The sequence below is a fragment of the Ovis aries genome, chromosome 19 (assembly GCF_016772045.2).
Source record: "Ovis aries strain OAR_USU_Benz2616 breed Rambouillet chromosome 19, ARS-UI_Ramb_v3.0, whole genome shotgun sequence".
NCBI classification, from domain to species: domain Eukaryota; kingdom Metazoa; phylum Chordata; class Mammalia; order Artiodactyla; family Bovidae; genus Ovis; species Ovis aries.
This window is the reverse complement of record NC_056072.1, coordinates 29,396,309-29,540,487: the sequence shown is the minus strand read 5'-3', so window position 1 is coordinate 29,540,487 and position 144,179 is coordinate 29,396,309. Positions and strand designations below refer to the sequence as shown.

Here is a 144,179-nt window from a genome sequence, read left to right as displayed (position 1 = left end):
CAGGAATGTGTTATCCAACACAAAGGTATGGGGTGGAGAGAGTGTTGTGCTCTTCTCCTGTCTCCATGAAGAGCAAACTGGAGACTCAGAGCACCTTTGTCAGAGAATTTACAGACAGAAGTTAAACTGTGTCACAACTCCCAGAAGAAAGGAAAGAGACTCAGAAAGCTGGCCATGCCTTCCCTGGTCTCCTAAGGGTACGAAGCCAGAATCTTCTGTTCTCTTTCTCTCTGCAGGGGGACAGCAGGCAGATATCTAACACATCATGTTCTGCTGGCTCCACTGACAAGGAGATGAAATTCTATCACTCAGCTGACAGGAGACCTCACAGGTGACTAATTTAATCCCTGAGGCCTCTTTAGAAGGAGAAAGGTCTCCTTTCTCAGCAACTCCTCCCTTTCCTTAGCCTGATTTCCGCGAAGCAAGAGTCACCTGCACTCGGATCAGCTCAGCAGGGAACAGATATTCTTGGAGTGATTCTTGCACAATTTGATGGGCTGAATTGAATAGCCATTTATTAGAATTCGAAAATAGTGCCTTTGGCATAACACAGCCTTGGGACTACACCCTGGAAATCACTCCATCCTGCACACAGCAGGGTGTTGAGAGGGGTAGGATATACCAGGACCTGAGCAGGACCAAGTGAGATGAAGAGCTTTGGCAGAGGAAGAAATTAGCATCTGCTACTGCCTTCTTCGGAGAAGGCAATGGCATCCCACTCCAGTACTCTTGCCTGGAAAATCCTATGGACAGAGGAGCCTGGTAGGCTGCAGTCCATGGGGTCGTTAAGAGTCGGACACGGCTGAGAGACTTCACTTTCACTTTTTACTTTCATGCATTAGAGAAGGAAATGGCAACCCACTCCAGTGTTCTTGCCTGGAGAATCTCAGGGATGGGGGAGCCTGGTGGGCTGCCGTCTATGGGGTTGCACTGAGTCGGACAAGACTGAAGTGACTTAGCAGCAGCAGCAGCAGTAACTGCCTTCTTCACCTTTGGGCACTGGGATATCGTTGGTCACCATTCCTTGGAGATTGGAATCCCAAAGGTTAATGTAATGGTTGACTTAGGAAAACAGAGAGCTCAGATCTAGAGATCACATTGACCAAGGTTTGTCTCTCAGCTTTAGCATGTACTACCAGCTGTGTGTGTGTGTGTGGCGGGGGCGGGGGGGACTTCCCTGGTAACTCAGCTGGTAAAGAATCTGCCTGCAATGCAGGAGACCCCAGTTCGATTCCTGGGTTGTGAAGATCTACTGGAGAAGGGACAGGCTACCCACGCCACTATTCTTGAGCTTGCCTGTGGCTCAGCTGGTAAAGAATTCACCTGTAATGTGGGAGACCTGGGTTCGATCCCTGGGTTGGGAAGATCCCCTGGAGAAGGGAACGGCTACCCACTCCAGTATTCTGGCCTGGAGAATCCCATGGACTAAACAATCCATGGGTTGCAAAAAACTGAACATGCTGAGTGACTTTCACTTTCACCAGCTTAGCAATATAACTCAACCTCTCTGAGTCTCTGTTTTTACACCAACAAAATAAGGACTGATGAAACCTAACTCACAGCATCCTTAGGAATGGAAAATGAAATAGTGAGTAAAATGTCTGGTATTTACTCGCCCTTGCTTCTGACCCCTCTTCAATATCTGGAACTGGGACCACACCTTTTGGGATTTTCAAAGTCCCTACTCTCTTTGAATTCGTGAAATTGACCTCACCATCTTACTGCTCCTCACTGGCCACTGTATGACATTTGCAGTGGAAAGAAGCTAGGAAAACAAGCTTGAGATTTCAGAGTAAAAGCCACTGCAGACCTGTTCTCCAGAGCCACATAGTACCTTAGGGGTTAACACCCCATTTAATGCTTAAAAGAGCCCTTGTATAATACCTAAGCCTCAAACCACCCCAATCTCTACACTGCACTATAGCAATAGGAGAAACCCAGAGGCTGGCTAGCAAACCATATATTTTCCTGTCATATCTAAAATGCATAGGCAGGATACAAATAGATAGCATGTACCCCTCTACTGTCCAGTCCTCTGCCTGTGGCAGACATCACAAATCAACCACAGCACTCTTTCCCACTGATCCAAGACAAGGCATCAGAATCCTTCCCCACAGAGTAATCCAGCAGATACCACCAATCAGTCAGAAATATCCTGCAAGTAGGAACCTATTCACCAAACCATAAACATTCACCCTCTGGAGTGGCAGAGCCACAAAGGTGAACAAGGAGCCAGAGAGACACAGTGAGGAGGAAACCAAAACTGAGCTGCCAAGTGCTCACAGGAACCCATTTGCAAGTGCTAAGAAAATCTGGATGAAACCATGCAATCAGCCTCGTTCCAAAGCATAGTCTACAGTTTCTCTGTATTGTTTTACCGGGCATTGATTTCCCTAGAGTAAGGAGGTTTTCTCTAGAGAATGAGCAAAGCATGCAAAGAGGGGGGTCATTTTCACACATTTCCAGGCATTGTTAACCAATGTGCTAACTAAACATAGGTGTCAGCAACACCAGTTAACCAAAGCTCATCTCACCTCCAGATCTGTTAACAAGACAGTGACATATAGCTCAAGGCGTTAAATCTTCCAAGGCAGGAATCCTTGTCTTTGGTGAACAGCCATGAATCAACTAAACAGGATATGCCAGGATGTTTAAGAAGGCCATATATTTATTTACGAGTGAATGACCAGTTCAGTATTTCTGCCAGTTACCTTTATGGTTTTTATGAGATTTGGATAACGCTTATTTATCGCCCATACAGTTTCCCACTCACAATGGAGCTCTGTTGGACATTTAAAGACATTTCTAAATGTTTTCTGCTGGTTTCTCTGGAATGAATAAAGGAATCTTTTTTCTTTGGGTTTCTCCAAGGAACTCATGCAAAACTAATTTGGATGATAAAATGATATCATTTCAAACATCTTCATGCATGGATTATATTATTTGAACCTTTTCAGAGGAAGAGATTAATCATGTGGTTTGCATCACCAACTTTATAATTTTCATAACAAAGCTGGTCAGATGAAGAGCCAAAATGTATCTTTAACAATGAAATAGTCTACAACAGGAAAGCATCTTGTATTTCTACTGTTGGACTGTGCTAATGTTATTGGCAATCCAAGGGTTGAATTTGTTTCCAGTATGAGCAATAACTACCCAAGATGAAACTCTATCGTTTACAACAATTGTTAACTACAATAGTAACAGCTTCTGTTTATTGAAAGTTTATTTTGATCAAACCATATGCACAGTGCCTCAAGTTGGGAAGGTAAAAATCAATTATCCCATATTTTCCAGAAGAAGTTGAGACTCAACATTGGTAATAAGCATCTCCAAAGGTCCCCAGCTGGTACAGGAAAAAAACAGGACTCACAAACGAATCAGTCCAGTTCCAAGGCTTGTCCCTCTCCAGCTATGCTCTGCTGTCCTTGTGGCCTCTGCCTTCAAGATGCCCTCCTCCCTCAAGTTATTTTATGTGGCCAAATCCATGAAGAAAAAAGAATCAAACTGACTGCCAAATACTGTGTAGACATAACAAAAAGCTAATTGACTGCAACTCTTATTTTCCAGCCTACTCTTGCGGTTTCAGGGGAAGTCATCTCACCGTGGAGACAGCGACCCACTGGTTTGAAGGGGCGCCAGGGGCTGTGTTGTCCAGCTCAGTGGAGCCAGGCAGCAGAGTCTCATCTCCTGCTTAGGTGCTCATGTCCCCTGTGTCCCTCATGTCTGGCTCTCTACCAAACACCACTGGGACAGCATCCCATACACCACCCCACCATCACAAACCACACCAGCAGCCTCACAATATCTCACTCTGACACATTGGATGTGTCAGGCCAACAGTGTGATTTAATAGAGAATACAGGGCTATATATTAGATGTGACTGTTTCATTCTATTTTCCCCATCTCTCGAAGTAAGTCATTTTACACACTAGGAAACTGAGATTTCACTTGGGTCTGTCCAAAGTCACATAAAAAGTAAAGATGGGGACTGGAAGGCAGGCTGCCATCCCATAGCCCAGGCACTTAACCTCTCCTTGTAGAAGCTAAGGACCTTTCTCCAAAGGGGCAAACTAACATCCTCCCAGGACAAACCTGTAGGTGGTCTCAGAGCTGGGGCAAGAACTGGGGCTCTCTCATTCTAGAACTTTCTCCGCCATTCTCTCTCCCTATTTGTTCCCACAGCAACTAAACACAGGCTATGGGCCTGCTATACATCAGGAACTATGCCATATGCTAACAGAAAAAAAAAAAAAAAAACACAACAAAGCAAAAACAAATCGAAAGAAGTTGTGGCTCCTGTCCTCAGCAGCCCCAGAGTCAGACTGCCCTGTGTTAGACTCCTGCCTTTGCTACCAACCAGCTTTGCAAACTTGGACAGACCATTTGACTTCTCTGGACCTCAGTTTCTCTATTTGCAGAATGGGATAATGTTAGTGCCCACTTTAGGAGGTTACTACGAGGATTAAAAAGAAAGATTACTAACACAAGTTTAAATGGGGTAAGGTATGTACAATGGCTGTACATTCTCCGAATTTTTTAAGCTCTTAGAAAATAGTGGAAGCAACTTTATTTTTGCTAACATATTAAAATATACATATAATTATACTCGCATGTTGATATCCAAGTACCAATCTAGATTTACAAAGAGGAATTCTAAAGGAGGAGATTGAGGTGTTAAGTGGAATGGTCTGGATTTTCTCATAATTGAAATATGGATTACCTTGATACTTAAAAGCTGGATACATAAAATTCAGATAATGATTAATAATTATAAACTTGTTACTCACGAATTCCTGGGTACTAGGATCTTGACGTGAGGCACTGCAATCCTTACAACCCTATCATTTAATACATATGAAGAAACCAAAGCTCAGAGAGGTGAATTTGTTACTGAAAATGCCAGACCATGTACCTGATGCACAGGGAGGTCAAACAGCACCAAAACATCAGAGCTGGGAACAGAGAATGGTTTACTGAGGGCCCTGCAAGGAGAACTGGGTAGCGTCTGACTCATTGGAAAAGACCCTGATGCTGCGAAAGATTGAAGGCAGGAGGAGAAGGGGATGACAGAGGATGGGAGGGTTGGATGGCATCACCGACTCCATGGACATGAAGTTGAGCCAGCTCCGAGAGCTGGTGATGGACAGGGAAGCCTGGTGTGCAGCAGTGCATCGGGTCGCAAAGAGTCAGACATGACTGAGCACCTGAACTGAATCGACCTGAACTGAACAGCAAGGAGATGGGTGGCTCCAGCCTTAAAAACCCCAAAAGCTTTCAGCAAAGCCCTCTTCTAGGAAAAGTGCAAGAGAGGTGAGGTGAGTTTTTACAAACTTCTTAGTGATAGCCTTTGCTCCTGAGGTCAGTCACGGTCAGGTCACAAATGATCCCGTAAATCTCCACCAAAAAAATGTTACTCTCTGTTCTGATGAGAAAGGGCAAGGCTCTCAAGGCACAGCTTTCACCCTCTGAGTCCCAGGTCCTGGCTGAGAGGACACAGATCTCAGCTGGCAGCTCCCTCAGGGCCGGGTCCCCAGGCCCCGCCAACCTGTCATCACCGAGGGAGCCAGGTGCCCAACCCACCTGGCCCTCAGGCTCCCCAGGGTCCTCAGGCCGCCCACACTGCAGGGGCAGCACCCGCAGACCACGTCCCAGGCAGGCTGCTGCCATCAGGTTGCAGAGGCGGGGATGGGAGAGAAGTTTGCCGTGGCCTCAAGGCCTAGACCCAGCCAGCCGGTGGACTTGGCGAGGGCTCTGGAAGCCCTGCAGGGCACACCCCTGACCCTGTTCCCTGGGCCACAGCTCACCCACCGGTCCAAGGCCCGGTGAGCCAGAGAGCCAGGGAGAAGGCCAGGATCCATCTCTCACCTCCGTCTCCTCCTCAAGACTACAAGTCCAGTGACCGTTGATAGACCGGCCCACTAACGGTCGCTGTTGGACAGTTGTTCACTTGGGGGAGGGGCCCACTGCAGCACCGGCCAATGGCTGAGCGGAACCGCTAACGGGCGTTCATTGACAGTTGCTCTCTTCGGGGATGAGCCCGCTGCAGATGCCGACCAATCACTGAAGGACCATTAACGGTCTTTCAGTAACGGTTTCCTGGTAACCAGGCACAGGGTAAAAGTAGGTGGCGATGGCTGGGTGCTAAGGGCTGCGCACGGGCATGGCCAGGAGCCCTCAGTAGGGACTTGCCAAAGGCCACACGGCCACAAAATAGTTGAACCGAGAGTCAATCCACACTTGTCTGACTCTAGCCTAATTCTTTCTTTCTCTGTAAAGGCCTCTGGGGATTGCTCAGAGAGCGGTCAAGTGCAAAAGGCTACCCATGGAGAATGGAGACCCATGGAAACCACAGATACCATCCAGCTGCTGGATATGGTCTGTGGACAGAATTCAGAAGGTATATGAACTTGAATGGAAATAAAAATTACGTCATCCTTTTCATTACCATTTACCTGAAGTTTAGCATAGCCTTCCATTTTGAATCTAGACAATATTCAACATTATCAGCAGTGCCTGTAGCTCCTTCATCAGTAAATCTGTTGGCCAACACCCCAGAGTGATAAAGCATGTGCTCTAGCTCCAAAGACAGACTTCTCTCTACTCTGCTCCACTGCACACTTCTATCAATAAATGTACCACTCTCTCTTAACTGCTTGCTCACTTGATCAGCTCTTAACCTTGAATGGAACACCTCTGAGGCCATAAACCCTCTTTGTTCATCTATGAATAATGAATCTTAGCATCTGATCTAGAACATAGCACAGCACGGGCCTTAATAAATGCTTTTTGCCTATGGTAGGGGAACAGCCTTTCACTATCTCCTAGGGACCCCACTTTGTGCTATTCATGCCCACCCAGGGACCTGCTTCTAACATACAGAAAATGGCAAGGGTGATGGATGTCACTTCAGAGAGGTTATAAAAGGCTGTGGCTATTGTATGGCACACTCCAGCTCTTGCCCTGATGGAAAGGACCACCTGGAAAGAAATGGAGGGAAGCCTCTGGTCATCAGCCAGCAAGGAAGCTCTCAGTCCAAGAGCCCACAGGGGATACTACCAAAAACCACTAGGTGACTTGGAGGTGGATCCTGCCCTAGTGAGCCTTCAAATGAGACCACAGACCCTGAGGCAACACCATTATTACAGTGAAAGACATCAAGTTGGAGTCTCCAGGTAAGTCATGCTCAGACTGCCAAGCCAAGCCTGGAAACTGTGGCTTAATAAATGTGTGTCATTTTTAAACTGCTAAATGTTTTTTTTTTTTTTTTTGTGGGAGAAGGGCAGTTTGTTTGATACATAGCAATAAAAAACCAATACGTTGTCTATCAGGATAAAGCAGAAAGAGGAGAAAAGGTGGGAGGGAGAGAAAGTGCAAGGGGCAGAATCCTCTGTGGCCATAATCTGGGGTCACTCTTTGACACTACAGCCCCTTCCTCTTGACTCCTCCTTGCTCCCCTCAACACCAGTAACTGCAGCATGGCTTCGTGCAGGCCAGTGCCTGCCGTAGGAGCGATCTGAAAATTCCTGTCATGGTCGCATCATGCCCTGTGACTCATTCCAGAATTTTACTGTAACAAAACGCCTCACTTCATCAGGACAGAGGCCAAAACTGGTTAGCGTTCTTTCAATGTTCTTGTAATGACTCCAAGCTTATCCAGTGAATTGCACAAGCCCATTTTGTTAATGTTCACTTGACTTCCAAGGAATTTCCAAGACTCTTGACAGTTAGAACATCTGGTCCATAAAAATCACACAGACATGGTCAGTTGCCTCTGCCAGTTGTCCTCACCCAAGCTCTCAGGACCCCACACCATCTACCTGCTAGAAACATGGATTTACATGCTCCCAACTTCATCCGTGCCTGGCTTTTACAGTTCTCTGCTTTAAACTCAGGAACACTAAAGTTATCATCAGAGGCTCCTGCCTGGCCTCCAACAGGTTTTGTTTTGTTTTGTTTTGTTTTCCATCTTTTGGCTCTGCCCCATGACATGTGGGATCTTAGTTCCCTGACCCCTGCTCCCTACATTGGCAATGTGGAATCTGAATCAGTGCACCACCAGAGAAGTCCTCCAGCGGGCTTTTGCTGGGAGTGGAAGTGCCAGCTGAGACTCCCAATAAAGAACTCTCAGAGTCCCCTTATTTGAGGGGCCAAGCCAAGCCTTCTTTCCATTGCACACAACACTCACCCCCAAAATGTAGTGGCTTCACTTGTGTTGCCTTATTTCCTCCATTTCCATTTCATGGGAAACCATACTGTAGATATAATAATAGCTCTTCAATTGGGAAAAATTCTATTATATGAAATGTACACATTGATTTTTTATATCAAACATACTGAGGTATGGTTTACATACTATATCCATTTGAATGCACCCATTCTAATTGTAGAATTCAATGAGTTAGACTAAATTTTACCCCTGTGTAACTACGACCACAATGAATACACAGAAACTTTCCATTATCCCCCAAAGTTTCCTCATGTCTCATCTCAAATAATTCCCACACTTCTTTCCCTGGGCAACCGCTGATCTGTTTTCTGTCATTATAGATTAGACTTGTGTTGTGTAGAGTTTCATATATCTAGAATGACATAATATGTCTGCTTTTGTGTCTGGTTTCTTTCACTCAGCATAATAAGTCTGAGTTTCATCTGCAGAGTCAAATTGAATGTATCCAGCTTGACAAGAAGTTCATCATTTTTTAGTGCTGAATAGTATTCCTGTCTACTTGTTTTTTCCTACGATTTTTTTGGGGGGGGGGCATTTTCCAACTTTATTAAAGAATAATTGACATGGACTAAACTGTAGCAAAACTATACAATTTGATCAGTTGTAACATATGCTTATATCTATGATACACACCTAGATTTTTTTATATATAAGAATTTTTAAAAACATAGTACAGCTCAGAATGGTGAAATAATTCCTCTGTTTGAGTCTTCTCTGGGAACCCTAGGTGAATATTTGCCCCTGCTGCTGCTGTTGCCACTGCGTAGTTGCTTCAGCTGTTTTGGACTCTGCATGACCCTATGGACTGCAGTCTGCCAGGCTCCTCTGTCCATAGGATTCTCTAGACAACAGGACTAGAGTGGGTCGCCATGCCCTTCGCTAGGGGATCCTCCTGACCCAGGGATGGTCAGACAGACTGAAGACAGACTCTTTACTGCTGAGCTACCAGGGAAGCCCAATATTTGCCTCACATTTGGTTAACTAGAGAATATTTGCTGACTTACAAAAAAAATCTGTGCTAAGGTGATTTGCTGCCTCTGATGAATAACCTTTTAAAGACAGACTTTTTGCTGAAAACAAAACAAACAAAAAACCAACAAAACTAATACTTAATGGCATCTCACTACATTCAATATTGCTATGACAGAAATCTCAGCTGTAGTGACATGAACCCAAATCAAACCATATCAAAAAATAAAGAGTGGGGACAGAAAGGGATTTGTTAGCTTTGTTGGCTAACAAAAATGAAATGCCCAGGAACTTCAGGCATAGCTGCATCCAGCAGTTCAGACATCATCTGGAGTCAGTCTATCTTCTTTTTCTTTTTCAGTCCTGCTCCCCTCCCTGTTAGCTTCAGTCTAAATCTGCCATGTTTGGCCTGCTGCAGTTCCAGTTTACTCTTTTTCTTGAATCACTCATAAAAACAAACTACCTTGGGTATGTGCATTGGAAAAAATTAATGCAGGGAACTGATTACACAGGTGAGGGGATTGCGTAGAAGACAACCTGGGATGCTGACTAATCCAGAGATGAACCACATTAGAAAGGCACTGCCTTTCATATCAAAGAGACAAAGGGAACAGCATGATGTAATTGAAGGCTTGATGTACCCAGAGGCTGGATACCAGCCTGCTGGGGCTGGAGCCAGAGAGGAGCTGCCATTGCTGCTGGAGACAATGATTAATACAGGGAGGGAGAGGAAAAACTACCCTGGTCTCTCCCTCCTTTCACCCTCAGTCTACCCATGCATGCATGCTAAGTTGCTTCAGTCATGTCCAACTCTTTGAGACCCTATGGACTGTAGTCCACCAGTCGTCTCTGTCCATAAGATCCTCCAGGCAAGAATACTGGAGTGGGTTGCCAGTCCCTTTTCCAGGGGATCTTCCCGACCCAGGGAGCAAATCCGGATCTCATACATCTCCTGCATTGGCAGGCCGCTTCTTTAGCACTAGTGCCATCTGAGGAGCCCAGTGCCTTCCATTGGCCCAATCCAGCTAGAAGTCAGTTAGCAAGGGGTTGGGGAAACGTAGCCTTCAAGGGGCGGGCCTCTGGAATACAGACAAGAGTAGAGGAAAAGCAAGGAAGCAGGGGACAAGCTCTGATGGCAAAAGGCCCCGCATAATCCTTGTGGAAACTGAGCTTGCTAATATTGGGCTGGCCAAAAAGTTTGTCCGTGTTTCTTTACCATCTTACAGAAAATACCAAGCAAACTTTCTGGTCAACCTAATAGCTCCAACAGAAGCCTTAGAAAGGTGCTTGATTTGCTCAGGTATGGGTGTCAGGCCCACTTCTAGGGCTAGAGGCGAGGTGGGGGTGGTAGTCAGCCCCATAGACACCAAGAGAAGCAGGACAGCCCCGAAAGCAAAAGCAAGGTGCTCTCAGCCTACATGGATGCGGGGTTGGCAAAGATATCCGCCATGTGTTGCTCCATGGGGATGGGTACCCAGGGCTGCACAATTGCAGATGGCCCAACTTGAGTGAGTTGCACATGGCAGAATGGCAGGTTTGCTAGGATGCCAAACTATGGCCAAGGTCAGGATCTTGCTGATTTAATCCCAGTCCCTGGGAAATTAAGAAAGGGAAAGAAAAAGAAATTCAAGAAAAGTGGTATTTCTGTCCCTTCTAATGGGGCTCCCTCGTTCTCAAGCCTGGGTTTCATAGCATGAGACCCAGAGCCTGGGTGGGAAAAGCAAGTTTAGGAAACCAGTCCCAGGAAATGTAAAAGCCACATGTCTAAATGGTCTTCAGTGGCATTTTCCCTTCTAAAGGAGACACTTTGCAACCCAAATGTGGAGGCCGAAGGATTTCCTACGAGTCTTTTATGATCTCTATAAATTTCAAGAGAGAGAATTGGTGAGCAACTGGGCTCTGTCACTGTCAGGGCGCTGATTGAACATGCCTTTAATGGAGTCTCCAGAAGCCATAAAAATGCATGAAAACAGCCTTCTGGACACAGGCAAGCCTGATGGATGGAGCGGTGACACCCAGTAAAAGCCAAATGGGCTGGGCTTGTACTCATGCCTGAGAAAGAGAATACATCTCAGTCTCTTAGGACAGAACTTGCACTTGGAGAAGCATTAAGAATTCTATGTAAAATTTCTCCCCTGGGAAATGTACACATGCATACACACAACCCAAAATAAACATTGCACACGGAAGGCTTTTACATAAGAGTATTCCTCAGAAGTTAAAACCTTGGGTACTCCAGTGGGTTGAAAAGCACTACTGCCCCCAATTTATTATCCACCCAGGACTTCAAAATATGACTCTACTTGAAACTAGGGTCTTTACAGATGCCATCTTACACATTTTAAAGTGTTTGCCAAATTGAGGGCTGCTAATGGTACCTCCAGATGAAATGGGGCTTCCCTGGTAACTCAGCTGGTAAAGAATCCACCTGCAATGCAGGAGTCCCTGGTTCGATTTCTAGGTTGGAAAGATCTCCCGGAGAAGGGATGGGCTACCCATTCCAGTATTCTTGCCTGGAGAATCTCCATGGACAGAGGAGCCTGGCGGGCCACAGTGCGTGGGGTCCCAAAGAGTCAGACACGACTGAGTGACTAAGCACAGCAGCGCACGGATGAAACGAGTAGAAGACGTTGAACACATATTATGGTTATTGTTGTTCAGGCGCTAAGTCGTGTCAGACTCTGCAACCCCATGGACTGCAGCACGCCAGGCCTCTCTATCCCCCACTCTCTCCTGGAATTTGCCCAAGTTCACGTCCACTGTATCCATGACGTCATCCTCTGTCGCCCTCTTCTCCTTCTGCCTGCAATCCTTCCCAGCATCAGGATCTTTTCCAATGAGCATCGCTTAATAAACATACAATGAATGTTGCCTATTGTTACTACTTAGAAGAGATGGAGGGAAGGAAGGGAGAGGAATTACTAAATTGCTAATTGCTAATTGCTAATACTCACTGTGACTCTGAAATCACAGAGCTGCATCATAAGCGAGTACAGGAGGGAGACCTTCCTTACCAGACAGGCCACCTTCCTTCCCCATAACCCATCAGTTCTGGTGCCTGAGACACCCTTAACTGAAGTCTCCTGAGAGGGAGAAACCTCCTTCTCTGAGTACACATGCTTGTGAGATCCTGCCCTGATGAAGCAGAGCACCCACCTTGCCCTAGAACCGCTCTGTCCCAGTCAGATGGTTGCCTGATGGTGCGAGCTGGCTAGGAAGTTTAGGAGCTCAGCTCAACACTCAGATAAGAACATGCACTGAAGCCCTTTATTCCTGACACGGGCATATGGTAGGAATCATGTGGCATGCACTAAATTATTAGAATACTCATTTATTTTGGAATGTGTATGAAGTAAATGGAACAAAATATGTACCCTTTTCAAAAGAACTCATTCCCTCTGCTAGGGGCAAAATACCTCTTGTAGGAAGGTATTCATTCAAAATAAATTATCTTTGGGGGAAAGCACATGCTTTTCTAAAGGAGAATGTTGTTCTCCATAGATTTTCTAATTCAAGGGCTGTCTGTTATGTACATACACATATATGTATTAAATGCCAAGTTGGAAAATCATTGACCATATTTATTAAAACTTGAAAAGGCCTAGGTACTCAAAATAACAATAACTTAGAATTTTTTTCTCACACATAAATAAGAGATATCCAAAGCCAGATACTTGAGAGTTACTATGGAAACTCTTGGTGTTATTAACATTAGACAGGCATGCTCCTATCTTCCTGCTCTGCTAAACTCAAAGGGAGCCATTTCTATCCTTAGAGTTACCATATGGTCCCAAGATGGCTGTTGGAGCCCCAGCTACCACATGTGCATTCCAGGCCAGCAATGGATGATGGAGGGAAAGACAAAGGAGTCCGTCTCCCAAGTGCATCAACTTTTTTCACGATTTTTCCCCAAAGTCCTGTACAACATTTCCACAGTCAGTCACACTTCCTAACTGAAAGTAAAACTGGAATGTTGTCTTTTTGTTGGGTCCATTACCACCTCAACTAAAATTGAGGTTCCATCACACTTTAGAGGATTCAGTTCAGTTCAGTTCCGTCATTCAGTCATGTCCAACTGCGACCCCATAGACTGCAGCATGCCAGGCTTCTCTGTCCGTCACCAACTCCCGGAGTTTGTTCAAATTCATGTCCATTGAGTCAGTGATGCCATCCAACCATCTCATTCTCTGTCATCCCCTTCTCCTCCAGCCTTCAATCTTTCCCAGCATCAGAGTCTTTACCAATGTGTCAGTTCTTTGCATTAGGTGGCCAAAGTATTGGAGTTTCAGCTTCAACATCAGTCCTTCCAATGAATATTCAGGACTGATTTCCTTTAGGTTGGACTGGTTGGATCTCCTAGCAGTCCAAGGGACTCTCAAGAGTCTTCTCCAACACCACAGGTCAAAAGCATCAATTCTTCAGCACTCAGCTTTCTTTATAGTCCAACTCTCACATCCATACATGACTACTGGAAAACCATAGCTTTGACTAGATGGACCTTTGTTGGCAAAGTAATGTCTCTGCTTTTTAATATGCTGTCTAGATTGGTCATAACTTTTCTTCCAAGGAGTAGATGTCTTTTAATTTCATGGCTGCAGTTACCATCTGCAGTGATTTTGGAGCCCAGAAAAATAAAGTTTGTCTCTGTTTCCCCATCTATTTGCCATGAAGTGATGGGGCCAGATGCCATAATCTTAGTTTAGAGGATTAGTGTTTAACAAATCACACTTTGGGAAACTGTGGACACTTTCCTATGGGAAAGAACTCTTCATATTGGCACTACTGACATTTTGGGAGGGAAAATTCTTAATTGCGGTGCTGTTCTGTGAATTGCAGGATGATTAGCAGCATCCCTAGTCTCTACCCCATAACAAGTCCTTCCCTATCCTGTTGTGACAATTAAAAATGTCCCCAGACCTCAGCAAATATCCCCAGGGGCAAAACTATCCTCACATAAAAACTTCCCCATTTATTAATTTACTTATACAAACTTATAGATTCTTAAGCTATTCCATGTTGTTACACTTGTTTACTATTCATTCAAATGATCCCACATTTGGCCAGTGGGAACGCTGTAAACCTGGCTCCTATGTCCTTTGGACGTGTCTCCATCAGTCTTTAAGCACTTGATTTCAGAACTTTTCATCTGGACAAGTTCTGGAATTGAGAAAATATAGTGACTATTCAAGTGACCAGTCTCTCTTAGAATATGGACACTTAGCCCATTTTTACAGCCTATCTTAACAACACTTTTCATACTGTTCGTGGGACTCTGAAGGCAAGAATACTGAAGTGGCTTGCCATTCCCTTCTGCAGTGGCCCACGTTAACAACACTATTATTTGTTAAAAGGGATAGTGTTACTGGTGAGGACTCACTTCAAAAATTGAAATGGCAATAAAAGTTGCCATTTCTATGAGAACTAAGTTATGGAAAGTACAACGATAAGAGAATAAACTGTATGATTTTAATATCTTTAGATGATGAAATTTCTGCACCTTATTATGTCCCTGGATATAGTCCAGTGTCTCCTAGTTTATAGTCTATGGCAACTGGAATAAAATTTGTATCCTACTGTTGTGTGAAAATTGTATAAATCTTAACTATATTGAATTTGTTCATGAGGTATCCAGGTCTACTATATCCTTCTCCTTTTCTGTATATTCATTCTATTAATTTTTGAGAGTTTGCTATTGAAACTCCAACTAAAAACTTAATTTATCTACATAAAAAAATTTTTAATATATAGTAGAATTATATGTAACTTTGTTCTGTATTTTCCAAGTTTCCTGTAAATGTGTTATCATATTTTTATAATTTGGAAAAAAAATGGAAATTTATGAAAAGAGTCCATAAATTAAATTTGCTTTAAAAATGTTATGGAGTTAGGTGTAGACAAGATAGCTTCATTATTTTAAACAGAATTTAATCCCCCTGCCAACTCCACATTTGTGCACTGTTTCAGGAAAACACTGACTGTTGAAAGTCAAATTTAGCATTTTTATAGGTTGTAAAAACCCAGTGGGGATTGTCTTACCAATGCCATTCACTAAAATTTTCTTCATTCAGTCACGTCAGTGTTAAACTGTGAAACTTCTTCCCAGGAAGTGTCAGCCCCAACATATTTCAACATGCCTAACGAGAGATCTGAGCCTGGAATGTCTTATTACCCCAGAAAGTAAGGAAGTGATCAAAGATTGACGGAGAAACATCCAGAGAACACAGGAGCCAGAACACTGGCCAAATCCGGGATCATTTGAATGCTAAACAGTCAACAGGAGTAACAGGTAGGATTAAGATGATGAACACAAGTTCACCAAGAATCCATGAACTTGTGTAAGTAAATAAACAAGTGAGGAGAAGGGGAAGATCTCCCTTACAATTAAAAAAAAAAAAAAAAACAAAAACCTAATAATGACATCAAAGGAATGATGAATTAGAAAATGACTATTTGGCAAACATGGTAATAATAACTGATTCCATCAACAGTCATCATCAGATGCTGAAATTAGTTTCAGCTTAAAAACTTTTTCAGGTAAATGTTGGAGGAGGAATAGTATTTACAAAGTCCCAAAGTCTCTTATCACAACATAATGAATGACAGAAAGTAAAATGGAACTTTCCAGTGGAAAAACCTGGCAGAGAACATCTTAACCAAGTGATGGAGGTTAACATGACCAGTAACAGGCAAGGGCAAGTGCATCTGGATCTGATATACTAGGAGGACTCGGTATCATTTCAGGGGTATCCCTGCCAAAGGTACATAACCTGGGTTCATTCATGAGAAGACGTCAGACGAACAAAACGAATACACACACACACACACACACACACGCGCGCGCATGTACATAGCAGGAGAGCCGGAAGTAAGAGCCACAAGTGTGATAAAATGTTAAAGTTTGAGCTAGGAAGTCTGAATGAAGTATATAAGAGAATTCTTTGTACTATTCTTACAGTTTTCCTGTAAATCTGAAACTATGTCAATATTAAAATTTAAGGAAAGCTGTGAGGTTCAGGACTGGCTTCACCTACCCTTCCCTCTAGACTGAGTTCTGCCTTCTGCTTTATCCCCTTCGCCTTCCACCATGCAAAGACCTTCCTCATCTGTTTTGTTTGAATGGTTTGGTACAGATAGGTTCCTGGGTCCTGCCCCCAGAAACTGTGACTCAGGACATCCTGAGGAGTAGTTTTCTACAATGCCTGAATCCCACCCCTAGAGGTTCTGAATTGACTGGCCTGGAGTATACTCCAGTGCTTTTTCAGTTCCCCAGATGACTCTAATGGGTAGCCAAGGATGAACATGAATATGAGTCACCTCAAAAAAAAAGTGAAACTGAAAGTGTTAAGTCACTCACTCAGTCCTGTCCAACTCTTTGCAACTCTATGGACTGTAGTCTACCAGGTTCCTCTTCCATGGAATTCTCCAAGCAAGAATGCTGGAGTAGTTTACCATTCCCTTCTCCTGACGAGGGATGAATCCGCGTCTCCTGCTTTGCAGGCAGATTCTTTACTGTCTGAGCCACCAAAATGCAGAGTCTGCTTTGCTAGCTCTAGGGGAGCCGGTGCTGAAATGTCTGCGTTTTTGACAGTCTCACTGAGAATGCTGTACGGACACACCTTGAGCAACAATTGACTCGTCTAGAGTACATTCCTGTGGCTTCCCTGGTGGCTCAGATGGTAAAGCGCCTGTTTAAAATGTGGGAGACCTGGGTCGATCCCTGGGTCGGGAAGTTCCCTGGAGAAGGAAGTGGCAACCCACTCCAGTACTCTTGCCTAGAAAATCCCATGGACGGAGGAGCCTGGTGTCCATGGGGTCGCAAAGAGTCAGACATGACTGAGCGACTTCACTTCACTTCAGAGTAGATTCCTAGTGTTCTTTGCCAACAGACCTTTACCATCTTAAGTTCTGACAACTCCAAGAGCACAGACTCACCATCTGGCTTATTCTCTGTGAGTATCTAACGCTGGGTGTTCCATTAATAGCCACTGAGTACGAGTATCGATGAATGAATGAAAGTTTCCCTAATATGCTAATCTCCGCTTGTACCTCCCAACCACTTAATATATTTAAAATCATCATATTTTGCATGAGAATTGCCTCCATCAGATTTTGAGAAATCAATGGTTTTTGAAACTAAAGACCGCTTTGGGTCGAGGAGAGTTGCCAAGATATCACTCGCCTTCAGGAATCGCCCAGTGCAGGTGCACGCGACCACAGCAGCCTCTGAGTCAGCTGCTTCCCTTCCTCTCCTCTTCTCAAATCATTTTCGGATTAGCATATCTCTAAGTGCATATAATTTTCACATCAAAGAGAGTAATTTTTTGCAGAAGTGGAGGAGAGAATAATTTATCCACTGAAGTATCTCAAGTAGCAGTCTCTCTAGCGTGACATACAAATTACACAGAAGACAGACGTTTAGGAAAATTTGGTGGCAGAATTTGTATTGCTGAAGTAGATGTGAAGAAAATTCACCCACTGAAACTAACAAATATCTATTTGGGGGACTAAAAGTAGGCTCCCAGTCAAGTGATGAGAAGCCAGTCTGAGTTGGTTGCCTGCTTCCTGGCTCACTGAATGGGGAGAGTCCACAGTGGGTCTTTGCTTCTGGGGGTGGGAGTGGGGAGCACCTACAAACATCGGATTCACCAGTCCTGCCTGCATCCCCGGCACACCAACACTCGGTTCAGGATGGGTGCAGCCACCTCAAATCCCTCCCAGAGTAGACCCCATTTCGAGAAACAGTCTTGCCTGGAACAGAAGACATACAGAGAACCCAATCCATTAGATTTTTTGTGTAGCCGGCTAGGTGCTGAACTCACAATCCTGTTCTAAACACCAAGTTCGCAGCACCCTGCCCTTTGCCCCAATTATCCTACAGTTGGATAACCCCCTTCCTTTGCCTGGGTCTAGAACCCTGTCCACAGGGGAGCCCTTGACTCCATACACAGACTGAATACATAAACGTACCTAACACACAGAGACCTGTATACAGTCTAACACACGCCTAATATATACACACAGCTATACACAAATATACATACCTAATACACACCTCTTATGCATACACACTTCTAATATATAGACACCTAACACACATACACAATCCTAAGACATAAATATACCCTATGCTTACACACACAATACCTACTAGGCCCCCCACACACACCTAGTACACATACCTGTACATACACACACTTAACTAACAAATATACATACACACACTCAATCATACACACATCTACACATAAACACATACCCAACACATGCCCCTAAAACATACACACCTAATACACACACACATATATACCTAAACAAAAATATACCTCTCATACACAGATTTTAGTGAGAGAGAGAGGAGGTTTGTTTCTCTGCCCCTAGACAATCTACCATGCAGATGGCTAGATTTTTTGTCACTTTCAGATATAAAACACTTTAATTCCTAACTTTAAAAGTGCAGTCCAGAACACTGGAATGTAGTCAGAAAGAATGGTCTTCTCAATGGATGCTGGTAGATCAATTGGATATTTCCAGGAAATAAAAAATCTGTCTTCCCCCTCCCTTAATTCCTAATGGATGACAGACCTAAATACAAAAAGGAAAACAATGAAGCTTTAGAAGACACGGTAGAAAGAACATCTTGGAGAAGGCAGAGAATTCTTCAACCAGACTCAAATATGGGATAAGATAACAATGGCCAGTAACACTACCTGTAAGAGTCCCATTGTGGAAAGCACCCAAATGTCCATCCACAGTAGAAAAGATCATTATGATGTATTCTCACGTTGAAATGTACTACAGAGGAGAGGATGCCCCTCCATAACTGCATACACATAAAAAATAACAGTCTCACAAACAAGTTGTATGAAAGAAATAAGACACACAAGAGTAGATACTCTGTGATTCCATTTATGTAGAGTACAAACACAAGCAAAACTAATCTCTGCTGTTGTGGTCAGGGGTAGTGGTAACTCTCAGGCGCTGTCAGTCTGGGAGCAGAGGGACTCCTCCTCCTCAGACACTGGTGGATGCTGTTTCTCCCTGGCAGTGTTGGGCACACGGGTGTGTTTATTTTCTGAAGTGTGCAACACATATTGCACACTTAAAATATTTGGAATTTTCAATGCCTACACAGACTGAATGACTTAAACAATAGAAATTCATGTTCTCACAACTGCGCAGACTGGAAGTCCAAGATCAAGGTGTCAGAGGTGGGGTTTCTCCTGCAGCCTCTCTCCTTGGCTTACACACAGCCACCTTCTCTGTGTCCACACACAGCCTTTCTTTTGGACGTGCACAACTCTAAGTGTCTCTCTGTATATACAAATTTCCTCTTCTTCCCTGGTGGCTCAGATGGTAAAGAATATGCCTGCAATGCAGGAGACCCAGGTTCGATCCCCGGATTGGGACGATCTCTTGGAGAAGGAAATGGCAACCCACTCCAGTATTCTTGCCTGGGAAGTCCCAAGGACAGAGGAGACTGGCAGGCTACAGTCCATGGGATCACAGAGAGTCAGACATGACTTAGGGACTAAACAACAACATAACATCACCAATTGGATTGGCTCTTTTTAACTTAATCACCTCTCAAAAGGCCCAAACTCCAAATACAAGCACATTCTAAAGAACTGGAATTTAGGGCTTCAACACATGAATTTGAGAGGAGACAAAATTCAGCCCATAACACCCTGCCCCAGCTGTATTGCTTGGTTGTCCTGATAGTACTTATTCACACAGGGCAAATCTACAACAGGCAAGAAAGAACTTGGGCTTAGAATCAGAGTGATGTGGGTACTGGAGGTGGAGAGCTCTGGGCAGAACCAAAATGCACCCAGTGGTACATCACGGGGACAGAGGGCAGGTGGGAGAATATTAGCAGCCCCTTCTGTGCCTTTCCTGACCATCTTGTCTAAACTAGCACTTCTTGTCACTTTCTGGCTCTCTACCTTGCTTCATTTTTTTCTTATTTCCTTAATTTTCACTAAGACATAAGATATTTTTACTAAGATATAAATCACATATGATAAACTTCACCCATTTAAAGTTTGCAGTTCAGAAGGTTTTGACACATTCACAGGGTTGTACAACCATCACCACCATCTAATTCCAGGTCATTTTTATCACCCCAGAAAGAAGCCTGTACTCATTAGCAGTCACTGACACACCATATTTTTATTTTCTCAATGACTATCCTCCTTGCCACTAGAACATAAACTTCTTGAAAGTAGACACTCTGATTTGTTCACTGGTCTGTGCTCAACCCTTAAGAAAGGGTACATGGTATCATGTTGGCCAAAAAGTTCATTTGGGTTTTTCCATGACATCTTACGGGAAAACCCAAATGAACTTTTCAGCCAACCCAATATGTGACAGTAACTCAAGTAAATATTTAATTTGGTTTGATATAGGAACCAGAAACTGACTTGAGATATTGAGTTTAAAAAAAAAAAAAAAAAAAAGACCAGAAATGGTATGTCCTGGGTTTATTCCACCCACCATGAACCTTGTGCTGACGACACAGACAGATACTCCATGGCTGGCCTTTGGTGGCCAACCCAGAAACGCATGAGGCCTCTCTTTAGGGCACTGGCTCCATAAACTGGGTTAGGAGGCTTTCAGATTTAGAGGCCTGCAGTTGAAAAGTTTTCTTTTGCTGTGAGTTACACTGGCTGCAATTGAATTCTTCTCTTGTGTCTCAGTGAATTTTAACACTTCTAAACTTTAGAGTGAGTTGACGAGGTGATGGCTGCTCAGCTTATGAGACAGTACAGGCTCAGCTATCAGCCTGGTCATGCAGGGCTTTGTGGGGCCCTCCCAGGTACAAAAGTGTTTCTGTAGCCCCCGTTCCTTATTTGTAGGCCTTCCGCCAGAGTTCCAAAGGGCAGATTCAAGCAGTTACTTACTGGAAAAGAGAGGGAAAACAGAAACAAAGGAAAAGCTGTCAAGAAACAACTGTGCGGTAACAAAGCAGAGTTCTACTTCCTCTTTAAGGGGTGAATAACAACCTGATCCATACCTGTGAGTTCTTCAACAGGAGCCAAGGCCCCCACCCAGGTAGAGAACGGGAACTTCAGACTGAACACGGGAGCATTAGGCCTTACACTGGTTGGAACCAGAAGGTTGATGACTGAGATTCCTGAACCCCCACCCTCTTAGCTCACCACCAACCAGTCAGGAAACCTACACATCTGATAGCCCTTACTCCAAAATTTGCCTTTAAAAATTGTTCCCTAAAATCATGGGTGAGTTCAAGTCTTTTGAGCATGAGCTGCCCATATAGTTGGCCCTTGAAATAAGCCTTTCTCTGCTCCAAACTCTGACATTTCAGTTTGTGTCGCCTCACTGTACGATAGGCACAGGAATTTGGGTTTGACAACAGTGTGACCTCAAAGCCATGTAAGCCACCTCCCTAAGCCTCAGTGTTCCCATCTGTAAAATGGGGTGGGGGAGGGGAGATAACAGTACCATCTTACAGGACTGTTGTGATGGTAAAATGAACAAAAGCTACATGTTGACGTGCAATAAGCAGTCCTCGGCCATTAGCCATGAACACTGAATGAGACAATTATAGCACCCAAGACGGGATACGAGATAAAGCACAAATCACACACGTCATTTGGATGAGTCAGTCTCCTTTTTGCTAGACATTCTGAATAGTCACTACATTCTGGGTATCTGGCCAGGAAAACTAAATGCTATAATAATATCTGTTCAAAAGAATATAAAGATTAGTAAATATGCTATCTCTGTGTCCTTGGGCAAATCACTTCTTTGAACTTTGATGTTCTTATCTGTTAAATGAGAACAATCTATACAATGAATGTCCATGAAGATTAAAAGTGACAACACATGAAAAATGCCTGGGATGCTGCGGGTTTCAACAAATGACAGCTATGAATATCATCTTTATCCTAAGTTTCACAGCGCCTTCTCTAAAGCCCTAGGCCCCAGAACTGTTTAGGGAATCAATAAAGGGGCATATAAATGTACTCTGTGATATTCATAGTGGGTCTAGGGAAGTAGATGATCATTAAACACAGCAATACTTCTGCAGTGGGATCTGTGAAAATTCACAGAAGGGTGATCAATCATGTGGATTAACCAACAGTGCTAGTAGGGAAAGGTCAGGTTTAGCCAAATGACCAGAGGTCAGGGCAGGTTTCAATGCCAAATGAGCAATGAAAACACTCAGTTTTCAGAATTTACAGACTTGCAGAGAAGGGATAATGAATTTGTACTTCTGTCTCAGAGATCAGAATCTTTAGTTTCTCACTCTCTTCCCTGAAAGGGGCAATGGAAACAAACATCTTCATTTCCCAAAGCATGGCAGGCTTAACTATTTTAAAAGGAGGGGAGTGGGGATGAGGGGGTGGGGAGATGATGACACTATCCCAATAAGAATGATAAGTGCAAAAGGAGGAAGAGAAAAAGAAATTGGCCCAAAATGGAAACTAATTTTAGTGACAGCAATGGATTAAAAGGAAGAAAGTCCTTGCTTACAAATTCAAAAACAAAAACTATCACACTGACGTGTCTTCCCAAATTTGGTTGAAACATCCCTCCTGGTTTTGGAGAGGTCTTCTCTTGAGCCGCTGCCAAGAACACATTCCCATGGCCAAGTGAAAGACTTAGAATTGCGGATGCGAATGCACGCACGGAGCAGCCGTCCCAGTAACAGCCAGAGCGTGACTCTGGTGGTCCAGACACCTCCTGGACGACAGAATTAGTTCATCCGCGAAGGTGTCCCCAGTCTTTAGTTGGGTCCAGAAAGCATTTCAACTGCCAACAGTATATAAGTGCTGCCAATTTCACTGATTTGTTCTGAGCTCCCTGTCAAAATAATTACTGGGCATCCAAAATACAGGGACAGTTTCCATGCACTGGAGCTGAGCATCCTCAGAGAGAAAAGGATGAAGCGCTGGAGCACCAGCTGACAGACAGACCACCTCGGCAATCCGGGCAGATAACAGGTGTCGTGGAAGATGTTGTTCCTACTTAAGGCTCCAATGCAGCTGAATTCTGCCATATAAATTATTAAAGACCGTGCAGAACATTACACAGTTCATGTACTTAATGATTATAGTTCACAGTCTAGGTCAGATATAATTAGATGTTACATTAAAATAGCTTCACAGAGCCATTTATTCTGATTTAATTACTTAAAATGATAGCATAATGAGCATCGCTTTCAAGGAAAAAAAGTACTTTTTTAAAATGGGCTCATTTTAAGTTAATACGAAGAAAATTAATCATTTAGCTGAATGGAGGAAGACGAGTCCACGTCTTCAGTGGCACTGTTTCTGTGTCACAAAGGTTATTTCCCTCTGATGACATGTTGCAAGTGATAGGGAAATAGACTCTTTTTTCTCGTGGGAATATAGATTCTCATTTTTACCATTCCCTTTAAATCTTCCTCTCTTTCACACGCGCCTTACCACAGGCAACGATGACTTTTAATGCCAGCACTGAGACACAAACATCCCAATGAGAACACCTCTGTGAACTACAGGGAGTTACGAACAACGGTCCACATCTATTTCACAGATTGCATTAGCATTTTGTCAGAAGCAGCAAGAGGCACAGTGGTTACATACACACACTCTGTCATCAGACAGGGACAGGGTTTAAGGCCAGCTTTGCCACTTACACCTATGAGACTGTTCACAACTTAATATGGCTTGTCTGGGCCTCAGTTTTCTCATCTTGAAACTGGGGATTAAAACAGCACCTATCTCATAGGGTTGTTTTGAAAATCAAATGAGATTGAGCATGCAAAGCACTTGGCATGGAGAAGCTGATAATAATTCTTAGCTCTTGTTATTATAAATAGAGACAACAAATATTTTGCTGGCTCTTAGCCCCCACCCTGTACATACTCCTCAAAGATTTTAGGCTCCAGCTGCATTTTTTCTGGTACAGATTATAAAAGACTTGAAAGAAAAAGATGGGGGCTCCTCCAACCCAACTGCTTCCTTCTGTTTTTAATAACTACAAATGATAAGAGACCCTCCTATAAAGCTTTTGAGAGTAGTATCAGTTAACTCAAAAAAAAAAAAATCCTACATGGTTTTAAAAACATATGGCAATATTTATCTGCTATTTCTCTGTCCTGAGTCAGGCTTTGTAGTGAAAATATTCAATGCTGGGCTCAGGGGAAATGGGGGAAATTTTTTAAATCAGAAACCTTCCTATGAATACCCTCTTCAGACAGCTGTAAATACTACTCAGGAGATGTGGTATTTATGTGAATCCTGGGACGCTTAGCAAAGGTGATGACAGAAAACACTGGCTTATGGATACAGGGGGCTGTGGCAGCCAAAATAATGTGTCAAACTTGGCCTTGCATGAGTGAACACCATCCAAGAGAGAGCTGACACAATCTCCCAACGTATAACATTCTGGACGAGAAAAACCCAAGGAGCCACAGGGTTTTGAGACCATGGGCTGTCACTTGCTTGTATTCAAAATGAGCTTTACTTCCTTGGGAAGGGGATCTTTGTGCCACTGCTGAGTTGAAAAAGAGAATGATGTAGAGGTTACTCTGAAAGCTGACTCTAAAGCAAATGTTTAGGCACGTGGAGTTTATCTGGGATGCATGATAGCCAGTTTTCTGTGTCGGTGTGGCTAGGCAATTGTCCCTGCTTATTCACTTAAACACTAATTGCTGTGAAGGTATTTTGTAGAAGTGATTAACATCTACAATCAATTGACCTTATACAAAAGAAATTGTCCTCTATTACCTGGTGGGCTCCACCTGATCAATTGAAAGATCTAAAGAGCAGAATTGAGATCCGGGTTCAATCTCTGGGTTGGGAAGATCCCCTGGAGAAGGAAATGGCAGCCCACTCCAGTATTCTTGCCTGGAAAATCCCATGGATGGTGGAGCCTGGTAAGCTGCTGTCCATGGGGTCGCAGAGAGTTGGACATGACTGAGCGACTTCACTTCAACGAAGAAGAAATTCTGCCTGTGACTACAGTGCCAACTTCTGCCCAACGGTTCCCAGTCAAACCCTCCTGCCTTATGGAATGTGAACCAACCACAGTCCTAGTCCGTACCATCAAAATCACATAGTCAGTTCTTGCCAATCAATCTCTTAATATATACAGAAAGAATTTTCATTTCCTTCAATGAGTTTTTTCAATTTTTGGAATGAATTACTTTCTTTGTGTTTGCTCTGGAGTTTGCTATATACATCTGAATTTCTCAAAATCAGCTTCAGATTGCTATTACCGTAATTCCAGTGAGATACAGAAAGGTTATTCCCATATGGCTCCATTCTCCTTTCTCTTTTTGGGGTTATTTTGTATATAGTAAGTCAATATGTGTTAGAAATGTGTAATAATGCATTGTTCTAATTAATATTACAATTTTCTCATTCTATAACTTTTATAATTTTATATCTTTTAAGTATTTTAAAGAAACTAAGAAAAGAATGGAGAATAAACAAATATTTATAGTGTTTGTTACATTAGCCTCCTTTTTTTTTTTTATCATTTCTGGTTCCTTTCATTTGTTCCTCTGGATTTGGGTCACCATCTGGAATCGTTTCCTTAGTCCAATACAGCTTTGCTCTAAACCTGTCTCTTGAGCTATTATTGGCAAATATATCACATTTCTACATCCTATAAGCCCCAACAATATATAATACACACATTGTCTTAGACAATGTCTTTTTAAATTAATAGAAGAAAGGAGATGAAGTTTGCATTTATACATCATTTCTTATAAATGACCAACCTAGACAGCATATTAAAGTTATGACCAACCTAGCCAGCATATTAAAAAGCAGAAACATTACTTTCCCAACAAAGGTCCAGCTAGTCAAAGCTATGGTTTTACCACTAGTCATGTATCGATGTGAGATTTGGACCATAAAGAAAGCTGAGTGCCAAAGAATTGATGCTTTTGAAAACTGTGGTATTGGAGAAGAAACTCGTGAGAGTCCCTTGGACGGCAAGGAGATCCAACCAGTCCATCCTCAAGGAAATCAGTCCTGAATATTCATCGGGATGCTAAAGCTGAAACTCCAGTACATTGGCTACCTGATGCGAAGAATTGGCTCACTGGGAAAAACCCTGATACTGGGAAAGATTGAAGGCAGGAGGAGAAGGGGACGACAGAGGATGAGATGGTTGGATGGCATCAACGACTCAATGGACATGAGTTTGGGTAAACTCCAGGAGTTGGTGATGGACAGGGAAGCCTGGCGTGCTGCAGTCCATGGTGTCCCTAAGAGTCAGACAAGACCGAGCAACTGAACTGAACTGAACTGATCAATTCTTATAATGAACTTTACTAGTAGTTTGTTTTGTTTTGTATGTGTGCGTTCAAATTACTATCCTGAGTTACCTGAAGAACTTCCTTTAATATTTCTAAAGTGAGTCTCAGTCAGTTCATTTCAGTCGCTCAGTCATGTCCAACTCTTTGCGACCCCATGAATCGCAGCACGCCAGGTCTCCCTGTCCATCACCAACTCCCAGAGTTCACTCAGACTCATGTCCATCGAGTCAGTGATGCCATCCAGCCATCTCATCCTCTGTCGTCCCCTTCTCCTCCTGCCCCCAATCCCTCCCAGCATCAGAGTCTTTTCCAATGAGTCAACTCTTCATATCAGGTGGCCAAAGTATTGGAGTTTCAGCTTCAACATCATTCATTCCAAAAAACACCCAGGGTTGATCTCCTTCAGAATGGACTGGTTGGATCTCCTTGCAGTCCAAGGGACTCTCAAGAGTCTTCTCCAACACCACAGTTCGAAAGCATCAATTCTTTGATGCTCAGCTTTCTTCACAGTCCAAATCTCACATCCATACATGACCACTGGAAAAACCATAGCCTTGAATAGACGGACCTTTGTTGGCAAAGTAATGTCTCTGCTTTTCAATATGCTATCTAGGTTGGTCATAACTTTCCTTTCAAGGAGTAAGCGTCTTTTAATTCCATGGCTGCAGTCACCATCTGCAGTGATTTTGGAGCCCAAAAAAATAAAGTCTGACACTGTTTCCCGATCTATTTGCCATGAAGTGATGGGACCAGATGCCATGATCTTCGTTTTCTGAATGCTGAGCTTTAAGCCAACTTTTTCACTCTCCTCTTTCAGTTTCATCAAGAGGCTTTTTAGTTCCTCTTCACTTTCTGCCATAAGGGTGGTGTCATCTGCATATCTGAGGTTATCGATATTTCTCCCGGCAATCTTGATTCCAGCTTGTGCTTCTTCCAGCCCAGTGTTTCTCATGATGTACTCTGCATATAAGTTAAATAAGCAGGGTGACAACATACAGACTTGACGTACTCCTTTTCCTATTTGGAACCAGTCTGTTGTTCCATGTCCAGTTCTAACTGTTGCTTCCTGACCTGCATATAGGTTTCTCAAGAGGCAGTCAGGTGGTCTGGTATTCCCATCTCTTTCAGAATTTTCCACAGTGTATTTGATCCACACAGTCAAAGGCTTTGGCATAGTCAATAAAGCAGAAATAGATGTTTTTCTGGAACTCTCTTGCTTTTTTGATGATCCAGTGGATGTTGGCAATTTGATCTCTTGTTCCTCTGCCTTTTCTAAAACCAGCTTGAACATCTACTAGCAATTAATTTCTCAAATTTTGTTTATCTGGCAATGTCTTCATATTTTGCCTGTATTTTTGAAAAAACAGCTATGCTGGATAAAGAATTCTTGACTGTCTTTTCTTTGAACACTTTGAATATGTTATCCCACTGCCTCTAGCTGCCATTGCTTCTGATGAAAACTTAAGCTATTAATCTTGTTGAGGTTTCCTTATAAGTGATATCATTTTTCTCTTGCTACTTTCAAGATTTCTCCTTATTTTTGGCTTTAAGCATTTTGATTATATCTATGGATTCTTTTGAATTTATCCTCCTAAGAGTTTGAGTTTCTTGAATGTATAAAGTTTTCTTCACATTTGGGAAATTTCAGTAAGTATTTCTTTGAAAAGAAATTTGTTTTATTCCTTTCACTTCCCTCCTCTTGATACTCCCATTACTCATGTTTGTGCATTTGACAGTGCCTCCCATTTCTGGAGAGTCTGGTCATTTTTCTCATCCCCTTTTCTCCCCCTTCTATTCTTTGGTTTGCATAATCTCTAGTAATCTATCTTCGAATTCACTAATTCTTCTGTCAGTTCAAGTATACAGATGGGCCTTTCTAGTAAAATTTTCATTTCAGTTATTGTATGTCTCAGACTCAAAATTTCCATAAAAGTTCTTCTTTATAATTTCTATCTCTTTATTGACAGTCCATTTGATGTGATATTTCATCATATCTTTCCTTAGTCCTTTCATCATGATTTCCTTTAGCTCTTTGAACAGATTTTAATAGCTACTTTAAAGTTTTTTTAAATCTAATATCCAGTCACTCTCACAGGCAGTATTTTTACCATTTCTTCCCCAAGTATATGAGCCACATTTTCTTATTTCTCTGCATGTCTTATAATTTTTAGTTGGAAATGGGACATTTTAGATTATCTATTGGAACAAGTCTGGCTATGAGTCCACTCTTCTCTAGGGTTTGTTATTATTATTTGCTTGTTTACTTGTTTAGTGACTGGCTGAATTTTTCTAGTTAAGTCTATTTCAGCCTGTACTGTAAAATCTCTAATGTTTCTCCTCAGGGAGAATCTCAGGGGTCACAGCTTAGGGGATGCCCACCTTCACCCTGGGATGCCAAGAGTTTTAGCAGACTCTTTTTAAGTTTCTCTTTCCCTGACCACTGCCGGCTGTGTGTCACTACCGCACCCAGTGGCATTTGCCAATTAGTATTGCTGACTGGGCACTCTATTATTGTCAACAATGCCCCTGGGGCATAAGTTACTTCATGGATTGATTCAATCACATTCCATTTCCTTTCAAAGGATAACTGTCAGGGTCACTGTTTGAGGTTTTTTTCAGAAAAAAACTGCCAGCTCTTTCTGTTTCTTGCCAGCAAATTATTGTAGTTTCGGATAGTTTAACTTGTACCTCCAATGAATGGAGAAGGCAATGGCACCCCACTCCAGTACACTTGCGGAGAAAGTCCCATGGATGGAGGAGCCTGATGGGCTGCAGTCCATGGGGTCGCTAAGAGTCGGACACGACCGAGCGACTTCACTTTCACTTTTCACTCTCATGCATTGGAGAAGGAAATGGCAACCCACTCCAGTGTTTTTGCATTGAAATCTCAGGGACGGGGGAGCCTGATGGGCTGCCATCTATGGGGTCGAAGTGACTTAGCTGCTAATGAATCTATCAATCTATCAATTTATCTTTCACCACACCTCTATTTTTGAGAGGGCTCTTTGACTTGAACTTTTCCACACTATGCTGCAAATGAAGTCAGTTCCTTTGGAAAGATGTTTGGAGCTCTCTCTTCTATATCTTGCTTTCAGGCCCACCGTCCCACCCCCTCCCACCCCACCCCACCCCGCCACACCCTGCTGACAGGCAAAGTCTCTTTAGCTAAGGCTCTGGTGCTTGGGCAATGACAATCTCTTTGAGCTAGAATTCTGTGGAGGGAGGGCCAGCAACTCCAAGGCACCCTATCTTATCTCTGTCAGTATGGAGCCCATTATCTCACAAGCCAGATTAAGGGCTAGGGCCCCAGTAGCCTCAGTGGTGCTCCATCCAGTGTAGAACCTCCATTCTATGAGAGCTGTCTGGGCAGAAAAACTGAGCTCCCACTGTTACCTAAAGCACTTGGTTTGCCTCTTGGTGAGTATCACGTCAAAAGACACAGCCAAGCCAAAGATCAAGAAAAGGATTACTTACCGCTTGCAGCAAGTAAGGAATTATCAGGGATCATTCCCAAAGCAATGTCTCCCTGAACACCAAAACTGCCCTTTAAGCTAAGTGCTAAGTCGCTTCAGTCATGTCTGACTCTGTGACCTGTAAAGAGTCTGTAGCCCGCAAGGCTCCTCTGTCCATGGGACTCTCCAGGCAAGAATACTAGAGTGGGTTACCACTTCCTACTCCAGGAGATCTTCCTGACCCAGGAATCAAACCCACATCTCTTATGTTTCCCTCATTAGAACATGGGTTCTTTGCCACAGGGCCAGCTGGGGGGTACATGCGTATTGATGACAGGGTCTGAGAGGGGTGCCACAGAGTTCAAGCTTTAGTTGACTAAAGACGTGATGGTTGGAAAAGGTCAACAACATCATCTTTTAGGTTCCCGTTGATCTGGTCATTTAGCACTTCAGGCTAATGTTTACCACTGAAACAGAACAGGGAGTCTCTACAAGTGATATAACATCTTTTCTTTAACATATTGCTATTTTTTCTTCTCTTGCCTGTTTCCACATTCTTTCACTCCCTTAAGATCATTAATCACTGAGATGTGTTCAAGGGTAAGCACTGTGGCCATGCTTAGGTCACAAAATGGCTTAGGCTAGAAGTGGCTTCTCTTCTGTCAAGAAAATCATAACTAGTTCTCTTTCTCTGGGGACTCCCTGCTCTCTCAGCTTACATCACCTCTCAGCTTCACTTGCCCAAAAGTTTTCCCAGCAACAGGTAGTGGCAAGGCAGGCTTCAAGATGCTGACAAGGGGAAGCTCTGTGCTCTTGGCTTCATCAGTCCGGAATGGGATTTCTGTTTCAAGACATCAGAGACTCTCACCATATTCAAGCTCTTACTAAATATTAGATTTTCTTCAATAAATATTTCTTCATTTCCTCTGTGTTCTTAGGGTCATTTACAGAGATGCAATTGTGTTTTTCTTTTATAGTTTTGACAAGTTTCACTGGGGATGGGTCAGCAGAGGCTTCTATGCTATTATGCCAGAAGTCAAAACTCAGTTGAGTATTTAACTATTAATTTGACTCATAATCTTCCTGGAAGAATGACAAGGGGATGTATTCTGAGACTTATTTGAAAGTATATTGCATATCCTGTTTCCACTGGCTCAGAAATTTCAGGCAAATGATTCTACCTCTTTGTATCTTTGTCTCCTCACCTGTTGTGATAAGAAAAGTTGATCCCTACATGACAGAGATGCTGTGAGAAACTGAAATGACCTATCCGAAGTGTTGGACACAAAATGGGTTTTAGGAAAATGAACTGGTGTTTATCATTATGAGAGTGAGCTCAGAGAAGAAATTGCTGGTCAGGAATACCTGATGTTCTTTGATCACAAATCAACCCTCCCTTGATGATGTGATCCCCCACTCCCCTACTCTCTCTCTGTCTCTGTCTGTCTCTCTCACACGCACACACACCCAGAGTGTACAGTTCATTCAAGCAGAAAGAGAAAAACAACAGCTGACCAATTATTCTCTTTAGGAATCCAGTTTATCGATATAACATGCTCACAGGAAACCCTCCAGTACTCCAGGGACATTTACAAAGTAGATAATGACAATGTTTGAATTATTATATTCATAGCTTATCAACAGAGTGGGAAATTTAGTGGGTGCATTCAATGTACCCCTAAACCAGTGCTAACATGACTAGGTCCTTTCAGCGGTAGTTCTCCAACTGTGGGGAACTTAATTGAAAATGCTCACTCCTGGTCTCCTCCCCTTCTTCCTTTGGAAATTCTGATTCTGGATTTCTGGGTCAGTCTGTGGAGCTGGCGTTACTAACAGTCCCTAGGGGATTCTGATGCAAGTGATCTTGCTACAGTGAGAATCAACCCATCCACTGGAAGCTGACTCAAGCATCTATAACAACATCCAGGATTTTTCTGAACCAAATATGCAAAAGATTCATGTATTGGGCCCCCCTTGAGATGCCTGTAGGAATTCTTAATTAGCTTTAGTTGTTAATTCAAGCCCCTCTCTCAGGAAAATCTGACGGCAGCCCAAAATCCCTGTGTACAACCAGAATACCTCCACATCTTCCTTCCAGCAAAAGAAGAGACAGATCATTCCAGGGGCTGTTTTCAGAGTTGTTTCCCACCCTTCCCCAGCTCTGCTGCAGGTATCAAAGGTGCTAACATTTGTAGCTGCACTTCTCAAGTCCCCGGGTCATCTGACTTCCTGCTGAGCTATTTTGCCCGACTGGAGTTACTGGGAGTATCTCTCCCTCTCCACTGTGTCCCAGTCAGCAGCAACATCTCCTGCATGCTCTAGTTCCCATGGGACAGATCCCCCAAGTGCCCACTTTCTGGATGACCTTTGCACCTGGGATCCTGGAACCCCACCTCCTCCTGGGGAGGGGGCTCACCCCCTTTGTCTTCTCAGCTCCTCCAGTTCCCTGCATTCAATGCCCTTCACTGCAAATAGTTGAGAGGGCTTCTCTCTTTCGGCTTAAATCCTGAGTAACACAGCAGGTCTGGCAAATACAGGTGAGATTTACAGTGGGGAGGGGAAGGTATACTTTACAGAAAACAAGGAAGAAGAGGGAGACAACTAGAGCCCTTCACCCTGAAGAACCTTCACTGGTCAACCTCCTGCTTCCCACCTGCAAAAAAAAAAGTGGGGAAGGGATATGATAACAAGGGGGCTGGAACTACAGGAAAGCAGTAAGTGGGTTCAAAGCAGACCAAATCATGGGTCACTTTACTGCATATCAACACTTCTCAAGGTTAACTCTACTGAGTCTTGGTCAGCTAGTTCTTTGTTGTGTGGGATATTCCATGCATTATAGAGTGCTGAGCAGCAGCCCTGCTCTGTATCCACCAGATGCCAGTAACAAATTCCCTCCTGAGTTGTGACAAGCCAAAAGGTCTCCAGATGTTGCCCACTGGCAAATGATCTACTCTGCCCACAATTTGGAAACTGGACTGAGACTCAATGGCAGAATTCATGGGCTCCAAAGCCATTCATCTGCCGCATTTCTTGGATGAGGCCGAGAGCAGTCAGCTTAGATGAGGAATAAGCAGTTACTGTCATCTGCTCTAAAAAAAGAACCCACAACTAGGACAAGCACTCAGAGCCGTCACCAGGAAAGACAGCGCCCCAACAAACCTCTCCGCCACATTCATCGTCTTTTTCTCTTCCCCCAGTAAATCCGGTGAAATCAGGTACAAACCAAAGAGCAGGCTAGCCTCAGAGACGGGAGATAGAAGAGTGGGAGGGGAAGCAGGAAGATCTTTCCCTTTGGCCTAAATTTCATCAAGATGCCAGGAGTGTTGCCTTTTGGTTCCAGAGCCTCGAGTCTTTTGGGTACATGGAGGCTAAGGAGTCAAACAGACCAAGATTTCAAACCCCAAGCTGTACTTAATTTGGACAAGTTACTCAATCCTGAGCCTCAGTTTCCCTGCCTGTCAAATGTGAATCGCAATACCCTCCTTTCTGATGTTTTCTGGGAATCGAGGGCATGTTTGTCCAGAGCTGCTCTGAGGCACTCGCAGATGAGAAGCTGGTGAACTATGGCCCACAGTCACATCTGGCTCACCTAAGGGTGCCAGGTTTAGGAAATAAAATGCTTCATCTGGCAACCCTACCTGCTGACCACATGCTTTCGGAAATGAAGTCTTACTGGACACAGCCTCGCCTGTTCCTTTGCTGTAGCAGGTAGAGCGGAGTAGCTGCGAGGGACCATGCCATGTAGCCTGCACGGGTCGCTGTTGTTCACAAAAGCAGGTGTCCCCGTGCTGTCACATGGAGACATGAGGAGCAGTCCGCAGCGTGATTATGAGCAGGACCCTGCAAGCACTCACATTTCGGGGTTTAAATCCAGGTTCCACCATGGAGCGCTGAGCAAGTGCCTTGGCCTCCTAGTGCCTCAGTTTCTGCTTCTGTCAAGGGCTGCGACATCAGAGCTGTCACAAGAAACTAAAGTGCACTCATGTTGGTTCGTTTTTCTGGGCTTATTCAGATAAAGCTGAGCATCCTCTCATGGGGTCCTTGTGGAGGTTCAACAAAATAATGTAGGTGAAGGTCAAGAGCAGAGTTGGCAACACAGGAAGTGCTTAAGACAGTTTCATCGTTACTACAAAAGTTTGAAAGTTTGACAGCTGCTATGTTAATTACTACCATTACTCTTTCTACTTACTACCACTCTACCACTGCTAATGCTTCTCTCTACTATTGTGTGGATTTAATGAGCTGTGGGTGGGAAAGTTCTGGCCATAGTAAATGCTCAATAAACACCGTATTTTTTAAGTTCAAAAGATCTCTTCAATCAGTATGAAATAAAATTCTCTTTGAAAAGCATTTATTTGCAGTGTTTTTCTTTCCTAGCACAACAAAATTTTGGCACATCTCATAGATGACAGCATCTTATGGTTGACGAATTATAGTACTTAGACCCGCTATTCTCCTGAGTCCCTGGAATAGGTGTGCCCATCAAATTCAGTGACCTTCTCAGTGGTCAGTGTCAGGTAATCAAAGAGAAAATCTGCCCCTAACACCTTCTAAAAATGGATTACCAGAAGCACTTAATTACGTTTAGAATCCACACATTTGCTTTATTGTCCTCTTCCATTCTCCTGGGTCCCTGTCCATCTGCCCAGAGCAGGGTCTTGAGCCCTGGCCAGATCTGGCAGCTGTGCTCAAAGACCAGAGAAACTCAGGAGGGTGTCCCATTCCCCATCTAGCTCTGACCCCGGTGGCCCCTCAGTGCCTGGAGACTTCTCCCCCGATCCTATGTAGGTCAGTGCAGCCTGAGGCAGTCACTACATCTCCTTGACTCTCCCGATGGTCTCTCGGTTCCCCAAATCACACCCGCTCACTAAGGGTAGGCAGCAGAAGAGGGGAAGAGCTCTTCCTTGCTCCATCTCAGCCCCTCCCTGGGATTTGGCTGAGAATCCTGGGCCTCTGAGGGCCTGGCAGAGCCCATAGGAGGCAAGTATGCTAATGGTCCCATGAGGAGAGGGCTTTATATCATGTTACCTTAGTTCCTTTTCTTTTAATGAGGCTGGCTCCACCACTGCAGGAAGAGGGGCCCTGACAAACCACAGCCTCAACTTTCAGGCTGTGGCTGTGAAAAGTTAGGAAGAATTTGGTCCTCCATGGGGGTGATGGCAGGCTGAGGGGCAGGAGCCAAGGAGGACCTGGGACAGAGCATGGGAACCCTCACCTCATGCCCAGGGTTGAAGAAGCTACAGTACCTTCTCAGGGGAGGCACTGAAAAGCCAGAGGCATTGGTGACTCTGCCAGGCTCCTGACAAGTGTCCATCTCACCGACCCTAAGTCCTTTGACTCACAACAGACTGGTTCTGACCAGAGACAGGCATGGCCTTCACCAGCCTCAGCTTCTGATCCGTGATGAGACAAAGTTGGCTGGGAAAGATGGACTACACTATGGCAATATAAGCCTCTTGAAGGGAGTAACAAAGGTGTGTCTACACACACTCTTCGGCCTCTACCCTCCCTCTCCCCCACCCCAGGCCTGAACTGCTTCTTCTGCAAATATACCCTGGGGGATGGGGTAGATCCCTGGCTTCAGATCCCACCCCTGCCACTTGCTAGCTGCCCGGCCTGCAGCAGTGGCATCATCCTCTTTGGGCCTGACTTTTCCATCTTTAGAAAGGGGATGCTGATGCTAACAATACCGATGTCATAGGGTGATTGGATTAAGCGAGTGACAAGCATGGCCAACATCCAAGGTAAGCATGGATAAACTGAGACTATTTCATCAGGACAGAGTGAGACAGAGTCATGTTGCCTTGACTGTGGGCTTGGATGCATGGGAGCTTAACTAAAGAAGCTGGAGGAAGTTCAAGTAGCCAGCGGGGCTTGAAGGATTGGTCCTGGTCCCTCCCTACCATAAACCCTTTCACCCTAACTCTTTGCCCCTTCTCCAGAGACAGCCACAAACACTGACTGACTATGTGCCAGGTACCAAGAGCCGGGGTTCCAGGCCCAGCAAGACTCCTCGCCTGCCCCCCAGGCTCTCCCAGGCTCCCGTCACAGAGGCTCTGAGGAGGGGACAGTTATTCTCAAGGACCTATGGCAATAGGGCAGTGCTGGCTGAGGCAGTCAAGGGCTCCTCAAAGCAGAGAAGGCTGACACACTGGGCTGTATCACATGGGGAGGTGCTAACTGCTACCTGTCTCCAGGGCCCCACCTGGAGGTCCCCCGCTTCTGCCTCAGGCCTTCTCTGGCGCAGGGAGTAGTATCCAGTTGGGGGTGGGTGTCGGTGGATGTGAACCTCAGCTTCCTTGCCCCTCCATGGTGTTCCCTGCGCAGGACCCCAGAGATCCCAGGGGGATGGAGCCCAGGTGTCCCCAGCGGTAGTCTGCTCAGGGACTCCCCCGTATTGATCCGATTTCCTCCGTTCTGTCTCATTTCCCCACTCTCTCAGCATGCCCCCTGGGATCACCTCCCCAGTAATCATCCACACCCAAATGCTGGTGCCAGGTCGACTGTGGACACAGAGCCGAGCCCTCTGAAGGGGCTTGCAGGCTTGTGGGCGGCACAGCTGGCCCTCCCAGCTCAGGCCATTTCAGCCGCGCTGACAAGTAGCTGACAAGTAGCGCTGTGCCAAAGCTCCCCACCAGCTGGGCTGAACCCGAGGCCTGTCAGGCAGGCATCACCTCTTGCTCCTCCCTCTCCCAGGTCCTGCTTCCTCCCCCTTCCTCTCACAGGACCTGCTCCCTAATGAACTTCTGGCACCCTGAGCTCCATCCCAGAATCTGCTTTGGGGGAAACCCCACCTACAAGGCTCCCCAAAGGCAAACCTGTATTTCAGATCTCAACCCAGGCTGAGTGAGGGAGAGGGGAGACCAGCAGCCAATGTAACCCTCTAAGCAGAGATGGCAGCCAGGGCAAGCGGGAGGAGAGAGGGGCGGTGGAGCGGTGGAGGGGGTGGGGGGGATACGGGAGAGAGAAGGGGGAAGAGAAAGGGAGGAGGGACGGGGGAGGGGAGGCGGGGAGAGAGCTAGCACAAACCGAGGGCTGCTTTCCTGTGTGCTGCTGAGGCTGACCTGGACCACACACCCTGTCAAGCTGCCAGGTGGGAGGCAGGGAAGAGTTAGGATTGAGGACGGAGAGAGAGATGGCTGGGCCTCTTCCCAAGGGCTGCGCTCTGCTCCCAGCACTTTCTGGCCTCAGAGAAGGGAGAAGGAGGGGAGAGAGGACCCTGCCCACAGGGCCATGGGCTTTTCATGCAACGTCCCCACCCGCTTGGAGAAGGTGGCTCAGCGCTTGCCTTAAGGCTAAGTAAAAAGGATAGAGGCACCTTGAAATCCCTCCCTCAGAGGCCATGGTTCCTGATTTTGTCTGTCCCGGAATGGTGTTCTTTCAGCCTGTGAGTGGCTCTTGGAGGTTCTGCCAAACCCTGTAAACTGGGGTCCAGGAGCCTAGCTCCACCCCAGCCTCTGCGTGCAGCATTCGGTCAGATCCCTGGAGAGCACCCGTGTAGCCCCCAGAGACACCTGCCTCACCAGCATGTGCCCGGTCAACAGTCATCATGTTAGTAAGAGAGTGACTGGTCATGTAGGAGACTCAGAGCTGAGCCCTAACCCTTGGCGAGCTTGAGAACTCAAGTGAAGAAATTACACAGACCCAAGTGACTACAGGACTGAGCGACAGATGCTGGTTCAGTTCAGTTCAGTTCAGTCGCTCAGTTGTGTCCGACTCTTTGCGACCCCATGAATCACAGCACACTAGGCCTCCCTGTCCATCACCAACTTCAGGAGTTCACTCAGACTCACGTCCATCAACTCCATGATGCCATCCAGCCATCTCATCCTCTCTCGTCCTCTTCTCCTCCTGCCCCCAGTCCCTCCCAGCATCAGAGTCTTTTCCAGTGAGTCAACTCTTCGCATCAGGTGGCCAAAGTATTGGAGTTTCAGCTTCAACATCATTCCTTCCAAAGAAATCCCAGGGCTGGTCTCCTTCAGAATGGACTGGTTGGATCTCCTTGCAGTCCAAGGGACTCTCAAGAATCTTCTCCAACACCACAGTTCAAAAGCATCAATTCTTCGGCGCTCAGCTTTCTTCACAGTCCAACTCTCACATCCATACATGACCACAGGAAAAACCATAGCCTTGACTAGATGGACCTCAGTCGGCAAAGTAATGTCTCTGCTTTTGAATATACTATCTAGGTTGGTCATAAGTTTTCTTCCAAGGAGTAAGCATCTTTTAATTTCATGGCTGCAGTCACCATCTGCAGTGATTTTGGAGCCCCCAAAAATAAAGTCTGACACTGATTCACTGTTTCCCCATTTATTTCCCATGAAGTGATGGGACCAGATGCCATGATCTTCGTTCTCTGAATGCTGAGCTTTAAGCCAACTTTTTCACTCTCCTCTTTCACTTGCATCAAGAGGCTTTTTAGCTCCTCTTCACTTTCTGCCTTAAGGGTGGTGTCATCTGCATATCTGAGGTTATTGATATTTCTCCCAGCAATCTTGATTCCAGCCTGTGCTTCTTCCAGCCCAGCATTTCTCATGATGTACTCTGCATAGAAGTTAAATAAGCAGGGTGACAATATACAGCCTTGACATACTCCTTTTCCTATTTGGAACCAGTCTGTTGTTCCATGTCCAGTTCTAACTGTTACTTCTTGACCTGCATACAGATTTCTCAGGAGGCAGGTCAGGTGGTCTGGTATTCCCATCTCTTTCAGAATTTTCCACAGTTTATTGTGATCCACACAGTCAAAGGCTTTGGCATAGTCAATAAAGCAGAAATAGATGTTTTTCTGGAACTCTCTTGCTTTTTCCATGATCCAGTGGATGTTGGCCATTTGATCTCTTGTTCCTCTGCCTTTTCGAAAATTAGCTTGAACATATGGAAGTTCGTGGTTCACATATTGCTGAAGCCTGGCTTGGAGAATTTTGAGCATTACTTTACTAGCACATGAGATGAGTGCAATTGTGCAGTAGTTTGAGCATTCTTTGGCATTGCCTTTCTTTGGGATTGGAATGAAAACTGACCTTTTCCAGTCATGTGGCCACTGCTGAGTTTTCCAAATTTGCTGGCATATTGAATGCAGCACTTTCACAGCATCATCTTTCAGGATTTGAAATAGCTCAGTTGGAATTCCATCACCTCCACTAGCTTTGTTTGTAGTTATGCTTTCTAAGGCCCACTTGACTTCACATTCCAGGATGTCTGGCTCTAGGTGAGTGATCACACCATTGTGATTATCTTGGTTGTGAAGATCTTTTTTGTATAGTTCTTCTGTGTATTCTTGCCACCTCTTCTTAATATCTTCTGCCTCTGTTAGGTCCATACCATTTCTGTCCTTTATTGACAGATGCTAAGTGACATGAAAATAGTTTCTAAAGAAAAGTGCCTGTAAGAAACACCTCCCTCAGTTGGAACGGTCAGGAAGCTTTGGGAAGGAGGAAATATGACTTCAAGGACCAGCCCTCTAAGCCAGTGCTGGCCAACAGACATATATCATGGACTACACAGGCACACCCTGTTTTATTTTGCTTTCCTCTATTGTGCTTCACAGATAGGTTTGGCATGTTTTATCATTTTCTTTTTATTAAAAATTTGGGCAACCCTGCATTGTCAGAGTATGTTTAGCATTTTTTAGCAATGAAATAATTTTACACTAAGGCATGTACATTACCTTTTTAGACATAGGTTTTGTACACTTAAAAGACTACAGTGTAGTGTGTAAATATGACTATTACATGCACCAGAAAACCAAAACATTTATGAGACTTTCCATGTTGCGATACTTGTTGTATTGCAGCGGACTGGAATCAAACCTGCAGTATCTCCAAGGGATGCCAGTGATGTGAGCCATGTCTCTAAGTGTTTTAAACTTAATTTTTTTAGCAGCCACACAGAAAAGGGTAAAAAGGAACAAACTGAAATCATTTTAATCATCTATCTTATTTGAGCCCTACATAATTCAAAATATTAGTTCAACAATAATGAAAATATACTAACTGATGTTTGCCATCTTTCTTTCGTACCAAATCTTTATACTTCCAGTACACCTCAGTGCTCACTGAAGCCCCCAATGGTCACAGGGGTTAGTGACTACAGTGCTAGAGAATGAAGCTTTAAGTACTCACCCTTCAGGGCGTACGCATGGACCAGCTGCGCTGGCATCACCTTGGAACTCATAAGATGTGCAGAATCTCCAGCCCTTCCTGGGCCTCTTGAATGAGAATCTACGTCTAAGAGCTCCATGTGATCTCCCATGAAAAGTTGAGAAGCATAGCTCTAAGCTTTTTCCTCTCCCTCACTCCACACATCCCATCAATCGCCCAGGCCTGATGAGTTTAACTGTAAAATATCTCCTAAATCCATTCTACTTGCCCCCTGGCTCCTACCAACTCCCTGATATAAACAGCCATTCTCTTATTTTGTTCTTGGTTAAACTGTATCTCAGCAAAAATGTTCAAGTCCAAAACCCCAATGACTATGACTTAGACCTTCTTTGGAAACAGGGTCTTTGTAGACGATGAAGATAGGATATGGTTACTAGGTGAGGTCCAAATCCAGTAAGACCCACACCATTTATAAAGTGTCCTGAAAAGGGGGCATCTGGACACAGAGACAGACGCTCAAAGGAAGAACCCTGTGTGGAGATGAAGGCAGAGATCGGAGTGATGTAGCAGAAGCCAGGGATCATCAGTGATCACCAGCCAGGCTTTCCTGGTGGCTCAGTGGTTAAGAATCCGCCTGCCAATGCAAGAGTCACAGGTTCGATCCACGGTGTGGGAAGGTCCCGTACGCCATGGAGCAACTAAGCCCGCGGCCACAGCTGCTGCACCTGTGTCTAGAGCCTGGGAGCCGCCCCTGCTGAAGCCCATGTGCCCTGCAGTCTGTGCTCTGTATCAGAAGTCCCCGGAATGAGAAGCCCACACACAGCTCACCACAACCGGAGAAAGCCCATGAGCAGCAACGAAGACCCAGCAAACATTTATTTACTTTTTGCCAAAAGTAAATCAATAACGATCACCAGCCAGCAAATCCCCAGGAGACAGGCGAGAGGCATGGAAAAGACTCCCTCACAGCTCTCAGAAGGAACCAATCTTGTGGACACCTTGATTTTGGATTTCTAGCCTCCAGAACAATAAGGTATATTTCTATTGTTTTATGTCATCCAGTCTGTGATAGAGTACCCCAGCAAAGGAATGCACAGCCAAATCTTAGTAGCTCCTAAAGCCTCTTCCCTCTTCCACTCATGCCAGCCTTCAGCCTGAAACCCCGACCTGTGAAGAATGCTCTAGTTACAACCAGAAGGACCTTCTTAAAATGAACATGGGAAAAGATCATTCCCCGAGCCTTGCTCCTTCTGTCACTCTGCATTCCATTTCTGAATGACACCCGGTTCTCAACACCACACACACAGATACACACACACACACACATACGAGTCTTTCCTTTCCATGACAAACTATAACTTTTTCCTTCCTCTGGGCTTTGACACATGCTGTTCCCTTCCAGAAACACTGGTCCCTCCACTTCCCCCCTCAGCTGTCTCTACCCATCTTTCAGGTCTCACTTCCACTGCTAGTCCAGTCTGGATAAGGCCCCTGTTACTTTCTCTCCTAATACCATCTCTTGTCCTTAATAGAGACCAGTGCTGGGCCATGAACAGATTGCTTTGTGTCCATATCAACCTATAGAATATAAGTGTCTAGAAATTGCTATTGCAGATTGACATGGCTGTGACAAGCAAGTAAGTGATCAGTAGACTCAACTCATTGAACAGGCTTTGGATGGGTTCAAGTATGACCCAACTTATATGGTAGGAAGTACACACAAATCATGTACACACAGGAGGGCCATGTATTGATCAGTGATTGACAATAAACAGAAAATGACAGGTCCTTTACAGATATTAGAGAAGTACTGCTTCATACTCACCACTGCTCATATTCATATTCCCCACTTCATATTCACCACTCGACTTTCATACAGATTCTCAATTTCAAGATGGTAGCAACAGAGACTTGCCTGGTGGTCCAGTGGTTAAGAATCTACCATGTAATGCAGGGGACATGGGTTAGGTCACTAGTCAGGGAACTAAGACCCCAGACACAAGGGGGCAACTAAGCCTATACTGCAACTCCTGAGCCCACATGCTGCAGCTAAGACTGTGTATGTGCTTAGTTGCTCAGTCGTGTCCCGTCTTTACGATCCCATGGACTGTAGCCCGTCAGGCTCCTCTGTCCACGGGAATTCTCCAGGCAAGAACACTGGAGTAAGTTGCCATGCCCTCCTGCAGGGGATCTTCCCAACTCAGGGACTGAGTCTAGGTCTCCTGCATTGCAGGCAGATTCTTTACCATCTGAGCCACCAGGGAAGCCCAAAACTAAGACTAGATGCATCAATAAATCTAAAAAAAATTTTTTCTAAGTATTCTAAAAAAATCAAACCAAGATGGTAGCAACTACTCATTCTGCTCACTCTAACCAAGACATAGTATAGCTCAACAATAACAACAAAAAGAGTGTGATCAGTACTGGATCATGATAGGCATGGGTGAGGAGGCCATTCTAGGGCAACGGAGAGTCTGAGGTCAACATTTGAAGGTGAGAAACCACTGGTAAACCAAAGACTGCCTGCGGCATTTTTAAAGCTTGATGACTTCACATTAAGGAATTCCTCACATCTTAATATGAGGCCCAAGCAGACAGATGGAGAATTCCAGAGGAATGGACAGACTCTTTCGGTCTCGGGGCTGTGTTCTGTTTGCACAATTGTTTCTGGCAGAAGCCGAGAGAAAAACACAAACCAGATGTACAGAGAGATTTTCTTTGTCAGGAGAAAAAGAAAAAGTTGCTTGTCCTGCTCTCACACTCCTGCCCCTCAAATGCAGGCCAGATTCCCATCCTTTATCTGGAAGAGCTTCAAGGGACTCCAGAATCTTCTCCAGCCTCATGTGCTTGGGGGAAACTGGGAGGCCAGTGCTGAAGTGGCCCCTGGCCTCTCTCTTGAGCTCTCGAAGCTGGAGGAGCAGATGGAAATGTGATGTCTCTTGCCCCTGAAGAAGAGTGGGCACTGGGGATACATGATGAACTTAGAGCTGAAATACATAAGGAGAAGGCTTGTGTAAGCAGTTTGGGCAGGCTGCAGGGAATTCATCTTTCTCTTGGATTCTCCAGAAAACACCATCTCCTGCTGGGGCCCCACTGATCTTCCTCTGGGTCTTAAACATTCTGTCCCAACTGCTGTTGACCTCACCCAGCAGAGCCAGCTTTTGCCAAAAACAAAGAAGCAAGTCAAATGTACCTCTGGCACCCCTGACAAGCCCTGAAGTGGTCCCAAACCTCAAAAGACCTCCTGGCTAATTAGACTGTCCCCAACAGAGCTGCCACCACCCTCCCACCCCCATGAAAACACATCTTACAGGCCATTCCCAGAACATCTGAGAACCTCATTCACGGCATATGAGAAGGGATGCTATGGGGAAAACGTGCTCCTTCGATGCCTCTCAAAGAGTGGTCCATAGGTCAGGGGCATCAGCATCACCTGGGATGTTAGAAGAATTGCAGGTTCTCAGGCCCCACTCCAGATCTCCCATATCCAAGGTTCTGCAGGTGAGTCCAGAAAACTATCTTAACAAGCCCTGAGGGTGGTTCTTACATGCACCCAAGTTTAAGAGCCACCATGCCACTGATTACCCATCCTTAGATTCTGCCACTGAAACCCCTAAGGGGCAAGGCTGTTGCTGCTGCTGCTAAGTCGCTTCAGTCGTGTCTGAATCTGTGCGACCCCATAGACGGCAGCCCACCAGGCTCCCTGTCCCTGGGATTCTCCAGGCAAGAACACTGGAGTGGGTTGCCATTTCTTTCTCCAATGCATGGAAGTGAAAAGTGAAAGTGAAGTTGCTCAGTCATGTCCGACTCTTAGCGACCCCATGGACTGCAGCCCACCAGGCTCCTCTATCCATGGGATTTTCCAGGCAAGAGCACTGGAGTGGGTGCCATCGCCTTCTCCGAAGAGGCCAGGAGGGTGATATAAATGACAAAACTAGATCCTCCTGAGTGACGGTCAGCCAGCAAATGCCAACCCAACGGAAGCCAGGTAGAAGGTGGGCCTCATTTTGCCAGATCTTTTCATTCATTTTTCGAGACTGGAGATATGGATTTTTTTTTTTTAATCTCCCAGTTTTTAAACACTGGCTTCATTTTTTTCTAGACACAGTGCAAACCTAGCCATCTCCATTAATGACAACTTCATCCTTCGATTTCCATGGACCAAAAGTTAGCCTTGATTCAACTCTCTTTCTCTTTCCCCTCCTCCTATCTTTCAGGACAGTCTGCTGGCTTTATCTCCAAAACGCATCCAGTATCCAGTGACTGCTCCCCACCTCCACCTGTTTACAGTGCTACACTATTCCACCAAGCATCTCTCCCCTGCAAAATGCAAAGCCTCACCCCTGGTCACCCAGCTTTCACGCTGGGCCCTTGCATTCAAGTTGAAACAAAGCAGCCAGAACCCTCCTTTACAAATGAAAGGCAGATCACGTGCCCTGCTCACACCTGCCAGTGGCTGCTCATTCCTGTCAAGGTGAAAGCTAAAGTCCTCCAGGGCTCTACATGACCTGGCCCCACAGTCACCTCCCCCAGCATCAACCCTCTCTCCCTGGCTCACCCCATCCAGCTGCACTAGCTCTTGCTGTTCCTCTTTGACCCCATAACATACAATCCACGAATATATTTACTTGATCGTCTGCCTCCATCTGCTAGAATTTAAGCTCCACAGAGGCAGGAATTTCTGTCTGACTGATGGATCCCAAGCACCTTGAACAGTACCTGGCACATGGTAGGTATTCACTAAATGAGTGCTGAATGAATGAATGAATGAATGTAAGATAGAGATGGCCTCCAAGCAATTCTGCATTTACAGTTCAGGAGGAATTCCTTGCAGATTTCCTCCAAGCTCAAACTTGGCCCTTACTCATAAGAATTTCAATCCTGTTGCTGGTTGTAAAAATACAAAGTATTTCTGGGATCTTGAATCAAAAACAACCTCCCTTTCCCGTGTATAGCCCCAGCCCTAAGCATATGTAGATAAGCACTCATGCCTTTGCAGAACTTTTTCATTCTGGAAAGTGACCTCCCTGAAGCCTGCACAGTAATTGTTCTCTAAGCCAATGTTTTCCAAAACATTCTTCGCAACATTAGTCCCATGAGATGCTTCAAGAGAAATAAGGTCTGGAAACACACACACATTCTCTCTCTTCTCCTTGGAGCTGAAAATGCATGTTAGCATTTTAAAGGCTTCAAGAGGTCTGGTAGTGAATCCTTTATCTCTCTGCTTACTCCCATGTTTCTCAAATTTGTTGGACCACACAATCCCTTCCCTAGTGAAATACCTATTAATACTCCAGGGCACTACTACTCCGAGCAAGAAGTTTCAACTTCAGCCTCCTGTGCAGCAGGCAGGGTAGGCAAGCTCTAACATAGTATAGTCTTTTTCCAGTTGGATACATATTATAAACTTACTGAGATACAGAGACATTCTCATTCCCATACTTTCAGGCTCACGACCTATTTCTCTTTGCACTTCTTTTCCCAGCTGGCACCGTGTGGCCACCCCCCTACCTTACTTATATCAGCTGGGGCTGTCACCATTACAAGTGACAGGAAAAAATGACTCAGACTTAAGCAAACAAAAAGGGAATTTACTGGTTCATATAGGTAGGATTAGCTTCAGGTACAGCTGGATCAATGATCAAAGCATGATTTACTCAATTTCTAGCCATCCTCCACTTTAGCCTTACACTCCAAACTCTCCCCTCATGGTGACAATATAGTTACCATGGTACCAACCTCAACTCCACAAGGTCCAAATCCAGCTGGATAGAGCCCAAAACTTTTCTGATACCCTCTTAAAAATTTTTAGTTCTATTGTGATTAAATCTGCTTAGGATATGTGACCATCTTGACCTGTGATCAGAAGCATGGGGAGCATGGACGGGCTTAGGCTTGGGCCCAATATTCCATGCTTGGAGCTATGTTTAGGATCTATAAACAGTAAGGACTGAGAATTAGTAATAAGTGGCTTATCCTTGCCCCCTGAGTGTGTGTTAGTCATTCAGTCATGTCTGACTCTTTGTGACCCAATGGACTACACACCAGGCTCCTCTGGCCATGAAATTCTTCAGGCAAGAATATTGGAGTGGCTAGTCATTCCCTTCTCCAAGGGATCTTCCCGACCCAGGGATGGAACCTAGGTCTTCTGCTTTGCAGGCAGATTCTTTACCTTCTGAGCCACCAGGGAAGCCCATTCCCGCCCCTCATTCCTCCCCAAACCAAGCATTATTACTGGAAGCAGGAGGAATGGACGCTGAGAAGCCAGTGCTCAAATGTGCACTATTCAGCCCTCTGAACGCACATCCATATAGTGTGCCTCCTCCAGGAGCCCCAAGCCAGAACGAAGCATCCCTCTTAAGGAACTGACATGAACAAACACCTGGAGAGCATAGTAGGACATCTTCACGTGCCCAGGAAGAAGCACAGGCAATAGGAGTACGCAAGACCCACAGTCAGTCAGACTGGGACTCTTGGCCTGAATGCACGACCTTCAATAAGTCACTCAAACCTCCCTGAGTTTCAGTCTCTTCATCTGTAAGGATGTGAGATGTTCAGCCGTTCCCACTCATGGGGTGAAATGTGGATGACAGAGTATAAAGAGTAAACCCAAGCCAGCAGTCAACCCGGGTTCCGGTGGCTGGATCTTGCCCATCTCCCACCTCCAGATCCCACTGTGCTCACGTCAGTCCCAAAAGACAGGGTCATCTCTGCCCCAAACTTCTCCAGGGACCTCTGCTCCCTGGTAGCTTGAGGCACATCTCCCACTCATACTGCTCTGTCCACGTGGGGCTGATCCTGCCTGTTACAATGGAAGTCAGCTCCTGCGTTCTCGGCCCAGGCCTCCCCCGCCAGGATGAGATGCAAGACCAGAAGCAGAATATTCCCAGCAGCTGCCAGGACTCATACAAGCCAGGCAAGCTCTGGGATAAAGCAAAAGTAAATACTAGTATTCAGCTTCAAGCCATACAAAAGCCCTACTGACTTGAGATTAAAATGGAAGAAAGGATGCCAGGCACCAAGCCTGCAGCTTTTTTTGTTTTTTTCCATTAGGAGACAACCAGTCACACAGAGGAGAGTAGCAAAGCTCATTCTCCTCGAGCAGAGATGAACCATGGGGATGGGGAGGAGAAATGGAAAAGGGAAAAGGAGACATGAAGGAAAACAGGGGCCAGGGTAGTTGGTCATGGGGCTCCACTTTCACAGGTGGGGCTCGGGGACCAGTGTTTCAGGAGATGGGGGTAACCCTGAGTTTGAGCCTCGGAGCATTGAGGAAAGTGGACACACTGTGGAACTGTCATGGGGGGCTAGATGTACATCCATTCATCTATTAGTCAAACATGTATTAAGCACACAGTGTGTGAGGGCACAGGATACAGGCGAACCCAAACTCCTCTGGCCCTGCCCGTGCTGAACTCAATGCAGACAGAAAGACAGGTGATAAACAAACCAATGCTTCCAATAGATATGTAGCTACGAACTGTCATCAACACTAAAAGAAAAACACACTGGAGCCATAAGAAAGGGTAACAGGTGGGCATGCTCAGGGCATGAAGGAGGGGGCCCCCCAAGAAGGTAACTTTTGACATGAGCAGGGAGATACTGAGGCAACAAAGACTGGAGCTAACTTACCATGTGATGCGGAGAAATGAGCAAGGTAGGATTGGAGGAGGAGGGAGGGGCCAGACCACGTAGGAACACGTGGGTCCCGAGAGAGTTCATCTGAACCAGAGGGCCAAGTCTCTTTTCCAAATCACCTCCCTCCAATACTGTCCTATTCATGGCAGCTGCACAACACCTGGGAAATGTAATTTGCATATGGCCTCACGTATTTGGGTGCCAGACAGCACCCACACAGGTATTGGGGCCTTACAGTAATGCCCCCAGCTCTCTCTTGCGGGGAGCTGTAGTCCACAAACCAGGAAACCCCCTGACTTGGAACATATCAAGAAGTCAAGAAACACCCAAGGGACCTCAAATAATCTCTGTCTAGGGAGTTTATGAGAAGCTTCCATGGAAGCCAGCAAACAGCTCTCTCCCACATCCAAGTCCTCTTGCTTAGAACATATCAAGAGGTCAAGAGACACCCAAGGGACCTCAAATAATCTCTGTCTAGGGAGTTTATGAGAAGCTTCCGTGGAAGCCAGCAAACAGCTCTCTCCCACATCCAAGTCCTCTTGCTACTGTAACAAACTACCATGAACTAAGTATCCAAAGCAACACAAAGATATTGCCTTACTGTTCTGGAGGTCAGGAGTCTGAAGCAGATCTCATGGGCGAAAACCAAGCTGCTGGTGAGGTGGTATTGCTTCTGGAGCCTCCAGGCTTATACTCTCCACCTTCCAGGTCTGCCCACAGTCCTTGGGCCACGGCTCCCCGCCTAATGTTTCCAAGGCCAAAAACAGCACATTGGTTTCCCCACTCTCACCTCTGCTTCTACCCCACCCCTTCACATTTAAAGGCCCTTGTGATATCATTGCTTCTCTGGCGGCTCAGCTGGTAAAGAATCTGCCTGCAATACCGGAGACATGGATTCAATCCCTGGGTTAGGAAGATCCTCTGGAGAAGGAAATGGCAACCCACTCCAGTATTCTTGCCTGGAGAATTCCATGGACAGAGGAGCTTGGAGGGCTATAGTCCATGGGATCTTAAAGAGCTGGACACTACGGAAGCGGCTGAGCACACACACAGGAATGTGATATCACTGGGCCCACCCACATATTCTAGAACAGGGGTCCCCAATCCCCAGGATCTAATGCCTGATGATCTGAGGCGGAGTTGATGTAATAATAACAGAAATAAAGTACAAAATAAATTGAATGCCCTTGAATCATCCTGAAAGCACCTCCTCCCCTGCCCTGGTCCATGGAATAATTGTCTTTCATGAAACCAGTCCCTGGGGCCAAAAAGGTTGGGGACTGCTGATCTAGAATATTCTCCCATCTCTAGGTCAGCTGATGAGCAGCCTTAATTCCATCCACAACCCTAATTCACCTCTGCCATGTCACTTGCATATCCACTGATTTCAGGGACTTGGACGGGGACGTCTTTGAGGGCCCATTCCTCTGCCTACTGCAGACTCTGGGGGCCCACTCCAGACTTACCATCAGAATCTGCCTTTTAAGATCTGCAGGTGCCTGAAATGCACATTCAAGTGTGAGCGGCCCCCACCTGGGGCCCAACAGGGCAGACATCTCTCAGGCTCAGGGCTGCCAGGTGAGTCAATCAGGTGTGAGGACCCCTCCTGAGGTCTGGTTTTCTCAGCTCGGTTGCCACAGTTGCAAACGTTTCATCTCCTTGCAGGTGAACCCCAGCCCTTCATGGAGCATGAGGTCTTTTGTCCAGAAACATGAACCGAGGGGCAACCTCTCATAGGTGGTTTGAAGGTTCAGAAATATTCCCCAAGGGTGAGAAAATGGGCTTCATGTCTGAGTGTGAGACTTGCATGCCTCTCTGAGGAATTACAGTTTGCTCTTTGGCTGCAGCTCTGAGAATGGCTGGTCCTGCGAAGAAGTCAGAAAGCTTAATGAAAACCGTGACTCAATACAAACAGTTGGCACCACTGGCCCCCAGAGCCAGGGGAGGGGTCTTGGAGGTTCCCCAGGTGAGGTCACTGAGGCTCAGGGAGTTTGGGACCTGCTCAAGGTGTCACGAGTGAGGACTGGGGAAGCTTGGAGAACAGGGAGCCAAGCTAGTGGGGTCAGACCCACACACCCTGTCTCTAACTGGCTGCTATGTGGGGGCTATACTGCAACTGAGGGCCAACCCCTCACCGGAAGGAGAGAGCAGGGCTTAACATCGCCAGACCACTGGATCCATCTGTGCTGAGGGAAAGTTGATGTTCACAACTGTCTGGACTTGGCCTGATCTGGCCAGTCCCTCAAAGCAGCCAGCCAAACCTGGAATTTTCCAGGCAGCCAGTTAGCTGTGGAAGGGAAGTGCTCCAGCCATCACTAACCTGGGCTCCACCTGAGATAAGGCCTGGGAACGCTGACCCAGGGCACTTCCTCCCTGGGGCAGACCTCTCTGAGCCCCGGCACGTGCCCGTAGCCAGCAGCCAGTGTGCCACGTGCTGCTGGGGCTGCAGACAGGTACCAGGAACGGGAAACTTCCTGGGAGTGTCCACTCCCAAGGCACAGCCTTTCCTCTGCCAGGTCCCAGAGACCCCCAAGGAGCTGACATCTGGAAGCCTCCTTCCATACCCCAGCAATGCTCAGCTTCCCTGCGCTGCTGAAAAACATCTGGCTGGCTTGGCACCTAAGTGGGGTAAAAATAGCATGCCATCTTGTGAGCGGGCACCACGCCATCTCAGCAGATGGGCACCCACGCTGGCAGCCAAGAGCCCGCCAAGCATTATGGAAGGCATTTGCAGAGGGTAGGACTCACAGCTGGAGGGGGCACAGAGATGAGTGCCAGGCCCCTAGGGGAGAGAGGCCAGGAGGTAAAACAAGAGGGCCGGAGAGAGGGACAGGACCCCTCTGCCCTTCACAGGAGGGATGTGGCAGGGGAAGAGAGAAAATGCACCTGGACACTGGAAGGCAGCATGGCACGATGCTGAAGGTCTGCTCTTGAAGCCAAATGGCCCCACATTTGAATCCTGCCCCCACCTTCACTAGCTGTGTGACCCTGAGCCAGCGATGAGCCCCTCTGAGCCTCAGTGTGAAATCCACGGTGCAGGGCTCTAGTAAGGCTACTCCTCATTCTTCATTCACTCGTACTGAGTGTCCACTATGGCCTGAGCACTGTGCTCAGAGTGGGGGTGGAAGCGACCAGGTTGCATCGAGGTCTCTTTCCAGCATAGCAAATAGACATTTTTAGGAAAGTGACACAAATAAAAGGCTTCCCTGGTGGTTCAGTGGTAAGGAATCTACCTGCAACATAGGAGCTGCAGAAGATGCAGGTTTGACTCCTGCGTCAGGAAGATCCCCTGGAGGAGGGCGTGGCAACCCACTCCAGTATTCTTGCCTAGAGAATCCCATGGACAAAGGAGCCTGGCAGGCCACAGTCCATGGGGTCACAAAGAGTCAGACATGACTAAAACGACTTAGCAAGCATACACGCACACCACAAGTAAAAGCAAAATGTCAACAGAGATAAGGCCTCAAAGGGAAGGTGTGTGGTGTGATGAGAGCCTATGATGGGGGGGGAGCACAGGAGAGTCGGAGCAGATGTCCCCACGGAAGGGACAGTGAAGATCTGAAGGAGGCAGGGAGTTAAACAGGGTGACATGAAAGAGGGGACATTAAGCTCTTAGCACAGTGCCCGGGACCTGATAAATATTGGTAAGTGGAATGATTATTAATGAATATCACTGAAAACAGAATTGGACTGATAGCAATCTCTCCCATCCAGGGTAAAAATGCCAGACTTCAGCTGGAGCAGTTGTGCCGGAAGAGAGGCTGACCTCTTTCTTGTCTCCACTCGGAAGAGAGCCAGAGGCCAGTGGACTTTAAAAATAAAAAGCTATAAAAATAACTCAGACCTCCATTGAAGCCATTTGGAGTCTCTAAACACCACTGAGTTCAAGCAACAAAGCTCCCGGGACCCTCCTCTCCCGCGAGCTTTGGACAGTTTGGCAGGGGTCCAAACCAGGTGCCAAGCTCAACCTCCTCCCCTGCATCTGGAACCAAAGCCAGGCAGCCTGCCTGCCCGAGCATTTGGTGACCTGGCCCAGCCGGCGCTTACCCCAAACACTGTCCCTGAGGACGGCAGGCCCCTGCTGGAGAGCACTGATCTTCCCCCTGGGGCAGAGCCTGCTGACCTTCCCCCCAGGGGCAGAGCTTGCTTGACCAGGGAGCAGGATGCAAATTTCATCCTCTGAGTACGTTCTGCAAACATGCTGCCTTTTGAAGAATGTTAAAGTGCTGGGAAAGCAGTGTGAGGTCCCCAGGGACACATCTGCCACTGAACAGCGAGAAGCACTCTGCTGTGCAGCCAGTCAAAGGTGGTACCTTCCTCATGGGCCAGAGCCCCCACTTGCCAGCATACAGACCCCACTGGGTGAGCCCCAGGCTACCCGAACATCAGGTACTTTGTGTGCACATCGGCCTCAGGGAGATGTGACTCGGGCAAGTGCCAAGGAGTTTGGTATGGGACACCTCCCGTGCCCTGCCCCTCGTTTGCCCCACATCATTCCCGGCCACCTGTGCCTCCAGCTGGTGCTACAGCAATCACCTGGGCCCAGGTGGACCTGACCACATCTGACCTCAGCAGCAGCCCCTCTTCTCCACTTTCCACCCCTGGGGATTCCCAACTGCCACGTTGTGTAGGAACCCGCCCAGTCATTCGGCTATTCGCCAGGCTGGGAAGCACAAGCCTGCCCATGCACCAGAGGCAACCTTGACCCTCGAATGAAAGGCACCAAAGTCAGGCTGGGAGCACTTCCCTCTTCTGTACTGCAGCTCAACTCTTCTGGGTGCTGTTCTACATGACTCCTCAGAGGATCCTTGCCAGTCGATGGTCGGCAATGATGACTGCCTCAGTAATGTACCCCTACGTTCCCTCATCCCCTGTCCCTAACTCTGTGGGGGTCAGTCCCCAAATTAAACTACCTGCATGCAAGCCTTCAGTCTCCAGCTCTTTTTTCTCAGGGAAACCTGACCCCAGACAGTTGCTCTCCTGCCCTCTCCCCACCAGCTGGCAGGAGTGGTGAAGCTTTCAGGGGCACGTGTGGCAGTTCTGTGGCCAAAAACAAGAGAGTTTCTGCTCCCCCCTCTCCCAGCTGGAACCCAGACGGCTGGATGGGATGAACAGCTCAGAGTGTCATGCAGGAAGGGCTCTTAGCCAGTGCCTTTCACATGGATTAATGGTGGAACTCTTCTGCAAGCAAAACCTCATGCACACAGCGGGTATTTGGTATTCGGTCCTGCTCCTTAAAGAACTTGCTTTACCTCTTGAGAAATACCTTGTGCCGATTTGTGACATCTTGGCTGGAAAGACTCTTAAGTGACCCCTGCCCAGTTTGGAATTCTGAGAAGCAACGTCTTTCCTTTCTGTCTTAGAAGCAGGCCTAATCAACTGGACATCTTCTTTCGGGAGTCAGTCTTGAACAAGAAACCTAGGGCAGGCATATTGATTGGAAGGCAGTCTTCATGATGGTGGAAAGCCTTCTCAAACTCTCTCAGTTATCATCCCCTGATCCCAAGCCTGGTCCTCCAGACTTACTGAGTCTTTGAATAACTATCCCTGGCTCTAAGATCCTCTTAATACATTTTTCTTTCTCTTTGGCTAGGAGACTCATCTTTCTGATACTCACAACCAATAATGCCTACAGATCCTCACCACATCCCAATATTTAAAGTGGATAAAAGTGGAGACTCGCTGTTGAAATAGAGGAGGCTGGGCAAGGGCGCCCCCCTCCTGCACTTGCTCACAGTGGCTTCTGTGTTTTCTCCAAAGGGGCTCTGAGGCCTGAAAGGGCTCTGTTTGAAAAGCCTCCATCTCATCCCATCACTTTTGTGCAAATGAGGGAAGCAAGGGGAGAGAAACTCATTGATTTGCCAGGGCCCTGGCACTGCTTGGTGATGGCTGGCAACTCAGGCCATCTGGCCCCCGAGGCAACAGCCTTCCTACCACAGCACAGTGGCAGGCTCTCTAGAATCTAAGAGACATGTAGATGGCAAAATTAAGCTAAGGACCCACGTAAAGATCAAGTGCGTGGCAGGGTCTTTCCTACACTTCTCCAAGGCCACAGTCGACAGGCACACAGAACAGTTGTGGAGGGCTCCTCCTCACCTGCGCCCTTCCTGTCTGCTGATGAGAACTGGTCCCTACCAACAGATGTGTGTTGCAAAGCAGGGTGCCAGCCTTTCCCAGGGCACAGCTCCTTGAACCCTCATCCTACAAGATGCTGTAGAAAAAAAAAAAAAATCTTGTGATCCAGTATCTTACTTTCTAAATACTTCTGATGTACTTTCTTATTTTTCACATATTATAATGAAATGAGAGGGACTTCCCTGGTGGTCTAGTAGCTAAGACCCTTCACTCCTAGTACAGGGGGCCAAGGTTCAATCCCTGGTCAGGGAACTAGATTCTACATGCCTCAACTAAGAGTTCATACACTAGAACTAAAGATCCCACATGCTGCAGCTAAGACCTGGCACGGCCAAATAAATGAATAAAGATTTTTAAAAGAATGAAATGAGAAGTTGTGTGATGAAGGGGTTATGAGCATGTACTCTGAAAATTGACGAACTGGGTTTGATTATCAGTTCTTCCTCCTTCTAGCTGTGTGCCCTCAGTCAAGTAACTTCACCACTCTGAGCCTCAGCTTTCCCACAAATTGAGAATAAAGCAAATGACCCAACTGCGTTCAGTGAGGTTCTGCAAGAAGCAGATGCCAAGATGAGATGTGTATGAGGGAAACAGCTGTGAGAGAGTGTGGGAAGAGGCTGCAGGAGGCTAGAAATGCTGTGAAACCTCCAAGCAGATTGAATTCCTGCAAAAAAAAAAAAGAGAGAGAGAGAGAGGAAAGAAAGAAAAGACCTCAGATTGCAGGGCCATTCTCAGAAAGTTTTGAGGAGTTCCTAAGTCCCCATCAACTGTGAGGAATCATGCATCACCCAGGAAAGGGCCTGTCTCTATACCCCTGATGCGCTGGGTCACTGGAGGCAACAGCTCGTACAAAGTGAGGTCTCTGCCCAATACAGAGATGGATTCAGAGTCCAGCGGCGGGGGCCCTCAGCCAATCCCACCCCCAGCAGTAAGAGCAGCATATCCCCAAGCCTTTCTGAGCCCTATACCAACCTCGAAAGGTAGGATTAACTTACATAAAACCTCTTAAAGTGGTACCTGGTACAGTGAGAACTTATATGTTGCCTTCAAACAAATAAACACGGTTCTGAAAGCAGGTTGCTTCTTCAAATGCATTTGTATGCCCAATGTGATAGTTTGCCTTTTTGGTTTTGAATCCTAGAAATCTGTTATTAAACTGCTGATCCATCTTACAATCAGCACATTTTGGAATCCAAGAAATACGTTCAGAAAGCTTTACAAACTGTATATCCCCTCTGAGACTTGCATTGGCACACTAAAGATTTTGAAAAGTTCTGCAATACATAGCCCTATTTTACTTTGCTCAATTCTATTTCCCAAATGGCTTTGCCCACAGATCTAGGGTTTGCATATGCTTCCAATAAATTCCTTTGCTCTTTAGTTAAGAGAAGTTGATTTCTGTTGCTTGCACCCAAATCCCAACTGCTGCTGCTGCTGCTGCTGCTGCTGCTGCTGCTGCTGCTGCTGCTGCTGCATCACTTCAGTTGTGTCCGACTCTGTGCAGCCCCATAGATAGCAGCCCACCAGGCTCCTCCGTCCCTGGGATTCTCCAGGCAAGAACACTGGAGTGGGTTGCCATTTCCTTCTCCAATGCATGAAAGTGAAAAGTGAAAGTGAAGTCGCTCAGTCATGTCCAACTTTTCGCAACCCCATGGACTGCAACCTACCAGGCTCCTCCACCCATGGGATTTTCCAGGCAAGAGTACTGGAGTAGGTTGCCATTGCCTTCTCCAAATCCCAACTGAGACAAACTCAAAATAGCAAAGAAGTGAAAGTGGAACTGCCCTGGATGAAGAGGTGAGGAGGAGCTCTAATTTGGGGGAATTCAGTCTGGCAAATGTCTGTGCTTTGCAAATGCTGATGGCTGCTGTTTCAGATGATTCTCAGGAATTAGATAGTGAGACTATTTCCTGATATGCACAAGCCACCCCATCCATCCCTGCAATTTTCCCCACAAGGTCCCTGGAGGATGAATTTGGAAAAGGCTCATCTAACCCAGCCCTTTATTGACATTAGCTCCACCAGCCTCACTCAGTGAGCAGAGAATCTTCTCCCTCCAGGCTCGAGAGAGGTATAAAAGCACCATGGATAAGAGCCTCTGGCCACTCCGATCAGAAGCTGATGGCCGTGAACAAGCTCAACGGGAACATTTTCCTCATTTCTCATTGGTTTACTGTCTGCTCTGTGCCAGGCACCACGCTCACAAGTGGGGATTCACAGATGACAGAGACAGCCTTTGTGGCTGGGTGAGACATTTTTTACTCGGTGTCTCTGATTCTTACCATCCACCTTTCTGTCCTGTCCAGACACTTGGACCCTGAACATCTGAAGCAAGGGTGCCTCACTTCAGCACACGGCGGCGGGGGGGGGGGGGGGGGGGGGGGGCTGCTGTTTACTGCAGGCCTCAACGGCAGCTCTGCCATGGGGCCCCAGGTATGTTTAAGTGCTGCCCCCAGGAGCAACCTTAGCCAATGTGGGAACAGATACTCCCCTCTGTCATGAGTAGACCATGCTGAGGTGCTCTCATCTGCTCCCCAGAGATCATGTGCCCACAGCAGAGGCCTCTTCCAGGCATTCTGGCCTACCAGCCTTCCCTGATGAAGTCTCCAGCCCCCCACCCACACCCTTTCCCAAGAACCACATCATCAAAATACACTATCTGCACACAAGCTCTTATCTCAGTTGATTTAGTCCTACCCAACTCTTTCTGACCCTACGGCCTACAGCCCACCAGGCTCTTCTGTCCACAAGATTTCCCAGCCAAGGATACTGAAGTGGATTACCATGCTCTCCTCCAGAGGATCTTCCCAACCCAGGCATTGAATCCAGGTGTCTTAGGTCTCATGCATTGGCAGGTGGATTCTTTACCACTAGTGCCACCTGGGAAGCCCTCTATTTTTTAGAGAAACCCAAAGTAGGACTTCTTTTTTTTTTTTTTAATAACAATAGTACATTGCATTTGTAGCAATTTAAATGGTAATAACTTCTATGAATTCATTTGATCCTCAAAGCAACCAAAAATGATATACAAGCCAAACAGAAAGCTCATTTTAGAGAAGAGGAAAAACTGAAGCTCAGGGAGGTCAGTTAACTTGCCAAATGTTACACAGCTAGGAAACAGTGAGAGTCAGGGCTCCTCCAGCTCAGCCTGAGCTACTTCACTAGAGGCATCAGTTCAGGGCCTGGAACATCAACCCAGATGCAAAGGCGGACCATTCAAATTCTCTTAGGCTGAATTTGGAAGGATACTTATGAATCGGCTGGATGAAAAATGGGATGGACAGAGACGGGGACAGAAATTCTGACAGAGGGAACAATAGAAGCAGAAACCCAGAAGCTGGGGTCATTCATCACAGATGCTTCTGGAAACTGTAGGAAACACAGCTTGGCAGAAACATAGGGTCAAGGAGGCACCTGTGGAATGAGTAAGAAATAAAACAAAAACTCATCCAGGGCCTGTGGACTCAGCAACTTGATTACTGACACAGGAACACAAGGAGGACATGGTGGGGCACAATGCAGAAAGGAAGTGAGGCTCGCTGGGGAGGTGTCACCTGATCCATATTCAGAGCCTCAGCTGCTGGCAACCAGGATTGGCTTGTTTCCCCGAAGAGCTCAGGACTCCATTCCTGAGAGACAGCCCATGACACTGCCCTTGATAGCCTAAAAGAACTCGGTCCTTTTCTCTTGGGAAGCGGCGCATCTTGATTCTCTAATGAGTAAGTAATCAAGGCCAGCGAGAAGCTAGACAGGAAAGCAGCGCCCATGGGTAAAATCAGAATCAGCAGCCACTGAACAGAGTATCATGCCCCTCACAGCAGCATCTTCAAGACATGGTCACTTCTGCGGAGAAAGGCTGAGACTAGCTCTCTACTCAGCCAAGACAGTTGCTGACGACCTCAGACCTTGTCTACACGGAGTACAGAGAACCGTGCTTAACAAGTCATCTCCCCTACACAGACACCCCAGCAGAAATAGTCTCTCAACAGGCAGACGCCATCTTCCTTGCTAGTGGGAGCATAAACCAGGGGGAACTCTCTAGAGAGAAATTTGGCGGTAGGCATGAGAAACTTAACAATGCTCAGAACTTTTATTGCGGCAATTTCCTTTCTAGGAATTTGTCCTAAGGAAAGAGTCAGACAAATACAGTGGGATGCTTGTTCCGGCCTCGTTTATATTAGGAGAAAATGAAAATGAACCTCAACGTCCAGCAGTTGGGGCTGGAGTAAATAATAAGCATTGTCTGCTCAATGGAAAATGATGCAGCCATTAAACAGAAAGGAAGTGTGTGTAGAGAGATTGCAAAAATAGCCACAGTTGTGCTCCTCTGTGCGTGCCCCTGGCAACGTGACTCTGCAGCAACTCTCATCAAGGGAGGGGGTCTCTTCTGGACCCTCCTGGCCACCATGCAACTCCCTTTGGTCCACAGAATACAACGTGACAGTGCCTCTGTTCTGAGCTGAGCTTAGGTCCTACGAGAACTTGAGCTCTCCTCTCTCCCTGCCTCCCTCCCCATCTCCCTCTCTACCCCTCCCTCTCTGCTGGGCAAGCAGCCATAATGGGGACTACCAATCCATGTGGTGCATTTGGCACCTGGCCAGCCACCCAGTATATCTAGAGGGAAGGGATCCGGGTCTTTGCCTACAGCACTAGAGCGGTGAGTGCAGCCCAGCCCATCCCCCTGCCGTGGCTAGCAGGAGGGACTCACGGCCATGAGACACTGGAGATGCTGAGCTTGCTGCGTTTCTTTGTCCATCTGTGAGTAAAGCATTGCTCCAACCAGCGCCTTGTGTGCAGAGTCCTCCTTGGCAACTCCTAACCTCTAAAGCTCACAGAGGACCACGTCTGTGGGCTCTGACTTCTGGCACTTGGTGTTGCTATGATCTTTGCTATCCTCCATACAGTGGGAATCCTCGCCTGGGGCTGGTGGCCGCATCTTCCTGCTTAAGGCTCTCTCTGCATCTCTGGCTCTCAGGATCCTGCCCCCTCCGTGTGCACATGCTCAAGCTAGCCTGTTGGAATATGAGCAACTGCGTGACAGACAGCCCAGTTGTCTCAGCTAAAGCCATCCCTGACCAGCCTCAAAGCAGGTGACCTTCAAACACAAGAGAGTCTGACCAAGATCAAGAAGGCCGCCCGCCAGCCCCAGCTGATGAAGGACACATCGGGCAAGCCCAGTTAAGCCCTGAAGAACCATCTAGTTGGCCTGCAGACTTGTGAGCCACAGTAACTACTGATTTTTAAATCCAGCATTCCTTAAAGTGAGGTCCAGGGCAGGGGTACCTCAAGGGTGTCTCTAAGATCCTATAAGAGAGTCTGCAAGGTCAGAACTCTTTTTGTGATACCAGGAAGACCTTCTTTGCCCTTTCACTGTCATCCTCTCATGAGTGTACAGAGGGCTTTTCCAGAGGACCCATGACATGTGATGACATCTTCACTTTGATAGCAAGTAGGATGTATGCTTGGGGGCTTCCTAGGTGGCGTTAGTGGTAAAGAGTCTGCCTGCCAGTACAGGAGACTTAAGAGACATGGGTTCGACCCCTGGGTTGGGAAGATCCCCTGGAGGTGGAAATGGCAACCCACTCCAGTATTCTTGCCTAGAAAATTCCATGGACAGAGGAGCCTGGTGGGCTACAGTCCATGGGGTTGCAAAAAGTTGGACTGGACATGACTGAGCGTCTGAGCACCACAATGTATGCTTATGTATGCTTGATTTCAAAATGCTCTTGGTTTTAATTTCCAATATAGGAAACACTGATCGATAGAGCTGACATAAACAAAAGCTCTGTGAGGTCTTTAGGGATTTCAAATATTTGAAAATGCCCTGGGACCAAAAAAGTTTGAGCACCACTGTGCTAAACCACAGAGCTTGGGGGTTAGTTGTTACACAGCAGCAGGTGCCTGACACAAGGTGGGTACATGTGACTGACAAGGAAAGAGGTTGGTACCATAGTGCCTTTTTCACACAATTTCAAGATACAGTTTTTGTATCTTGCTTTTGTTTTAAAGCTTTTATACAGTTCTATGTCTATCCAAAATGTTAACAGTCACTATCTCTGAAGGATGAGATGATGGGTCATTGGGGTAGAATTTTCCCTCTTTTGTTATACATATCTATGTTTCCTAAGGTTTTGTCAGAAGTCTAAGCTTTATATATATATATATATATATATATATATATATATATATATATACACACATATATATATATGTATATATATAGCTTTAAAACAAAGAAAAGAGTCTTTAGAAAGAAAAGAGAGCATCCTCTCTTTCTCTGTTGCCACAGCCACACTTACAGGGAGGTTTTGGTGGGAGGACCCTGGAGAAATGAACCGGTCACTCTCTATATCCCTTCTCACGCCCACCCAGGGAGATTCAGCCAAGGAGCTGGAATTTCCACTGCCTCAACTTCTGGGGGCCAATAGACCAGATTTCTCTCAGTGCCCTCTTTTCAAATAAGAGATGGGGACACTTAATGCCGACCCCGCTTAGAGACGCCCCCAAATGAGAAGCGAGCATGGGCGAGCCCGAGCCATTTCACGTTCCTGAGCGCAGAGCCCCTAGAAGCTGACTGCATGCCAGCAGCGGTTGCCTAGGGAACACCAGTGACAGAAAGGAGACATGAGGACACTAAATAACTTTAGCAACTATTTGCATTTGGCAGATGCAGCCGGGGGCAGGGCCCTGCGTGCCTCCTTGTGGAAAAGCCACGGGAAGCCCAGAAGGAGCCAGCACCTCCCAGCAGGAGCAGGAACAGGGAGGCCGGCCGCTGAGGGAGGGAGGGGACCTCTGGACTCTTTCACAGTCTCTCCTCCAAAGCCTGCTGGAGCCAGAGATCAGGAGCCGCCTGCGTGTTCTAAAAGGGTCCCAAGGCTCTCTGCGTTCTGAGTGGTCCGACCACAGGCCAGGAAACCCCAGAGAGGGGCAGCCTCTCCTGAGGACTGACTCCCCCCACACACCCCTGCCACTCCCCCAGGCTCCTGCTGCTGCCTCCACCGCCCTGGCAGGCAGGAGACAGGACGGGCTGTGAGGCTGCAGGGCTGCTTTGCTTTGCTGATGTGCTTAATTGGGAGCCTTTTTACCTGACAGGTGAAAAGTCTGGGTGAGGGGAAGTCAGCTCTCTGTCAAACCGGCTCCCTCCCTCTCTTATCTGTCTCCCCTCATTAGGGCTGAGTTAGGCCCCAGTGCCCCAAAGAAGAGCAGGCAAATGAGCCAGGCCCTCCTGCCCTGGCCTGGGAATTGCTGCCACTGTGACTGAGTCACGCAGGGATCCGTGGGGCTCCTTGGCTGAGACCCTCCAGGGCCCCCAGAGCCGCAGGGCATCCCACTCTCTGGGTGGGATAGAGACACAGACCCTGAAGACAGGCCAGAAGGGGCCCAGCCTGAGTCTGGCTTGTCTCACTGGCCCCCCTTCTGAACCTTCTAGTCAGATCGGATTATATCAGAAATGATTGGCTCTTTTATTCTCCCCTTTGCTGGCAGCCCCCGCGCCCCTACTCCTCTCCGGTCTGACCACATCTGTAGACTCCAAACAGAGCCAACAGAAACAAAAACAAAGCAAACCCTGGCGGCAGCCGGTGAGGGCGGGGAGGTGCCACCAATCTGGGCTGGCCACGGGCAGGCGCGGGCTGCCAAGGCAGTCTCCTGCTGGTGAAGGCTCTGCACGGAGTAATCAGCCGATCAGGAGTTGGACGGGCCTTGGTGAGGGAACAGGACCTCGTAGTCGGGCCAGGTAATCGGACAGGAAGGCAGAAGGACTTGCCCGCTGAGCAGGAAAGCGTGTGCAGACTGGAGGACCCTCCTGAGCGAGATGGCCGTGGGTTGGCAGTGTCCCACAATGGGGCTGCCATCATGCGTCTTCCAAACTGCTTCCCAGTCTGAATAGCTTCTGGACACTTCAGCTTCTAAGCATGTATGCATCAGGAGGATCCACTTAAACCCAGGCAGGGTATTTTTTTCTTTGTTTTAATTGAGCATGTTCAGGGCTGCAAAAGCAGAAGAGAAATAGGCAATCTAGTAGACTGCTGGTGGGGATGACAAGTGGCTGACATTCTGGAGGCCAGTTTGGGCTCCAAGACTGCTCGTATGTGTCCCTGAGAGAGACTCAGGGACCATGGTGCTGGCAATTCTGGATTTTGCAGCCTCGGAATTTTGTGCCCTTTGCAGTGAAACTGGGTTTCTCACTGCTGGTGCTGGTGAGGCTGAAAATCCACCATCCTTGCAGCCCCAAATCTCTACTGACACCAGTTCCTGGTGGCCAGCAATTCCCACCACCGTATGAGCAAGATGAATGGAATGCCTTTGGTGCTACAGTCACTTGGAAGGATCTCACAGCAAGGTGGTTTACGTCTCCAAATCTTTAGAGTTTGGCAATAGCTCCTCTTCGGGTGACAGCTAAGGCTCCTTTATTCCAGAAAACACACATGCCACCACCAGCTAGGGTAGGTGCTGGTATTCATTATAAAGGAACCGTATCGCCTCTTCCCTTTGATGCTATGCTCTGTGAGACGTTTGAAGTCCCATACTAGACTCCATTCCCTATGATAAAGGTCCTTGAAACTGTACCACCATCCGAGCTATCTAAATCTTCCAGTCCCATCTGTACCGGACATTCAAACTCAAAGGTGGATGAGACAGGAGGCCTATATCTCTCAGAGATTGTGAGCAGACACCCAGGAAAAGAGTTCTCATCTAAATATGTTCACCTGGTCATTCAAATTCTGGTTCCTACTCAGCCAGAACACCATCATGAAAGTGAAATTTACTCAGTTGTATCCGACTCTTTGTGACCCCATGGACTATAGTTCAAGGAATTCTCCAGGCCAGAATACTGGAGTGGGTAGCCCTTCCTTTCTCCAGGGGATCTTTCTAACCCAGAGATCAAACCCAGGTCTCCCATATTACAGGTGGATTCTTTACCAGCTGAGCCACCAGGAAAACCCAAGAATACTGGAGTGGGTAGCCTATCCCTTCTCCAGCAGATCTTCCTGACCTAGGAATCGAACCAGGGTCTCCTGCATTGCAGGCAGATTCTTTACCAACTGAGCTATGAGGAAAGCCGAACATCATCACGTGAGCCTAGAAAATGACTAGATGGTGTAGACAAATATCAATAACACATCCAGCTGCAGGGCAGGATTAAACTGATTTTCATCCCTTTGCCTCTTTCTTTGCATTATGACAGACTTCCTGGTCTCCAAAGCAACTGTGAATTTATTATTTCATGGGTCCTGCAGATTGTTGGCAAAAATGATGCAGACGATTTCCCTCCCTGTAATCACACCTCTTTACAACATGACTCTACAGGTTCACCCACGGAGAGGTGGAGTTTGTTTCTCCACCCCTTGAATCTGGGTAGCCTGTGACAGGCTCTGACCAAATGAATAGAGCAAGAGTGACAATGTTAGTGGGGCAGGTCATGGCATCAGGAGGCCATGTGCACTTTGCCTTTCTCTCTTCGACTCCAGGCATCACCAGAGCCAGCCATCAGAGGATGGCAAACCAGCGGAGAGAAAACCAACTGTCTCAACTGGGCCAGCCTGGAACAGACGGCCCAGCATCTAATAAAAGGTACTTGAGTGCGTCCAGGCAAAACTGAAAAATTGCCTAGCTGAACCAAACCGCTAAGTGTTATGAGCCACTGTATTTGGGGGGTTCTTTTCAGGCACTAAGGGCTGATCCCATGAGTTCCTAAACAAAGAAGGGTATCAATTTTGTCAGAAAATGCTGGCACAAGACTGGGTATTTCATCCCAGACCCCACTGCCAGGTAGTAACGTGTTTAAAAGTTGACCCCAAGTGTTCTGCTGGTCTGTTTTCTCATTTGTGTTTCCTCCAGAGTAGCAGGTACTTTGCTTCTAGACAGTGGCCCTTAGCGATCCCTCATGAGAGAGACTGCTGCATTTTCCTGAGGACCTGTCCTACATCACCTGCAGCTGCCCCATCCGACACCCTGCCCTGCCTCCAACCCTCAGCAGGCAGCAAAGCCACACATCAACCATCAGCTCCCTAATAGCAAGTCAGCCGGCACTGCCAGCTCATTCAATTTGCAGGGCTCAGGAGGCTCCCATGCCAGCCGGCATCCCTTCCTGCTGCAGGCAGCAAGGACAGCAGCCCAGCCGCAAGAACATGAAAACACTGCTTTTCAACCAGACTGAATGGGATCAGTGGGTGGGCCGGTCCACTTGTCGGCATCAGTTGGAGATCAAAGCAACACAGGAGGGAACAGACCCAGAAGGGAGAAGGAGCAAAAAGCCTCCCTCAACACACTCCATATCCAGCCAGGGCTTCTAAGGGAAATATGTGGGAATAATCCTGACCGAAACATCACCCCTCCCCAAGGAGCCCAGGAGAGAAAGGGTGACAAGGATACAGAATGGGGGTTGGGGACAGGGTGGTGGGAGGGGGGTGGAGGCGGAAGAGGAAGCAACAGAAAATACAAAGGAAGGAAGGAGGGCAATTGGAGGAAGCAACTCCACCCTCTTACAGCTTCAAAGAGGGCCCTTCTCTGTCCCTGGGCCTTCAGGGAACCAAGAGGGCAGGGGGCCCCTGGAGGAGACAGCTGCACGCAGTCCTGGCTGCACGCGTGGCACTGGCTGCCAGCTGCAGGGGAAGCAGGCTCTCCTGGCTCCAGAAGGCAGAGGGCTGGTACTTTTTGCTTTTCTCTGAAGAGTTGGAGAAAACAGAGCCCAGCCCCATGAACCTAGCCAGGTCCAATTTCCTCCCACAAGGCAAATTCTTTCCTGTGCTTGGGAAACACACCTGGCTCAAATTCTCAAGCCCCGGGCCAGGAGCTCAGAGCTTTCTCCCAGTAGATGGTCCTTGGGGGAAATAAAATGCTTGGCTGAAGCAGAACACTTTGATGGCAAAAATCCTCAGAGGGAGACAAATAAGCTCTCCAGGGCTGCCCCATCTGCTCTCGGTAGGTAGCAGTCACAATAATGGTCATGGCAATAAAGATGATAGGAATAATGGTGGCCACCATTAAATGAGCACTTACTAAGTGACAGGCTTTTTTTTTTTTTTTTAAATGGCCTCCTCACAATTTGAGGCCGTCAGCATCGGAGACCAGTGCCCCCATCTCCACCCTTAGGTACAGGATGCTCTGGTTGGTATCATCTGCAACTCCTGCGTCACTTTGCTGAAGGCTTCCTCCTACTCCAGCTGCCTCTGCCCACTCATCAGCAGGCTAGAAGTGCCAGAGAATAAAAAATCCCACCCCCCAGAGCAACCTCGGCCAATAAGGAAGGAGTTGCGGGTCGACACTCCAGCTCCTCTGCTCTTTGAATGAGAGGACTCTGTGTGGTCTTCACTGGCTCCCAACTGGGCTTAATCCTGATAGGATGAAACTCTGGCCAGGATGGTCATTTGCTTGGGATCATACCTGGCGTGGGCTGCCTTCCTTTCCTGTCTCACCCACTCTCCAGCTCCTTCCTAGTGTTTCCTTGGGTCGCCTTCCCAAGAAACAGCTTGTGCTAGAATCCTTGTCCCAAGGTCAGCTTCTGGGGGGGGAATCCAACCTATGAAAGTTATAGGACCATTTTATAGGTGAGAAAACTGAGGTCCAAAGGGTTTAAGAATTCACCTTCTTCTGCCTGACTTAGAGCGCTCTTAATGACTATTCTCTACTGTGATTTCTATGACTTTGCTGAATTCTCTGGGTGCCAAGTAAACTGTAGTTCAAGCCAGAGAAAGCCCAGAGGATGCACCGGCATTGGGAGGCTATGGATCTGCAGTGCCTTGAAGCAGCTGGATCTAGGCCTAACTGGTTAAGAAGAAAGGCTTTGCATCAGGAGACCTGGGTCTCCCTTCTGGAGATGCCACTTAGTTCCGTGGCCTTGAGCAAGTCCTTCAGCATCCCTGAGCCTCCTCGGGAAAGGGAGGCTACAACAGATAGCTGGTGAGGTGAAAATTCAGAGCAGTGGCTGCCCAGTAGGTAGGTGCCCCAGACCCTGCATTCCTGTGAGAACGAGAAGAGCAGTGTGGGAGGGGCAGGGCCAGCCAGGGGAGCCCCACCACTCTGCCTCTTGCCAGCCCTGAGCCTTGGGACAAGTCTGTGGCCCTTTTGTGCCTCCATTCCCACCTGGGTCAGGTCTGGGTATATCGTGTTGTGTGGATGAAATCAAATCCTGAAGGCGGGGTGGGGCACTTGATGGGGGCCCAGATGCCTTCCTGTCTGGTTGTCTCAGGGTTTGCTTTTAACTAGGTTGCTCTGAGCCCGGGGACATTTAAATAGAGTTTAAATTTTTAAAAACCAGTCTGATTCCAGAGCACCTCGTGCAACTCCCAAAGTCCTGAGCCAGCCCAGGGGTCTCCAGAGATGAGCAGCTTCTACAAAGGGCCTCCCGAGCCCAGGAGGGCCAGTCACAGCTGGAAGAACAGTTGTGGGCCACTGGCTAGAAACCCAGAGACCACTTCTTAGAGAAAAGACACAGATACAAGAACCCTCAAACTTTAAGGGGAGATTTTGGATCCCTGAGCTGTAGCTCTCCACTGGGGGAACATAGCTCCCTGGAATGCCTAGGACCCTTAACTGCTGGACCAGTGGGCTGGAGATCTCCAGATCTACCAGGCATATTAGTCCACCTGGCTCCATGCCCTGAGAGATGGCCCCATACGAGCATATCCACAGTCTCCTTTGCCCTCTAGCCTCCTTTTAACACTGGTAGGACTCTGAAGGGTAGAAGGAAAAACAGACCCATTCTGGGTCTCCCCAAGTTAACAGCATCCTCTGCCCGAGGTCACACCCCTGTCAGGAAGCTTCTTTCACCTGGCCCCTCTCTCCCAGCTTCAGGTCATCACTTATTCCCTTCTCCTTTTAGCCTAGGGGTGTAAGGACTCCAGGCTAGTAGTCTTGGGGCATGACCAACCTCTTATGGTTTCCCTAAGCCCTCTGGCATGCTCAGTCACTTCAGTCATGTCCAACTCTTGGCAATGCTATGGACTGTAGCCTGCCAGACTCCTCTGTCTATAGGATTCTCCAGGAAAGAATATTGGAGTGAGTTGCCATTTCCTCCTCCAGGGGATTTTCCTAACCCAGGGATCAAACCTGCACCTCCTGCAGCTACGGCACTCCAGGTGGATTCTTTACCACTGTGCCACCGGGGAAGCCCCAAACCTTCTGGACACCTTTGTGAGTCATCCTTTTAATAAACTCAATTACCCTTCTTGAGTATATCATCAATTTCCTGCTGAGACTCAGACACAGCCAATAAATTCAAAGCATCCTGTAAAGTTGGCATTTGCCAGAACTATGCTTATGGATCATAACAAACTGTGGAAAGAGATGAGAATACTAGACCATCCTACCTGCCTCCTGAGAAACCTGTATGCAGGTCAAGAAGCAACAGTTAGAACCCTGTATGGAGCAATTGATTGGTTCAGGATTGAAAAAGGAGTATGACAGGGCTGTCTGCTGTCATCCTGTTTATTTAACCTATGCACTGAGCACATCATGAGAAATGCTGGGCTGGATGAGTTACAAGCTGGAATTAAGATAGGCGGGAGAAATATCAACAGCCTCAGATATGCAGATGATACCATTCTAATGGTAGAAAGTGAAGAGGAACAAAAGAACCTCTTGATGAGGGTAAAAGAGGAATGTGAAAGAACCGATCTTAAAACCAAATAGCAAAAGAGTTAAGATCATGGCATCTGGCCCCATTAATGCATGGCAAACAGAAGAGGAAAAGGTGGAAATAGTGACGGATTTTCTCTTCTTGGGCTCTAAAATCACTGCGGATGGTGACTGCAGCCATGAAATCAGAAGATGATTGTTTCTTGGCAGGAAAGCTATGCCAAACCTAGACAGTGTGTTGAAAAACAGAGACATTACTTCTGCCGACAAAGGTTTATATAGTCAAGGCTGTGGTCTTCCCACTGGTCACATACGGTTGTGAGAGCTGAACCGTAAAGAAGGCAGAAGGCCGAAGAATTAATACCTTTGAGATGTGGTGCAGGAGAAGACTCCTGAGGATCCCTTGAACAGCAAGGAGATCAAATCAGTCAATCTTAAGAGAAATCAACCATGAATACTTATTGGAAGGACTGATGTTGAAGCTGAAGCTCCAGTATTTTGGTCACCTGATGTGAACAGCCAACACTTTGGAAAAGTCCCTGATGCTGGGAAAGACCAAGGGCAGAAGAGAGCGTCAGAGGATGAGATGGCTGGATGGCATCACCAATGCAATGGACATGAACTTGGGCAAACTTCGGGAGATGGTGAAGGACAGGGAGGCCTGGCATACTGCAGTCCATGGGGTTACACAGAGTCAGACACGACTGGGTGACTGAGCAGCAACAATGCTTATATACTGTCACTATGATGTGAACTGATGCTTTGGAACTGTGGTGTTGGAGAAGACTCTTGAGAGTCCCTTGGACTGCAAGGAGATCCAACCAGTCCATTCTAAAGGAGACCAGTCCTGGGTGTTCATTGGAAGGACTGATGCTGAAGCTGAAACTCCAGTACTTTGGCCACCTCATGCGAAGAGTTGATTCACTGGAAAAGACTCTGATGCTGGGAGGGATTGGGGGCAGGAGGAGAAGGGGACAAGAGAAGATGAGATGGCTGGATGGCATCACCGACTCAATGGACGCGAGTCTGAGTGAACTCTGGGAGATGGTGACGGACAGGAAGGCCTGGCATGCTGCGATTCATGGGGTCACAAAGAGTCGAACACGACTGAGCGACTGGACTGAACTGAACTGATGATGTGAATAGGTCTCAATGCCAAATTGAGCAGGTTATATGCTGCATCTGCTAAAATGCCATTGGCTACAAATAACAGAAAACAAGATCCACACTGACTTAAACAGAGGGGAATGATTTTCTCACTTACCAGAAGGCCTAGAGGTTGGTAGTTGCTGACCCAGGTTTTAATGAGCTCAGGGCCAACCACAGCTATTCTCTTGGATAAATAATGGCTGCTTCAGCTCCAGACATCTCATCCATGTTCAAGTCGAAAGTAAACTGTCCACAGGAAAAATAGATAGCAGTACTCATTTCTGCACAAGAAAGAGAAAGATTTCCCAGCCCGTCCTGCCCAGCATTTTCTCACAGGCTAGAACTGTAGCGGACTGCCCTAGCTGCAAGGGAAGCAGGGAAAAGAATTATCCAGGTTGCTTTCCTCCACACAGGAAAGTAGCAAAGGAAAGGAAGCTGCAAACCAAGTGTGGGTAACTATTCAGCAGGGCCTACCAGGTGCACTAAAGAATAACACAGACATGGCGAGGAATGAACACCACAACTCAGGGTCAAGTCAGCCTCTGCCACCTCCCACTTCCTGTGTTTACTGGAGCAAGCGAGACTTCTGCAGGTCAAGACAACAAATGATCCTATTCAGGAACCAACCCTGTTCCTTCATGTATGCTGCCAAAAACCTAGTATTTTGAAAGTCTAATAGGTCTACAAGAAAGTTAAATCAATTCATGATTTTCTGGTACTCAGAGTGAAATTCCAAGATCACCCCATAGTTGCACAGCACAGAAGTCTGGGGTGAAGGGCCAGAGCCCTTAAAGGGCAGAAGCTGATTTGAAAGACTGAAAACAGGATCTATATATGGATTCAACCCTCCTAGCTCTCCACTCCCTCCCCCAGAACACTCCTGTCTTTTAAACCTCCAAATATATCTGGCATTGTTAAGAAATATCATTCTTCTTCCAAAATATCCCTTTCAACTTTGACTTCTGCTCAAATATCTGAGCATAGGACCATGTGGCCATCTCTTGACAGTAAAATGACACCAAACCAATTCTTACTTTCTTCTTTGTGTTCATCTGTCCCTTCTCATTTTCTTGACAGTGAACGTGGTTGGTGTGTAATCATTTTTTTCAGTTAGGTTGCTTCCCCCCCCACCACCACACAGCATACATTAAACGGGAAATGAAAATACCACCCTAGCAAATTAAACTTTTGCCTCCATTCTCCCACTCCAAGGGGGACTGAAAAAAATACCCCAAACGGGCATATGCAGCTGCCAATCATTTGCAGTGTTGGACTCAAGTGGCCTTTCAAATGAGTAGTTCAATTCAGTGGACCTCAACCGGCCCCCTCTACACAGCCTGGGGAGAGAAAGGTTAATTCCATGCTGCGTTCGAGGTTTATCAAACATATCAAACTTTCCTTAAACAGTTTCAGAGATGGCCAAGCAACGGAATAACCCCGCAAAGCCCTTTCCCACTTAATTTCAGAGCCTATGTGTATTTTGATGGAAATATAATCCATATGTTTGCTTCATTTGTATATCCTCATCCACTCGACTCTCAGAGCTAGTTGATTGATGTCCGAAAGCCCTCAGAGGCTTTTGGAAGAATTTTTTTGTTCTCTCAGAAAGAGGAAGCTGCCTTTGCTGGCGGCAGCAAGAGCTTGCCTGCCAAACGTCTGAGAGTGACTCACAGCACAGAAGCCAAAGGTCTGGAAAAGCAGATTACAGACCAGGTGTAGTCCTTCTCCAGGAAGGAGGCTCATGGTGATTTTCCATATCCAATATTTATTAATCACCCACTATTTATAGATTGTGGTGCTGGGGGTGGGGAGCTGAGAGACTACAAAAATGAGTCAAGAGTTCTCTTCCATAGGAGTTACCACTGATATACTGAGGGCTTCCCAGGTGGTGCTAGTAGTAAAGAACCTGCCTGCCAGTGCAGGAGACATAAGAGACATGGGTTTGATCCTTGGATTGGGAAGATCCCCTGGAGGAGGGCATGGCAACTCACTCCAGTATGCTTGCCTGGAGAATCCTATGGACAGAGGAGACTGGCGGGCTACAGTCCCAGAGTCACAAAGAGTCAGACACGACTGAAGTCACTGAGCACACACGCACTGAGGTCAGCAATTTTTCTGCAAAAGGCTAGATAGTAAAAAGTTTGCCTTTACAGATCAGAAGCCCTGTGTGACAATTCCACAACTCTGCCACTGCAACCTGAGAACCATCAGAGACAGCACGTGAATGAATGCAGAGTGTGGGGCTGTATCCCAGTAAAATGTTTCACAAAGGCCGGGGTGGGACCAGTTTGGCCCCTAGTCCAGGTGAAACCACGTGAAACTTGATATTTGACATCCTGACCTCCAGAAACAGCAGTTCATGTGGTCCCACCTAACGGCTGGGGAGATGAAATAAACACAGACGACTCTATTGTGAAGAAGAAAGTATAAAAGGCCATCAGCACAGTAGAGTTGATTTAATTTGATGGCTTTTCTGAAGCCATCTCTGAGGGAGTTGACAATTCCAGCTGCTGCTGCTGCTAAGTCGCTTCAGTCGTGTCCGACTCTGTGCGACCCCATAGACGGCAGCCCACCAGGCTCCCCCGTCCCTGGGATTCTCCAGGCAAGAACACTGGAGTGGGTTGCCATTTCCTTCTCCAATGCATCAAAGTGAAAAGTGAAAGTGAAGTTGCTCAGTCATGTCCGACTATTAGCGACCCCATGGACTGCAGCCCACCAGGCTCCTCCGTCCATAGGATTTTCCAGGCAAGAGTACTGGAGTGGGGTGCTATTGCTTTCTCCGGACAATTCCAGCTAGGCGACCCCAAATGCATCTCTCTTCACCCTGCCTGGTGACCAAAATGCACTATGGCATTCTCCATTTCCAATAGGAAATGTGCAACCCTGGTTTTCAAGCAGCATTCCCTTGGGGCTTTCTAGGTTTGACTAGCATTCATGGAAGGGGGAAGATGGGCCTTTCTGATGAGGTTTGAGAAGCAGAGGAGAAACTGTTGTTATCAGGCTGCTGCTGCTGCTAAGTCGCTTCAGTCGTGTCCGACTCTGTGCGACCCCATAGACGGCAGGCACCAGGCTCCCCCGTCCCTGGGATTCTCCAGGCAAGAACACTGGAGTGAGTTACCATTTCCTTCTCCCATGCATCAAAGTGAAAAGTGAAAGTGAAGTCGCTCAGTTGTGTCCGACCCTCAGCAACCTCATGGACTGCAGCCTTCCAGGCTCCTCCATCCATGGGATTTTCCAGGCAAGAGCACTGGAGTGGGGTGCCATCAGGCTGGTTCCCTGCAAGTCTAATCAAAGTGTTTGATTTGCCTCTTGAAGACTCTGATGGGGATAGAGCAGGAAACATCTCCCTAACTGATTTGTGCAGGACAATGTTTATTGTGCAAAGCCGTCCTCCAAACTGTGTTCTGGGAACCACCCTGTGGAGATGCTGCATTCTGTTTCAAAGAAGGCCAGTCTCCCCTCATGGCAGATTCCATCTCTAGGGCCCAGGGGACTAAGAACAAGGTGAGTGGAATAAGATGGGTAAGAAGAAGATTCTGCTGTCAGTTTGACATCTGTCCTAGACCCCGGGGGACAGTTTTAACTGGGATGGGTCCCTGAAGCTGCCCTGATGAGATAACTGCCACTTTGCTGCTTTAAAGTATGTAATTTGACACCCAGACTTGAACCTTTCCGGGAGAATTCCTGTAATGACATTATGACATCTTGTGGCCACTTAGAGGAACCCACACTATTCCCTCTGGGTTTTGATCCTGAAGAAGAGTCCCACTGAAAGGCCACCACCCAAAGATGCCCCAGGGGGACATCTTCCCTTTCCCTGCACCTCACTGGCTGACTGGGTACATCGCTACCATTTATTGTCTTGCTACTCAAAGTGTGGTCCTCAGACCAGCAGGAATGACAGCAGTGCATAGTCTCTGGGCACCCCAGAGCCAGAGTCAGAATTGGCATTCTAATAAGAGCCCAGGGAACTGGTACACGTGGTCAAGTTTGAGGAGCATCACTCCAGCCTATGTTTCTTTGTGGCTACATGCCAAGTTTTGCTTCTTTTTCCAATAATGGGAGGAAAAAGGCAAGCACCAGAGGCCAGAGAACAGAACATTAAGTCAGACGGGTCACTGGGTAGCTCTAACTACCTCATTGTTTCTGAGGATTTCCAAGGGCCCTTGGATAAGATCAATAAGCTTACTTAGCTGTTTTGCTAGTACTTATTGGATTTTTTTTTTTTTTTTGCTGGACCCAATACTAAGCATTCCACAAGCACTATCTATCTTAATTGCCTCCAACTTTGAGGCACAAGCTATAATTAGCCCATTTTCGAGATGAGGAGACAAAGGCTTAGCAGAGAGGTCTACTTCCAGCTAATCAAGCAGATGATCTCTGCCCAAAACTCACCAGAGTTTGTTCGGACAGAGTAATAGCTTACGGTGAACTATGTCAGATTTGTGATCTCTGAAGAAGAAGATTTAGCTTAGGGACCAGGGACCAGGCTTGATCACTTAAGAGCTTTTGTGTAACACAGTTTTATTAAAGTGAAAAAGGGACAGAGAAAGCTTCTAACATAGACATCAGAAGGGGGACAGAGAGAGCCCCATCGCTAGTAGACCTACTCCCACAACATACATCTTAAAGTAACAAGATTAGAACTAACAATAGAAAGGTCTTATCCACCCCCTCCCACAGTATACAAGTTTTAAGATAACAAGGTTAGTCAGAAGGTTCTTGTTAAGAAGAAACATATCAGCGAGCAAGATACATTGTTATTATTGATTCAGTTCAGTTGCTCAGTCATGTCCAACTCTTTGCAATAGACTGCAGCACGCCAGGCCTCCCTGTCCATCACCAACTCCCAGAGCTTATTCAAACTCATGTCCATTGAGTCGGTGATGCTATCCAACTATCTCATCCTCTGTCGTCCCCTTCTCCTGCCTTCAATCCTTCCCAGCATCAGGGTCTTTTCAAATGAGTCAGCTCTTCGCTTCAGGTGGCCAAAGTACTGGAGTTTCAGCTTCAACATCAGTCCTTCCAATGAATATTCAGGACTGATTTCCTTGAGGATGGACTGGTTGGATCTCCTTGCAGTCCAAGGGACTCTCAAGAGTCTTCTCCAACAACACAGTTCAAAAGCATCAATTCTTCGGCGCTCAGCCTTCTTCACAGTCCAACTCTCACATCCATACATGACTACTGGAAAAACCATAGCTTTGACTAGATGGACCTTTGTTGGCAAAGTAATGTCTCTGCTTTTCAATATACTATATAGGTTGGTCATAACTTTTCTTCCAAGGAGTAATCATCTTTTAATTTCATGGCTGCAGTCACCATCTGCAGTGATTCTGGAGCCCCCCAAAATAAAGTCTGACACTGTTTCCACTGTTTCCCCATCTATTTCCCATGAAGTGATGAGTCCAGATGCCATGATCTTCGTTTTCTGAATGTTGAGCTTTAAACCAACTTTTTCCCTCTCCTCTTTCACTTTCAACAAGAGGCTCTTAAGTTCTTCTTCACTTTCTGCCATAAGGATGGTGTCATCTTCATAGCTGAGGTTACTGAGATTTCTCCTGGCAATCTTGATTCCAGCTTGTGCTTCATCCAGCCTGGCATTTCACATGATGTACTCTGCATATAAGTTAAATAAGCAGGGTGACAATATACAGCCTTGACGTACTCCTTTCCCAGTTTGGAACCAGTCTGTTGTTCCATGTCCAGTTCTAACTGCTGCTTCCTGACCTGCATACAGATTTCTCAGGAGGCAGGTCAGGTGGTCTGGTATTCCCATCTCTTGAAGAATTTTCCACAGTTTGTTGTGATTCACAAAGTCAAAGGTTTTGGCATAGTCAATAAAGCAGAAATAGATGTTTTTCTGGAACTCTCTTGCTTTTTCCATGCTCCAACGGATGTTGGCAATTTGATCTCTGATTCCTCTGCCTTTTCTAAAAATCCAGCTTGAACATCTGCAAGTTCATGCATGGTTCATGTACTGTTGAAGCCTGGCTTGGAGGATTTTGAGCATTACTTTGCTGGTATATGAGATGAGTGCAATTGTGCGGTAGTTTGAGCATTCTTTGGCATTGCCTTTCTTTGGGATTGGAATGAAAACTGACCTTTTCCAGTCCTGTGGCCACTGCTGAGTTTTCCAAATTTGCTTGCATATTGAGTGCAGCACTTTCACAGCATCATCCTTTAGGATTTGAAATAGCTCAAGTGGAATTCCATCACCTCCACTAGCTTTGTTTGTAGAGATGCTTCCTAAGGCCCACGAGACTTTGCACAGACAGAAAGTGACAAGAGATCTCAGCTTCCTCCTCTTTGCTAAGAGCCTGTGATAAGAAGAAAGGTTCAAGAGGCGCCTGGAGATAGACACAGGGGAGACCCTGAAACAGGAGGGTGGGTTGAAAGTCTATTCAAGCTTAGAGCTCCCCTCCTCAGGCCCCAGGGCCAGGCAGGCGCCGGCTCTGCAGTGGAGGCAGAGAAGCTGACTCTCAGGATAGGCTATGCCAGGAACTCTAGCTTAGGGCCAGTGGACCCCACCAGTAGTAGGAGTGAGGAGCTGCGCTGAAAACAGGGAAGAAATGAATGTCCATCCACTGAAGAGTGTGGCTTACAACCTTTCCTCCAACTCAGTCCCTATCTCACCATCATCCCACCACCATCTCCAAGACATCCATGCATGTACACACCCGTCATCAGAGGGTTCTTATCCAGGGATCCAGACTTGGCAAAAAACCAACACCAAAAGATTTTGATATTTAGGGTCCTTAGGAAAAAAATGCCCATCAACAGGTTTTCCAATCAGACAACTATACACCCTAGACATTTCAAGAGTCCTTCTACCTTGACAGAGAGAAACCGAAATAGACACCAAGGGAAAAATACAGACTCAGAAGATGCAAGGAACAGAAGAAGATTCTTAAAAACACCCTAAGAAAGAAAAAATAAGATAGCCTTCAAACGAGAATAGGATACACTCAGAAATAAACAGAAAATGAGAAAGAGTATCTGGAACTGGAAAACAGGATAGCAGAGGGTTAGGTAGCCAAAATGACATACCCAGTGCGGTCATGATTTCTAGCCCTTGTTTCTTTGCACATTTCCTCTTCCTGTTTAAAAAATGCTCCACCCAGGCCTCCTTTTAATACTGTCAGCAGTTACCCACTTACACAGACCTAGGAGAATGTTATGGGCTGAATTCTGTCCCCCTCAAATTCAAATGTTGAAGCCCTAACCTCAGAATGTGAGTGTATCTGGAGTTGGGGCCTTTAAATCGGTAATTAACTAAAGACCCTTAGGATGAGCCCTAGTCTAATGTGACTGGCGTCCTTATAAGGAGAGGAAATTGGAAAACACAGAGAGACACCGGGGATGCTCGTGCCCAGAGGAAAGGCTGCGCGAGGACTCCACGAGAAGGCGGCTACGCGCGAGGCAGAGAGAGAGGCCTCAGGAGAAACCCCACTGCCAACACCTTGATCTTGGACTTCCAGCCTCCGGCCAAAGTTTAAGTCACCCAGTCTGTGGCATTTTGTTATGGCAGCTCTCGTAAACTAACATAGAGGACTGCATTATTTAAATAAGGATTCATTCTCTTGTTCCAGGAGGGGGAAAAAAAAATAACAACACAGAACTGAGTCCTGAAATTGTGAATCTTTTCCCAGAGAAAAGAACTCTGTAGGCATGACTGAAATATAAATGGCCTCGACTAGCTCCTCTACCTTCCCCAGAACTGAGGATGAAAGAAAAGAACCCCTTTGGGCCAAGAAGAAGCAAGCATTCCTGATTCAACAGCCACAGACCCACACAGTTCCAGAGTGACCAACTGGCAAGGCCCAAGCGCAGGGAGGGGCCCACTTGGGCCTAGATCCCCTCTGCCCTCACCTGCTCGGCATCTCCAGCCCATCCCCATCTTCACCCCACTCCCACCTCCCACCACCCTTGCTAAGCCCCAGGCTCTCTCATACCTTGGAGTCTTCTCCCTGGAACCACCTGTAGCCAGAAGTAGCTAATCTAATCAACCTACTATGTGTTTTCCATACTACTGGATCATGACCCTCATCTGGGACAAATATCAAACAGATAGCATTCTGAGCCTCTCCCTTGGAGACTCTGACTCAGTGGGTTATATTTGGAACGTGTTGCCAAGAAAATTCTGGCAAAGGTACATTTGGAAGCCATTAGACTAGAGCCGAGTTAGGAGGACGGTCCCTCTTCTGGATCCAAGGCCCTTTGAAATCCATGTGGCAGCCCCCAGCCAGAGCCACTCAGATGAGGGGCAGCTCGGATGCACAGTGTCTTCCCTGGGTCGGGCTGAGCCACCTTCAACAGGGATGGAGAGATGGCTTTGCAGAGATGCTGTCTTCAGCTTGATGAAAATTACTCGCCGATCAACAGAGCTGCTGCCCAACAAATGAATGGGGCTCAGAAAAGACGGGTTCTATGGCATTAGAGATGAAGCTCAATGGAGCTTTGTAAATAGAGACTGTTCCTTTGCCTGGCACAGAGGGGCCTGATCTGTGCTTCCCAGAAGAACAATAGGATTGTGTAGAGACTCACCACTCAGATGTGGCCCTGCTCCAAAAGCATCCGCATCTTCTAGGAGCTTTTAAAATCCTTTCTAATCAGACCCCATCCTCCGAAATTCCAGTTTCCCACATCCAAGGTCAAGTCATTGGCATTCATACTTTTGGAATCTCCCCAGTTTATTCTCATGTGAAGTGGAGACTGAGAGCCACAGAGTCAGGGGCACAGAGGGTTCCATCCAGCTCTGTGTTAACAAGGCTCTGGCTGAGCCAGTGGGGGATGAACTTGCCAGAAGAGGGAAGAAACATATGTCACCAGCTCCAGTCTCTTTTTCACTTTCTTTTCTGCACGCCTCGGCAGGACTTGGTCTCCCAGCTGCCTCCAAAAGTAATGACTCAGAGAAGTGATGTGATCTGCCCAAGGTTACGCCTCCAATGACGCTGGGCGAACTGGACTTGGGATTCCTGCTCCAGTGCTCTTATAACCTCCTGGGCCACTGAGGCCAGGCTGCAAAGTAGCGAAAGAGGAAGAAGACAAGTCCCTACCCCTAGAGACAGCCTGGCAGCTAAATCAAACCAAACATCAAAATAGGACAGAAGCAAAAAGAATACTAAACTTTTACGCACATACACTGGCCACTGTATTTTCTTTATTTCCATCATATCCTTTCATCTCTGGAATGATGGATCTCATTTGTGACTGCTAGTTGCTATTATTCAGCCCCATTTTACTCGTGAGTAAACTGAGCCTCAGAGCAGTGAGGTCACTTGCCCGAAGCAGCACAGCCAGCTAGCAAGGGAGCTGAGACTCGAACCCAAGTGGGCAACTCCTTGAGAACCTGCACACTTAACCTCTGTGCTCCGCCACTTGCCCCAAAATGTAAGTGTCAGGGAGGGGTTTCTGTGGAGGCCATCAAGTTTAGGAAAGATTTCGTGGGAGAAGATGACTTTGAGCTTGACCATAGAGGTCAAAGCTATGACACTGGAAGATGAACTCCCCAGGACTGTAGATGTCCAATATGCTACTGGAGAAGAGCCGAGAAGTAGCTCCAGAAGGAATGAAGATGCTGAGCCAAAGCAAGCAAACTCTGGGAGACTCTGAAGGACAGGGAAGCCTGGCAAGCTGCAGTCCATGGGGCTGCAAAGAGACAGACATAACAAAGTAACTGAACAACAACAATGGAGGTCAAACATGAGTATGTACGCAGAGCAGAGGTGTGGCTGGGAAACTAAGGACAGGTGTCCAAGCTGAGCCGAAACTAGGAATGAGAAGGGAAAGATGGGCTAGTGACCCTCTTGGCAGATGGGCTAGGAAGGTTTTACTCTGAATCCTAGAGAAAATGCATATGAAGGGCGGAGGGTTGGAGGGGTGTGTCGCCTTTAGACATGAACAGTCTCTGAGCTCCTATTAATACAAGACGGTAGGGAGGACACAGGGGTCGAGGAGCCATGAAGCCACCCATGCTTGGCCCACACCTGGGGCTTCCCGCATGTTCTTTGGTTTGTTATTACCCCCACTCCACTCTTCCTACTTTAAAGGGGACCGAGGCATTGAAGGAAACAGGGCTCAGAGAGATCAGTGTATTAGCACTTGTCCAAGACCACTTAGCTAAGAAGCTGAGCCACAATGGAGACGCAACCTGGCCTTACACATGGAGGAAATGAGACTTCCTGCTAAAAAACATGTGTTTTTCTCTGCTCTTCCCTGAGACTCACTAACATGAGAGTAAAGGAATTGTTTAAGTCATAAAGAAATGTGAGAAGAACAAGCAAAAGATATTTTAAAAAAATAATACGTTGGAAGGGGAGGGATGCAGGGAGGCTGAAAAGCAGCTAGATGAGAGCTGAGTGATATATCAGAGCCGAAAAAGCTCCACCTAAGCCCAAGGGTAAATGGTAGGAAGCCAGGTGATCTGTGTCCACAGCACCCCAGAAAACATCAAGAACCAGAAGCACCAGCTAGCCCTGAAAGCAGGAGGCCAGAAAGGCTGAAAGCAAGAGGATTGGTTTAAAAAAAAAAAATCATTAAAAAGAGAGTTTAAATCTCCAGGTTTCTTCCTAGCCTCAGACAGCAAGATAACTAACCAATCCAGTGGAAGAAAAGAAGCTTACTCTCTAGCCAACTGTGGACAAATAGGCTCTGGACAGGGACTTCAGGGTGCTATGGAAGGTCAGATTCAAAACAGGAGGATACACTGAAAGGCAGCGCATTGAACGATGAGAAGCTCCCCAGTCAGGCTGAAACCTACAGGACCCATGGTCCCGGTCTGCCTGGGACTGAGCGGGCTTCCCAGGATGATGGACCATCCGTCCCAGATCACCCAGAGTGAGGTGGCCCCTTCTTAGATCCCTCTGAGACCAGATGATTCCTTTTTGGGAAAAGTGACCAGGGAAAAAATAAACACCCGCAGGCTGAGAGGGAGTAACAGAATGCTCTCAGAAGATGGCAAGGTCCCCATTCCATCATGAAACCGGGGGTCCCCAGGTCCTGCCCTGACACAGAGCACGCGACCAGCACATCACAGGTCAAGCTCAGCGGACAGGGGCTCCAGGGGTGCCACCTGGGTGTAACTGAGCTGTCCGCCCACAGGAGGTCTTGGTGCAGAGGCTGCAACCAGGCACCTGGAACAGAATGCAGTCATGTGAAACCCCCCAGGGACACCCAGAAATACCTGGGGGAGACTTTGCGGTGGGGGTTGTCACTGTGAGCACTGAGGCTGCTGAGGGACTGAGGTTATGCGGCAGCATAGTGGGCCGGTGGGTAGAAACCAGTAGATAGAAGCCAGTGGGTAGAAAGGGTAGAATCAGCCAAAACGCCCATCCCTGGATGAACTGATGCCCTGAGGTCTAGTCATAAAACACAACACCATTCAGGCACAAAAAGGAATAAAGCGCTGACACATGAAGTTACGACATAGAGCCTCCAAAACATTGTGCTGAGTGGAACAAGCCAGAAGCAAAAGGTCTTATATGGTATGATTCCACTTGTAGGAAATATCCAGGTAAAATCATAGGGTTAGGAAGCAGATTAGTGGTTACCAGGGGTTGTGGTCAGGTTAGAGAGGTAGGGGAGTAGAATATGATTACTTAATGGATATTTACTTTTAGAGTGATGAGAATGTTCTGGAACTAGATAAAGGTGGTTTTACAATATTATAAATGCACTCAATGCCAATGAATTGTATAATTTAAAACAGTTAATTTTCTATTATGTGAAAGTGTTAGTTGCTCAGTCATGTCCAATTCTTTGCAACTGTATAGCCTGCCAGGCTCCTCTGTCCATGGAATTTGCCAGGCAAGAATACTGGAGTGGGTTGCCATTCCTTTCTCCAAGGGATCTTCTCGACACAGGGATCAAATCCACGTCTCCTGCATTGCAGGCAGATTCTGTACGGTCTGAGCCACCATGTCATCCCAATTTCTATTCTGTGCATTTCACCTCGATTACATAAGAGAAAAAAGATCAACCTGGCAAGAACAGAAAGGCTCTTACAACAGGCTCATCTAACCCAAGTTAAGCCCAATATGCATAGCTCAGACTCTGACAGCTGTTCAAAGATTTCCCACCAGGCCCCACTCCCAGGAAGCCCCAGCCAGCCAGGGAGAAGGTGGGACTGCTTCCAGAAAGGCAGTGGCTGAGCCCTGAGAGGCTCCCCTTCCAGCATGATGCAATGAACAACTAAGCTCCAAAATCAAAGAAGAAACTCACAGAACACGACTCTGATCAGTTTCCTCTCTTCCCATCCCCACTGCACCCCCAGCAGACCTACTGGATCCCAGACACCTGCCTCCACCAACCTATACGGCACTTGGTGAGCCCTGCAGGTCTCTGGCCGCACAAATACCTCCTGCTTGCCAGAATGTTCTCACGAGAAACTGTCGATAATCAGGCACTACAGAGCATGCCTTGTGCAACTCTGCTAAAGTTTAAGAAACACAATTAGGAGGAAAAGGCACACTTTCCGCCCCACCACCACCCCACCCCACCCCATTAAGACCTGGGGAAATTGTTGGTATTCATGCCAGGTCTCTGGAGGCCTCACTCTGAAGGAGCATAAATACCCCACATTCCAGCCGCAGGCCACAGATGGACCAGGAGCCAGTTACAGACCGGGAGGAATGTGCAGCCCCCAGCAGTTACCCGGGCCTGGCATAGCTGAGTCTGCTCCACACACGGTCCTCAGGAACTTGAAAACTTCCCATCACTTCGTCCAATGCTGCAACACTTTTTATTTACTTACTTATTTTTTTGTGTGGCAACATGGTTTTTCCTTTTCCTCCAGGAATTTTATGCTGGAAGCCTCAAAATACAAGGCAGGCTGACAAGTGGAGCTTCTCTGGTTAGGGAAGAGGCAGGGGACGCTGGTGTCTGACCTTTACTTATCTCGTTGGCATCTACCCTCAGGGACTTCTGAAGACATTCGGTGGTCCCCCAGAGCACAGTTCGGCAAGCACTGATCTGGTCCAATGCCCTCACTGCACATGTCAGAAAATAATTTCCAAAAGTTAAGGTCCAGGATTTCTCTAACCTTTTAACAGGGGAACCAGCCAGATGGGAAAGTTGGTTCAAAGGCTTATGGGAGGGACCAAAGTTAGGGAAGAACAGAGAGAATGCTGGAAAAAGAATGCCAAGCTAGACATGGAGATGATGGATATCCTGCAGGTCAATAAAATCGTTTTCTGTGGGGGTATCTTTTATACTGGGCAGAAATCATTTTCATGACCCCTGGATCAAAATCATTTACAGGTTATCAATCTTCCACAAATTAGCATCACACTTTCCAGAGCCTGGACCTGAATCAGTAGTAAACAGTAAATCAAACACCACCACATCCCCCTAGAGCAGGGGTCAGCAAACCTTCTCTATAAAGGGGCAGACAGTAAATAATTTTCAGCTTTGTGGGCCATCTGGTCTCTGTTGCAACTACTGGACGCTGCCTTGCTGTCAAGAAAAAGCAGGAGCCGCGATCCATAAATGGATGGGTGTGGCTGTGTTCCAGTGGAACTTTATTTACAAAAACAGGCGACAGTCAGATTTGGCGGGAGCCCTAGAGAGTTAGATAATCTCTGGATGGGGCTGTCAGCTAGTGGTCTGGTGTGGCATGCACAGGACACACTGTCCTTCTACAGCCTCATTGCCAAGTTTGGGAAGCTTTTTCTGAACTTTTTCTTATGGGTATAGAAATCAGAGAAGGAAAGCAACTTGGTCAAGGCGACACAGCCCAGCTCAAGCTGGCTTCAAGTCACAAGTCTCCCATCTCCTGGTTGTTTGGAAGCAGAAACACAGCCTGTCTTGCCCCCCTGGAAGGCAGGCTGGGTTAGGATGGAACTGGCCAAATCACCAGGAAACAGATCCTCTCACTTTCCCCCAGGGACCGGCCCAGAGGGAATTTCCTTCCCTGCCTCTGTGTCTCCAAGAGTAATGACCCCAGACTAAATGAAGACCCTCTTCACCCAAAGCAGACGCTCTAAGACAGAAAAGCACAGACCCTCCGCAGATCTCTGGGCTTCCTCTGGACTCATCCACCCTTCAAACCCAAGTCAAGTAGGAACCGTCTCTGCCTCCATAGTGACCCGGACAGAGAGCGGAAAGAGAGAGCGGTTCATTGCCAGGGTCTCTGGCAAAACACTGAGGGAGAAAGTGAGGAAACGACTTGACACTGAGTCTTGAAAGTATTTTCTCATTCAGCGGGGAAGAAAAGGACTTTGTTTCTTTTTCTTCTCACAATCGGTGCTGCCCCCAGCCCCTGTGCCTCAAATCTACCACAAACGTCTCTCACTGCGCTCCAGCAAGGCAAAGAGATTTTTAATGGAATGCTGTTGTCACGTGAGCCAAGGCCAAGGCCATTTAAGCAAATAACTCATTGTCTGAGGGGAAAGAGGAGAGAGTGGGGAAAAGAACGGTCGGGGCTGCTTTGAAATGGTGCATAAATACGAATGTGAGGAGCTGAATCTGTGGCTTTGGAACCCGGCCACGCCTACATGGCTGATCCCCAAGCTCTAGCTCTGTCCATTTCACCCCGGACCTACTGTGCATCTGCCACCCATCTCACCCCTGCCACCGCCCCTGGCTCCAGAAACCCGGCACGTGACAAAGGTCGCATAGTGCATCTGAGGTCCCAGGCCTGAAGAAGAGCACGGGGGTGGGAGCAGAAGTGAGGGAAAGGAAAGAAAGAAGGAAGGAAGGAGGGAGGGAGGGAGGCAGGGAGGGAGAAGGGAGGAACCCATGAGGAAGGAGAGCTAACATCTCAGAAAGGGATGGTGGCTCTGCTCTGTGATGAACCGTCTCCAGGGGCTGCATGCAAAGCAAAAGCCAAGGAGAATCCACAGTATTTATTCACTCCGTGAACACAACAGAGATCTTGGACAGAGCCCGGATGAACCTCCCCACCTTGCCAACACCCTGAGTTGCCCTGCATGGAATTTCCAGCAGAGAGGTGCTGGGAGTGAGATGCAAGATGAAGAGACGAGAGGGAATGGAAAGGAGGAAAAAGAGGGGAGTGTTGCCCAGAGAAGGGGCCCATCAGAACCCTGGGGCCTGAGCCTGAGCTGTGACAGGCAGGACCTGTCCTCCAGACTGCGGGGCCAGGGAGGCAGCGAGCCTCACCTACCAGCCGAGCCTCCAACAATTCACAGCAGAGAGGAAGCCTCAGGCGGGTGAGTCAGGGCACCCTTTGTGCCCAAAGCACCGAATCGGGGGCTTTCCATCATAAGCCCTTCCTCAGACGTCACCCATGCCAGGGAGGGACAAGGGGCACTTGGGGGTGGGGGGAATGCAGCAGGAAGGAGAGAATGAAGTCAGGAGAGGAAGGTGCTCTGGAGGGAGAGACGGAAGGGGAAATGGAGCCAGGGAAGGAGGAGAAGGACACACAAGGGAGGGAGGATGGGAAGACAGCGAAGAGGAGATGGGGGAGGGCCAGAGGAGGTGGAGCTCCTTCTGAGACTCCTCCCCAGCCTGTCCCCTCCTAGCTCTAAAGAGGATGGAAGCCCACTCACTTCCCCCAGGAGTGCAGTGCACTAGAGCACCCCTGTCCCTCATTATGGGTCTGTCGGAGCCACTCCATAAAGGAGTGGCTAAGACACTGGGAGGTCAGGAGAGTGGGGCTACCCTGGATCTGGGGTTCCAGCCCCCAACCTCCGCTCACTACGTTACCCTGGCCAGCCCGCTGCCCCCCACAACCCAGGGTCCTCATCTGTAAAATCAGGGAGATGATATGCAATGATCTGCTGGTTCTCTCTCGCTCTCTCTCTCAGCCTGTGCTTCTGGAATCAGAATCCACGTTCTCTAGTGCTCTGTGCAATAAATGCAACCCCAATCCTCATCTCACACATGAAGAGAGGAGGCTTAGAACTTAAATAATTTGCCCAAGGCCACTCAGCCAGGAGCCGGCAGAACTGGCCAGTGAATCCAGCCTGGACAGCCTGGAAGCTCACCTCCCTTCCTAAACCGCCACACCATAAAGCCTCTCTAACCTGACCATGCTGCGGGGCTATTTGATTCCCCTGCAGAGAACTCCGGAACATCATCTGGGCACCGGGCTGCCCAGGATCAAGGGGACATGCAGAGCTTCTTGGGCAGCGGCGGTGACTCCATCCTGGCCTGCAGGATGTGTGGGGAGCGACAGGTCCGGTCACTGGTCACGCTCTTTCAAGGAAGGGGCATGCTGCCCCCTCCTTCTCCTTCCCAGCTTCCTGCTATATAGTGTGAGGCTGGAGATAAACCCTCCTGGCAGGGCTGGGAGGAGAGGGAGCAAGGGAGGCATTCAGTCTGAGGGGTGCACAGCACAGACAGGGAATGAATGGCTCCCTCAGTTCTGCACCCCAGGCATCTGGCCCTTGCTCCAGGATCCTGTGGATGAGGAGCCCTTACTATGAGCAGCACCACCATCTGTATCGACACACCCTAACCATGTGGCAGAGGTGGAGGTGGGGGTGTCCTCATGGAGAGGAGTGGGAAGGGCTGTCTCCTTTGGCATGTCTGACATGCTCTCCAGCCACCTTCTCAGAGGGGCTGAGGCCCTGCGCTCTCCACACACACTTCCATCCCCCAGTTCCTTCTCTGAATCACAGTTGGAACAATCTCTCCAAACAAGATGTGGTCCCATTGTTCTCAGAATAACACACAAGAATAACAAGCAGAAGAGCATCTTTCATTGGCCCACAATGTCCTGCCTGCTTTGGTCACTTCCTTCCTCCACAGCCTTCTCTCACTCCACTTGCTGTGGTTTTGCCTCTGGGCTTTCTTTACTGTTTTTGCAGACCCCGAACTATGGCACATGAGTAGCGCTGTCTTGAACATTCTTCCCCAGCCCCGCCCTCTCTCTGTCTCTTTGTTTCCCATCCTTCAGATCTTAGCTGAAGTGTTACTTCCTCTGGGTCACTCCTCTGATGTCCTGACATGTCAGCATCCTTCCTATGTATGCCCATGGTGCCTGCACCTTCCCCTCATAGTGTTCCTCATGGCTCTAACTGTCCCTCAGAGTGTGCAATTAAATCTCGTTGCTTCCCCTGCAGACTGTGGACACACCTCACCATCCTCCAGGTCTAGCACAGCATCTGGCCCCTGGTGATGCTCAATAAACACGTCCCACATGAGTAGGTGACAGAGGCTCTGAGGCTGTGCAGAAACCCAGGCACCAGTGACTTGTCTAACACAGCAAAAGCCCTGTCAGGGTAGAGCTTCCAAGAAATGGTCCTCACCCAAGTGACACCCTCTGACTCCATCTGGTTTGCCTCTCACAATACTGGTTCCAGGGAAATTACAGGAACGCTTCAGAACTTGCCATGACCCTCCCTTTGTTCCACAGCCTGTGAACTACCTACCTGCCACAGCCAAGCCACACCAAGCCTCGAATCTTAGTTTCAGCACAAGCAAAGTGAAGAAATCCATGGGATCTGCCCAACCTAATTTTTAAGACTATCATGATAATGTGATCAAGATAACGTGAAGGAATGAGGGATGAATTAACATCCTTTGTCACTGCCCCCTCAAGAAGTAGCGTCAATTTCTTCATCCCCTGAGTCTGGGCTGGGCTGGTGTCTGCTTTAACCAATATAATATGAAAGAAGTGATCATAAGTCAGTTCCAGGTCTAACCTTTAAGGGAACCAGCAGCTTCTATTTCCTCCCCTTTGAAGCTCAGGCTCCATGCTCTGAGGAAGCCCAAGCAGCCTCGTGGAGAGGCCCACAGGAAGCAGAACTAAAATTAGTGGGAGCTCCAGTTGGGCTTGCAGCTGACAGCCAAAATCAGTCTGTCTGCTCTGTGAGGGAACTTTCTTAGAAGAGCCTGTTGCTCAGTCTAGACTCCCCATCAAGCCTTACCAAAATCACAAAACTATGACCAAAAATTGTTTTAAAAAACTACGGTTACTAAGCTATAGCAATTAAAACAGCACAATTTTGGCACAAAAAAACAGACACAAAGATCATTGAAACAGGATAGAAAGTTCAGAAATAAACCCATGGACTTACAGTCCCCGGACTTACAATCAATCGATGACACAGGAGGCGAGAAAATGCAATGGAGAAAAGACGGTCTGCATTAAGCAGTGCTGGGAAAACCGGACAGCCACATGTGAAAGAAGGCAATTAGAAAATTCTCTAACATGATATACAAAAGTAAACTCGCAATGGAATGAAGATCTAAATGTAAGACTGGACACTATAAAACTCCTAGAGGAAACCATAGGCATAATTTGACATAAACTGAAGCAATACTTTTTTGAATCCACTTCAAAAAGTAAAGGAAACAAAAGTTTTTTTTAAAAAAATTAACCTAATTAAACTTAAAAGGTTTTTTGCACAGCAAAGGAAACCATGGGCAAAATGAAAAGTCACTTACTGAATGGGAGAAAATATTTGCAGATGATATGACTAATAAGGGGTTAATATCCAACATATATAAACAGCTCATATAACTCAACATCAAAAAACAACAGCAGCAGCTACCTGATTAAAAAATGGGCAGAAGAACCAAATAGATATTTTTCAAAGAAGAAATGCCCATGGCCAACAGACATGTGATAAGATCCTCAACGTCACTAATCATTAGAGAAACGCAGATCAAAACCTCAATGAGATGTCACCTTACAACACTCAGAATGGCCATCCTGAAAAAGAACACAATAATAAACACTGGTGAGGACATGGGAAGAAGGGAACTTTCCCACACTGTTGGTGGGAATATCAATTGGTGCAGTCACTGTAGAAAACATTATGGAGGTTTCTCAAAAAACTAAAAGCAGAACTACCACACAGCTCTTGGGGATATATATGAAAAAAAACAAAAACACAAATCTGAAAAGATATACGCACCAAATGCTCAGAGCAGCATTATTTACAACAGACAAGATACGGAAACAACTGAAGTGTTCATCAACAGATAGATGAAGAAGCTGTGGTATACAAGTATACAATGAAATCCTACTCAGCCACCCATAAAAACCCATATTTTGCCACTTGCAGCAACCTGATGGGCTAAGAGGGCATTACACCAAGTAAAATAAGTCAGACAGAGAAAGATAAATACTATAAGATATCACCTATACGTGGAATCTAAAAAATATTGCAAACTGGTGAATATAACAAAAAGAAGCAAACTCACAGACATAGAGAACAACTTAGCGGTTATTAGTCAGGGGAGGATGATATAGGGATGGGAGAGTGGGAGGTCCAAACGATCGGGTATAAGATAGGCCCAAGGATCTGCTGTACAGCATGAGGAATATAGCCAATATTCTGTAATAACTGTAAGTGGAAAGCAACCTTTAAAGTTGTTTTTAAATCACGTAATCCTTGGAATTAAGGCTGTATTAATTAACTTGCTTATTTAACTTATATGCAGAGTATATCACGTGAAATGCTGGGCTGGATGAATCACAAGCTGGAATCAAGATTCTTGGGGGAAGCATCAATAACCTCAGATATGCAGATGATACCACTCTAATGGCAGAAAGGAAAAGGAACTAAAGAGCCTCTTGATAAAAGTGGAAGAGGAGAGTGAAAAAGTTGGCTTAAAATTCAACATTAAAAAAACAAAGATCGTGTCTCATCACTTCATGACAAATAGATGGGGAAAAAGTGGAAAGAGTGGCATATTTTACTTTCTTGGGCTCCCAAATCACTGCAGATGGTGACTGCAGCCATGAAATTAAAAGATGCTTGCTCCTTGGAAAAAAAAGCTATGACAAACCTGCTGCTAAGCTGCTAAGTCTCTTCAGTCATGTCCGACTCTGTGCAACCCCATAGATGGCAGCCCACCAGGCTCCCCCATCCCTGGGATTCTCCAGGTAAGGTAAGAACACTGGAGTGGGTTGCCATTTCCTTCTCCAATGCATGAAAGTGAAAAGTGAAAGCAAAGTCGCTCAGTCATGCCCACCTCTTCACAACCCCATGGACTGCAGCCTACCAGGCTCCGCCGTCCATGGTATTTTCCAGGCAATGGTACTGGAGTGGGGTGCCATTGCCTTCTCTGATGACAAACCTAGACAGCATATTAAAAATCAGAGCCAGCAAAGGTCCATCTAGTCAAAGCTATGGTTTTCCAGTAGTGTACAGATGTGAGAGTTGGACTATAAAGAAGACTGAGTGCCAAAGAATTGATGCTTTTGAATTGTGATGCTGGAGAAGACTCTTGAAAGTCCCTTGGACTGCAAAGAGATCAAACAAGTCAATTGTAAAGGAAATCAACCCTGAATATTCAGTGGAAGGACTGATATTGAAGCTGAAGCTCCAATATTTTGGCCACCTGATGCAAAAAGCTGACTCACTGGAAAAGACCCTGATATTGGGAAAGATTGAGGACAGGAGGAGATGGAGGCAACAGAGGATGAGATGGCTGGATGGCATCACCAACTCAATGGACTTGAATTTGAGCAAACTCCAAGAGAGACTGAAGGACAGGAAAGCCTAGCATGCTGCAGGCCATGGGGTTGCAAAGAGTCAGAAATGACTTGGCAACTGAAAAACAATAATCCTTGGAAGGGAGTGAGAAAAGGGTGTTATTACACAGCAATAGGCAGTCAAAACAACGTGTTTGGACTAGCACAGTTCTCAATACTTATATTTATTTCCAATTCAGGACAGTAGTATGTCCATGGGGGTGTTCTGGATATTGGCAGGGGGCATATTTTTATTGCCACAATGACCAGGTTTGTGGGGTAGAAGAGAGTGTGCTGTTGGCATTTAATGCCCATGAGCCCAAGCATATTAAATATATTAAATATCCAAAAATGTCTGAGAGAGTTACCTACAGCTAACTGCCCCACATGAAATAATAATAGTGCTCTGACTGTAAAACAGTAAGTCACAACATTAAAGACCTGTATAGAAAACTGGCTTAGAGATGAAATAAAAATATAAGCACTTAATGCAAACTGCTTTCTCAGCAAGGAAAAATAGGATCCATCTTGATGTCAAATTTAATCACTAGAGAGGCTGCCTGGAAGATTGTATTGAGAATGCCTTGGAGGATCATCAAGGAGTGGATGCCCTGATCAACTAGTGATGCCTGTCATTGGCAGGGGAAGGGAGAGTAGTGGCCTTGAAGTAGGGTGATCAAAAAATTTAACATCCAAACTGGAACACTTTGGGGAGTAAAAGGGGGCAGTGTTAGTACACTGGGACGACAGACATAACCTGGGACCATCCCAATAAAACCAGGGCATGCCTTCACTCTACTTCTGCACCGTGAATGTCGTCTCTGGCACGCCCCAATATGTAGCTCAGAGGTAAGCAAAATAGGGGCTTGTCTGGACCTACAAGCCCTTGAGATCTTGAATGTTAATTTCCTTTTTAAGTACTCAGTTTCAGTGTGTGGTTAGGTATGAAGAATTGTTCTAAAGAACGCATTAAAAATTAATTAAGAGTTTCCTCTAATATTTAATCTTACCAGCCATGTACTCAGAGTGATGTATTCCCAGTCAGTGTGTCAGGCCATGAATAATTAAAAGAGAAGGGGAGTGTGATTCAGCCCCTCGATGAGGCTTTCTGGGGTTGTAGATGCCTCACAGAGCCTGGGACTGTATCTCCCAAGGAAAAGTTCTGTATTGAACAGCAGGGTCCAGTCCCGTCCAAACCCCTAACACTGGCATTCATCATGAGTCAGCCTCCCAGGGAGATGGAGATGGATTTGCCTCTGTGGAGCCATCAGCCCCTGAGACATGTCAGCCTTGCCTTCTTCCCAGGAGGGAGGAGGGGGAGTTGGTGGTGAGTTATAGAAACCTTCCCAGGGCTCCTCCACGTGCTGAGAGCTTCCATATTTCCTCACCTCTAAGACACATGCTTCTTCATTTTGTAACATTTTGGAAATCAAGAGGTGACCTAAAATCGATGAGAGGATTTAAGGTGGTATTTCTTGGGAGGTGTTCCAACTGACAGTTCAGAGCGAGGCTCTGAAGTTGCACTCAGGGCTCTGCCATTTCCCAACCGTGTGGCCCCAAGCAAACGGCACCCACTCTGTTGCCTCATCTGAAAACTTAATCTATTCCTAACAGTCCCAACTTGATAATAAGTGAAAAAGGGCTTCAGTATGGTGCCCGGCAGATAGTAAGCTCTCAACGTGTTAGCTATTATTCCTGTTTTCCTCCTGCGTGTTGTTATTAAATTGCCAGTGTATCTAGAAACTGAAAGCATTTTCAGTGTTTCTGCAGCACTGTCAGCTTCAGAAAGAGCTCAAAAACAATGACTTCTGAGCCCACTCTATTGTGACACCCAGCACACCTATGGTGGCCTATCTTTGCTGCATCAAGTAGGGGAAATACGTATTTGACAGCAAGTGAAAGCTTATTTGATGTCATTGCTATTTAGTCAAATGTAGGAAACGTGAAGATTCTCTAAGAGTGACTCCCTCCCAACTTCCAGCCCTCCTCTTTTCTGAACTTGATGCACTAAGCCCAGGACCAAGGCTTCCTTTTCTTTCAGCAGTGGCACAGTGCCAAGTAAGGTAGAAAGAGGAAGTGGAATCTCCATCTGGGCTTTTGTATCAAAATAACATAGGCAATCAGCACCCATCATGGCCCACAAGGGATGTCATAGGTCTGATGGTTCTAAGAGAAGGTGAAAACCACAAGTGTTATTGTTGATGGGAATGCAAACTGGTGCAGCCATGATGGAAGACAGTATGGAGGTTCCTCAAAACACTAAAATAGAGTTGCCATATGATCAGCAATTCTACTCCTGCGTATATATCCAGATAAAACTATAATTCAAAAACAGATACTTGCACCTCTATGCTTGTAGCAGCACTAGTCACAACAGCAAGACATGGAAGCAACCTAAATGTCCACTGACAAATGAATGGGGAAAGAAGATGTGGTGTGTGCGTGTGTGTTCTTCCTGAGATGCTGGACCTGTCTTTGAGGGCCATCTAGGTCTTCAAAGTTTCCCAAAGTAGTTGAAGACCAGCTACAGGTCCAGTTAGCTCAGAGGTGCCAACATCTGACCTTCCATCCATGGTCAGGAGGAGAAAGCAGCTGCCACTTCATACCTATCTTTTGCATCTCGCCAAAGCAGACCTGAGATGAGGCATTGGACACAAGGGGCCAGTTTAGGGGCTGATCCCAGGAAACACCCGTAGGAAAGGAAGGAAGGGAGGAAAGATGGGAGGTTAAGTAAAGGGTGCATTGACAGGTCACCATGGTGGGCAGAGGCCACAAACCCTCTGGTCGCCTCCATGAGACTGTGGAGCATAGGCCTCAGAATTGTCTCCCCCAGGGCCGAGACATCAGAGCGTCTATATCCATTGACACCCTGCTAATTGCAGGCTGCTCACAGCAGCATTAATTCTTGGACACTTGCAGACGGCTCTGTGCCTGGCTTGGCTGGCTTCTGCATTCAGGGAAAGCCTGCAGGCAGAGAACCATTGGTGCTAGAGGTGAAAGCCTTGCCATGTGACTAAGGTGTGGGTGACCGCCGAGGTAGCCTGGGGAAGACAGACGGACACTGCTGGTATCTGCTATGAAGAGCCACTGAATTAACTTCTGTCACCACTACCAAAACCAGGTGCCTTCAAATAATGGCAATTTATTGTGTCCCAATTCTGGAAGCTACAAGCCCAAAATCAAGGTGTCACCTGAGCCAGGCTCCCTCAGAAGTCCCTCCGTTCAGTTCAGTCACTCAGTCGTGTCTGGCGCTTTGCGACCCCACAGGCTGCAGCAGGCCAGGCTTCCCTGTCCATTACCAACTAGAGGAGAATGTTTCCCTGTCTCTTGCAGCTTCGTGTTTCTCTGCAGTTCTTGGCATTCCTTGGCTTGTGGCAGCTAACTCTGCCTCTGTCTCTACGTGGTCATTTTCTGTGTCTTCAAACTGTGTGTGTCTGTCTCTGAGACCCAATCTTCCCCCAGGATAAGGGCATGAGTTACATCGCATTATGCATCCACCTACTCCATAGGAGTTCAACCAGTTACATCTGCAATGACCCTGTGTCCAAACATAGTTACATCCTGGGGCACTGGATAAGCACTTCAACACATCTTGTGGGGGGCATCCAGCTCAGCCCAGGGCAGGCACCTTCTGCATGTAATATCCTCTAATCCCAACAGTAGCCTGCAAGGTAGGTGTCACTACCGCAGCATCACACATGAGGACAGTGAGGCTCTAAAGGGCGACAGGAGCCACTCAAGGACACCCAGCTGGGAAGCCACAGAGCTGGGAGCTGTACTTGGTTCCACATCAGGCGGGCTGTCTCTCAACAGTGGTGTCCCCTGTCACTGACACTAGTTGGAAGGAACAGCGGGTAGACGTGTAGGCGCTCAAATCGGACTACAAAAGTTCAAAGGCCGCCTCCACTGCTTACTATTGTGAGAACCTGGCACATTCCTGGCCCCCTGTGAGGCTTGCCCCCTTATTTTGAAACCTGGGAATCAGAATAGCTCCCGAAGCACATTCTGCAGGGAGGAGTAATTGGGACAGCAGGTGAAAAGTCACACGCGGAGGGCCGGGAACACAGCAAGTGCACAGTGGCTTCTGGCCACTGTTATATCATCAGGGAAGCATTTAATCCTCCTGAATGTTAAAACATCAATGCCTAAGCCTCTGTAAAAAGCTCAGTTTCCAGGCCACAATCCAGGATCCCTTTTGTCTTTTGCTTCTTGTCACAGCTGCCCCCAGGGCTCCCAGGCAGGGACCTGATGGGCTGGAGGGCCGAGTGGCCCCTGCACACTCTCCCTCAGCTCCCAGCTTGCTAATTAACGCCCCTGCAACAGGAGACTGTGAGACCAGGATAAACATAGCAGCCCTTAATCTCCTGCCCGTGCTGGTGGCTTTATCTCAGCCCCTCCTCCAGGGCCACTGGGGGCTGGAGGGACAACAGGCAGATGTCCTCCCACCCCCTGCAAGGTGGGGTTGCAGCCAGAGGATTTCCTCCAAGCCTGGCGAGGCCCTGAGGAACGTGCAGCCACTCCAGGCAGACGCGCTGTGATGAACACCCTCAGAGCACAGAGCTAGGGGCACGACTGAGAGTTTCATTTGCACCCGGAATTGCACATTTCAAGGGCAGGACCTGGTGACCCAGTACGTGCATGTGAGCACACACTGGGCTCATAATTCATGCATTTCCCTTCCTCCTATTGAAAAAAATGTGGCCAGGGATGGGAGAGGGGAAGAATGAGGGTGAAGCACCGGTCTGAACAGGTAGTTATTTTTCTGCCTGGGGCTCAGCCTGGCTGAGAACCAACTTGTCAAAAGTGGAAACTGAAGGCCAGGTAACTTGTTGTGCAGGCAGCAGCCAGCTTGGTGCTCCTGGGAGTGACTTTCCAGAGTGGCCTGTGTTTACTACCTGTGCTCTGAGTGGTCTTTTTTATCCTAGACAGGACAGACTTGTGACAGCTAAAACCCAGAGAGAGGGCACAGGGCCACAGCTACGCGGGCGGGCACTCAGGATGCACGTGGTAACTGCCCCTCCCAGGGCGAAGCAGGGGCTGGATGAGGAAAGCCTGTTCCCTACCAGTCCCACGGGAAGAGGGGAACCTCAAGGGAAGAGGCTCAAGAGGCTCTGCACACAGATTACCGTAGGAAAACACAAGAGGCAGCCCTAACCCAGCTGGGCAGTCGGGGAAACTTCCTGAAGAGTGGGACATCCAAGAGGAAATGTGAAGAATAAATAGGAGTCAGCAGGGAGAACTGAGAGTATAAAAACAGCTTGGCACATTCTGGGATATTCTGGAACATGAAATTTCAGGAGACTGGGGGGAAGGGTGGGAATACAAGAAGCAAATGAGGTTTAAAGAATTAACTACAGTGTATAACGGACTTTTGGACTCAGAGGGAGAGGGAGAGGGTGGGATGATTTGGGAGAATGGCATTCTAACATGTATACTATCATGTAAGAATTGAATCGCCAGTCTATGTCTGACGCAGGATACAGCATGCTTGGGGCTGGTGCATGGGGATGACCCAGAGAGATGTTATGGGGAGGGAGGTGGGAGGGGGGTTCAGGTTTGGGAATGCATGTAAGAATTAAAGATTTTAAAATTTAAAAAATAAAAAACTAAAAAAAAATAAAAATAAAAAAATAAAAAAATAAAATACTTCTGCATAGAAAAAAAAAAAGAATTAACTACAGATTTCAGCATCTAAATCTATAAAGAGGTACCAGCAGCCACAAAGAGTCAGGAGTATATTTTACCAGATAGAAAGTACTTATGTTTTCTTTCATGCTCTCTCTATTTGTGCAAATGAGTGTTTCCTAAACATCAACTGTGGAGCAGGCCCTGGGCTAATGCTGGTGATTTGAAGGTAGTCCAGTCTTGTACTCAAGGAGCTCAAGGGCCAAGGTTTATTGCACACTCATGAGCCCCAGGCCCTCCATGGGTTTTACCTCATTCACACCTCTCAAAACTCTGCCTCTAGAGGGTGGGGTGGAGTGGGGGGTGGTGCGGATGGAAACTTTCGCCTTCCACAGTCACCCAGGTCTTGAATCAAAAGGGGGTGGGTGGGCTCAGCATTAATGCACCAGAGGGCTTCAGGGTTTGTGAGGTGACAGAAATGCATGGGGTGGGTGTGAGGCAAGATGGAAAGAGAAATGTACAGAGAGAGACAGACAGAGGGCCAGACAGAGAGAAACAAAGATAAGAATGGAAGGAGATGGAAAGGCAGAGTCAGACATAAGAGAAGAAAGACAGTAGAGAAAGAGAGACAGGGACAGGTAAAGACCGCGCGAGGGGAACTCAGAGCAGGGCCCAGGATCATCAAAGAACAGGGCGAATGAGAGGCTCCAGCCTGCGAGAGACAGAAGCAGGGAGGGCAACGCCTCCAGCTGAGGTCTTTCCTAAGAAACCCAGGTCCCGCGGCAGAGGTCTGGCCTGGCCAGTGCTCTAGGTGTCCCTAAAGCCCACTGAGTCCAGGGCCATGCCAAAGGGAGAGGCTAGGGCCCGAGGGAACAGGGCCTTGAGACGCCCAGTCCAGCAGGGTGCAAGAAGCAGCAGAGTGTGCTTGCAGTAGCTCCCCATCCCTCTCCCAAGGTTCCCACCAAATTCTTCCCCATCCAGCCCCACAGGCCAATGTGCCTTAGGAGTAAAGGTCACTGAGTATCCTCCAGGGCTGCACCCTGCAACTGGCAGCCTGCACGAGCCAGCCAAGGAAGCAGGCCAAGAAGTCTGGCCAAAGATGTAGGCTCCAAAGCCACTCTGTTTGGATCCCACAGGACATCTGGGCTCTCGGCTCAACAGCCACTGTGTATGGTGTGCTGTGTATGCACTGCCCTGGTTGAACAGCCCTAAAGGTCAAGGTGAAAACATACTCCCGTGGTGCCAGGCACTGAATCCCCATAATAAGGCAGGTACTACTAGCAGTCTCTTTTACAGATGTGGAGACTGAGGCCCAGAGAGGTTAGGGACCTGTCCAAGGTAACAGAGCCAGCATACTCTTAACTATTAGGTTCGCTGTTACAATGCTTGTCATTTTTCATTCATGAAGTCAAGGCCAAGGGTCTGAACCTGCTAGCTCCCTGACTTAAAAGCTGAACCTTTGCTGAATGTCGGGCATGTGAGCTGGAACCAGGAGCACAAACCCCCCTGCATGCCCTCCTGGAGCTCAGTGCTGGGTTTGATGGGAAGACCCTCATCAGCAGTGGGTTTGCAACCAGCCACTCAGAAGCTTTCAAAGCAGAGCCTTCTGACAGCAGAATTCATTTAGGAGTCAAGAAAGTGAGAAGCACTGGTTCTCCACCTTGGCTGCCCATAGGAATGGCCCAGGAAATTTAAAAGTACTGATGCCTGGGTCTCCCCCAAAAAGATTTTGACTGAGTTGCTATGAGGTGATGCTTGGGCACTGAGATGTTTTAAACACCTTGGGTGATTCCAATGGGCAGCCAGGGCTTAGAATTTCTGGTGTTTTGAGGATGGTTTCAAAGCCCCATTCTAGTGCTCAGGGCACCAGAGGTCCAGTTCTGTGTCTTGGGCAAATGGGTACCTGAGTCAGTATTCTCATTTAAAAACATTATGGGTGGGGAAAGGGGAGAAATGCTTATTTAGCACCTACTGCACAACAGGCACAGAGTAGGCGATGGCACCCCACTCCAGTGTTCTTGCCTGGAGAATCCCAGGGACAGGGGAGCCTGGTGGGCTGCCGTCTATGGGGTCGCACAGAGTCGGACACAACTGGAGCGACTTAGCAGCAGTAGCAGCAACATGACAGGCAAGCTACAAAAGGTATTCTTTTTATTCCCCTCAAAAATTTTATAAGGCTGGTAGCATTACCCCATGCCTGAATTCACCCAGCTAAGTGACAGCTAAGTGATGGAGCATGGATTGAGACTCCACATGTTTGATTCAGAAACCCTCGCCCATCTGCTATACCACTCTGCTAAATCAGAGCTCCCCAACTTGCCAAATCTTGTTAAAGGTTTAAAGATGTTGTTAAAATGCAAAAATGTTGTTAAAATGATGTACTGATTCAGTATATCAGAGAAAGGTCCCAAGATTCTGCGTTTCCAGCAGGTTCCCAAATTATGCCAATACTGGTACACCAGTAGCTTGCTTTTAGTAGCAAATGGTTTACAGGTCTTTGTGGTCACTCTGGCTCCGATCGGTCAGTGCCTGTGCCAAGTGGGTTGGTTAACTTTCTTAGACCATTCCCCCTATTCTGATGACAGCAAGCAGGAGGCTGCCCCTTGCCCTGCTCAGTCGCATGGCCTTCGTGAGATTGACACCGCACCCCTTCCAGCCTGCAGCTATTGGCCAGTCTCATCCCTCAGCCAGGCAAGATGGTTCAAGGATGGGCACCTAGCTCAAGCCAAGCAGAATTTCATTCTCTTCCATGGGAGCTCCCCGAGGGGAAGTTCTTTCTTCCCCTGGCTGAGGACTGAAAGGATGCAGCTGCTGCAGCTACTTCCTAGCATGAGGGAAGAGTTCAGAGCAGCAAACAGTAAACCCAGTAGCACTGAGGGTAAGAATGAAGGCAGGCAGAGAACACCCAGGTCCTTGGGCAAAATGGCTGGTTTAAGCCTTGCCTGAAACCCACATCTGGGCTATCGATCCACAAAGGCCATTCAAATCCCCTTACTGTTTGAAGCCAAGTTGAGTTGGGTTGTACGTCTCAACATCAAAACTCCTAATACAAGCCCTAGCATCAACAAGACTAGAGTCTGAATTTCTCAGCTTAGCTACTCACTAGCTGTGTGGTCTCAGGCAAGATATTTGGTCTCCCTGAGCTTCAGTTTCCTCATCTATAAAATGGAACTAGTAATACCTATCCCAGGATTGTTGTGGGGATTAGGACAAACCATGAATGCCAAGAGCTTGGCATCTATGCCATGAATGTTAGCTATTATTATAAAAACTCATTATTAGTCCCATTTTGGTAGGCCCTTCTAAAAACAGTGTATGTCAGCAGTTGTTTCTAGCTGTTGGCAAAAAAAAAAAAAAAAAAGGGAAGCAAATTAACCTAAAAGATTGGGGCAGGCAGGGAAAATGGGGGAGGGTGCCTCCAGGGGTATGAGTAACATTAAGAAGGAAGAAAAAAGAGGTTGCATTCTTTCAATAACCAGGAAAGATGAGAAAGCTTGTCCTGGCAAAGAATGCAAGGCTTGCCCAGGCCATAATTGATTTGGTCATGATACCTTCAGACCTTGGCTCCATCCAGCGGAGTATATGGAAGCCACGATCTGCTTCTCTGGATATTTGATGGTCTGATTGGCTCAGCCTTCCTAATTGTGTTGTATTGACAAATATATTTGTTTGGAACAAGCAAATGTATTGCAGGCAGGAAACAGACCAGCTCCAAGAATTTATTTTGCTTTTTGGCACGGCTGCACTAAGCTTAGCATTCATTATGTACCCATGTAAAACAGTCTCTGGGAATGCTGGCCTGACTTATCTTTTTAATTATATTTATTTTTTCAGCTGCACCTCAGATCATGAACAGACTTGCTGGTGCTAAACAGGCTTCATTGGATGAAACCTCCTGCCCCCCCCCCCCAAATCACACTGCACGGATTAAATGTTCAAAGACACCAGACAAACCTAGGATATTGCCATGGGTCATTATCACTAATGGATCGGAGATGGGGTTAAGTCAGTCAAATCCCTGCTCTGAGCCCAGAAAAGTCCACAGAAACCAAATCCTGGTCACCAGATTGAAATTGAAATCAGGTTTAAGCGGAGAGATGAAGAGATGAATGAAAGGCAGCTGGAATGGATCATCTGGGGATGCCCATGACCCATTTCACTGTACCCGCTCATCGCAGGGGCACCTGGCAGCCATACTGGAACCCTGGGGCCCTTCTCCCTGGCTGGATGAGGAATAAGCACCCAGCCTCAGAAGGACCAATCAGAGTCCCAGCTGGGGTTACTAGACGGAGAGTAATGGCAGACAGACAGACAGACAGACTGACTCCCTCCATGGCAGGAGCTGTAACAAAACTGGGAGATGCAGGCAGCCATTTTGGATGCCATGTGGACAAAGCTGTAGCAAAAGTTAAAGGAAAGGAACCAAACCATCATAGGGAGGTGCAACAGGGCAGGATCATTACGTAGGGGCTCAGCTTCGCAGCCCTGGTTCCAGGCACTGAGGCACTCTGCCTCTTAGAATGCATCACCCCTTTTTGTTCCAGCAAGCTCAGGCTGTTCTCCCACTTACATCCATACAAGGGCAAACTATGCAACCAACCAAACAATGTTGGGGAAGAATATTTATTAACAGGAAAAATGTACACAAGAATGATGTTGAGTGCAGAGAGCATGTTTCTTTCCCCCCTTCAACAGATATTTACTGGGCACTTCCTACATGTCAGATGTTGCATATACACTGGGGAGAAAGTGTCACCATCACCTACCTACAACACAATAGCGCCAAGATCCCCCTTCCAAACTATTAAGAATTTCCAGGGACTTCCCTGGTGATCCAGTGGCTAATACTCCATGCTCCCAATCCAAGGGGCCTGGAATCGATCCTTGATGGGGGACAGTAGACTCCATATCCCACAACTAAGAGTCTGCATGCTGCCACTAGAAGGTCCTGCACGCCACAACTAAAATCAATCAATCAATCAATCAATCCTGCATGCCGCATCAAAGATTGAAAATCTCACAGGCTGCAACTAAGACCTGGCATAGCCAAATCAATAAAAGTGAATAGGTTAAAAAAAAATAGTTTCCACCTTTTCCCACGGTTTCCTTTCTCAAATGCTGCATTTTCAAAACCACCTAGGGATGCATGAGTCAACAATTAATTTTAACAACCAGTTATGTATGAAATCACATATGTTAGTTAATTGCCACAACTCCTTAACATAGGTACTATGTATTTCCCACTTTACAGGTGAAAAGACTGAGGAACAGAGAGGTTAAGCCACTTGCCCAAAGTCACACAACTAATAAGCATTAGGTATTGGATTTAAATCCAGGCAGTCTCACTCCAGAATCAAACCTGGGTCTCCCGCATGGTAGGCAGATTCTTTACCATGTGAACCACCAGGGAAGCCCAACTCTCACAAACCACTAAGTTAAACTACTTGTCAAATGAGTACTGAGCATCTTTGCCACCCACAGAGGTAGAGAGCCCAGTCCCTGGACCACACCCTGCAGCTCGTTCCTGAGCAGATTTTGCTGGGACCTCACACCTGGGGAGACCTGCTCCTTCAGATCAGGGTGTGAAAGCTCCTGAAGTCGAGAAGAGCCCACAGCCACGCTGCCTGAGCTTCAGAATGTAGGAGCCTCTCCATTCACACAGCCCCTGTCCTGTGGGGTCCCCACTCAGTGAGGATGGGTTCTGGTATCCACCTAAAACCACACTTGCAAGAATCCTCACCTCCAGCTGCCGGCACCTGGGGGCCGACCTCTGGCTCTGTCCAGGCTCTCTCTTCCCTTATAGGAATCTAGAATTCTGTGGTCCTTTCTGACTAGCTACCCTTGATAGAAGCTGGTTTTTACCTTTGAGTCCCAAGGTGAAGACCAGAATATTCAATTTCTTTTCTTCTCTTCTAGGGAAGTCCTTGGTCCCTGTTGGGGGAAATATTATTAATTTTAAAAGATAAGGGAGTATGTGTGGCCCAGCTCATGCTCTGGGAGCAACAACAGCTGGAAGAAACATTGGGCTGGAAGCGGCCTCCCAACTCTGCTCGCCAATCACCGCCCAGAGCCCAGGACCACCCCTAGCCAACAGGTCCAACCCTAGCCAACAAGTCCAATCACACTCCTGGAGGAGTGAGGATGGGTACCACTGATGGTCATCTAGAAAGGACCAGCTCAAGTTGTTAAAATTAAACTATTCTGAGTCTGGTTGATCAAGGTTGTTGCCTGAGCCTCAAAGATCACTTGCCACCCCACCGGCCCTGGCCCCACAAGCTGGACCTTAGACCTTCCCATGACCGGCAGCTAGAGGGTTAATGCCTCGTCCAGCAGGGGTCCCAACCCAGGCACCCCAGACTCTGATGGACCAGTGTCCATGCTGCCCAGGTCTTGAAAGACACATACCAACTTGCTGAAATAGTACTTTTCTTTCGGCATTAGGATGATAGGTAGTTTTACTTCCTTCTTTTGCTTATTCATGTTTTTTAACCTTTCTACAGTAAGTACAGTTTACCTTTGTAATCAAGATTAGGTGGTGCGACTGGTAAAGGACTCGCCTGACAGTGCAGGTAGATGTAAGAGACAAGAGTTCGACCCCTGGGTCAGGAAGATTCCCTGGAAGAGGGCATGGCAACCCACTCCAGTAGTCTTGCTTGGGAAATCCTGTGGACAGAGGAGCCTGGTGGGCTATAGTCCATAGCATCACACGGAGTCGGACATGACTGAAGTGACTCAGGAAGCACAGCACACAGAGTTAAGTATGGTTTACTAAAGTAAAGATCCAGTTCAGTTCAGTTCAGCCACTCAGTCGTGTCTAACTCTTTGTGATCCCATGGACTGCAGGACAACAGGCTTCCCTGTCCATCACCAACTCCCGGAGCTTGCTCAAACTCATGTCCTTTGAGTCGGTGATGCCATCCAACCATCTCATCCTCTGTCATCCCCTCCTCCTCCTGCCTTCAATCTTTCCCAGCATCAGGGTCTTTTCAAATGAGTCAGTTCTTCACATCAAGTGGCCAAAGTATTGAAGTTTTAGCTTTAGCATCAGTCATTTCAATAAATATTTAGGACTGATTTCCTTGAAGATCGACTGGTTTGATCTCCTGGCAGTCCAAGGGACTCTCAAGAGTCTTCTCCAACACAACAGGTCAAAGCATCAATTCTTCAGCGCTCAGCTTTCTTTATAGTCCAACTCTCACATCCTTACACAACTACTGGAAAAACCATAGCCTTGACTAGATGGGTCTTTGTTGGCAAAGTAATGTCTCTTCTTTTTATTATGTTGTCTAGGTTGGTCACAGCTTTTCTTCCAAAGAGCAAGCATCTTTTAATTTCATGGCTGCAGTCACCATCTGCAGTGACTCTGGAGCCCAAGAAAATAAAGTCCCTCACTGTTTGCATTGTTTCCCCATCTATTTGCTATGAAGTGATGAAACTGGATGCCATGATCTTAGTTTCCTGATTGTTGAGTTTTAAGCCAACTTTTTCACTCTCCTCTTTCACTTTCATCAAGAGGCTCTTTAGTTCTTCTTTGCTTCTTATGACACACCTTATGGATGGTGTCATCTTCATATCTGAGGTTATTGATATTTCTTCTGGCAATCTTGATTCCAGCTTGTGCTTCATCCAATCCAGCATTTCTCATGATGTATTCTGCATATAAGTTAAATAAGCAGGGTGACAATATATAGCCTTGATGTACTCCTTTCCCGGTTTAGAACCAGTCTGTTACTCCATGTCTAGTTCTAATAGTTGCCTTTTGATTTGCATACAGATTTCTCAGGAGGCAGATCAGTGGTCTGGTATTCCCATCTCTTTTAGAATTTTCTGCAGTTTGTGGTGATCCACACAGTCAAAGGCTTTGGCACAGTCAATAAAGCAGAAGTAGATGTTTTTCTGAAACTCTTTTGCTTTTTTGATGATCCAACGGACGTCAGCAATTTGATCTCTGGTTCCTCTGCCTTTTCTAAAACCAGCTTGAACATCTGGAAGTTCATGGTTCACATACTGTTGAAGCCTGGCTTGGAGAATTTTGAGAATTACTTTGCTAGCGTGTGAGATGAGTGCAATTGTGCGGTAGTTTGAGCATTCTTTGACATTCACTTTCTTTGGGACTGGAATGAAAACTGACCTTTTCCAGTCCTGTGGCCGCTGCTGAGTTTTCCAAATTTGCTGGCATATTGAGTGCAGCACTTTCACAGCATCATCTTTTAGGTTAACACTTTAACAGCATCATCTTTTACCATCATCTTCAAGATTACTTTTTTTTTAAACTTTATTTTGCTTTACAGTACTGTATTGGTTTTGCCATACATTGACATGAATCAGCCACAGGTGTACATGAGTTCCCAAGCCTGAACCCCCCTCCCACCTCCCACCCCATATCATCTCTCTGGATCATCCCCATGCACCAGCCCCAAGCATCCTGTATCCTGTACAAGATTACTTTTTAAAAATGTTAAAGATAATGGTGTGTTTTGAATTTCCTGAGATGCAATGGAGTGCCCAATTTTTACTCCTTCATTCCCACCAGGAGTGCTGGCAGGCCACCATTACAACACAGCAAGCAGGGTCAAGGTTGGTGTTAAGAGACTCCTGAACACAGCCTTGAATCTCTTCAGAAGAAAGGCCCACGCCCTGGGTCTCAGGAAAGAAGTCTTGCACCTCCCTGGCCATGAGCCCACCTACTGCCTCTGGTCAGCATGACTAACCATCTAATTCTGGAGAAATGGGAACTCATTGAGTGATCTGGCTTCCTCCAGAGAGCAGCCCATTCGTTTCCTGAAGTGACTGGTCCACTGGGAAACGGGCCAGGATGAACCTTTGAAGTACTCAACAGCGAGAGGAGTAGAAGGAAGAGAAAGCACAATAGAGCAGCCAGGGGCTAGGAAAGGGATGAAAGACTTCATGTCCTGGTTAAGAGCAAAGATTAGATCAAAGCTAGAGATACACGGCACACATACCACTATACTCATCTTCCACTCAGGGCAGACATTGCCAATCAATCAGCACTTTATCCTCATTGAGACAGAGCCTCAGAATCCTTCCCAGTGCAGCTCTAGGCAACCTCCAGGCAAGCGTCTCTAGAGCTGAATCTCATTTCTGATCCCTGGAGCGCTGGGGCTGGTGATGCTAATCCTCCAGATGAGTCCACAGGGACATCTGGGTGCAGGGATCATGAGTTTCTCCTGGATCTGGAGTCTGCACTGATCGTTGCTGGAAGGTCTGTTGTTGTCAAGTCCCTCTAACTCATGGAGACATCACTCTTTCTAGCATCAGGGAAACACCCATCTGGGTGTGACTCTACCTGCTGCCAGATGGGACATGAGAGGTCATCTCCCCATCAGGGCCTCTTGAGTCATGGAGCCCTTTCTTTAAATCACAACTTAGAAGGCCAAAGTTCAAAACAAATTGAGGTGGAACTCCTGTGGTTGATGTGGCGGTAACAGTCTCAAGCCAGAGCCAGTCAACACCTCCTCAGCTGCTGCATAGCCACAGAAGGACTTCCTGGAATCTTGGGCTTGGAGGGACAGTGGAATATAACTGATCTTATAAAAGTCCAGTGTTATATAGATGGCGAGTCTGATGCCCAGAGAAGAGAAGTAAACTCGCAGGCCAATAAGCACCAGACAAGAACCCAGGAATCTCCTTGCTCTTAATCCAAACACCCAACCCAGTGTCAAACGTTAAGTCCCTTCTTTCCTCAGACGACACTGTCTCACTGAGCTACTGCAGCCACTCCCTGGCTCCCAGTCTTGTTTGTCTGCCTGCACCTCCCATGTCTTGCTGTTGTTTAGTTGCTAAATCATGTCCAACTCTTTGCAACCCCATTTGCCAGGCTCCTCTGTCCATGGGATTTCCCAGGCAAGAATACTGGAGTAGGCTGCCATTTTCTTCTCCAGGGGATCTTCCCAACCCAGGGTTTGAACCCATGTCTCTTGCATTGGCAGGCAGCTTCTTTACCATCTGAGCAAGTCCTCAGGGGTGGAAGGATGGATGAGAAGAAGCAAGGAGTAAGGGTGAGGGAGAGAAGTGGGGGAGGAGAGGAACTAGGAAAGAAAAGGCTGAATCAGGGAAAGAAGGCCACATCAGTAAAGAAAATGTGCTCAGTACAAGCTGGGCCACTCTCTGGACTGCAGTGCCTGGCACAAGTCTGGCTCAGCCCTGCAGCTGCTGGCCACTGGCTCCCAGCCTGAGTGACACCCCTGCCTGGCAGGGCCCCGCTGTGCTTGGCAGCCCAGCAGCCCAACCCTTCAGCGCTGCAGGGCATATGTGAGCCAGGAACCACCTCAAAGACTTGACTCTCTGCCTTGGGGCCTCCTTTTACCCTGCAAAGCCAGGGGTGGGATCAGCCCTTGACAAGCTGCCATGTTAGGGCTGTTAGGGAGCGTCTGGTCAGCCCGGAGAAGGGCAGCTTCTATCCTCTTGATCTAAAATAACAACTCTTCCGTTTTTTTGCCTTGTTTTCCTTCCCAGCACTCACCATTGCCACTCTATTCATTAGAGGCAAAATAGCCTGGGTTCAAACCCTAGCGCTGCCCCTTCCTGGGCTTCCCTGATAGCTCAAATGGTAAAGAATCCACCTGCCATGCAGGAGACCCAGGTTCAATTTCTGGGTTGGGAAGATCCACTGGAGAAAGGCTAGGCTACGCACTCCAGTATTCTTGAGCTTCCCTCATGGCTCAGTTGGTAAAGAATCTGCTTGCAATGCAGGAGACCTGGGTTCGATCCCTGGGTTGGGAAGATCCCTTGAGAAGGGAACAGCTACCCACTCCAGTAGTCTGGCCTGGAGAATTCCATGGACTGACCATGAGCGACCCTGGCTGACCAACCTTGGGCAAGTTTCTTAACTGCTCTGTGCAGCTCACTTTTCCCACTTGTGGTGACAGAGCACCTGCCCCACAAAATGACCACGAGGCTCAGAGGAGATGGTGAATATTGCGGGCGTCCAGCAGCACCTGGCACATAGTAAGTCAACCAACTGGTATTAACTGTCATCAGTATTGACACCATTTCCCAGCCCAGAAACATGCTGGGAGCACTGTGTGTTCTTTCCCGGCCACTCCCAGAGCCAAAAACAGCATGGTGAGTTGTAGGCACTTGGTTTCTTTGAAAAAAGGGTTCGATGGTTGGAAAAAGCCTCAGAGAGGTCTAGCGACTCACGCGATGTCACACAGCAAATGGAGGCAGAGTTCCCGTCTCCTCTAGCTCTATTGCTTCACACGCCTTCTCGGGGAGGTCCACCAGGAGCAGTTGTAGGTTTTGGGAGGCAAAGGCCAGAGCTGCAGGATCCAATTTGGTGACCACCGGCCACTCATGAACCTTGACAATGTGATACTAGTGTGGTTAGTGAACTGACTTGTTCCTGTTAGTTAATTTTAATTAATTTACATTTAAACTGAAAAATAGATATGAGGCAGGAAGCAGATGGGCACCACTGCCCTCCAAACCCACCAAGGTAAAGCTATTGGAGATTCATTGCCTATGGACCAAAACTCCAAGACAGAACAGCGGGGCAATTAAGGGAAGAAGCTGGGCCCTGCTCAGACCACATATTTTTTGTTCCCGAAGTCAGGAGACCTCCCCATCCACGCATAGGCAGAAGGGCTCCTTGGAGGTCAAAGGGGAGTGATGTTAACTAATGCCAGGCTACCCTTATGCCTTTCCAGTAAAATCCATCTTGGCTAAGAGATGCATGCACACACATGGGAGGATCCTGAGATATACCGAATAGGGACTCTGAACCAGGCAACTCAAAATGATTGGCCAAAGGAAACCAGGAAGAAATACTCCATAAAAGTAATTCAAAGTGCCGTGAGGGTGCAACTCAAGGACTCTCCCTCTGAGTGTGCCTCTATGCCTAATCACACATACTGCGCTCTTTTCCTCTTAATAAATACTTCACTTGTTTCACTACTTTCCATCTTTGTGGAAATTCTTTTCTGCATAGTTGAAGGGCCAGGGCCCTTGTCACTGACCTCTGGTCTAGCAGCTAGGATCTGGTACTCTCACCACCAAGGCTCAGCCCAGTCTCCGGCTGCGAACCCAAGCCTCGCTCCAAGCCGTTGCAGGCCAAGGCCACCCGAGATCAGATACTTGATTCAGTCACTGGAAAACTTTTCTCTGGGTTTGAAACAACTTAGGGAGGTGAACTGACTTTTGCAACTACACATTTTGTGAAATCAAAAATACAGATCAAGTATTCTCAGAAAAACTTAGCGTCTGAATTGAGATATGATGTAAAACATAAAATGGACACTATGTTTGCAAGGCTTACTAGGCGTGAAAGAACACAAAATACCTTGCTAATGATTGTGCATATTGATTCTGTGTTGAAAAGATCACATTTGGAATACTCTGGGTTAAAGAGTGAGTTATTAAAATTCCATCTGTTTCTACAGAAAATTGAAAATTTTTTTTTAAGGTTTTTTTTTTGTTTGATGTGGGCCATTTTTTAAGTCTTTGCTTAATTTGTTACCGTATTGCTTCTGCTTTATATTTTGGTTGCTTGGCCATGAGGCATGTGGGATCTTAGTTCTCCAGCCAGGGATCAAACCCACACCACCCACCCCCCAACCCCAGCACTGGAAGGTGAAGTCTTAAACACTGGACCACCAGGCAAATCCCGGAAAATTATTTAGGTGACTCACATTATATTTCCATCGAAAAGTGCCAGACTAGAGGGACAAAGATGAGGTAAAGAGAAAGGTGGCTTACTGGCCGCAGGGATGGCCCCAGGACTCCAGGACAAAGATACGTGAGGCTGGGCTCGGGAGCTGGGCTGGGCTACTTGGGAGGCCTCAGGCTGGCTGGCTCCCTGCTCCTCACACACTCCCCTGACATGGCCGGGGAAGCAGTGCTCAGGGATTAACGTTAATTCTTTCCCTGGAGGGCAGATGGGGAGAAGGTTAAGTGCGGAGTGACTACAGCTGCCCAATTAAGCCCTGGGAGAGGGATGAGGGCGGAGGAGGAGGCTGGGGAATGTTCTTAGGGATTCCCAGGGAGACAGGAAGCAGTGAGGGCTTGACCTCCTTTATCTCATTTCCCCTTCTGCAGTCAGCCGGCTTCCCCTCCAGGCTCAGCAGGGATGGTTCACTTTCCCAAGACCACACAGCAGGCTCAGGCTTGACCCAGACTCCCTTGTCCCAGTCCCTGCGCTAGCTCTTCAAAGAGCAGCCCCAGGTTCAAAAGCAGTTTCCTCTTTGCTGTTGCTCTGGGAAGGCGCTAGATGCGATGGGACCGGAAAGATGGGAGAGGGATTTGGCAAAGATTGACCGCTGACACTGACCGACCAGTCATCCTGGGCCACATGGCCTGCACCGCCTCACTGAATTCTCCTGACTCTCCTGTGCTCTCGGTACTGGCACTGTCCCCATTTCCAGATGAGGCTGTGGAGGCTTGGAGAGGTTCAGCAGGTTGCCTAGCTGTGTCCAGGCGGATGGTCAGGAAGCAGGGGATCTCTACACCAGGTGGCCCGGTCTGACCTGAGCTCTGAGTTTAACCTCTGTGTTAACCTCTTCTCCCAGAGGTCTTGCCCCCAAATGTCAGACTTGTCAGCAGGGAGGTCAAAGTGGTGGGACAGGTGCCTGCCTAGAGTCTTCCTCTGGCTATTAGATCCCTGACCTGGAGATGAGGCAAGAAGGAACTCATGATACCCTAGCTACCTCTTACTATCCCCAGCTTAGATGCCACCTCCTCCAGGAAGCCCTCACTGACTCCCCACCACTTCCCTTTCAGCCTAGTTACCGGTCCCTCCTCCCCACTCCCTCTGCTCTCCAGAGCTCTATATTCACCCACAGAAAAAAAACAACCAACATGAAGTATTTCAATTTACCCTTGTGACAATTTTCTGTGTCAACTTGATGGGAACTGGGGGTGCCCAGGTTAAACATTATTCCTTAATGTCCCTTTGAGGGTGTTTCCAGAAGAGATTAGCATTTAAATCAATGGACTGTAAAGCAGTCCAATCCCCGAAGGCTTGAAAAGAACTGAAAGGCAGAGGAAGGGGGAGTTTGCTCTCTGGGCCTGACTGTGGGAGCTGAGACCTTGGTCTTCCCTGTCTTAGGCTAAGGCTTACACCATCATGGTCCCCAGTTCTTAGAACCACTGGCTTTCCTGGGTCTCCAGAATGCAGCTGGCAAATTGTAGGACTTTTAAGCCTCCATAATTACAGGAGCCAATTCCTTATAATAAATCATATATATGTCTATATTCTATTAGCTCTGTTTCTCCAAAGAACCCTGGCTAATCCAACCCTCACAACCATCCAATTAAGAAGGTACTCTTATTACTTTTCATTTGACAGTTAAAAAAAAAAAAGAGGCCTAGAAAATAGAAAATTAATTGTTCATGGTCACAGAACTCATAAGTAGTCACAACCCAGATGTTTTCAGCCAAAGTGCCCACTCCGAAAGCCACACCGTGCTTGCTTCCTACACAACATCCTATCAAATTATCGGTTTTCTTCTCGGTTTCAAAAACTACACTGATGTTCACAGGGGCGTTATTCATAAGCCAAAATGACACAGTGCCTACCAACTGATGAACGGATACATGAAATGGGTATATCCATACAACAGAAAGCTATTTGGCCACCGAAAGGAACAAAGTCCTGGTTCGGACAATTAGCTGAATCTTGAAACAGGATGCTAAGTGAAAGAAGCCAGTCACAAAAGCCCACATGTTGTAGATTCCACTTACAAGAAACGCCCAGAGTACACAAATCTATAGGGACAGAAAGATCAGTGGTTACTGAGGGGCCGGGGAGGAGGCAGGATGGGAATGAGTGGTCGAAGTTTCTTTCGGGGATGATGAAAATGTTCTAAAATTAGATTGTGGTGACAGTTACACCACTCTGTGAAGAAAAGGAAAACCCACTGAACTGTACACTTTCAATGGGTAAGTTTTATATGTTCATTATATGTCAATTAAGCTACTGGTTAAAAAAAAAAAAAAGAAGAAGAAGAAGCAGCAAAAACAAAAAGAATCCAAAAGGGGTGGAAGATCTGGAGCAGAGTAAGCAAGAAAAGAGAGAACATGGAACAGGTCCCTGAGGTTCTTATAGCTTAAAAATGTTGAGTTTTATTTTAACTGTGAATAGAAGCCACTGGGGGTTCTGAGGAAGAATCTGGTCCTTTTTACATGTTTTAAAGCTCGTTCCTTTGCAGGCAGCATCAGGGTGAACAGCATGGATCCTGGGGCCTGGATTCAAAAACCAGCTGAGCCCATGTTCCCAGCTAGGTGACTGCAGCAAGCTATGTAATCTTTGGGGACCTCTGTTTCTCAACCGTAAAATGGGATGATAATAGCATCTCCCCCACAGGAGACTTAACTGCTTGAATATTCATGAGGTGCTCAAAATAGCGCCTGGCAGGTGCGCAGGTCCCTGTAAGAATTTGGTGATATACGTAAATAAGAAGGTCCTCACCAGGTGATTCTCACCCGCTTTGGGAGGGAGTACGGTCAGTTGAGATACGCTCTCAGCTCTGCAAAGCTCTTACCCGACAGGCTCCATCCAAGTAATTGCTCCTGAGGCTTCATTCCAAATGGGCCATAAATCAGAGGCCAGGGGCTCCTGTTACCAGCGGCTGGTGGCGCAGTCCCTCCCCGGGGTAATGGGAAGCAGATGCTGCCAAATCAGTCTGGCCTCCAGAGGCCTGTGTACCTGATCTGCTCTCAGCACACCAATACAGGCAAGAATTTCCACCAGCCCTTAAGGCGAGGGTTGTCAAAGAAACAGCCTCCTAGGGCTTCCAGATGTTCAGCGGCTTGTTTCAAGCAGGAGGTGGGCAGCTCATGGGGGTCCCTAAGGGCTCAGGGAGGAAGGTAAGGTCGTGGCTAACACTGGGTTCCTTCCAAAGGCCTGACCAGGAGGCAAGGTGTGGGGGCCAGGAGGTGGCAAGCTGTGAAGGGACCAGTGCGAGCTTTGCAGGTGTGAGGAGCCTGTTTAAAATTCTCCACTTCTCACTGCTTCAGCCTGAGCTCTACAACCACGGGTGCTGCCTTTCCAGACCTCTGTTTCCTCACCTGTGAAATGGGTGTGATGTTACCTAACTCCAAGACATCTGAAGGGTGGGAAGTCATTTAAGTGAAATTCCCAGTACAGTGTCAGGCATATAGTGACCTGGACACATCTCTCCTTGAGCAACAAAATACAAAGAAACAGTATGGGACTAAAAATAGCTGCACCCATGCACCCCTGGGGGCAAATTCTGAACCCTAAAGATACAAAGAGACCAAAAATTCAACTGCCATTTCTGAAGAGCCTGGAGCAAAAGCAGAGTACTGCCCCTGCCGGCTGCACACACCACCACTGGAGGGGTGGGCACAACGCCTAAGCCAGCCCTCCAGCCCGCCCCTGGATACACTCCAACCCTCATACCTCATGAGGAACAATCTTGATTTCCCCATCTCACTCCCCCACCCCTCACCCCACAAGCCCCCCGCAGAAGGAGCCAGTCAGCAAGGGAGCCTGTTGTTTGCCGTAGCAAGGGCCCCAGTAAAGCCTTGCCTGAATTTCTGGTGTGGCCCCTGATCAACTTCTATCGAGAACCCTGACCTGTAAAAACAGTAGACACTCAAAAGAATAAAAACAATTTGTTATAAGGGAGCTAAGCCCAGAAACTTGCTATCCAATAAACCTTTATTGTCTCGGACACAGCACAGTGTCAGGGCCAGAGGAAGCACAGGACACCCTCAGGAGGCTTTCTTTTCAAGCTTCCGAAGTCCAAGACTTTGAGAAGATTCAGAAAATTTCCTGAATGCATAACACGTTCCTTAGGAGTTATGCAGCTGTAGGTCCAAAGATAATTTGGCTTTAGGTAAGGTTGAATCAGGGCCCATGTGGTGTCACCAGGAGCCACCTCTTTAGTTTCCTCTGATAAATGGCCAGATTTTAACAAACACAGAATGTCAAGAAGCCTTTGGGAACTTTCAGTGGGAATGTAAATTGGTGCAGCTGCTATGGAAAACAGTATGAAGGTTCCTCAGGAAAAAAAAAAGCAAGCAAGCAGGGGACTACCCTTGTGGTTCAGTGATAAAGATTCTACTTCCATTGCAGAGGGTGAGGGTTTGATCCCCAGTCAGGGAACTAAGATCTCACATGCCACATGCAGCCAAAAAAGCAAAAAATAAAAAGCAGAAGAACTACCATAAGATCCAGCAATCCAGCAATCCCTCTCCTGGATGTGTAGCCAAAAAAACCCGAATATGTTAATCTGAAAAGACACATGCACCCTGATGTTTATAGCAGCACTATTTAAAACAACCAAGATGTAGAAACAACCCAAACGCCCATCAACAGACAAAGGGATAAAGAAGATGAGGGGTGTGTGTGCGTGTATACACACACACAATGTATATATTTTAAAAAAAAGGAATTCTCTCATTTGTAGCACACACATGTACCTAGAGAATAGTAAGCTTAATGAAACATCAGATGGAAAAAGACAAATACTATATGATATCACTTGGGTTTCCTAGGTGGCTTAGTGGTAAAGAACCCACTTGCCAATGCAGGAGACTCAGGAGACACGGGTTCAATCCCTGGGTTGGGAAGATCCCCTGGAGAAGGGCGTGGCAACCCACTCCAGTATTCTTGCCTAGGAAATCCCATGGACAGAGGAGGCTGGCGGGCTACAGTCCATGGGGTTGCAAACAGTCGGACACGACTTAGCAACTGAGCATGCATGCATATGTGGTATCAGTTATATGTGGAATATAAAAAATAATACAAGGAAACATATACACAAAATTGACTCACACATATATACATAAGAAAGCAAATTATGATTAGTAAAGAGGAGTGGGAAGGAGAGAGGAACAAATTAGGGGTATGAGATTAACAGATACCAACTACTACATATAAAATAGATAAGCAACAAAGATATTTATAGCCATCATCTTGTAGTAACTTTAATGTTGTACAATCTGTAAAAATACTGAATCATCATCTGTATACCTGAAACTAATATAGTATTTATTGTAAATCAACTATAATTCAATCTTAAAAAATACAGACGGCCAGTTTAATTTGGGTTTAAGATAAACAAGAATTATTTTTTTAGTATAATATAAGTGTGTACTGGTCAGCAGTGCCTGCCACAGGGGCAGGGGCTCTGGGTGCAGCAGACGTGGGTATGGCATAGGCCCCACCAGTAGAGCCCCCAGAACTTACATAGGGCTGGGGAAACAGATTCTTGGAGGGCACAAACAAAACCTCATGCACACCAGGATCCAGGAGAAAGGAGCAGAGACCCCACAAGAGACTGATCCAGACTTGCTCATGAGTGTCCAGGAGGCTGAGGCGTGGGTTGGCTGTGGCTTAGGTCAGGGCAGTGAGAGCAGCAAGTACATGCCTTTCAAAGGAGGTCGCCACTATCTTCATTGCCTCCACTATAGTTTGGCCTCAGGTCAAACAACAGGGAGGGAGCACAGCCCCACCCATCAACAGAAAATTGGATTAAAGATTTACTGAGCATGGCCCCACCCATCAGAACAAGACCCAGTTTCCCCCTCAGTCAGTCTATCCTGTCAGGAAGCTTCCATGAGCCTCTTATCCTTCTCCATCAGAGGGCAGACAGACTGAAAACCACAATCACAGTAAACTGATCAAACTGATCATAGGGACCACAGCCTTGTCTAAATCAATGAAACTATGAGCCAAGCCGTGCAGGGCCGTCCAAGGCAAGCAGGTCATGGTGGAGGGTTCTGAAAAAATGTGGTCCACTGGAGAAGGGAATGGCAAACCACTTCAGCATTCTTGCCTTGAGAACCCCATGAACAGTATGAAAAGGCAAAAGATAGGACACTGAAAGATGAACTCCCCAGGTCGGTAGGTGCCCAATATGCTACTGGAGATCAGTGGAGAAATAACTCCAGAAAGAATGAAGGGATGGAGACAAAGCAAAAACAACATCCAGCTGTGGATGTGTGACTGGTGATGGAAGAAAAGTCCAATGCTGTAAACAACAATATTGCATAGGAACCTGGAATGTTAGGTCCATGAATCAAGGTAAATTGGAAGTGGTCAAACAGGAGATGGCAAGAGTGAACATTGACATTTTAGGAATCAGTGAATTAAAATGGACTGGAATGGGTGAATTTAACTCAGACGACCATTATATCTACTACTGTGAGCAAGATTCCCTTAGAAGAAATGGAGTAGCCCTCATAGTTAACAAAACAGTCCAAAATGCTATACTTGAGTGCAATCTCAAAAACGACAGAATGATCTCTGTTCGTTTTCAAGGCAAACCATTCCATATCACAATTATCCAAGTCTATGCCCCACCAGTAATGCTGAAGAAGCTGAAGTTGAACAGTTCTATGAAGACCTACAAGATCTTCCAGAACTAACACCCAAAAAGATGTCCTTTCCATTATAAGGAACTAGAATGCCAAAGTAGAAAGTCAAGAGATACCCGGTTGCTCAGTTGTGTCCGACTCTTTGCGACCCGTGGACTGTAGCCCACCAAGCTCCTCCATCCAGGGGATTCTCCAGGCAAGAATACTGGAGTGGGTTGCCATTTCCTTCTCCAGAGATACCTGGAATAACAGGCAAATTTGGCCTTGGAGTACAGAATGAAGCAGGGAAAGGCTAACAGAGTTTTGGCAAGAGAATTCACTGGTCATAGCAAACATCCTCTTTCAACAACACAAGAGAAGGCTCTACACATGGACATCACCAGATGGTCAAAGCAAAGTCAGATTAATTATATTCTTTGCAGCTGAAGATGGAGAAACTCTATACAGTCAGCAAAAACAAGATTTGGAACTGACTGTGGCTCAGGTCATGAACTCCTTATGGCCAAATTCAGACTTAAATTGAAGAAAGTAGGGAAAACCACTAGACCATTCAGATATGACCTGAATCAAATACCTTACGATTATATCGTGGAAGTGACAAATAGATTCAAGGGAGTAGATCTGATAGAGAGCTTTAAGAACTAAGGACTTAGGTTCATGACATTGTACAGGAGGCAGGGATTAAGACCATCCCCAAGAAAAAGAAATGCAAAAAGGCAAAATGATTGTCTGAGGAGACCTTACAAATAGCTGAGAAAGGAAGAGAAGCTAAAGGCAAAGGAGTAAAGGAAAGATATACCCATGTGAATGCAGAGTTCCAAAGAATAGCAAAGAGAGATAAGAAAGCCTTCCTCAGTGATCAATGCAGAGAAATAGAGGAAAACAAATGAGTGGGAAAGACTAGAGATCTCTTCAAGAAAATTAGAGATAAAAAGGGAACATTTCATGCAAAGATGGGCACAATAAAGGACAGAAATGGTATGGACCTAACAGAAACAGAAGATATTAAAAAGAGGTAGCAAGAATATACAGAAGAACTACACAAACTTCATGACCCACATAACCATGAAGGTGTGATCACTCACCTAGAGTCAGACATCCTGGAATGCGAAGTCAAGTGGGCCCTAGAAAGCATCACTACGAACAAAGCTAGTGGAGGTGATGGCATTCCACTTGAGCTATTTCAAATCCTGAAAGATGATGCTGTGAAAGTGCTACACTCAATATGCCAGCAAATTTGGAAAACTCAACAGCGGCCACAGGACTGGAAAAGGTCAGTTTTCATTCCAATCCCAAAGAAAGGCAATGCCAAAGAATGCTCAAACTACCGCACAACTGCACTCATCTCACATGCTAGCAAAGTAATGCTCAAAATCCTCCAAGCCAGGCTTCAACAGTACGTGAACCGTGAACTTCTAGGTGTTCAAGCTGGATTTAGAAAAGGCAGAGGAACCAGAGATCAAATTGCCAACATCCACTGGATCATCAAAAAAGCAAGAGAGTTCCAGAAAAACATCTATTTCTGCTTTATTGACTATGCCAAAGCCTTTGACTATGTGGATCACAATAAACTGTGGAAAATTCTGAAAGAGATGGGACTACGAGACCACTTGACCAGCCTCCTGAGAAATCTGTACACAGGTCAAGAAGCAACAGTTAGAACCAGACATGGAACAATAGACTGGTTGCAAATTGGGAAAGGAGTACATCAAGGCTGTATATTGTCACCCTGCTTATTTAACTTATATGCAGAGTACATCATGTGAAATGCCAGGCTGGATGAAGCACAAGCTGGAATCAAGATTACTGGGAGAAATATCAATAACCTCAGATATACAGATGACACCACCCTTATGGCAGAAAGCGAAGAACTAAAGAGCCTCTTGATGAAAGTGAAAGAGGAGTGTGAAAAAGTTGACTTAAAACTCAACATTCAGAAAACTAAGATCATGGCATCTGGTCCCATCATTTCATGGCAAATAGATGGGGAAACAATGGAAATGGTGAGAGACTTAATGTTGGGGGCTTCAAAATTACAGCAGATGGTGACTGCAGCCATAAAATTAAAAGATGCTTGCTCCTTGGAAGAAAAGTTATGACCAACCTAGATACCATATTAAAAACCAGAAACATTACTTTGCCAACAAAGGTCCATCTAGTCAAATCTATGGTTTTACCACTAGTCATGTATGGATGTGAGAATTGAACTATAAAGAAAGCTGAGTGCTGAACAATTGATGCTTTTGAACTGTGGTGTTGGAGAAGACTTTTGAGAGTCCCTTGGACTGCAAGGAGATCCAACCAGTCCATCCTCAAGGAAATCAGTCCTGAGTATTCATTGGAAGGACTGATGCTGAAGCTGACTCTCCAGTACTTTGGCCACCTGATGCAAAGAACTGACTCATTTGAAAAGACCCTGATGCTGGAAAAGATTGAAAGCGGGAGGAGAAGGGGACAACAGAGGATGAGATGGCTGGATGGCATACCCGACTTGATGGACATGAGTTTGAGTAAGCTCCGGGAATTGGTGATGGACAGGGAAGCCTGGCATGCTGCAGTCTATGGGGTCAGAAAGCGTCGGACATGACTGAGTGACTGAACTGAACTGAAACATGTAGTGGGACATACTTATAAAAAATTTTTTAATCACTATTTATCTGAAAATCTAATTTAACTGGACTCCTGTATTTTCTCTGGCAGTCCCTTAGGCTGAGTCCACTGGGGTAGCAATTGAGCGGCAAACCTCTCAGAGCATCTCACTGGCTCAGACTGGCTCAAGCCGAAGCAATCAGTGTGGCCCAAGGAAATTTATTCACTGGGTGCTATCACTTAGTTGACCTGCCCCATCCTCAGACTCTGTAGTGCATCTCAAGCTTCTATGAGGGTGGTTCCCTGAAAGCAAAGTCCAGGCATTACAAACACACTGCATTTAGAAGTAGAGATGGGGTGGATGAGAGGCAAGAAAGATATAAGCTGCTGTGAGCAAGTGCAGAGAGAGGAATTCCTGAGCTGGAGGTGGAGAAGTAGGATCTCCCAAGTGGTGGGGTCACCAGATCAGTTGGGGTCAGGTCAATTCAGTCACTTAGTCGTGTCTGACTCTTTGCGACCCAGTGGACTTCAGCATGCCAGGCTTCCCTGTCCATCACCAACTCCTGAGGCTTGCTGAAACTCACATTCATCGAGTTGGTGATGCCATCCAACCATCTCATCCTCTGTCATCCCCTTCTCCTCCTGCCTTCAATCTTTCCCAGCATCATTTCCAGCAGTTGGGGGTGCCGGGAGACAAAAGTGGGTCCCTTAGGGTAAAAAAAAACCCCATGTTGTGCCTGACTCGGTTGTGGCATCTTTGGGTGAACCTTACCTCTCGGAAGGTTCACCTCACCTTCCCTAATTACTTTTCTTATTTGAGCCTGAGTTTGCTCATCAGCAAAATGGGGTAAGAATTCAGACTCTTTGGAGTTGTGAGGATTACCTGAGGTTCAATCAACCCCTGAATTGGGGCCCAGTTTTTTCTTACATCATGGTCACAAATTCAGTGGGCCGCTCTCAAAACTTCATTCCCTAAGGATAGATTTTCACAAAGTAGGCTTCCTGTGTTAGAGATCTATTCATTCCTAGAAAACAGCAAAATGAATTCTGCTTGTTGGATTATTCTTGGCTGTGGGGGCCGTTCTGTGCATTGTGTGATGCTTAGCAGCACCCCTGGTTTCTCTACCTACTAGGAGCCAGTAGCAGCCCCCCCACCCCCCACCCAGCTGTGACAACAAAAATATCCCCAGACAAATGTCCCCAGAGGAAAGAGAAGGGTAAAGTCCCTCCCTCCACTGAGAATCACTGTGATAATGGAATAAAATACAAATATATGCTCATATAAACAACTTTCAAGCTGTTGCATCAAACGTATATTGTAAACCCTATATTATACATGTCCCATCAGGGAGACTTATCTACAGTGATTGAGCTCGCTGTAGTCCCTGCAAATCAAGACCCCATAAATCGGAGTGAAGACACCACTTCCTGAAGTAAGCAAGCCTGAATATTCTTCCTGCCCCCAGGGACTTTCAAACTGCATTGGAAATGAGAATCATCTGTCTAAAAAACGTTGACTTGTCAAGTTAATTGAACGGGGAAGGCCAGGCACAGGGCATGCCCAAGCCTCTCTTTAGCTTCCATTTCAGCACAAGCCAAAGGGCTGCTTGGAACAACATCGGATTTGTGTTGTGTCCCTGTCTTACAGTCAGGCTCTGCTTTTCACTATCTTTTTAAGTCATGGAAATCAGGGTCACAGCCCAGCTTTCATCAGCCACTGTGTGTGGGCGGGAGAGAATGCAGGGTGCCTGCAGGTGAAGGACAGGAGACAGCAAAATTCAGCTGAAACTATCCGAGGCCTTGCACTGAAACCTGGGCTTCCTTGTACAAGCTACGTGTTCCTAAGCTTCGGCCTCATCTCTCCCATAGGTCTGGCTTCATGGGCCTGGGTCCTGCTCAGTTCATCCTCAGAAGGGCCCCATGCTTGGTTCAATGCTCTGAGATGCCGGAGACATGGGTTTGATCTCTGGGTTGGGAAGATCCCCTGAAAGAGGAAATGGCAACCCACTCCAGTGTTCTTCCTAGCAAATCCCATGGACAGAGGACCCTGGCCAGCTACTGTCCATGGGGTCACAAAGAGTCGGACATGACTAAGCTACCGAGCACACATCACTGTCTTGAATTCTTGGTCATTTTTGAACAAGGGCACTGCATTTTCACTGTGCACTGGGCCCCGTAAATCACGTGGCCCCAGCCTGCTCTCTGAACTCAATGTTTGCATCTGTAAAAGGCAGTAACAATGCCCTCCCAGGTTTACACACCAGTCCAGTCGCTGACAATACAGGAAGCTTCCAGCACTTGCCTGGCCATCCCAGGTGCCCAAGGAACAGGGGATGCAGTCAGTTTCAGGACCTATCTCAGAAGGAAGTCTTTAACTACAGGCCCGAGAACATGACTTGAGGCTTCCGGAACCTCTGAAATTCTGTTTATTATTTTTGAGATCCCATCTGTTTCCTGCAGCAATGAGCTCTTCAAATGAAAAGGCCTGTGAACTAGGGTTGGGGTGGGGAGCAGGACCAGCTAGGGCCATTGGGGGACTCCACCCCTTGGGCAGCCTGGCTGGGGAGGAGAGGTCCCAGGGGAGAACGGCAGAGGCAGTCTGTGAGGAACACAGACTGCATTCCCTAAGCTTCTGCAAAGGAGGAAGGCAGAGGGACTTCTCTCTTACATTTGCACCCCATTAAGGCTTCCCTCATGGCTCAGACATGGAGAAGGGCACGGCAACCCACTCCAGTATTCTTGCCTGGAGAATCTCTTGGATAGAGGAGCCTGGTGGGCAATAGTCCATAGGATTGCAAAGAGTCGGACATGACTGAAGCAACTTAGCAGGCAGGCAGGTATGGCTCAGATGGTAAAGAATACCATTAAAGGAGTGCTAGGTTCGATCCCTGGGTTGGGAAGTTCCCCTGGAGAAGAAAAATAGCAGTCCACTCCAGAATTCTTGCCTGGAGAATCCCACGGACCAAGGAGCCAGGCAGGCTACAATCCATGGGTCACAGAGTCAGACACGACTGAGCAACTAACACGTTCACTTTTTTCAAGCTTCCCAAAGAGAAGCAGAAAGGGTGGAGTGACAGTTGGTCCTCGGGGATGTACATAACCCTCAGCCTTATCCCTTATCCCTCCTCTTATTCCTCCTCCCCATACTGTGATCAACAAGCTTCCAAGAGGCCCTGGCTGTGCCCTGCCCCACTCAGCAGGAACATCTTGGCAAGTCCAGTTAGGGTGGGGGGCTGGAGTGATGAGGGGTTCTGTCTGTCCCATCAATCACTCCTGCAGGTGCCCAGGGCCTGCCTACCTGTATAGTTTATGCTTCTCGACCACAGGAAGAGCCTGCGGAGCTCAGGGGTCCTGACTGGGCTCCCTTGGGCATCCCTGGCTAAAGATCTATGCGTTCCCTGCCCAGGGGGGCGGGCAGCATTTGGAAACCGCAGCCCTTCCTGCCCATGAGGTGCCCTGTCCGCTCTCCTTTATCATCACATCCCCTCCTTCTCTCTCCCATCCCCCAGCCGGAGGGATCCTTTCCTTCCGCCAGGTTCAGAACTCTCCCTTCCCTCACATCTATTATTTAAGCCTGCCAGTCCCTCCCATCCCCCTGAGGCCTACGCTTTTGAAACTCCAAAGCCAGGAGCTGACACTCTTTGCTCTCAGTTTCTGCTGAGTCATCCCCTCCCCGAGGCAATAAGTACAGAGTGCACGGGGGTAGAATGGAAGAGGAGGTGAGGTGGAAACACTGGGAGCAAAGAACACATCGCTTCCCACCCCACACTCTCTAACAGTTCTGTCGAGAAGTAGAAAGACCGTGTTTGCTTACTTGTTTCACACCAAGCAGAGCTATGCCTGTGGGTAACTGTCACCTTAGGAAAACCATCTCTCAGGTGACCAGATGCTGGAGGAGGGCATGGCAGCCCCCGCAGAGAGAAACCCAAAGCCCAGCATTGCCTGCATCGGTACCAGTGTCTCTCAGGTTGAGACTAAGTGGGGCTTCTCAGCCCCCTGCCCCTTCCCTTCTCCCCTCTGAGGCCTTCATCCTTAGGAAAGTCACTTGATCTGAGACTGTGGTAGTCACAGAGTTTGTGATGGAGACCACGGGAACAGGTAGGGCTCTAACGCTCAATCAACAAGGAAGCCCACTTACAGGGAAGTCAGAGGGGCTTCTACCCGAGCTTCTGAACAGGAGCATCGTTTCCTCAAAGAATCTTAATAACGCCATCAATTACCATACAGACATTTTGGAAAAATCATCACCCCCTTGGGGAAGACCACCAGCCAGGTGATGAAGGGAACTCTTCTCTTTTCCCCTGGGTGAGTAGAACCAGCCGCCGATAGTTCACAGTGGTCTGCAATCTTGGTGACGGCAACCCTGCCAGGACAGTCCCGAGGAGGAAGAAGCCTGTTGAGGGACTAAGCTGGAGAATTAAGCACCTCATCCTAATTTGGAAGACATTTCCATCCATAACTTCACTAAAAGGCACTTCCTTTAGTTGCTCCATGCCAAGTCAACTCCTTTTGAGACAGGCTGGAGCCTGGGACCCTCTGCTGCAGTGCTTGCTCCTGGACACACCTCTCCTTAAGCAAAGAAATACAGAGAAACTACATGGAACTAAAAATAACTGCACGCATGCGCAGCTGGGGCAAATTCTGGACCCAAAAGATACAAAGCGACCAAAAAAGCCAACTGCCACTTTTGAAGAGCCTGGAGCAGAAACAGAGCTCAGAGAGTGAATGCAGCGTACTAAGCGCGTACTAAGCCTGCCCGCTGCACACAACGCCATGAAAGGGGTGGGCAAATACCTAAGCTACCTCTCCAGCCTGACCCCTGGACACACCCCAACCCTCACCCCATGTAAGGAAGAAGCTCGATTCCCCTCTCCCCGCAACTCCCTGCTGCCCTGCACAGGAGCCAGCAAGGGAACCTGTTGTTTGCTCTTACTCCCCGCCTGGGGCAGCAGGGGCCCCAGTAAAGCTTGCCTGAATTTCTTGTCTGGCCTCTAGTCAATTTCTATTGACTGGGGAAGCCCGGGAACCCGGGTCTTTTGTAACACCTTCAGCACGTGCACATTCAAGTTCAGGGTGGGAATGGGTCTCTTGAGGTCTCTGAGGCCTGAGGATAGGAGGGAACCAGGTGTGGTGAGATGGAGTTGCCACCACAGAGCCCACTGGGACCCTTGCGTAATGTTGATCCTCAGTACAAGACCAAGTCACGGAGTTCCTCTGCTGAATTTGTCCCAAAGTTAGTAGCACTTGTTCCTTCTGAGTTCCCGCACGGTGCTGGTGGAGAGGCCCACCGCAAACCAGCCAGCTGATCTCGGGTACATGTTAATAATTCTTCAGAGTCCATGAAGAAAATCTGCCCGTGGAATTCTCCAGGCAAGAATACTGGAGTGGGTTGCCATCCCCTTCTGGGGATCTTCTGGACCCAGGGATCGAACCTGGGTCTCCTGCGGATTCTTAACCATCTGAGCCCCCAGGGAAGCCCTACTGCACACTTAACAGACTATAATCTAGTGTAAATGCCACTTTTTTTTCCTTGGCCACCCTGAGGCTTGCAGGACATTAGTTCCCCAACCAGGGATAGAACCCGTGCCCCCTACAGTAGAAGCAGAGTCCTAACCACTGGACCATCAGGAAATTCCCAAACATCACTTTTACGTGCACTGGGAAAAGGAAAACTGTGTGACTCGCTTTCTTGTGATATTCACTATATCGCAGTGGTTTAGAACTGAACTCACACATCTCCAAGGTCCACTTGTGCTTAATCCTAGCTCATTTGCTTTCCTTTCTCTCCCCTCCCCAGTCCTTCCCCGTTAGTTAAAAAACAGTACAGCCTGATACATGGGAGAATGTTCCATAAATGTAAATGTAAATCAGTTTTGTCCAGAGCACCTGCAGATCCCTCTCCTCCCCCAGAATCATTGGCCATTAACCTATTCAGGACACAGTTATTACAAGACTTCTCTGCACAGGCTGAGGATAAAATAATGAGCAAAAATAATTATTATCCAGCCCTTATAGTCTAGGAATATAGTCAAACCTGCTGGGTATCTCTGTAAGCAAAAGGTATTCTCTATACCTTACCTGAAACCCTGCCCAGAGTTTATTCATTCATTCTTCAATATTTACAGCTTTTGAACTAAAACTGGATTAGGCTGAAAGCAACATGAAATCCAAATATAATTGGCTGCCTGAAACTATAAAGTGTTGCTTTCTTCCCCTCTTATATGACATCATGTCTAGTGGCAAATTGTTTTCTAGGTAAATGCTGTCCGACCAGCAAGAAATTTTAATAGTTCTGTTGGTCCTTTCCTCATGGACATAACATGACTGTCCCAGCTCCAGCCATTAAAACTATATTCTAAGCAAGAGAAAAGTGGGAAGGTCATAAGCAAAAGAGCCCTTATCAGGTGAGTCTGGCTCCCTTTTGTGGGGCTTCTCAGGAGGTTCCCTTTAACCACTTACACTTCTGTAAGTGACACTGTTGGTGCCTGCCCTTCTCATGTCCCCTGGACACTCGTCAGTTGGGTACCACGGAAACTACTTCTACAAACATTTTCCTTCGGCCCCAGTAGCTTGTTCAGGTCACCACATAGAGCAGACCTGAAGTCAGAGTTAATGGGGCCCAGGAGCAGCCTCAACCAATGACAGACAGCAGATGGTGGACAAATACTCCAGCTTTCTCAGCCTCAGAGGCTCCCAGGATAACAGAGCCCCAGCTGCCCCCTTGCTTACTCACAGGGTCTGCACTTGCCTTCTTCTCCCTGTCTCATTTCTCCACTGCCATACAAATCCTTCCTGGAATCATCTTCCAAATAAATCGCTGGCTCTTGAATCTTTGCCTTAAAGAGTCTGCTTCTGAGAATGCAAACTGAGACAGCCTGGCTGGTTCGTAGCCACAGCATCACATGACCACTCTGGCTGCCAGAGTCTGGAAGGTGTGACCAGTTAGATGGATACAAGAGGCAACATCTTGGGTGAGATTATCTCTAGCAGTCTTTACCATAGCTACATCAGGTGACCTCTAGATCAGGTCCAGAATTTCCCAGTTTGCACCAAGAACCCTCCCAGAAACATGCCATGCCAAGCATCCTGCTGCGCACAGCACAGGGTTCCAGTGGAGGCCAAGACAGCCTCATCCCTCAGGGGCTTAGAGTCTCAAGGGGGAAGCAGACAAATAGCAACTATAATGCATCCTGAGAGCTTTATATGCATGATAATATCTAACCCTCCAGGACTATTTTCACTCTTCATTCTACAGATGAAGAAACTGAGGATCAGGGAGGCTGAATAATTTGCGCAAGAACATGGACTAGAGCATGTCAGATTCCAAACTCAAAACTCAGCTTGTCTGACTCCTGGAGGAGGTGATAGATCAGCTATGCCTGGCCAATGTGCAGGGAGACAGGTGGAAAAGGGGGTGAGACAGTTCCAGGCAAGAAGAAGAGCATGTGCCAAGGCCAGCGGGCTGGAGATGCTCAGGAAGGTTGCCAGGCCTCAACCGACACACCCTCTCTTATACACAAACACACCCTCTATCTTTTGCCCTACACACACACCCCCTCCTACCTTTTCCCTCCACATAGCCCTGCCATGCTCAGCACCTCATGGGGACCTTTGCCAACGTGCCAGCCACTTGCTTGAAGCCCACTTTACACTGGCTCCCTGTCACCTCTAGCTCAGGTCCACACATGTATATATAAGCTGCCGAAGCAAGCATGAGAATTCACTCACATGTGAATCAAACTCTCCAAGTATCATTTTCAAAATTAGAGTCAGGTGTTCAAATCCCAGCTCTGGGTTAGCGATGGGAAAATTACAGAATCTCTGTGAGCCTCCGTTTTCTCCTCTGTAAAACGTGAACTAAAATACCTAACTCACAGAGCAGAAGTAGGGAGGACCATATGAGATTATATCTGTAAGTTTATAACACAGTGTCTGTACATGTCAGTATCTTTTTGTTATCATTATCATCACCTAGGCTAGTACATTAACATCCGTTCCTGTGTTGGATATTTCCTAATGCTGCAAAGCACATTCCCACCTGGGTCTCCTTTGCTCCCGCTGTTCCACCCACCTGGAATGCCTTCTTTTGCCCTCTGTCTATTTAGCCATTCCCTCATTAAGGCAAGGGAGTCTTTGCCCTCCAGCTATTTCTGCTCTGGCTCAGTGGGTTTCAACCTTGGCTGCAGATGGGAATCACTGGGGAGCTTTTAAAAATCCCCCTGTGAGACCTGGAGGGCATTATGCTAAGTGAAATAAGTCAGATGGAGACAGACAAATACTGCATGATATCACTCATACATGGAATATAAAAAACAGAACAAAATAAACAAACCAAACTCAACAGGCAGATACAGGGAGCATAGTGGTTCCTAGGGGAAAGGGGCAGGGAGGAGGGTGAAATGGATAATCGGGACCCAACAGTATGGTGAGAGATGGAAACTAGACATTTGATGGTGAGCATGCTATAGTGTAAACAGAAACAGAAGGTTGTACACATGCCACTTTTATAATGTTATAAACCAATGGTACCTTTATAAAAAATAAGTTCAGAAAAATCCCCAAGTCTAGGCCTCCGAGGGACAGACTGCTTCAGAACCAAGCTGACAGGACCCGGGCATCACTAGGTCACCAAGTTCCCCCAGGTGATTTTGATTTGCAGGGGGTATAAGAGAACCAGGACACTGATCTCTTCTTTCTAGAAAGGCCTGGGACTTCCCTTGGCTGTCCAGTTAAGACTCCAGGGGGCAGGGGTTTCATCCCTGGTCTGGGAACTAATATCCTGCCCACCATGCCAAGAAGTATGACCATAAATAAACCATTAAAAAAAAAAAAAAAACCAACATCTTTAGAAAGGCCTGTGCTTTGACCCAAACTTACCCAGTGGCTTGCATTATTTGATATCTGACTTGTGTGTCTTTTTGTCTCATCTGAGCAAAACCAAGTTCTGGCCAGGAAGTACCATGTAGAACCCCTCACGGCTCCCTGCAAGCCAAGTGCTGATTCTCCTTTACACAGTCAAGATGCTCGGCCGGACACACAGGGGCTCATTTATCTCCGTCTCTCTCCTCCCCTTGGGCCCTTCCTGCTCAGCAGCGGCGTCACTCTGATCCCTCAGGAGCTGGCCTCTGCCTTGTCCACATGCGGCTCTCGGTGGGGGCTCCTCAAAGCGCATCCAGAGGGCCTGCCCTGCCCTCCAGGCAACCTGCCCCTGACACAGGCAGGTCAGGGGGCCTGGGCGCTGGCCTGAGCACAGCCGGCCTATGCCCCCCCAGACTGCTCCCAGCCTGTGCGACCGCCCTGGGGCCTCTCCCGCCGCTAGCCGGTCCTCAGAGGAGGCCTGCAGAGAAGAGAAGCAAGCAGACTGCTGCAGAAAAGTCTCTCCCAAACGGCCCCGGAAGGAAGCATCTCCCACTGCCCACGTTCTTCTCCCCATGACATCTTGCCCCTCCACCATCAAGGGGGAGTTCACATCCCTCCCCTTGAACCTGGGCTGGGCAGACTTTCGTTTCTGTCTCCACCAGTAAGTACGGCGGAAGTGACCCCACAGGCTAGATGGTAAAGATGATCCAGCTTCCTCCTGGTTCCCCATCTTGGGACCCTTGCTCTGAGCATAATTCGCCCCTGCGATGGGGAAACAGGGGCCCTGGAGAGGCCACGTGCAGATGTTCTGGCTGGCAGCCCCGGCCGAGACCTCAGCTGACAGCCAGAGACCGCAGACGTGTGGGTAAAAGAACCTCAGGGATGACTTCAGCCCTGGCCGCCACCAGCTGGACGGCAGGAGAGACCTGAGGGGTGACCGCTGCACTGACCCTGCCAGCCCCAGCGCTGTGAGAGGTAATAACAATGGGATGACTGTTTAACACCCTGTGGCTTCTTTTACAGCAATGGAAAACTGACATACTGGTCTGGCAAACGGGCTCTGGGCCTCTGATGTAGGGGCTCCTGGGGTCGCCAGGGGTCAGAGGCTGGTCTAGAAGAAGGGGTGTGAGCTCTGGGTGGGCAGACACCTTGGCCCAGCAGACCCTCCTCTTCTTCATGGGCAGGGGGACAGCGGGAGGTGACCCTCCGAAGTGTGGGGCCAGTGGGGCCCTGATCATCTGGATCAAAGGGTACCACTATTCCCAGGTTCCCAGCCCAAAAGTGGCCCAGAGGTGACCGTCTGGACTGTGGGCCTTAATTCTCAGTGATGCCCTTCTGCATGGAGGAAGTAGAGGGCCAGGCAAACAAGCTGGGCTCTGCGGAGGGAGCAGAGTGATCGCCTGAAGCCATGTTTGACTTGGCTCCCACTGTGTTTTTTTAAGAAAAGGAATGTGTTGCCAACATTTAAAAATTGGAATACTTCAAATAAAAACCTGTAGATACATAAATATGGATATTCCTCCTGATTTGAGAAATAAGCACGCCAAGATTTTCTCTTGAAAATCAAACAAGCCGGCCCCACTGGGTCCACATTTCCTGGTGGCAACAACTATCTTGAGCTGAGCATTAGACAGGGGTTTCATCTCCAGTGTGCCCTAGTCCCCGCCACTCCCTACTGCTTTACACTTACCAGGCCTCACTCATTACATTAAACTGCCCATTCCTTGTAGAAACTGGGCATGAGAATCGCCAAGGTTCATACACTCCAGCTGGACACCCAGGTTCATCACTTACTAGTTGCATGACCTTGGGCAAGCTTCTTATTTCCCTCTCTTCTAGCTTGTAAAACTGACTTGATACACCTGCCTTGAAGAACCAGGGTGAGAACTAAAATTGAAATGCATGAGAAAGACTTATCCCAGCATAGGACACAAAGTAAAAACTTTATAAATAATTGCTAGTCTGATCACTATAGTTATTTTTGTTATTTGAGGCCTTGGACCTGATTCCCTGTCCACCATCTCCCTTGGCTCCTGTTCAGCCCGCACAGGCAGTCACCCAGCACCCCACTCTGTAACTCCATCCCCTGGGCTCAGGAGAGCCAAGGGGATGGGAAGCAGCCCTTAGCTGAAGCCTTGCCTTTGTAAATATTAGTGTTGGCCCAGCCTGGAGGTGCTGTATGCAGAAGGGCCCCAGGCAGCATGTCTGCCAGGAGTTGCCAGGCAGAGGGACCCCTGCCACCCTAGCCTGGCCCTCCAGCACTCTGGGTTGCTTACAGGAGGTTGGGACCCCCACCCAACATCAATCCCCACCAGACCTAGGTTCTCTGACTGCAGGGTGACAAGAGCTGTTGCTGGGGTCTAGGACTCTGGCTTTGACATTGATCACCCCAAAGCGGGCAAAGCAAAGATAAAGGCTTCCCTGGGGAGGGGCATGACCAGGAGGGAGGCGAATGACTTTCACAACTCAACCTGAGTGATTCACTTCTGCAGCAGTGATCTGGCTATTTTAGGCTAAAGCTAGCAAACCAAAAGCCTTGGACTTTGATCAGACTGCTGACCAAAATCAGAGCCCCCCTGGCTATATAAAGCTACTGAGTGTGCGTAGGGAGGCTTATTGTCATATGTGGAACTCTATGAAGCTCAGGACAGAGCCTGTCATCCCCGATTCTCCTGTCTTCCTGATCTTCTCCTGCAGAGCAGGCCATCTAGGGAGGTAGTAGTTATGAGGGTGGGTGGCCTTTGGGGCCAGTCAGACCTGGCTTTGATCCCAGCTCTGCTATATGCTAGCTGTGTGATCTTGGGCACAATTCCTAACTTCTCTGACCCTCAGTTTATGCATCTGTAAAATGGTGATAATGGTACCTACCTCATAGGGTTGTTTTGAGGATAAATGAGATCCCCCACTTCCTCACAGCAAAGGGAAGAAGTGTATCAGTCCTGAGGTGAGCCTATGATGCCAGCTGGGCAAGGCTTCATGCCTGACACCTCCTAAATTGTTGACCAGCCCATGGACAATCAGTCTTATGTCCTCACTGCTTTAATCAGGGGCCACCTCCTCACCATCACAGAGACAGCATCACAGACCTACAAGGAAATAAGAGGCAGCAGCTGGAAAAGGAACAAGACCTTCCTGCACGACCTGATGAAAGATGAAGCAGCCCCTCTGGACAGGCTAGTGGACAGCCAGGATGGTTGAGGAGTACAGTTTTCTCTGCTCATCTATCCCTTCCCTGTTGTGGCAGGCTATGCCGGTGGATGCCCAGATGCCCATAACCTCAGCTGGGCACAGAGACCCCAATGACTCCAAAGCCCTATATGAAGCCACTCCCTCCTCCCAGCCTTCAACCTTCTGTCCCCAAATCTAACAACAGCATCCATCATAAATAACCATGGACATGCTAAGTCTCTGCTGGGGAAAAACTCCTCCTTTCCATTCGCTTCCAAGCCAGGCAAGCGCTCCAAGTCGACAAAATTATCAGCACTGAGCTAACAGAGAGAGTGGGACCGAGAAGTGAGTGGGACAGCCCGCAAACAGATCTATCTTCCAGCTCTGAGATTCCATCTGGGCTTCCCCCCAGCAAAAGACAACTTCTCTGCACAAGTGTCTATGAAACTTTGTGGCTGAGTCAATTTCCTCCCCCTGGGCCTTTGCTGAGCGGCTGAGGGAGGGAGCAGGAGGAGCTCTGGCAACAGACGCATGGTTGCAGTACTGAGCATCTTCCTCCCCAAGGAAGTTCTCCTGCAATCCTGTCCAAGAGGCCACTGAAGGACCAGGGGGATACAAAGAGTCTGGAGAACGCAGTTCTTTGGTGAAAAGATTGGCTGTTTGGGGGATGAATGGAAAATAGTCATCTTCAATCCAGTGGGAAATTCTTCTTTCCCCAGGCATTCTGTCTGATGAGTTTTCTCAGCCAGTCTTGAGCCCCCGGCAGCCCTCTAGGGATCAGAACTGCTTGCGCAGGGGCTTCGGCGCCTGCAGGGAAAAGTCTCCCAGGGCAATAAAACCTCAAGGCTCTCAGTCCATAATCTGGCCTCAGATAGGCCAGGGGGTGCCCAAACATGCAAAACCATGGGGGTTGTGGACCCCTCAGGCTGTTGCTCTGAGCAGAGGGGAGCCAGCCCCAGGAACCCCCCAGCCCCCCACGGGCTCCCCGGATGAGTTGCTAAGTGACTTCACAAGCTCCATGCCTAGACAGTCCCACCCATCAAATGAGAAAGAAGACACCCACTCCTACCAAGCAGGTGTTGGCCTAAGGATCCTGGTTTATATGTTTTGGTGTGCAGTGTTTCGGGAAGCTGGACACCTGGAAATAGAAGGCCGGGTCCAAGGGCATGTCAAGAATTATGTTGATAGATGTTCAAAGCTCTTCCAGTTTTCATTCCTGGGTCAGGCATCCTCTCCTGGGTCACGACCTTGAAATTTCAGCTGCACAAAACAACAAGCATTTATTTTCCAGCTCATTTACCTGCAGTTCAGCTGGGGTTGGGCTGATATGAACCATGTCTCCCATCTCCTTGGATCAGTAGCTTCCTGGGGAATGTCCCTCATCTAGTGATGTCATAAGGACAAGAGGGACAAGTAGAAACATTCAAGGCAGGACAGGAAGGCATCTGCGTGTCAGAGTTTGGAATAAGGGAGGAGTGAATACATGCTGAGCAGTGATCTGGACTGCACAACTCTGTTACACATGTGTGTTGGCTTATGCTCACACTCTTGCACAAAGAGGCACGGACAAGAATGTCTGCTGCAATACAGGTTGTGCTGTTAACAGCTAGAGACACAAAAGTGTCCATCAACAAGGAGTGATTAAATAAACTGTACCACGTGGATATGGTGGAATACCATACAGCAGTTCAAAAGAAACAGGACCTAACTCACGAACAGAAAAGGCAAGAGGCCCTAAGATGTGATAAGTGAGAAAAGAAAGTCACAGAAAAACAAATTTAGTGTGTCACCTTTGAGGGGAGAAGCACCCACCTGTGTGTCTACGTGAGTGTGTCTGCATGTCTATTTGTGTGTCTGTGTGTGTGCATGTTTTTGTGCATCAGTATCTGTGTATATGTGTGTCTGTGTGTGTCTCTCTGTCTCTGTGTTTCAATGTCTGTGTGTGCACATGTGCACGTGTGTCTGTGTGTATCTCTATGTCTTTGTGTATCAGTTTCTGTCTATGTGTGTGTCTGTGTGTGTGTGTGCGCGCGCACACAGAGGGGGCGCTGAGGCGAAGGCCATGGGCCATTTTACCTGTAGAGAAAGCCTCCTGAACTATTTTAATCTTTTACACAGGAACTGTGTTCATATGTTATATATGAAGTTCTTTTGTTTTAATTAGAATACCAGAAGAAAAAAATAAGAAAATACCATTGTTAGGGGCTTACAGCTAATTCGATGCAAATGTCTTAGGAACTCGGGAATGCAGCAATCCTGCCAAACCAGAGCCACTGGCTCTCCCCCGCCACACACACTTCGGTCCCACAAAGTCCCTTTGGAAGACAAACTCACACGAGAGATCAGGAAAGAAAGCTAAAAGTGCCTTTTTTTATTATGAGTTGGGCTGGTGCCCGGGTAGGCAGAGCCTACTGGGTAGGCAGGGAACTGAGCTGCAGCATAAGGCCCAGACCCATAACCTACACGGGACCCTCCACTGAGCCCAGCTGTCTTCACGTCCAGCTGTCTGCTGGGCCGGAGAAGACCCGGATGTCAGAGATGCTCCTGGGAAATGGCAAAGAGGGTACCAGGGTGTGCACGTGGGCCCCAAGGAGGAAGTCCAGCCTCTTCTTGGCCATCCAGCCCTGAGAGGAGGGAGCCATGGCAGAGAAGAGCAGACTCCTATCTTTATACCCATGACAGTTTCTTCCAGATCTCTAGACCTACCCTGGCAACTCAGGCAGCTCCTAACCCCAGGAGGCCACTCACATTTCAATTCAATTAAATGAAGCATCCTGCTGCCCGGCTGCACTCAACACACCTCACCTGCTTGGTAGCCACGTGTGGCCTGTGGGTGCTGTATCGATGGTGCTGCCATCGACGTGGAAAGTCCTAGCAGGCAGTGCTGCTTCCGGCTTTCACAGTAACTCGGTGGGGAGACCGCAGTGTCCACCCCAGACTGGGTTTGGTATGGAAGTTGAAGGGGGGAGCCACAAACCTTACTCTTCTGTTGTGAACGTCATTAACATTTAATGTCCAAATGCCTGAGAATCGCAGTATTCCAGGAAGACTCTGAAGGTGCCCTTCAAGCGGGTGTTGGGGGCACTGGCCTCACACTGGCTGGTTTGTCCTGGCCCCATCCTCTCCTAGGGGCAGCCCCTGTCTGAAGCAAAGAAACCCCCATCTGTGTCTCCCCTTGGCTGACCCTTGTATGGAAGGTGGAAACCTTTTGAACAGAAAAGTGAAGTCTGACTTCTGCCCCTACCATCCCACAGACCTGCTGTGTGAGGCTCTGCTGTGATGCCCTGAGGGCCAGGTTTCTAAGATTCTTGGCCCTCACCTGAGGGTCAGCACTTCAACCCACTGCCTAGAGCACCCCAGCCTCCTGTGCCTTTAGCCAGACAACACCCCCTGAGATTGCATGCCCCAGGGACTGCCCCCAGCCCTTTCCCTCATTATCTTACTCCAGAGGTTATCAGTCGAGTGCCCATGGGCTGAATCCAGCTCACAGACGTGCACTATTCGATCCATATAGCACTTTTGCAAAGCTTGCATAAACTCTTTCAAAACAAGAGTAAATTTCCCATGAAAATCCAGATTTCTGGCCTCCTTCAACAAACCGGAAGCTCTTACAATCCCAGACCTGTCTTCACACCTAAAAACAAGCCAGTGAAAACCCCGCGGCTCCCTCTTCTTCCAGCAGGGATATAGGCGCTTCTGTTCGCCACAGCCCCTCTTCTCCATAATGTGACCCCCGGCTCCCATGGGCTTCACAGTGGGGGGGCCTTGTCCTCATTGTTCTTTGTCCTCACTGTCTAATCCCTCTGGGTTCCACCCTCTTGGGGTTCCCAGGATTCTTCCATGCTGGGCTTTCCACCACATCCCCAGTCTTCATTTCTGTCACCCACCTAGAGCTCTCCTGGACATCCCAGCACCACTTTCACCTTGTCCCATACCAATATGGCCTCATTCCCTCTGTCCACAGCTGGCTCCTGCCACCGCGTCTCCTGGTGGGGAGCTCGTCGCATGGGCCAGAACACCAGGCGTCCTCACCATTCCCTCCCTCCTCCACCAGATTCCACAGATTCCTCATCTCTGTCCTCACTTGGAGTAGCTCAGTAGCTTCCTACCTGGTCCCCTTGATAATAACAGTCAACAACCATTCATTTATCACCTACCCAGCATTTATTGATAACACACACACCTCTTGTGTGCCACACTCTCCCTCAGGGGCAGTGATCAAAACAAAGATCTGTGTTTTTGTGTGCCCCCCTTCTAGTGGAGTTAGATAAAAGAAACAGGTTAAAGAGAAAAAATAGACATCAGTGTGTTAGGTGGCGACAGGCGCCATGGGGAAGAATGAAAAGGGAGAGGAGGGGAGAGAATGGGGCTGCCATTTTAAATGGGAGGTGAGGAATGGTCCCCAAAAGAAGGTGACATTCAAGCCACGGTCTGAAAGAGGCAAAGAAGTGAGCCATGTCAAGATCAGCAGGCAAAGCAGTTCTGGCAGAGAGAACAGCGGAAGCCAAGTCCCGAGGTAGGGTGTGCTGGCTTGCTCTAGCAAGGAGCTTGTACCGTTGGAGTAAGTACTTGGGGGCCAGCGGGCATCTCAAGAGATGAAACAGGGAGGAATGTGATGAGAAGGGAGATTGTGCAGCACATTGCAGGCCATTGAAAGGACTTTGTTTAGGTAGGTATGGACTGAGAGGTATGGGCTGTTCCCTGAAGGCCTGGGGCAGAGGTGAACAATTTGACTTGGATTTTATCAGGATTTCTCTGGCCATTTTGTTGAGAAAAGACTGAAGAGGCCAGGATGGGAGGAAGGAAGAAGGAATGACTTTCTGGATCCAAAGAAGGTGGCACTAAATGGGTCTGTAGACATGTTAGGTATGTGATGTGGGAGGAAGAAAGCAATGTGAGGATAAGGACAAAGTTTATGTCTGAGGATCTGCAAGGCTGAAGTTGATGAATTTAACTAAGATGGTGCATTTACTATGTTCCAAGCACTGAACACAATGCTTTACTCAGATTATTTAACTGAATCCTCTTCCAAGCCTCCAATGTTGAGACTAGTCCATGCAATGGGTAGAGTAAAGAGGCAAGACCATGAAGGCAAGTCTGGACTACTTTACAGGGTAAGTGTGTGGCTCCTGAGCCCATCATCTAGGACATTTCACCATTGTTTCTGTTACTGCTACATAAAAGCCTCTCCAAACTTCACAACAGTCATTTTACTGTTATGACTCGTGATATGGGGTTGGACTGGGCTCAGTTGGGTGGTTCTCCCTCACAGTCAATTTTGCAGCTACGATCAGGCATGGCCTGCGGATAGAGTCACCTCCAAGTCTTCCGCACTCACGTGTCTGGTATCAGGGCAAGAAAGATGCAGAACTGCTGAGACTGGAATGACTAGAGCACTTCAGACCTCTCTCTACATGGATGTGGTCTCCCCACAGGGGCTCTCCCTCCAGCCCAGTGGTTTCAAGGCAGCCGGAGTTCTTTAATGGAGGTTCGAGTCTCCAGAGGCATGTGTCTCAAGACAGAGCCAGGAGCAAGCTATGCCACCATCCTGATCTAGTTTCAGAAGTCACATAGGCCATCTCTACCTCATTCTGCTCTGCATAATCAAGTTGCTAATCCCAGGTCAAATTTAAGGGGAAGGGAATTAGACTTCACCTCTTGAAGGGAACATCAGAGAATTTTCAAGACATGTTTTAAAACCTCGATAACAATTTCTGTCCCTCAGTTTCCCCAATTGTAAAATGAAGAAGATAATGATAAAAGGGCTATGGCAAGGATGAAATGAGATATTTCAGGTGAAGTATTTATACAATGGCCCATATGTAGCAAGTACTTTTTTATAAAAACCACAAGGCTAATCATTTCATTTAGATCAAAATCAAGTATCTCTTAAGCCAATAACCTGCATTTTCATAGATTTTCAGACAGCCATCTGGATTTGGGCTTAGACATTCTGAATTCTTTTCGGGTGCCTGCCAGCCCTGGAAGGACCTCCCAGCCGAGCAGCACCTGCCTGGGCCTGGGAGCTGGGCCTGCCAGGTTCTGCTGCACACCTGGCAGGTCGGGGTTAATTCACGTCTGGCTTGTTAGTGAATTCAATTGCCAAGCACAGGTTCCCGGCTTCCCGCCAAGCTCCCCCACTCTCCCCCAAGGAGCCATGTCAGAAGAGGGAAAATAATTAGTCATTAAAACAAGTGATTCGGGAACATGACAAACGTCAAGACCCAGTCTCACAGCTGGGTGACATCCTGACATTTAAAACACTTTCACAGCCCCCTTGTGACACTCATGATGCATCATCCACCTGGCTTCCCAAGTCATAGCTTGTGGCGCAGAGAACCCTCCGGCTGCCCTGCTGACTGCAGACTCCACGTGCCCTGGGGTTCCATGCATAACTCACTCTTTGTCATCTACCTGGTGGAAGTGGCATCACGCAGAGAGTACCTATGCTGACAAGGCCAGAGTCATGGCCGTGTCTCCCACCCCCCTCCTTATCTAACCATGCACCCACCAACTCACCCACCTACTTCTCCCACTATTTACCCATCCATCCAACTATACACCAATCCACCCATCCATCCATCCCCTCATCCACCCACATATCCATCCAGGTATTCACCCACCCATCTCTTCATCTATTTATCCATCTACCAACCTACCTGGGCTTCCCTTGTGGTTCAGCTGGTAAAGAATCGCCTGCAATGTGGGAGACCTCAGTTGGGAAGATCTCCTGGAGAAGGGAAAGGCTACCCACTCTAGTATTCTGGCCTGGAGAATTCTATGGACTGTTTAGTCACCAACCTACCTAACTGGTTATCCATTCTACCATCCAACCACCCATCCGTGGTTCTGCGAGTCCAACCCATCCCTGCACCCAGCCAGGCAACAGACACTTCGTGAATACCTATTAGTCCTTCATGCATTCATTAATATATCCAGCAAGCATTTTCGGTAGCTACCATCAGTTCATTCATTCAACCAACCAACATGTCTAGAGAACTGAATGAATGAATAAGCTCATTCATTTATTCCAGCAATGAGCACCTACTGTTTATGCATTACCTGATGAGTAATCAGGCAGCAACGATTTGTGCATTCACTCAACAAACATTTAAACAACCATTATTCAGTCAGTCAGCCAGCAAATGAGCATTTATTGAGCACTTATTAATGCCAGACCCTGTTCTAGGCACTTGGGATGTTATGAGTCAGGACAAAGTCCACACCTTTAAGCAACAAACCACCTAAATCAGGAGATGGACCCATCAAAGGGTCACTATTGTACAAGGCTGCTAGTGCATTAATAAAGACACACAGGGAGTATAGGGGGACTCCAAGAAGGTATACAAAATCTAGTCTAGAAGGTTTAGGGAAGGCTCCCAAGGGATGCAGATGAGCTGTGACTTACGTATGGGCTTAAAATTCAGACCAGCTTAAACCCCAGCTGTGTTCTAGCTCTGTGACTTGGGGTTATGACTTGCCATCTGAGTCTTGGTTTTCTTATCACAGGATGAAGATAATGACAGTGGATAGAATGGAAATAAAAGCAATGTTTACCGCACAGCATTGTGAAGAGGGAGGACTCTGTGGTTCCTGATCAATAAGCAATCATTTTTACTGTAATTCTTACACTTAAAGTGTGAGGTAGCCAGTGAGAAGTGGGAAAGAGGGCAGCCCAGGCAGCAAGATGCAGATTCAGGCCAGAGAGCCTTACTGAGGGTAGAGCCAGGGCACAGAAGTGACATGGGGTTGCTCTAAGATGAGAACAGAGAAGGAAGGGAAGTAGGGATGGGGGGAAGTGGAAGGGATGGGAAATATGGGCCACAGCATCTAGGGCGGTGGTTCTCAAAGTTTGTTCCTTGGAGCACAGCACCAGAGTCTTGTGGGAACTACCTGGAAATACAAAGTCTTGGTCCCAACCCCACTCCTACAGGATGAGAAACTCTCAGGGCTGTGACCAGCATCAAGGGATTCATGAACCCTCCAGGTGACTGTGAGGCACTCAAGCTTGGGAGTCTCATGACCGGTCTAGGGAACTGGGAGTTATCTTATACTGGGGGGTTGGCGGGGGTGGGGGGGTTCGGTGGGGGGTGGGCAGGGAGTGGAGGAGCCTGGCAAGATTTCCATGAGGGAGTGTTTGTCCACAGATTCACTTTCAATGCCAAACAATAGAATACCTTTAGTTGCAAGTCGTTGACAGGAGAGCAAGAGGTAGAAAGTGTAAGGACCAGGAAAGAAAAAAAAAAAAAAACATCATTCCTGCTGGCCAAGCAGTTTCCTGACTGCTCCTGGGTAGAAAGATGGGGTCAGAAAATCCAGGCGTGAGGAAGCTCTTGCCTTGGGGTCCCCTTACTCCTGAAGGCGAGGAGCAGCTTCTGGCTCAGACTCCAGGGCGCCAGGCCATGGGGTCTGCCAGCTGCGGGGGCTCTGCCTCCCCCACGGCCTCGCCCTCCACCCGTCACACGCGGGGATGTCACAGCAGACAATGTGCTTTTTGCTAGCGCCCTGGCTGCGTTGGCAGAGGCCTGGCGTCAGGCATCACAATGACTCTCATTTCCTAGGAAACAGGGAGTCGCACTTGTACCTTTGCTGGGAGCCTCCGCATTTGGAGCTGTCATGTGACTCGGGGAGCTATTTTTAGCCTGCCCCAGTCCTGTGTTGTAGGAAGAATGATTTGATGAAAATACTAAACTCATTAAAAGCCTGGGGGATGGGGAGTGGAGGAGGGGTTGCTAGAGCAGAAGCTGCAATCTCTAAGATTCTGGCCCGACGTTGAGCAGCAGGAGGGAATGACAGCTGGGACCTGGCATTTCCTTGGCGTCTGTGCCCTGGGGGAGGTGGAAGGGGGAGGGACTATTGACTCCAGTACCTGGTACTACTGGTATGTACTGTGGGCCAGGCACTGGGCTCAACAATTTACTGCATCATATTATTTCCACCTCACACTACTCCTAGAAAAGAAGAACTAACAATATCCCATTTTGCAGATGAGGAAACTGAGGTTCAGAGAGGTTAAAGAAGTTACTCAGGGTCATTAACTAGAAAGCTGGGAGCCCAGGGTTCGAACCCAGGCTATTTGGCCCTGGAGCTTGCCCTGTACTCATTCTGCCACAGAGAACCCCATCTGTACCCACTCGCTGTTGGCAGCAGGGGTACAAGGCCAGGGACTTTGTGGGTGTGTGGTCCATGTGGTCACCCAGGCCCTGCACTTAGAAGGGCCACACATTCAGTTTCATACCAAACTGTCACCACCTTGAAATTCTCAAATCATTTTGGAACCAGGGGCTCCATATCTGCAGTTGGAAAGTTGTAGGGTTCAACAAGTTACTATAGCTGATCCCACTGGAGAGCTCCAGCCCTCTTGGCAAATTCCTCTGATCTGCATGCTAGACTAGTTCGTCACTTTGTTTTCCTCCTGTTTAGAATAAAGCGAGACTTTCTTTTAGTTGTGTTTGTGGAAAACATCCAGATTCTACAGTCAACCCCCAGACATGAGTTCGAGCCCAAACTCTGCCAGTGATAAGCTGTGTGTCCCTCACCCCACCCCCACCCCAGGAATCTACTTCTCTTATCTGAGCCTCCATTTGCTCATCTATAAAATGAAGACAAAAGATAGTTTCAACCTCATTCTGTTGCTGCTTGGATAAAATAGGATTTTTTTTTGAGGCAGGCCCTCCGTATGGGGCCGCGCATATAGCAAAGGCTCAATCAAGTTTCTGTGAGTAAAGTCAGCAAGCATCGCGTAGCCCTGCCTCCCCTGCACGCACCAGAGTCCTTTCTTCCTGGCCCCATTTTCCCTGGGTGTGGTGAGTTTTCCAAGGTGTGTCTCACTCAGTCTTATGAACTCACTGCCTCCAGAGTTTGCCGCAGACACCCTCTCCTCTGCAGGCCCTGCTCCATCAATCTTCACTGCCTGGAACTGGTCCTCATTCATGTCCCCAATGCCAAGGTAGCCAATAGCATATATGCCACTCTGGATCCTCAAAGGCTCAAATCCTCCAAGAACACACCCCTAGAGCTCTGGTTTCAGGCTGCAGTGGGGGCCGCTCTTCACCCCACTTTATCATTTACCAAGTACATGCAGGTCTAGTGCCAAGCTCTCATCGGCCCTGTGAGGCAGAAGTGAAGAACTGACCCCATTTTACAGATGCAGAAGAATAAGCTTGGAGAACAAAGTGACATGTCCAAGGTCACCACCACACAGTGGCTTAGCCAGGAATAGAACCCAAGCCCAACATAGAGTGCAGTGTCAATGACAGGCCCAGCTTGTCCCCTCATCCCGCAGGGAAGGGGACCTCAGTTTCTGCTGCAGCCCCTTCCTGCAGAGGACTCGGAGCCAGATGTGGAGCGGCAGGGAGGGGGCGGGGAGCACCAACAACAGGCCAGCGGTTCACGCCCAACCTCCAGACACCCATGCAGGAAACTTCCCTGCTTCTTTAGCCAAACATGTTTTAAATGTTCTCATGCAAACCAGCTCCTCCCAGACCTATCCACCAATTTCCCAGCCAGCCGCAGCTCCTCAGAGTCTCAGGTCAGATGACCTGCTTTAGAGGCAATGGGGAGAAAAAGCCCGAGAAGATGCCAGCAGGAGGAAAGTTCGTGCAGACAAACACCCATTGTTCTATGGGAACATTCAGAGTGTAGGGGAGGGCGGAGGGGAGACCATGTACAGAATCATGTGTTGCCTTTGAAGGACATCCAGAATCAGGGAGCCCTGAGACCCCAAACTGAGTTTCTAGGTCCTTCACCTACATCCTTGTTCTCTGACACCCAAAGGCTTCTCAGGCAAGCACCTGGACAGCCCTCATCCTTGGGAGCCCCTGGCTTCAGGGGTGAGCCTGACAGGGCAGAGTTTGTGCAGTAAACACCCCAGGAGCAACCTCAAGCGAAACAGTCAGGAGGTGGGGATCAAACACCGAGCTTCCTCGGATCTCAAGCAGGACAGTTCTCCCAGGGGACCCAGTGGCACCAAGTCCCAGGTGCCGAAAGCAGTGACCTGTTCATTAATACACACCGTCTTGGCTGCTTCCCTGCCCTGTCTCATTTCTCTACACACCTGCCTGTGTTTCCTAGAGTCCTCTCCAATCTTTGCCTCAGAGTCTGCTTCTGAAGGGACGCAGCCTAAGACAGAAAGCGTTCACTCATTCGGTCGTGTAGGTTACAGGTTCCTTACGTTTCTGCCATCGTATGGCCACAAACAGTGACTTCATGGAATACCTTTGTGGGTCCCACCTCTGACACCAGCTCCATTTTAGGAACCTGGGAAGCAACATTTATGGGAAAAAAAGACGTTAATGGAGAATGTCATGTGCGCTTTCTTCTAAGCAAAGACCTGCACGTGCATCTTCTCCTTTGCTACCCACAATGAGGCATCCGTTCTCAGCCTCCTTTTTCAGACAGGGAATTGAACCCCTGGGGAGGTGAAGTGCTTTCCCAAGGGAACACAAGTAAATGGCACCTTCAAGGTGTGGGGGAATATTGAGTCTCTGGAAGCCTGACCTGACCACCACGCTACACTCTTAGAAGCCAGTTACCATGCTGTGAAGAAGACCAAGCAGCTCCAGGGAGAGACTCACAAGAAACACCAAGGTCCCTGGCTCATAGCCCTGGCTGAGTGCCCAGCCCACAGCCAGCATCTGCTTGCTGGGCACATGAATGAGTCACCTTAACTCATCCTCCAGCCTCAGTCTGAGCTGCTTCAGCTTTTGTCACATAGAACTCAAAAAGAGCTCTCTCCACTGAGCTCTGCCCAAATTGCAGACTTATGAGCGAAGTATATGGCGGTTGTTGTTTTAGGCCCCTAAGCCTGGGACGCTTTGTCTGCTGCAGTAGATAACTGACTCAGAGAGGTAAAGGGACTTCCCTAAGGTCACACAGCTGGTCAGTGGAACTAAGCCTTGAGCCCAAGTCCCCAGCATCCTGGAGCCACGCTTTTCCCTTTCACAACCCTCATTTAACAGATGAGAAAAACAGGGCTCAGAGACATGAAGTGACATATGCAAGGTCACAGAGGAGGGTTGCGGGTTGAACTGTATCTCCCCCCCAAAAGATACCTTGAAATCCTAAACCCTGCTACTGCTAAGCTGCTCCAGTCGTGTCCAACTCTGTGCGACCCCATAGACGGCAGCCCACCAGACTCCACTGTCCCTGGGATTCTCCAAGCAAGAACACCGGAGTGGGTTGCCATTTCCTTCTCCGATGCATGAAAGTGAAAAGTGAAAGTGAAGTCACTGAGTCATGTCCAACTCTCAGCGACCACATGGACTGCAGCCTACCAGGCTCCTCCGTCCATGGGATTTTCCAGGCAAGAGTACTGGAGTAGGGTGCCATTGCCTTCTCCGTTGTGGCTCAGCTGGTAAAAAATCCTAAACCCTAGTACTTCAAAATACAACCTGAATTGGTGAAATGCTTTCTACAAAGGGAAAGCTCAGATGAGGTCATTAGGGTGAGCTCTAATCAACATGACTGACTGTTGTCCTTATAGAGACAGGACGTTTGGACACAGAGACATCACACAGAGGGAAGACAATGAAGAGGAACAGGGAGGAGGGCCTCTACAAGGACAGGAATGCCTGAGGCTCCCACGAGCTAGGGGAGAGGCAGGCAACAGATTCACTCTGTGGACGCCCTGATTTTGAACTTCAAGCATAATTCTATGACAATAAATTTCAGTTGTTTGAATCACCCAGCTTAGGATGCTTTGTTACAGCAACCCTAGGCAACTAATACAGCTAGTGAAGTTAGAGTCTAACCCAACTGTGGCTGAACTCCTAACAGTTATGCTCTACTGACTCTCCTCTGAGCATTAAGGAAAGGCTTCCTGGCGGAAGTGATGTCTAAGTCCTGAAGGATGCATAGGAGTTGGCCAAGAGGTAATGGGAGGGAAGAGTGTTCTCTATAGAGGGGCTGGTTTGGGGTGCCAGGAGACCTGTTCCAAAGACTGAAGACATTCTAGTGGCTGGAATTGGCTACAAGTTACAACAGCACAGGCTGGAGCAGTGCCCAGGGGTAGGGTAAGGATGGCCTTTGTGAATCCAGCAGGCAGGCCATTTGGATGTCATCCCAAGGGCAGTGGGGAGCCATCTGCCTTTTTCTTCCGCCTTGTCACCCCAGCAGGACTCCTCTAAGAGCATTTCACACTGTGGCCTGGCCCTCCTACTTGGAACCCGAAAGTGAGGAAAATGCTAGGTTTGTGCTCAGCAGGGGAGGAACTGTCATTGTGGGGAGGGACTGTCTTTGCAAAGCCCCCTCGAGTCTCAGAATTAAGGGCTTCTGACACTGCCTTTCACCCTGCAGGCCCCTCAAAAAATATCATCACCACCAAGCATGAATCGAAATAAAGTCCTCCACAGAGCCGCTGGGGATGGGAGCAGTGTCGCTGGGAGGCGACCAGAAGGTCCCTTACAGAAATCTCTCCTGCAGGGCAGCTGCAACTCAGGAGGCGCTGGGTGGGGTCCTAGGGCTCTTACTGCTAATGGGAAAGTTTATAGTTTAAGACACAACCCTCACTTCCTGCAAAACTGGGGCCAGTAAAGAGTTGCTTTTAAGATCCCTGTTATCTGGACCAAGACTCAAAAGATGTGGAGATACATACGCCAGAGGCCTTTCCCCTACGACCTCCCCCATCCCCAAAAGATAGCGTCTAAGTGCCTCCTAGTCTTTGCCTGCATTCCCTTCATAGCCCAACTCCTCAGCCAGAGTTTCTGAAGTGTCCGTGGGGCTGCCATGCCCTCCTCCCCAGTCTCCTGAGGGCCTCTGCCTCCACCGATATCCACCCAACTGATTACCAACCTCAGGTCAGCACATGTTAGCAGCAAACAGCCTATCAGGTAATTACGAGATGGAGCAAAAGCTGGAGTGGGTGGTGGGGGCGGGGGGGAGGCGATTGTACCTGGGATAAGGAAAACACGGCACCCAACCCCTCTTCAAAGGCCTCAGCACTCTTTCCCAAGGTGCTTGACTTGTCTTTAAACCAAAAGACTGTTCAAGTAGAGGCTGTCAGGAGAGCCTAGAGTGGTGATCCTGCTGGGAACGTGGTTGGACAGGCACTTCCACATGGGCCTGATGCACATCCACCCCCAGGACACAGGTGTGCAGCCCCCCAGCTGGATACAGGGCAAGGCTTAACACAGGTCAAGGGTGTGCAAAGCAGTGACTTGAGAATACAGAGAATGGGGGGGGGCGTGGGGGCAGGTGGTGGTGAAGGGGCGATGTTTAACTGAGCCTTTTGTTGATGTGTATTTGCTTTGCCTTTGCTGCTGGGGAAGAAGCAGAAAGAAGGAGAGCTGTTTGTGCTGGCTCACGGAGGCTCCAGCAGGGAGCCAGGCCCTTCGGGGTTATTGCAGGGTTTGGAGATAGCCTCTGGCTGTTGTGAAATCTAGAAGATTAGTCTGGGCTCCCAGAGGGAAGAGAAGGGAACATTGCCTAGGAAAGGGATAGAACTTTAAAGTGCTCAGGGCACCCTCAGGGCGGTGGGTGGGGCTGGGGAGAGTAGCTGATGGCTCCTCTGTGGGATCCCAAGGAGGCCGATCCCCCATATCAGATACGGAAGAATGCCAGATCCAAGTGTGGCTTAGAAGGAGCAGCCCTGGGAGACTTCAAAGGATGCGCTGGACTTGGCAATGAGGCAGCAACGAGGGTGGGGAAAGGCTGAAGAGGTCCTATCCCTCAGGCAAACCCTGCAGGAAAGACGCTGGGGAGGCTCCATGGGGACTGAGCCGGCTAAGCGGGAACCTGGCCTGCCAGCACAGCACGAGGGCTGGGCTTGGAGTCAGGGTCGGTCAGCTTACAGAACATTGCAGACACGGGGGCAGCTCCTGCAAACCTGAGTTCAGGAAAGGAGATTCACCGGAGGACGAAGGAAGGAAGTAAGGGAACGTGGGGGCAGGGAGGAAGGCAGGGAGGAGAAGCCGACAGACAGACAGACAAAAAGAGACCAACAGACTAAGGGAGGGGGCGAGAGGGATGTTTAAACTGACAGCCCCCTGGGAATGAGATGGAGGATCTACCAAGTGAGAGAGACCCAAAAGGAGAGGAAGAGATGGGGTGGGAGAAAGGAGGAGGGCTGAGTGTGGAGGAGGGACAAGGAAGCGGGAGAGGAGGAAGGAGCCGGGAGAGAGGGGAGCAGGCAGAGGAGGAGGAAGGAAAATGGGGACAGCTGAGAGGTGGGGAGCTGGGAGAGAGGCTGGGAGCTGGGAGAGAGGCTGATCGGGGAGGCGGGTGGGGGAAGCTGAGTAAGGATGGTCACAGGCCCCAAGACAGCCGGTCCTGGGGTCCCAGGCCCAGAGACCCTGCCAAACGCTCCACAGACCACTGATTGCTGACTCCCCCCTCTCCCTCTATGCCTGGGGCAGAGCCCAGGGCTGGGCCTGAGGGCTTAGCCCCCTCATACCCCACCCCATGCCAGGACTGGTTTACAGGGTGACTGAAACCCCAGTGTGCACTCTGTCCCCGGCAGTGTGCCCTGACACGGGTCTGCAGCCTCCTCGACACACAGCCAGCCACCCTCCCAGCCCTAGGCCACGGGGCCTCATCTACCAGGAGACCACCAGCAGCTTTCTTCAATTCCTAGAAAAGCCATCCCGGCAAAGAGTAGCCTGATTTTGCATCCTGTCAGCCCAACCCAGGCATAAACACAGAACAGCAGGGTCAGCTGCAGGAGTGTCCTCTTTATCCCAAGGGAGCATGCATCCACCTAACATCCACCTA

The 144,179-nt window shown here is 47.7% G+C and overlaps 1 long non-coding RNA gene across 1 annotated transcript; it reads right to left on the bottom strand.

Moving 5' to 3' along the window:
* Nucleotides 1–39,496: 39,496 nt before the first annotated feature.
* LOC132658176 (uncharacterized) lies at nucleotides 39,497–124,110 on the bottom strand. The gene is made up of 4 exons (XR_009597413.1): nucleotides 124,008–124,110; nucleotides 100,413–100,481; nucleotides 49,138–49,536; nucleotides 39,497–43,020 (listed from the first exon to the last, which is right to left on the bottom strand). It is a non-coding gene; the product is annotated as an uncharacterized LOC132658176 (long non-coding RNA).
* Between the last annotated feature and the right edge of the window lie 20,069 nt (nucleotides 124,111–144,179).